General features: G+C 45.8%; 3 protein-coding genes across 3 annotated transcripts; all 3 read left to right on the top strand.

Moving 5' to 3' along the window:
- Positions 1–43597: 43597 nt before the first annotated feature.
- On the top strand, positions 43598–47081 carry LOC311233468 (olfactory receptor 52Z1P-like; the record flags this gene model as incomplete). Its single annotated transcript, XM_084320435.1, has 3 exons — positions 43598–44513; positions 46207–46310; positions 47004–47081. The coding sequence occupies 3 exons, from the start codon at positions 43598–43600 to the stop codon at positions 47079–47081; spliced, it is 1098 nt and encodes a 365-aa protein (XP_084176561.1).
- Positions 47082–67482: 20401 nt separating this feature from the next.
- Positions 67483–73552, top strand: LOC311233467 (putative olfactory receptor 1F12P; the record flags this gene model as incomplete). The annotated part of the gene is made up of 2 exons (XM_084320434.1): positions 67483–68231; positions 73525–73552. The coding sequence occupies 2 exons, from the start codon at positions 67483–67485 to the stop codon at positions 73550–73552; spliced, it is 777 nt and encodes a 258-aa protein (XP_084176560.1).
- Positions 73553–79680: 6128 nt separating this feature from the next.
- Positions 79681–126310, top strand: LOC311233466 (olfactory receptor 4K5-like; the record flags this gene model as incomplete). The annotated part of the gene is made up of 2 exons (XM_084320433.1): positions 79681–80554; positions 126288–126310. The coding sequence occupies 2 exons, from the start codon at positions 79681–79683 to the stop codon at positions 126308–126310; spliced, it is 897 nt and encodes a 298-aa protein (XP_084176559.1).
- Positions 126311–144179: the final 17869 nt, after the last annotated feature.

Below are 144179 nucleotides of genomic sequence, written 5' to 3'. Positions count from 1 at the left end.
TAATGGGTTTCCTGAGCCCCCTCCATCTACAGGCCCGGCAGCCACGAACCCCGACCCTGGGGGATCCGCAGTCCGGCGCCCCCACGAGCCAAAGCATCACGCCTCTTCAATGCCCCAACCCGCAGAGACCCCAAACCACAGCCCCCCCCAGTCCGAGCCCACAACCACCAGACCCACATCTAAAGGGGGCCCAGAATATATACATAATTAAAACAATAAAAAACAAAAAACATGTGGACAATGGTCTTCGCTCGCTCTTCACCCCCCCCCCCCACACTCACCCCAGGACCCCAACGTGAATACATAATATATGGTAGATTATCTAGCAATCGAACATTATATGCGCTCTTTAAGTTTTGCAACCGCTGCCAACCAGATAGCAATATTCGCTTTGTTAACCCCTACAACTCGTGCAGTGGATATCTCCAGATATATCACATAAAGGTAGGTAAGAATCCATACCTTCGGGCATAGCTTGTCTGGGTGTATCCACTGTGAGGCAATCAATTTCTTTGCGGCTGTGAGGCCAGCTAAAATGAGTCTCTTCACATGTGTAGAGGTCGGTAATTGGGAAACCTCATTCAGTAATAATACAGAAGGTAGGACAGGTATAGTCAGAGAGAAGATATCTGATAGGACTCCGAGGTACTTGAAACTGTTCACTCTCCTGACCGGTGCCCCGTCGATGCTGAGGGGGCTGTAGTGCCTGAGCCCCGACCTCCTAAAGTCCACAATCATCTCTTTTGTTTTGCTGACGTTCAGGGAGAGGCAGTTCTCCTGACACCACCGCGCCATAACCTCTACCTCTTCCAGGTAGGCCCTCTCATCGTTTGCAGAGATCAGGCCCACCACTACTGTGTCGTCAGAAAATTTGATGATTGTGTTGTTGTTCCGCTGTGCCACACAGTCGTGTGCAGTGATGCCACAGATTACTTGTAAAAGTAATCTGATTACTGATTACTCCTTTAAAAAGTAATCCAAGTTACTTTACTGATTACTTGATTATCAGAGTAACTTAGTTACTTTGAAAGTAACTAGGTTACGAAGTCGTCGTCGTTCCCCCAACAGTTTTTTTTAAACGCTTTATTGAAAGTGCATAAATTGTTTTTAACTTGTTTCTCTGCACATAACGTAAATTGTTAAACTAGTGCTTCAGCTTCTGTACCATCAAGTATGGTAAAGCAACAGTCTATGATGCTCACAGCATTAGAGCAGCCAGCCAGTGGTTTTACAAAACCAGTGTATCACATCTAACAAATGCAGGCTGAACTATTCAATTATATCAACTGTAACTATTAAATTGTTTTTATAAATGTCTCTCTATAAACATACAATCAGTCTCTCTTTAACATGTAAATTAACTGTAAATCTGGCAAATAAGAGCTTTTGCTCTGCCACCATCAAATATACATTAATCAAAAGGGAAAGAAACAATCTCTCTCTTTTGCTGTTTGGCTGGCCTCCGAGTCCTCCTGTACCTAGTCGAAGCGTCGGCTAGTGTTGTGATTCCAGATGCTTTCAATGCAATTGGATGTGCTGTTTTTAGCGGTAGACAGTATTTTGTTTCCTCCGCATATGAATGTTTTTTTCACCCGGCTTAGCTGACACAAACTTGAAGTAGTGACTGAGGCTACGTTTAGACAAGCGTTTTGGGGTGGAATTCTCCGTGCTGCAAACGAGGCTGTAACGACGGAGCCCTGCTGTCACACGATTGGCGCATATGTCACATGACGTGCTGTGAAGACCCGCCCTACTCTGCCTCTGATTTGCAGACTGTCGATGGGGAATGTGATTGGACCAAAGCAGAGTCACTCACAGACAGAGGGTCCAGTCACGCCGCGGGACACATTGTGTATTTAACCCTTTCACTGCCACACGACGTCACTCCCAAATAAGAAAAACAGCTCAAAATGTATTTTTGACTGTCGAAAACGAAATAAAATACTGCATTCCGCCTGCATTATGAATTTATGATGAGATAGTAACGAAATAGTAACGCACAGCCACTTGGACAAGTAACTGCAATCAGATTACTGGCTTTTAAAGATTAACGCGTTAGATTACTATTTTCGGGGAAAAGTAATCAGATTACAATAACGCGTTACTTAGTAACGTGTTACTGGCATCACTGGTCGTGTGTGTACAGCGAGTAGAGGATGGGGCTCAGAACACAGCCCTGGGGGGCCCGTATGTTGAGGGTGATGGATGAGGAGGTGCAGTTGCCTGCTCTCACCACCTGGGGTCTACCCGTCAGGAAGTCCAAGACCCACTGGCAGAGGTCATAGTTCAAGCCCAGGTCCCTGAGCTTGGCTATGAGTTTGGAGGGGACTATGGTATTGAATGCTGAGCTGTAGTCGATGAATAGAATTCTCACATAGTTCCCCTGCCTCTTGTCCAGGTGTGATGCTGCTGTGTGCAGCACATGGGCTATGGCATCCTCCGTGGACCTGTTGGGGCGATATGCAAATTGCAGGGGGTCCAGGTTGATGGGGAGGGAGGAACAGATGTAGCCCTTCACAAGTTTCTCAAAGCACTTCATGGCTATGGAGGTGAGAGCTACAGGGCGGTAGTCGTTGAGGCAAGCTGGCGTGGATTTTTTGGGTACAGGGATAATGGTGGACTTCTTCAGACAGGTGGGGATGACAGCCTGTTCTAAGGACAGGTTAAATATGTCAGTGAATACCGGGGCCAATTGGTCAGCACAGACTTTTAGGACGCGGCTGGGGATACTGTCCGGTCCTGCTGCCTTCCTGATATTCACTTTCTTAAAGGTCCTCCTCACCTCATGTTCTGTTATCCTGAACACTGAGGGCTAGATCCACAAAGAATGGATTGCACGGAGCAAGTTGCACCCTAACTTACAATTCATTATGAATTGAAAATGGGGGACCCTGATGTAAACAAGACGAAAGTCTTTCTCTGGTCTGCATCCCCTTCATAATTTTGTGTGAAGAGCCGTACTGTATTGTACCCATTCTGCAATCTGTTCATACAATTTTCATTCAATCAATCAATCTGCACGGTGAAGGGCGCCGGACACCTTCCGAAGTTTTCTGATGACTCTGCGATAGTGGGATGTATAAAGGACGGTGACGAGAGGGAATACCGGGAACTGATAGTGGACTTCGTCACATGGTGAGATAAAAACCAGCTGCAGCTAAATGTAGTGAAGACCAAGGAACTGGTTGTGGAGCTGGGGAGGAGGAGGAGTGCACCTGTGACCCCCGGGGAGTTGATGTGGACATGGTTGAGGTGTACAAATATCTCGGTGTGCACATCGACAACAAACTGAACGGGGCAAAACACGCAGAGGCACTGTACAAGAAGGGCCAGAGCCGACTCTACTTCCTCAGAAGGCTGAGATCCTTCAATGTCTGTACAAGGATGTTGAGGATGTTCTATGAGTCGGTGGTACTTCTTGTACGCTGTGACCTGCTGGGGCCACAAACAGGCTAGATAAGCTGGTCAGGAAGGCCAGTAGCGTGGTTGGGGTGGAGCTGGACTCCCTAGCGAGGGTGGCTGACAGGAGGAGCATGTTCAGTGCTAGGCTCACACTACCCAAATGCAGCACTGAACGGCACAGGAAGTCCTTTATTCCAACAGCCATCAAACTATACAATGCATCACTGTGCCTCACTGCATCACTGAGCACAGAGTGGCAGTTACCATCTTCCTGGACTTAGTTTGAAACAGCACTGTGCAATATTACACCTACTGTAGACCTCAGTATATTTTTACTGTATTTATTTACTGTATATTTTATTCCATTTTTATTCTATTTTACTCTACTCTTATCCTAGGCAACTTGATTTGATTTGTTGTATTATTCTAATTCTTGACCTGTTCTGTCTAAATGTTTAAATGTTGAGCGATTTGCAGTGTCAAATTTCCCACAAGATAATAAAAGTATTTCTATTCTATTCTATTCAATAAGGGGATGCAGACCAGAGAAAGACTTTCGTCTTGTTTACATCAGGGTCCCCCATTTTCAATTCATAATGAATTGTAAGTAAGGGTGCAACTTGCTCCGTGCAATCCACTCTTTGTGGATCTAGCCCTGAGTCTCCATCAGCAGTGGCCCCCCCTCCATTGCAGTGGTTTGTAGGCTCAAACCTTGCATAGAAGGTATTGAGATCATTTGCCAAGGAGATGTCACTGTTCAGCTTGAGGGAGGTGCCTTTGTAATCTGTCATCGTTCTGAGGCCCTGCCACATACCTCCTGTTCAGCCTGTTCAACCTTATCCCTGTAGCGCCGTTTTGCCTCTATTACTGTCCTCCTTACGTTGTATCTCGCCGCCTTGTGTTCATTCATGTTGCCTGTCACAAGCCCGGCATTATAAGCTGAGGTGCGCGCTTTCAGAGCCTCACGGACGGATTTGTCTACCCAGGGCTTTTGGTTTGGGTAAACTCTAATTGTGGTAGAGGAGATTGTTTCTTCTACCAGAGTACAAACAAAGTCCAGCACTGTTTCAGTGTAGTCATTAATATTGTCTGTGTTCTCGCGGAACACGCTCCAGTCTGTGCATCCTAGTGCAGCTTGGAGCGTTTCCCCCGTTTCCACAGACCAACGCTTCACTTCTCGCGTTACTACAAGAACGCGCTTGAGACTTTGTTTATACTCCGGTATAAGGAAAATGGCGTCGTGGTCAGATTTGCCGAATGGGCTAAGAGGCTGTGACTTGTACCCGTTATTAAATTGCGAGTAGCAGTGGTCTCAGCTGATAGAGTTGTGCCCTTCCTGATGACTTGTCATACATAACTTGTAAGTCGCTTTGGATAAAAGCGTCAGCGAAATGACTAAATGTAAATGTAAATAATACAAATAATAAATACAGAATATAAAAATCTAATTATATTATCACAGACACCACAAAAGACATTTCCTCCCCCACTCCCCCATACCAGGACCCCCGGACCCCCCAGGACCAACACCCAACCCTGCTCCGCTGCTAGATGGTGGTATTAAAGGTCCCCTGTCTTATAAATGGCATTTCCAGTGTTTATCATTGTTTTCTAGCAATGGGGGTTTGTATCAATGGGGTCTGTGTCTCTAATTTGAAGGTTATCCTATAACCCTAGTTATTAGAGTATAGCGAGCGCTCTGCTCTATTGGAACAATTCCTTTAATCATATGCTATCATGAAAACTTTCAACCACGTGTACGCACCCACCTGCCTGACCACTCCCACATCCGCTCATATATAAGCGGGGTCATGGCCATACTACCAGCTCCTTCCCCAGTCTTTCACCGCCGAAACGGAAGACACGTGGGGTCCTCAGTGAGTCGGAGCAGAGCGCTCGCTATACTAAAATAACTAGGGTTATAGGATAACCTTCGTAATTTTTCGTATAGGTTTGCGCACTGCTCTATTGGAACACAAGAGTGGAGCAGAGCGGAAAGCCTGACAGATGTACCCGCTGAGGCCCGCTACAACCATCAGAATACCGGGGAGGATCCGGGCCCCCCCGACCCCCCTAGTGAGGGACGGGAGGGAGAGTGGAACCGACTGTGAGAAGAGAGTTTAGCACCTCAAACGCACAGGGTGAGCAGACGTGGGACTTACCTTTGTTTAGAAGGGCCCGCGACTACTCTGACGCGCATCCCGCACGGGAACGGACGTGAAGCAAAAACCCCCGTCACAGCCCCCGACATCGCAGGGTCGGGGTCAAAAAAACCCAACCCCGTGGCAAGGCCATAGCAGCTGGGTGCGGAGGAGGCCCCAGCCCCAGGCCACATCCCGGGGGTCAGGACCCCCTGAGAAAAGGGGGCCTGGCGAGGTCAACGAGGCCAAGGCATCGAGACCCCACCAGAGGGTCACTGGTGACACCACCCCTCACATCGCCAGCGTATCGGACAGGGCCTAAAATAGGTGAAGGCCCCTCTCCCCCTGGCACGCAGCTCCGAAGCGCTCCCAAGGAGGCTTCCCCCCCACAATGTCGTGGAGCCAGCTGACACACCGGGGAGACAACCCTCCAAGGAGGTTGATCCCTCAATCCAGGTCGGCAGGTCTTAAGAGCAGAACTCGACCTGCGCCCGGAGCACTGCGGACTAGACAGGCGCCTAAGGGGCTTACTGTAAGAACAGTATCCCGGCGGCGGAAAGGGTGTTCGGTATGCCGTGCACCATGTCACAATCTCATGGGGCCACGAACCTCGGAGTGAGCCAACTCCGCCAGCGAACAGATTCCACCACGAACCCTGACCCAACCAATTTATTAATCCCGCAGGGTCGAGGTTCAGAGAAAGAGTTTGACACAATTGGCAGACGTCATGAAAGATGCGGGGGCATACTCTCGGGCAGCCGGGGTCAGACCCGGGCTCAACCAGAGAGTCGACTCTGCTACCAACACACCGGAGAGACAACCACCCCCCTATGTTTATTAACAGAAAGTGGTTGCTCCCTTAACCCACTAAGAAACCCCGGAAACATAACTGCACGTATACACAGGCTATACAATGCAGTTCAAACGTTTCAGGTTTAAAAAGGGTTAACCCAGGCCACAGGTCGATGAGGGGGAGGCCCGACCTGGGCCTGGAGGAAGACCTGGGCCTGAATACTTTCGACAACAAAGTCGTGTTTCCGCGTCTCTGATTGGCCAGGTCATGTGACATGTACGCCCAATCGTGGGACCGCAAGTTTCTACACTGGTTAAGCTTAGGCGCGCTTTTGAAGTTGGTTAAGGTTAGAGTTTGTCTTAGAGCATGGCAATAGAACGCCTGCCCTGATTCCAAACTCTAACCTTAACCAACTGCGAAAGAGTCGCCTAAGCTTAACCAGTGATAAACTAGGCATTAGGTAGTTTGCAGGCTGTTAGACCCGGAAATAGGCGCCAAACTTGCCATCCCACGATTGGCACACATGTCACATGACCTGGCCAATCAGAGCGCAAAACTCGAACGCGGAAACAAACATTTGTTGCGACCGGGACCTACACAGGGATGCATAGAGGAGATGACAGAAACAGCCTCCCCGACAGCCCCCTCCCATCCCCGGTTTAGCAGGGAGGGAGGGGTGAAAACTAATGGAGAAGGACCAACCCACCTAACATTGTGCAAAAAACTACAGTATGTACCAATGCACACCACTGTTAAGGGCAACTCGTAGTGGCATCTATATGACACACACATTCATGACATCAACCCCTGTGACGTCCGGCCTGCCCTGGCATTTTCCCCCCGGAAAAGCTCAGGGTCCTTCGGTGTACCAGAACTTGTCTGCGCCCCGGTGGACAATGGGTTAAACTGATCCGGTCCGGCGTGACCAGGACAAGTCCTGTGCCCTTGTCACGCCGCCGCCCCCAGTCCTAAGAGGGGGGTAGGTACGCGTGTCGATCCAAAACATCACAGAGGGCGCCACCAAGACGGTCAGTACGCGAACGCACTGCTCCCGGTGGCCCACCTAATGGGTGTGAGACCCCCCTGCCAATGTTTTGATCTACTCCGTCATCTCCCCCCGGAGATGTACGCGAGCCCTTGAGTCTAACCTAGTGCACTGGAGCTCGGTAGAGACAAAAATTTCCTTCCCAGCCGACCGCATAAAAAACGCAATTTTTATGATGTTGGGCAACCAAGGTGCGCCGGTCCCACAAAGCGTATTCAATCATTGAAAAAACACCCTGGGCCAGCGCTGATCGGTCTCGTAAGACCACATGCTGATTTCATAAAACAGCGTGTATGCTCGCAAAGAACCCGAGAACAGTGAGGGCGAATTTCTGACAAGAAAGAACCCCACAAAGTTTCCCCTTGCTGTCTTGGACGAGCAGCAGGGAGCCGGTCTACAAAAGACACAGACACGGGTCCTCACACGACGAGCCTGGGAATAACAACCGCGTCAATTCTGCTCTTTATGTAAGAGGGGAAGACAGCGGTTTTCCCAGAGAGACCTCAACGTGAGTAAAAACTATTGGAAAAAGGTTCATGTAATAATTGGACTAAGTGACAAAACGGCCCAATAAACACTACTGATAGAGAGCAGAGCAGAAGAACAAATAGTCTCGACTGCATTGCATCACCTAGCTTTTACAATGACAGTGGTCTGTAGCACAGGCCCTGAAACTCACGGATATGTCTCATGGCCAATAAGAAAACGTGCCTGTGACGTCTTGCATGGCCGGGGAAATCTCCTGTGTCCCACCTATCCTAATATGGTGTGGGAAACAGGGAACCCCCCCCCCCCCCCCCCTCCCTGTGACGAGCTTTCTCTCTCAGCTCGTCAGGGAGACTGATAGGTAGAAAGGCACAACCTCTCGGCCAATCAGTTTCGTAAAGGATATAACTATATCCGGGGGGGGGGTTTATTTGTCCACCCCTCTCAACACCTCACTCCAGATACGATGCAATAAAAAAGGCAGAGCCGTGACACCAGCCGCATAGCGCGCTACATGAAAGCACATATACCTGCTAGGCCAGCTAGGGTAATAGCTTTACATCCTGTACGCCAGCCACAGCCGATAACCTCGTTTGTGTAAAAAACTGGTTTTATTTCACGGCGCTGGCTTATGTGCGAAAAACTTGCCACCCGCTATTTTTATCATTACCCTTAACCTCTTCCACCCGTGGTGAAAATCCGCCTAAAATATATACCTAGGTAAATTAAATATTGCTCCACTTCTACAAGGGCCATTTGCATATTCTTGGTATCTAGGGACATCTATGGACCTCAGGGAATGTATTCACAGTGTTTGAAATATTGTGTCTATTACTAGGCTTGCTTAAATTGTGATGAAACAAAGGAGAATATGAATTATGATTTTTCTTTGCATCTTTGACAGTGAATAACACCATGCTAATAATGACCAAACATTAAAAACTGCCACTGATCTCGTTCAGTACCTTCTTGAGATCATGTGTACAAAAAATCGAAGGAAATTAATAAAGGTTGACTCCGGCTGTCGGCGTTGCCTCCGGCTTGGACCAGTCGTCATACTAACTCAATTGACAGAGTTAGCGGGTGGAAGTCGATGGGTGGTAATCTAGACATTGTGAACAGCGACTCCTACAGGTCGGTTGGGGACGCCTGCACAGCAGAGACAGGAAATGGCGGGGGTAGTGTGAGCCTCCCACACGTTACACTTCGCCCATAAGAGTCCGCGCTGGCAGGTGAAAAGATGTGACAGGCTGCCTCCTCGTGTATCGGAGGGGACACATGATGCAAGGCTTCTATCCTCCCTACAACCGGCCAGTGGGGGGCATATGTGAGCAACGTTCAAGACAGGGGAGGGGAGAATTGGCACAGCAGAATTGGGATGGGAGAAAAATAGAAAAAGAGGAGAAAAAGTGGATAAAAAAAAGGAAATTAATAAAGGGAAGATGATTAAACAGAAGGTTCTGTAGATACAGTACTGAATTCTCCCATCCGGACCAATGCAATTTGAAATATTATTATAGAATATAGAATAGGAGGCTTATAAATTACCTTATTATAGCCAATTCACACATTTATATATATATACATATATTATCTTTCAAATGCCCGAGTTCAATTTGGATTTAGTATCACCAGGCGTGCATGAGAACAGATAATGATATCTACTGTAATGTACAGTAGCTTTTTTATTTTTATCAGGGCGGCACCATTTTGAAACAATTTTCAAATCTAATTGTTGCTGAATGCTAACAATAGGGAAGAGAAACTAACTGCGTTTTCAAATTTGTCAAAAACGTTACCTTTTGTGGCTTATTATCCCGAATAATAACAGTTATTGATATAATTCATACAGAACTCTGAACCTTGAACCCCTATAGAATCTTCCAGATAGTGTAGTTCTGAAAAATTCCAACGCTGATCGACAGCTAGTGATGTCTATTACGAAATGGCAGCAAAAAGGCTACAATTCCCATGGTTAAAAAATATCCAAAATGGTCGCCCTCGCGACTAGACTTGTCCAAATCGAAAAGTTAAATCTATCTAATGACACTTTTAACCTATTGCTAAACTAACGTATTGATGATAATATACATTCTACATGCTGTTGTGACATGTTAGTGATGTTAATACTTGAATACGTTTGAAATTAAATTTATTTTATACAACAGTCAAAAAAGATATTGATTTATGACCAGATGTCATTTCGGGACCGTGCCGGTCCCGTCGGGTGGAACAGGTTAAGCAAAGAAAAAATATCAGACTAAAGAGAGGGACTCAAAAGGTCCTTGGTTCATATGTACAACTCTGTAAGCTAACACCCATACCAGTTGTGGACTCAATGCTACGTTTACCTAAACGTATTACATGAAACACACACAACTCTCATCATACAATAAAACCCCAAGTTCACTTTTACTCATGTAAGAAAGAACGCTGTCTTAAGTAGAGAGAAGGACATAAGCCCTTGGCCTTGCTAAGTTATACACAATAGCGACCAACGCAAATTAGAGAAAACTGCACAAACTCTCCAAGCAAGAACGCAATACCAGCATTCTTAGCTGTGGGTTTAAAATTGCACATGTTGTATCCCCCAAAATACAGTGAATCAACACACGTTTTGTTAACAAAAAATAGTGCCTCTTCAGGAGGGACCCTTTATTTAATAAACAAAATCATATTTGGGGAGGGGGGGGGGGGCAGGGGTAGCAGGGGTCACTTGCGTCGCCCACCGCACGCAGGGTGCCGTTTGCCCCCACGGGCAGCTGGCCCGGAGGGATGGGGCTGGGGAGCCGTCTGGCCACGTCGTTCCCTACCGTTCCACCCGGGCGCAGGATGACTGGCGGCAGCTGTGGTGGTGACCTCTTCTCCTCCACTCTTGGGCTTCTTGCTGGCAGGGCCAGCAGTGGCGGTGGCGACGGCCGAAGACCTGCTCCGGTGTTGCCTCCACTCCGGGGGAAGTGGGGTTGGAGGACGGACCGCTGCAACTCCCTTTGCACACCTTCTTCCACTTCGCTCGCATCCCTCACGTTCGGGAGGCTATACTCACTGTCTCCGTGGGAGCCAGCATCCGGTGCGGCTGATAGCAGGGCATCTCGTCTCGGGGGTGGAGACTTTAACGCAGTCCCGGAGTACGAGGCTCTCCAGGAAGACACAGCACCCTCTGCCACTCCCCGAGGGGGAGAGTGCTCTGTCTCCACCGGAGCTTCGAACAGGAATGCCCCCGCCCCCTCCATGTAATCCTCAGTTTCCATTGGACGCGATGGAGAGTAGGCGAGGGAATCCCCGCTCGGGGCCAGCTCAACACAGCCGCTAAGCTGTCCGCCCCCGCTGCTCATCGCCGTATGACGAGAACGAGCAGAGGCGAAGAGCCTGCGTCGCAAATCCCGGGCCACAAGAGGGACTGCCAGCCTGCCTGCTGACTGCCTTTCGGCGGGGGGGGGGGGAACCAGAACCGGAACTCGGCCACCTCACAGGAGATGAGAGCTCGACGGTCCCTCTCCTCTGGACGCCGCTGAGGCGCACCTGTCGGCCACAACCGTGGAGCCAGGAACGCTCCACTAAAAGGATATTGATAATCTCTTGGATCTTCCACTTATAATGTAAATGAACCCTGGGTTCTTTTAATTGAATGTCGGTGTGGTGAGCAGAGATGAGACACAGAGTCAGATGGCAGTCTGCAGTTTACTGAACACTCACAGCACGAATAGATCACAATCCGGACCACCGCATGCATGCCCCTCCACACACGGAGCGAGCAGTTGCCAAGTGGTGGTCGCAATAATACATCATCACATAATTTATACATTTGTCGTTGGACACCCCTCCTCCTGGCTTAATGATTGATAGTTGTCACCGTCATAGCTGAGGACAAAGAGAATACGCCGGGAAGAGAAGGTAGAGGGAGGGGAATTTTCAGTACGTGCCTTTCATTAAGGGTGGGGGCCGAACGATAATTGGTCTCTGGGGTCCCCCGCATTTGGGCGGGTTGTGTATCTGTGTGTATATGTTTGTGTATGCGTTTGAGTGAGTGTGTGCGAGGCTAGACCCGAGTTCATGTCCTCAGTTTTAATCATTACTCTTTCACTTCGTGCTATTCATGACACTTTTGTGATACTTAAGCAACCAAGCGGTGGCCATAAATTCTATGTGTGTTTATCTGTGTGTATGTTTGTGTGTAAGTGTGTGTGAAACGAACTGTCTATCGGTGTGTATGTGAGTGTGTGCGCCCGTGTCAGACGGCCAGGGCTTCAGACGCAGGCAGCAAGAGGAGATGTGCGCCTGCGTGCACGTGTGTGTGTGTGTGTGTGTGTGAAGAGGGGGCTAGAGCCACAAGGTCAACAGGTCACCCAAACCGTGTGTGGAAAACAGACTGGGCTCTAGCCTGCACCACGGGTCAGCAGGTCAAACCAAATGCAGAAGAGGGAACACAGACTCAGCGAGGGTGGGTTTAATGGTTTAAATATAAGATATTAATTGATGGTTGATATTATCCTTTCACCATGACGCACGGAGGAAGCCGTGACTGTGAAGCGCTGGTGGAGGTCAGAACGATAAGCGTCTAAGCTCTCCGGTGGTGAAGACATTATCCTTTTCTTTTCTCGAAAATTTGCGAGAGAGAGAAAACAAAAGCACAATGTCAATGCAGCTCCTTTACCAATAACTACTTTTAGCACTAAACTTAACGCAGTGCTATACACGGACTTCACGGTGGCCATGACCCCGCTTATATATGAGCGGATGTGGGAGTGGTCAGGCAGGTGGGTGCGTACACGTGGTTGAAAGTTTTCATGATAGCATATATGATTAAAGGGATAGTTCCAATAGAGCAGAGCGCAAAGCTATACGAAAAATAACTCATTTTGGCTCATCAGTCTAGTCTCGAGTTCACGAGATCCTCTCCCACTCAACTAAGCCATTCTGATTTGACTGTTTTGCTGACGTGAGTAAGGCACTGGTTGTAGTCACCGCCCACAATCAACAATTCGCTCAAAAACAGAGCGAGTGGAGTTACTTCCTAGTTGATGTGCGCGGGTGCCGACAGAGACAGCAGAGAATGAGCGAGAGAGAGAGGGAGAGAGAGAGATAGAGAGAGAGAGAGAGAGAGAGAGAGAGAGAGAGAGAGAGAGAGAGAGAGAGAGAGGGACACAAGCATTTACACACAACCTGTCAACCGCGCGCGGGAGTGTGTGTGTAAATGTGTGTGCGCGCGGGGCTGGAGCTTCTCCACTCGCATATCACTGTCAAAATATCATTGTGCATGTGTTTCGTTAACACTGAAGAGGTATCGCCTTTGTTATTTCTGGACTCAGCTTTATTACTGGACTGCCTCGTAATCCCTGCGTTCGGTTGTTGACATTCCTCTTTTTCTCTGTTCCTCTCCGAGTGGATTGACAGTAAGCTGCAGAGCCGCAGAGCCAGAGGCCGCAGCGCCACAGAGTCAACTCTGCTCTGGGCTAAGCTGCAGAGCCGCAGAGCCAGAGGCCGCAGCGCCACAGAGCCAACTCTGCTCTGGGCCGAGCTGCAGAGCCGCAGAGCCTACTCTGCTCCAGGACATTCCCCCTGAATGCTTCATGTTGTTTTTTCGCTCTTTCTGTTTGAAAATAAATACGCCCTTAGTTTTTGGCTAACTCTGAACTACCTGTCTGTGTCGTGCTGTTGGGGTTGTTTACAAACCATAACATTACGACCCGACCCTGTCGACCCCAGCCGACACAGACAGAGTTAGAGCAGCTTTGGCGGTCCAGATCCAGCGACCACACCCAACAGTTAGGTGCGGCTGCGGCTGCTGTTCAGGACCTCCGGGCCCAGGTCCAGCCTATTCAGAATTCTCTTGACACTCTAACCACCCAGCAGACTACCCAGGGTAATCAGCAGGCTGATATTCTGCACCAGCTACAGGCTCTCAGTGCAGCATTTAACACCCTGCTTTTAACCCCACCTGCGGCAGGAGTCCCAGCCAGACCACCACCCGCCGCCGCGACAGACCCTGCACCTCCCGACCTCGCTCCTCGGGAGCCCCATCTCTCCAACCCACGATGTTTCGACGGTAACTTTGAGGACTGTGCCACGTTCATCATGCAATGTGAGTTGGTTTTCATTCATCAACCCAGCCGATTTACGACGAGGGAGCCCGAGTAGCTTTCATGACTAACCTGCTCACAGGCCCAGCAGCACGGTGGGTTACTGCTTCCTGGTCAATGAGGGCTGATTTTTGTTTTTCATACCCAGACTTCGTGGCAGAGCTCCGAAGGGTTTTCCACCACCCAGCTTGTGGCCAGGACCCGGGAGCTCGGTTGGGCACCTTCCGGCAGGGCAGTGGCAGTGGCAGTGTCACCGACTACACACTGGAGTTCAGACTGGCCGCAACCGAGAGTGGTTGGAATGATCGGGCGCTTCATCTCACCTTTCTGAAGGGGCTCAACGACGCGGTAAGGGACCAGCTCGCGACCCGGGAGGAGCCCGATTCACTCAAGGGCCTAATCAGCCTCGCCATTCGCATCGACGGACGCCTCCGGGAGAGAAGGGCGTGAGAGAGCCCGACTGGGACCCCCAGACGTTCCCCAGACCCCCCATACTCGTGACTCTACTGCCGACCGTCCTGCCTCCTCCGCGACTGGCGGTCTCTTTCCCTCCCGATCTGTGACCAAGGAGGAACCCATGCAGCTGGGACGCACACACCTTAGCCCGGGCGAACGGGAGTCCAGGCTCAGGTCCGGCCTTTGTCTCTACTGCGGCCGGGATGGACACTGTATCTTCAATTGTCCTACCCGGCCAAAAGACCAGGCTTGCCGGGACCCCGGGAGATCCTGGTGAGCTGTTTTTCCTGTTCCCACACCCATGCACCTCCTAACCGTCTGACGAGCGTCACCCTGGCCTGGGCGGACCAGCGGGCGACGGTGGGTGCACTCATTGACTCGGGTGCTGATGAGAGTTTCCTGGATGTTAAGTTTGCCACCCAGGCCAACATTCCACTTGAGAACCTCGAGAGGCCCTTGGAGGTTTTCGCGTTGGATCAGCACCGCCTGGCTGACATCACTCAACGCACCTGTCCTCCTCACCATTGCTGGTAACCACGTTGAGAGACTCCAGTTCTTTATTACCAGATCCCCTCTTGTCCCAGTAGTCCTGGGTCGGCCCTGGCTCGCGCTGCATGAGCCCCACATCGCCTCGTCCTCCGGCACCATCATGTGGTGGAGCTCCTCCTGTCATGCCCAGTGTCTTCAGGCGGCGTCCAGTCCTTCGCCCCGGAGTTCCCCTTGTGTGCCGCCCTCGGACCTCTCAACTATTCCCCCCGAGTACCACGACCTCGGGGAGGTTTTCAGCAAGTCCCAGGCCCAGGCCCTTCCTCCTCATCGGCCTTACGACTGTGCCATCGACCTCCGCTCTGGGGCTCCCCTTTCCAGCCGCCTCTACAGTCTGACCGTCCCTGAGAAGGCAGCGATGGATAAGTACATCTCTGAGTCCTTGGCAGCAGGCCTCATTCGGCCCTCGTCCTCCCCGGTGGCGGCCGGCTTCTTTTTTGTTGGTAAGAAGGACGGAGATCTTCGGCCCTGCATTGACTATCGCCAACTCAACGAGATCACCACAAGTATCCTCTTCCTCTCATGAACTCCACCTTCGAGCCCCTCACCCAGGCTACCGTCTTCACCAAACTGGACCTCCGGAGTGCCTACCATCTGGTCCGTATCCGAGAGGGCGATGAATGGAAGACCGCCTTCAAGACTCCCAGGGGTCATTACAAGTATCTGGTGATGCCGTTTGGCCTCACCAACGCTCCGGCGGTATTCCAGGCCGCTCATGAACGACGTCCTCCGTGACATGCTCGAGGAGTTTGTGGTGGTATACCTTGACGACATCCTCATCTTCTCCAAGACTCTCGAGGAACATGTCCAGCATGTCCGCCGAGTACTGGAGCGCCTCCTCCACAACCGGCTCTTCGTTAAGGCAGAGAAGTGCCGCTTCCACTCCGACTCCGTCGATTACCTTGGCTTCATCGTGGAGAGCGGCCTGACCCGAGCCGACCCTCGCAAGATCCAGGCTGTGGAGGAGTGGCCGGAACCCTCCTCTCGGAAGGAGCTACAGAGCTTCCTCGGTTTCGCAAACTTTTACCGGAGGTTCATCCGGAACTACAGCCAAGTGGCGGAACCGCTTACCAGGCTGACCTCTCCCTCCCTGCCGTTTGACTGGTCTCCAGCGGCCTGCGCTGCGTTCCATTCCCTCAAGAAGAGGTTCACCACCGCCCCGGTCTTGCTCCACCCAGACCCCAAGAAGCAGTTTATCGTGGAGGTGGACGCCTTGGATACGGGACTAGGGGCTATCTTGTCTCAGCGGTCGGCGACGGACCAGAAGGTCCATCCGTGCGCCTTCTACTCTCGTTGTTTCCTTCCTGCTGAGAGGAACTATGACATTGGCAATCGGGAGCTGCTGGCGGTAGTGGCTGCCTTGGAGGAGTGGCGTCATTGGCTGGAGGGGGCCGAGGAACCGTTCACCATTTGGACGGACCATAAGAACTTGACGTACATCCGTGCATCCAAGCGCCTCAACGGCCGGCAGGCAAGGTGGGCCAGCTTCCTCAGTCGGTTTGACTTCTCGTTGACTTTTCGCCCTGGGTCCCGCAACACGAAGGCCGACTGTAGCTGAGGGGCTACACAACCCGGACTGTATTAAAGATTGTTTAGATTAAACCACTACTAAATATTATTACTTGCCAGACAGTACAGTTAGATAAATATGGCAGACACTCAATTGACGGCACGGGACAAGGATATCAAGTTTACAGTATTTTAATAGTCATATCAATATACAACTGATTTATTATGTTGCTCTTTTAATAGTAGAATGTCAGAGTATCAAAGTCACGGGGAATGAATATTTCCTAGGTTAAGAATACTCGACCGGAGCTCTGCAGGGAGTGAGAGAAGGCGATGTAATCCAAGTGCCCGATGGCAGGGTTAATAGCTCTTAATCCAAAGCCCGATGGCAGAGATGGTAGCTAGCTAGCTTCGTTTGTACTGGAAGCCAGCCCCGATGACGGTCTTCAGGGAGTAGTTAGATCCAAACGCCGATGGTCTTAACTATACGCTTCTCTATGTTACTTCGCTTACACAAGTCACTATACTGTGCCAATAATGGCTCTACAATATTATGGTCGTATCTAAGTAGCTACTAGCTATCCGTAACGATACACCGCGGGTAGGTTTGTGTACAACGGTACCGAACGTATTACAATCTTGCTCGGCTGCTTCTCCTGTTCTGCTACTGCCGACTCATTACTTCCACTGTTCACATGTTCACTCGTTCTGCTCGTTAGGTTACTGTGTTCTCGTTTCTCTGCTTTCGTTCACACACTACGGCTGCTTGCGCCATCTACAATATATATACTCAGACTGATTTCTAGAGCGCAGCCGAATTACCTGTCCGGAATCAATGCGCCTGCTAAGGGTATGTCTGAACTTGCCCGGACACGTCTTCGAACTTGTCTGAGGGGTGCGTCTGCTGGCGCCTCCAATGTCAAGGGCGGTGCCCAATGCGGCGAGCGAATAATACTATGATGCAAACGGAAGCTTAAAGGTATATAGCTTATATATATAAACAATATACAAGTTATACAAAATAATAAACGCAGACTTTCAGTATTAATCTGGACCCTTCAGAACAGCCGCCTCCTAATTAGTCTGCACCTAATTAGTAAATAAATGGGGCACAGATTAATATTAAGGTCAAGTCAACTTCTCCATAATGCGCTATGGGGAGTTGGAAACAATCTACAAAGTCAGTGGGTCATAGTCGTCGTCAGGGGATTTTGGGATCTCCGGCAGCTCTATCAATTTGGCTACAGGTCTGGTGTAGGTCCGCCCTTGGACGATGACTTCTGCCGCTCTGACCTTCCCATCGGAACCAGTAATCACTCTGCTCACACGGCCGGCCGGCCACGTAGCTCGGGGTAGTGACTGGTCTATTATCATTACGACGGTATTCACTGTCAGGTTGTCCCTGTCTTTAACCCACTTCTGACGGGCTGGAAGGGAGGGCAGGTAGCGTAGGAGGAAGCGGGCCCAAGACTGGTCGGTCAGCACTTGGCTGTGTCTCCACATCCCCCGTCCGTTCATCTCGTCCTGTCTGTACACCGTCTGAGGAAGGGCCGGGTCCGGCCGCCCCATCAAGAGGTGGTCTGGGGTGATGAGTTCGATGTCAGCTACGTCGCTTGGAGCGTAGCTGAGGGGCTTGGAGTTCAGAACTCCCTCTTCTTGAGCCCCCAGGTAGGCCACCGGTCCGCACGCCACTTCTGGGGCGTCGCTGAAGACGTGCAGGTCTGTCCGACACTTCTCCAGTCGCACGGCAGGGGGGAAGTGACTACGCGGGATGGCCACCTCGCGGAGTGAGACAAGTTCACCCTCCCACTCTCTCCATGGGGTAGTTAGGTACTCGGGTATGGGGTCTTCCCAGCCCTGCTCCTTGGCCCACGGTTGTCTCACCGGCATCTTCGCCCGCTTCAAGAGTGGGGTTGCGTATCTGAACACTCCGTCGACCTCGACTCTCGTAGTCTTCTGATCTAGTAGAGCGATGGCATACTTGTCCTCTTTGGGCCGAACCATCTTGCGTTCGGTCTTGAATGGCATCGCGTCTAGTGTCCATAGCCTCTCAACGGGCTGTAAGAGAGTGTTGTCTGTGTCGCTCACCTTGGTGTAAAGGCAGCGTGTGGTCGTTGGTTGGCTGGCAGGTCCGTAGAGGGGGCCCTGGAGCGTCCACCCCAGTCGGGTCTTAACCGCGGCTGGGCATCCTTTGGGTCCGATGTGGGCCGCCTTGATTGGGACAATGAGGTCCGCGTGGTCGGAGCCAATGAGTAGGGTCGGTGTAGCTCCGCTGATGAGCGGTATGGGCAGTAGGCGTAGGTGGTCGTACTTCTCCATCAGCTGTGGGATGGGGTAATCGTATCGTGACAAACCTATGTCGTAGCTCATGAGCGCCTTGCTGATGCTGTACCGCTTCTCAGGGTGGTCGATCGCGGCAATGGTGAACGAGACGTTTTCACCTTTAATTGTCTTTAAGTCTCGACTAATGGTACGGATGGTCATCGTCTCCTCTGGGCCCCACAGGTCCAACTGGGTTGCGGCGGAGGCGAGGAGGAGTGTCTTCTCCGACCCGTCGTCGAGGACGGCGTAGGTGTCGAGTACCTTGTCCCTGTGACTGAGGAGTACTCGTACTACCTTGAGGAGCACTCTGGGGCTCCCACTATTCGCGGGGTCGATGTGGAGCACTTCTGTTCCCGAGTTGCTTTGTAGAGCTAATCTTTGCTTGTGGGCCTCGCGCAGTGTATCGCAGTAAGCGTGGTCCTGCGTGTTAGTCTTACTCCACTGATCCATTTCGGCGGGGGTCAGTTTCTTGTATGCGTCGCACCGTGACTTCCAGTGTCCGCTGTGGCAGTAAGTGCACCAGGGGGGGGGGGGGGGGGGCAATGGATCTTCTGTGGGGGGGGGGGGTAAATATTCCATTCCTCTGTGGCGGCAAAGTTGTGACTCGTCTGTGGTGACACCGACTCGGCCTGGTACATCACTGTGATGGGCCTACTTTGGTCTCCTGGTGGGCGCTTGTTGCTCTCGTGCAGTGCTTCGAGGTGGGCGCCGTCACACTTGCCACACTTCTTCTTAAGGCGGCATTCTGCTGCCATGTGGCCGCGCGCGCAGCGGAAGCAGCGGCGGTTATCTTTAAGCCACTGACTTACTTCGGCTGTAGTCAGTCTCTTGAAGGCGTCGCACTGTGACAGCCAGTATTCACTGTCGCAGTATTGACAGGCAATCTTCCATTTCTCCTTGGCGTGGGGGTTGTGACTCGTCTGCCGTGACACCGCCTCGGCCTGGTGCATCACGGTGATGGGCCTGCTTTGGTCTTTAAACCTTCTCGGTCCCTCTTTAATGTTCGAGCCACCCCATGCGAAGGTGTCTATTCTTAGGCTGCTGACCTCCCTGGCTAGGAAGTCAGCAAGGTCCAGGAGTGACTGTTCTGGGCCATTCGGGTCACGGTAGTTTCTTTGCCGCCGAAAACGTTCTTGGCGGAATGGGGGGAGCTTCTCCAATATGCGCTCCACGTTGGAGTTGGCGTACAACTCGTACATCCCCTTCTCTCGTTGGGACCCGAGCATCCCTACCAGGGATTGTACTTTGACGGATAGGTCGTCCAGTGCTCGGTTGTCTCTAGCCGGGGGGAGACGTTCAATCTCACGTATCTCCTGAATGACATAGTCCCATGTACGTCCATAACGTGCGTCGAGGGCCACTAGGGCATCAGAATAGGGAGTCTGTGAATTGGAGTATGCTAGCGCTATGTTGTGCGCTCTAGTTACCTTGAGGTGCTTAAGGAGGATGGCATACTTGTATGACTCGTCCTGTACTCCGGACATAATTGTCTCTAGGCACATGCGCAGCTCGGTATACTGCGCTCGGTCTTCTCTTGTGAAGTCTGGGAATGTGGGTGTCCCAATGTAGGATGCCATGGATGGCTGTGACACTGACGCCCGTGGGGGGAGAGGCAGAGGCCTCCTTGGCGAGTCTCCCCGTTTGTGGGGTCGTTGGTTCGTGCTGGGTGGGAACCAGAGGCTGGGTTCCCAGGCATTATTCCTCTGTGCTGTCTGTTGCTCGAACTCCCCACTGGGACGTGTTGGGGGTTCATAACGCAGCGTGTCGGGACTAAGACCGGGGCTGCACTGTTCCTCCTGGTCTGAGATGGGTCCGTGCGGGTGGGCTTTCTGTCCTCCCTCGTCCTCCGCTAGGCTTTGTAGTCGCTCGGTTAGCTGCTCTGCAACGTAAGCAGGTTCTTCCCGTAGGCTGGGTCCCGTGTAGATTGGTCGGGGAGGGGAAGGTGCCCTCGACCCGTGTCGTGATGATCTCCGGGAGCTCCGGGTGGAAGAGTGGGGCGTCACCCTCTGGAGCGCTTGCTCCATCATTTGTGCTTGTAGGCGGTCTCGTTCTGCCTCGCGCTGCGCATTTGCGCGGTCTCGCTCCATGGTTTCTTGAGCCTGAATGCGCCTCTCTTCCAGTCTGAGATGTATCGCGGCGTCAGCCTGGAGGCGACTCTCTTCCAGTCTGAGATGTTCGCGCTCACTCTCTCGTTGCGCCTGGAGGCGGTCTCTTTCGGTTGAAGCTGCCAGCGTGGCGATCAGGACTTGCGCTAGCCTCTGGTCGGTCTCGCTTGGGGATGACGCTGATGATGGTGATCTGGAGTCGGCAGGGCTTGGCGGTGACCTGGTCTCTTTACGCGCTCCGAGGTCCATCTCGGGGGCGCTGTACTTTATCTTCTCCCGCGCTCCGAGGTCCATCTCGGGGCACGGTGCTCTTTTCTCTGGTGCGCTCCGAGGTCCATCTCAGGGGCACGTTCTTTATCCTCTTGCGCTCCGAGGTCCATCTCGGAGGCGCGGTCTTTATCTTCTTGCGCTCCGAGGTCCATCTCGGGGGCGCGGTGGTCTATGGGCATAGTCAAGTCATGTCCCGCTTGTCCCCCCCCGTGAGCTAAGTCAGTTTCACTTAAACCAGCTTGGGTCTCTACCGGTGGGGCTGACAGGTCGATAAGGTTGGGCATACTTAAGCTACTAATTTTATCCGTGCTTAACGTCCTTTTAGATAAGCTAGGAGGTAGATCTACAGCGTAGCTCCCCAAGTGGGGAGGACGCTGACGCTGGCGCCTAGGGCGCTCTAGTGTGGGAGAGCCGTTTGGAGAGTGTCCGCCGCTGGCCATATTATTATTAATATGATTATTATTACTGATACCCTCCGGCTCGAAGGACCAATTGTAGCTGAGGGGCTACACAACCCGGACTGTATTAAAGATTGTTTAGATTAAACCACTACTAAATATTATTACTTGCCAGACAGTACAGTTAGATAAATATGGCAGACACTCAATTGACGGCACGGGGACAAGGATATCAAGTTTACAGTATTTTAATAGTCATATCAATATACAACTGATTTATTACGTTGCTCTTTTAATAGTAGAATGTCAGAGTATCAAAGTCAGGGGGAATGAATATTTCCTAGGTTAAGAATACTCGACCGGAGCTCTGCAGGGAGTGAGAGAAGGCGATACAGGGCAAAGCATGGTGGGTAGCTGGAGACGATGATTTCCCCTGTGGAGTTGTAAGCTCCAGAGGAATTGAAGAATAGTCGGATAATCCTGTGGTCACTGAAGGAAAGGGGTCTCGTACGGATCCAGTCCTTGTAATCCAAGTGCCCGATGGCAGGGTTAATAGCTCTTAATCCAAAGCCCGATGGCAGAGATGGTAGCTAGCTAGCTTCGTTTGTACTGGAAGCCAGCCCGATGACGGTCTTCAGGGAGTAGTTAGATCCAAACGCTGATGGTCTTAACTATACGCTTCTCTATGTTACTTCGCTTACAAGTCACTATACTGCGCCAATAATGGCTCTACAATATTATGGTTGTATCTAAGTAGCTACTAGCTATCCGTAATGATACACCGCGGGTAGGTTTGTGTACAACGGTACCGAACGTATTACAATCTCGCTCGGCTGCTTCTCCTGTTCTGCTACTGCCGACTCATTACTTCCACTGTTCACATGTTCACTCGTTCTGCTCGTTAGGTTACTGTGTTCTCGTTTCTCTGCTTTCGTTCACACACTACGGCTGCTTGCGCCATCTACAATATATATACTCAGACTGATTTCTAGAGCGCAGCCGAATTACCTGTCCGGAATCAATGCGCCTGCTAAGGGCATGTCTGAACTTGCCCGGACACGTCTTCGAACTTGTCTGAGGGGCGCGTCTGCTGGCGCCTCCAATGTCAAGGGCGGTGCCCAATGCGGCGAGCGAATAATACTATGATGCAAACGGAAGCTTAAAGGTATATAGCTTATATATATAAACAATATACAAGTTATACAAAATAATAAACGCAGACTTTCAGTATTAATCTGGACCCTTCAGAACACCGACTCTCTGTCCCGGTTACACTCCAAGGGGGCTCCAACCACTGAGGATCCTACTCCCATCCTCCCAGAGGTCAGGGTGGTGGGAGTGGTCACCTTGGGCATCGAGACCGTGGTCAGGCGTGCCCTACGTTTCCATCCCGCACCCAGCAACGTACCTTTTCGTCGCCTCTTCGTCCCCGACTCAGTCCGGTCCCGGGTTCTCCAATGGGGCCATACCAGCCGGTTTGCCTGCCACCCCGGCGTTCACCGCACCTTCTCCTTCCTGGCTCGTCGATTCTGGTGGCCCACCATGAGGAACGACGTCAAGGAGTTTGTTCTGGCCTGCACGGTCTGCGCCTGCAGCAAGGCCTCCCACCAGGCACCCTCGGGGCTATTACAGCCACTTCCCATTCCGAGCCACCCTTGGTCCCATGTGGCGTTGGACTTCGTCACGGGTCTTCCACCGTCCCAGGCAAACACAGTCCTTCTGACTGTGATGGATCGTTTCAGCAAGGGGGTTCACCTCGTGGCCCTTCCCAAGCTTCCCTCAGCTTCCGAGACAGCGGACCTCCTGACAAGCCACATGTTCCGCCTCCATGGTTTCCCCCAGGACGTCGTCTCGGACCGGGGTCCCCAGTTCACTTCCCAGGTATGGCGGGCCTTTTGCAAGGGTTTGGGGGTTACTGTTAGTCTTTCGTCTGGTTACCATCCACAGACTAACGGACAAACAGAGACGATGAACCAGAGCGTGGTTGCTCTCCGTTGTGTTGCCGCCAAGAAACCTGCTTCCTGGAGCCGGTTCCTCCCCTGGGTCGAGTACGCCATCAACTCCCTGGTCAGTTCCGCCACCGGCCTCTCGCCGTTCGAGGTATCCCTGGGCTACCAACCCCTTCTTTTCCCTGCACAGGAGTCGGAAGTGGCAGTTCCCTCCGTGCAGGATCATCTCGACCGGTGTCGTCAAGTCTGGGAGATCACCAGGACGGCGCTGCTCCGGGCATCGGAGCGCGCCAGTCGGGGAGCTAACCGACGCCGGATCCCTGCGCCGACGTACCAACCTGGGCAGAGGGTATGGTTGTCCTCCAAGGATCTTCCGCTTCGATCCTCCGCCAAGAAGCTTAACCCCCGGTTCGTCGGCCCTTTTGAGATCCAGAGGGTGCTCAGTCCCACAGCGGTGAGTCTTAAGCTTCCTGCGTCCATGCGCATTCATCTTGTTTTTCATGTGTCCCGAGTGAAGCTTGTCTCTCTCAGTCCCCTGATGCCTCCTGCTCCAGATCCGCCTCCTCCCGAGATGGTGGACGGACACCCCCAGTGGAAGGTCCACCAGCTCATGGACGTCCGACGGCGAGGACAGGGTTTCCAGTATCTGGTGGACTGGGAGGGATACGGTCCGGAGGAACGGAGCTGGGTCTCCCGCCAGCTCATCATGGATCCCGCCCTGATCACCGACTTCCATCGGTCCCATCCAGGGAAGCCGAGGCCGGGCAGGTCGCCGGGTGGCTCCCGTGGAGGGGGGGGTACTGTGAGGATTGGTCCATTACCACTCGCTTCCAGGTAGCAATTACGTACTGTGAGGATTGGTCCTTTACCACACGCTTCCAGGTACCAATTACCTCCACACACCTGAGGGGAGTTTCGAATCAGCTCGAAGGGAGCCCTTATATACTCTGGGTTTCTGAAGGTTCATTGTCGGGTCGTTTTGCTTACCTCTGCCTGCAGCTTGTTCCTCCCGTGTTGTTCTCCATCTGTTTCTCCAGTACGCCTTGGAATTCGCCGCTGTCGCCCCTCTCTGCTCCCGTGGACCCGCGCCACGTATATCTCACCTTGCCCCTTGGTGAGTTTTTTGGAAGTGTGTTTTTTGATGCTCTGTTTTTCCTCGTTTTTCCTGGACTCAAGATCTATCTGTTTTTTGTGTGTTTCGTTAACACTGAAGAGGTATCGCCTTTGTTATTTCTGGACTCAGCTTTATTACTGGACTGCCTCGTAATACCTGCGTTCGGTTGTTGACATTCCTCTTTTTCTCTGTTCCTCTCCGAGTGGATTGACAGTAAGCTGCAGAGCCGCAGAGCCAGAGGCCGCAGCGCCACAGAGCCAACTCTGCTCTGGGCTAAGCTGCAGAGCCGCAGAGCCAGAGGCTGCAGCGCCACAGAGCCAACTCTGCTCTGGGCCGAGCTGCAGAGCCGCAGAGCCTACTCTGCTCCAGGACATTCCCCCTGAATGCTTCATGTTGTTTTTTCGCTCTTTCTGTTTGAAAATAAATACGCCCTTAGTTTTTGGCTAACTCTGAACTACCTGTCTGTGTCGTGCTGTTGGGGTTGTTTACAAACCATAACAGAAATTAATTAGTATCCCCCTCAATCTCTCTATATCTCTCTCTGTTTGCTAGTGCAGACTGTGGGTGACTGTCACTCAAAGCGCTTATGGGCGGAGCCCAGCCCAAAACAGCTTGAAATCTAGAAGTGGAAAAATGCTGCTTTAGAGTACTTGATTAGAAATACAAAACAATGCATTTTTTAGAATTTTTTTTTTACAGATGTGTTCCATAGACTCACAGGAATTGTGTAAAGTTGCCCAAATAGTGAAAGGAATAGCAAGACATGTCCCCTTTAACTTTCTCGGCCGCTGCGACCCACAGCTCAATGCTGGCCTGTCCCACTCCAATTACACGTGCAGTAGAGATTTCCATATAAATTACATCCAGTAGTGTCAAATACCAATAATCATTGGGTCTCATTCACCAACAGACTTACGAGAAAAAGGGCTTTCTCTTAGGGCCATTTGAGACCTTTTTAGTTGTTATTGATTTCCAAAAACTAGCTACTGGTGGACAATCCCAAAACATGTGCATATAAGTGCCAGTGGCCCTCAGAGAGCACAAAGTGCACCGAGAGTCAGTCACCAGTCCCATAGCAAACAGCTTCCTAGGTGTGAGATACATCCAATGAATATAATTAAAATGTATTTGTTGATGATTAGGGTTGCGGGAGGCTAATGTAACATGTGTCCAAATATCATCCCAGTCAAACTCAGAGTCAAATTCTGGGATGTCCCCTCGCCAGACTGTATCCAATGATAATTTTTTATATGTGGATTTGATTAACCTCTTTAGCCCGAGCGGTCCATCGGCGGACCGCAGATGACATCACGTCATAAATCAATGGGTCTCATTCACCAACATTGTCATAAGATTTATCTTACGACAACCACCTCGGAAGGTCATAAGAGAAAGTCGCCGACAATTACACCCAGATTCACCAACGCGTGGAGAGGCTGTCTTAACTCGCCAAAATTATCACAGCTGCGATGCCCATAATGAGATACGACACTCATTGATAAACTTGAACGCGCGTTCCCGTTTACTTCATTTTCATACAGACACGCCTCCCCAGCTCATTAGAATGTGAGGGCAGGTGTGGAAATAGAGGTTCGGCATTGCCCCGTATTCAAGTTACAGGTAGCGAGGAAGCACTTTGCGATGGATCAAAATTTGATTAGATTAAAATATATTGTCATCACACAGCACACTATATACCTATAGTGGAATAGACTGTATTGTCAGAAAATAAATAAAAACACTACACCAACAGCTAATCGCGTGGATATATCTATAGTGGAATAGACTGTATTAATATTCCATATTTATACCATCTTGTTGCGCGCTCCTGCCTGGCCACCTGTTCATCGCACACACACACACGCACACACGTGCGTGTGCTGTATAGTCTACGTGCGTAATGAATGAACAGTAGGCTTATATTATTCTAATGACTTGTTTTATTAGGAGATCACAGATACTGCGCTGCCCTATAGTAGTACAGTATACAGTACACATCTTAGCGTGACATCTCCACAGAGTCGGCGTGAACGGACCGGACTCTGCGCGGCATGTCCGCAATCATTTGAGGTTTCAGTCAAGCTTATCACCGCGTACAAATGTCCTCATGGCAGTTTACTACATTTAATGCAGGTCGATGTCAACCAACATGCCATACAAAGCTGACTGTATTTACAGTAGATTTAATTCTCGGTTCTTCCTGCACGCCTGGTGATACTAAATCCAAATTTTACTCTGCCATTGGAAAGAGTATATTTGGCCCGATCCATAGATGTGCAAGTTGGCTATAATAAGGTCATTTATAGGCCTGCTATTCTATATTGTATAATAATATTTCAAATTGCATGTGACCGGTACTGAATTCAGTACTGTATCTACAAAACCTTCTGTTTAACCATCTTCCCTTTATTCATTTCCTTAGATTTTTTGTACACATGATCTCAAGAAGGTGCAAGCTCAGTGGCAGTTTTTCATGCATACATAAGGTCTACCTGTGATCATAAAAGCGCAGTGATTCACTGTGCCAGTCTACTCCGCTGCTCTTTTTATAATCGCAAGCCCTTTTTCACACAGACTTTGCGGCATTATACCGCAATATGGATTCTCTTTTTCCCCCCAATCTGCTGGCTTTGGGTTGTCCACACGGAACCTAGCAAGACAGTATATGTGTGTGCATTCAAACAGAATGTTGTGATGCTGCTCACCCGAATTGGAGTTCTGAAATAGGTCATTCATCTGTGGTTTTGTAGTAAAGAGAGGGGAGGAGGGGAGAAATTAAGGTTATTCTATAACCCTAGTTATATTAAATGATTACTGGCAAAGCGTCCTATTTGACTAATAAAATTTAAGTACGTAGCCCTGATTCCGTGATAATAGCTCTTTACTGGAATACACAAAACACGTTGTCATTTTCCGGCTGATTTATGAATTGTTTTCAAATAAACGCTAGATAGTATATGTGTACTTATGCACGCTAGAGAAGCGGGCTGAAAATTCGATGATCTATTTCCTGGTCAGCGCTAACGTCATACACGCACACACAGCCACACACACACACACACACACACACACACACACACACACACACACACACACACACACACACACACACACACACACACACGTTGAGATATATGTGAAAAATACATCTGATTACCCCAAGACTGGTAACATAGATTCCTTACCTCACATCAGATGTTCTGCAAAAAGATTATTCCAATTCCTGATCGCCATTCCAAATATCGATCACGTTTATTGATCCAAGGTTAGGTACTCAAAACACATATTCCACGCTGTTCTGAGGATCCACACTGAATCCGATCGTTTCCGGTTACATGCCTGAGAAGTAAAATGTGGATTCCGGAGTTTTTTTTTCTCATACATTTCCATTGAGTCCAATCCAATGGGTGCATTACCATCCGGGAGACGATAGGGGGCGTAATTTTCCCTGTTCGAGCTCATAGACAGTCCCAATGGTAATGTGAGGCTAGATTGATGAAAAATGAATGGATATCGCTAATAAAAGCAATAACGATTCAATTATTTTGGGATTTTGGGATTCACGAACGGTCCCTTCTCCTGGATTCAGTCTTAACACTTTGAGTGCCAACGACGAGATTAGTCGTCCTAACTCGCCATGCGTTGAGTGCCAATGACGAGTTTTCTCGTCTTTTAATCGTTATTTATTTTATTAGTGATATCCATACATTTTTCATCCATCCAGCCTGACGTTATCATTGTGAATGGGTCTGAGCTCGAAAAGGGCAAATACCGCCGCCTATCGTCTCCCGGATGGTAATGCACATCATTGGATTGGATTGGGTGGCCATGTGCATCAGAAAGAAAGTCCGGTCCGGGGTTTTCCCATTTCTGGCAAGCAGTATCGTGTTACCAGATTGACTGAGGACCCTCAGAGCAGCGTCGATTGTGTTTCGGACTATAACGTTGGATCAATAAACGCGATCAATATTTGGAATGGCGATCAGGAATTGGATTCATCTTTTTGCAGAACATCTGATGTGAGGTAAGGACTCTATTTTACCAGTATTGGGTTAATCAGATGTTTTTTTCTCAGCCATCGCAGCGTGTCTGTGTGTGTGTGTGTATATGACGTTAGCGCTGACCCAGGTCATGGATAATAGATTTTTCAGCCCGCTTCTCTAGCGTGCATAAGTACACATATACTATCGATAATCGAGCGTTTATTTGAAAACGATTAATAAATCAGCCGAAAAATGACAACGTGTTTTGTGTATTCCACTAAAGAGCTATTATCGCGGATTTCTCTGGAATCACTAGAAATCTTCAAAACTATACTCGTATTCAAAACAGTATAAAACGGAAATGTACCAATGAAAAAACAATCCGTATTCCAATGTACAGTGTACAGTGTTCATCTTCCATACACTTAACCGTAACATAACTGACTCACCCAAACAACGTGTTCCCGGGTCCACATTCACGCACAAATCCATACTCTCAAAACTTTAGAAAAACGTTTTGATACCCGAATCCACAATCATCCGATGTCTGGAAGTTGACCCATCGTCCATTCAACCTTAATAAACGGACGGCCACCGGTCCATAACCGCATTCTATAGAAGAATAAGTCTTGATTTGTCGTGCAGATGAACACACATGCGAGATGGAAGACCGACAGGAACACGCGCGTTGCGTCATCCTGCTCTGCTGAGCTCTGACTGAGAGAGAGAAAGACAGACTGCCCTGCCCTGCCCTCTGTTGGCGCGTGCTGTGCACTACAACCAACCAGCCGTCCCTGTTAAAACTCTGTGTCAGTGTAATATAAAGAAACAAAAGAAATATGTGATTTGGCGCAGTCTGTGACGTCACGTATTGAAAATCATACAGACGGGATTTCGAAATACCCTGGTATACCATAATACCGTCATACCGCCCAAGCCTAGTTGTAGCGCATAGTGAAACCCGACACTTCCTCAAACGGGAGAGGCAGAGAGCGAGCGAGCGAGAGAGAGGGAGAGAGAGAGAGAGAGGGAGAGTGAGGAAGATAAAGATAGTGAGAGTGAGAGAGGCTCATACGCTGCGTTTCTCTGAGCGATCTCTCCTCAGCTGTCTGCCCCTGCTTACACACACACTCGCGACAGAGCACACATACATTCTCTGAGCATCTCTCCTCAGCTGTCTGCCCCTGCTTACACACACTGGCAACAGAGCACACATACATTCTCTGAGCATCTCTCCTCAGCTGTCTGCCCCTGCTTACACACACTTGCGACAGAGCACACATACATTCTCTGAGCGATCTCTCCTCAGCTGTCTGCCCCTGCTTACACACACTTGCGACAGAGCACACATACACACACGCGCGTCGCGCTGTCGTCTCTCTGTCTGTCTCTCTCTCTCCCTCTCTCCCTCTCTATCTATCTCTCTCTCGAGTCGGGAGCACTAGCATATCACTGTAATATCTTTGCGCATGCTCCCACATGCATGCCCGTATTCAGATCCGTACAATAATAATCACAGAGGTATATATTGTCATTTGAAAAAAGTTACCAATGCATTGTCGCATGGGATTATGCCCCCCTGCAGCGAAATTAATTAGTATCCCCCTCAATCTCTCTCTATCTCTCTCTGTGTCAGTCGCAGACTGTGTGGATGACTGTCACTCAAAGTGCTTATGGGCGGAGCCAGGCCAACACAGCCTGAAATCCAAAGTGAGAAAGATTTGGCTTTTGAGTACTTGATTAGAAATATAAAACAATGAATATTTTTGAATAAAACCTTACAGATGTGTTGAAAAGACTCACAGGAATTGTGTAAAGTTGCCCAAATAGTGCTAGGAATAGCAATGCATGTCCCCTTTAAGCTGCGAGGGCCCACATGTGGGCCCTTTTGAGGACGATTTGCCCACCGGCACCTCTAGTGGCTCGGTGTGCATATTTTGTAATACAATATATATATCGAATTGAAGGCTTATTTGTTGCCTGTCAGGCTTATTGAATGCTTATTTGTTGCCCGTCAAAATCCGTTTAGCGGTTCTCGAGTTACATGCCCGTATTTGAGGCTTGTGCAAAGCACACGGTATTGCGCAAAATACCACTTCCGACTCTTGGGGCTCTAGTTCCGTCAATCATTTGGCGATCTCGAAAATGATTGTGGAGGGTTGTAGCCAATGAGTGTGGCTTTCCAATGATACCCCACATGGGGATGTTTGAATCTACAAAACAAAAGAAAATGAACGAGCGAAAACAGGAGGAGAAAAACAGCAGAATTAATTGAAGTCTATGAGAAAACCAAAATCACTCCTAATCACTCATTTCTGAATGGATCTTTATGAAATTTGGACATGTACTACATACGGCTTCAGCCTATGGGTCCGTATGGATTTGTAAGCCATACCACCTTCTGGGGAAATACTACCTCTGGACTACTAACTACTACAGAACTACAGTTCAGACCTATGTTCCTCTATTTCATTAGCACTAAAAGTGAATCTTCTTTCTGGAATCAGAAACTTCAGAATGTCATCTTTCAAAAGAGACCAGGCTCATGAATGTGCTATAAGGATAAAGTATGTTGTTTTGGTTTGCAAAAAAGTATGCAGTCCTTTTTGGTTAACCGGTTAAAGTGTCCTTTTCTTGTGTGTTTAAAGTGACCTACTGTATGGTGCATTTGTTTGTGCGAGTGCAGAATGTTGTGTTGTGAGTGTGTATGTGTGTGTTCATGTGTGCTTGCGTGTGGAGAGATCAGTGTTCATTGTTCTGATGGCCTGAGGGAAGAAGCTGAGCCTTAGTCTCTCTGTTCTTGTTGTGTGTATACAGAGGTGCTTGCCTGACTACAGCAGCTTGAACAGGCTGTTGTTGGGGTGGTGAGGGTCCTTCATTATTCTGCAGGCTCTGGATTTGCACCTCCTATTGTATAAGTGCCAGTACATCAACCTACTCCTGGTAAGCCTTCTCGTCATTGTTAGAGAGGGGATCAGCCCCACCACCGCTGTGTCATCTGCAAACTTCACTATGGAGTTGGAGCTGAACCTGGCCACACAGTCATGTGTGTACAGTGAGTACAGCAGGGGGCTGAGAAAACAGCCCTGGGGGGACCCGATGCTCAAGGTGATTGAGTTGGAGGTGTGTCCACCCACCCTGAACCCCTGGGGCCTGTCGGTCAGAAAGTCCAGGATCCAGGCGCTCAGGGCGGTGTTCAGACCCAGATCAATCAGCTTGTCAACCAGTCTGGTGGGGACTATGGTCTTGAAAGCTGAACTATAGTCAATGAACAGCAATTTCACATATCCCCCCTTCTGACTGTGAAGGTGAGAAAGGGTGTTGTGTAGTACCTGGGAGACTGCATCGTCAGTGGACCCGTTTGTCCTGTATGCAAACTGCAATGGGTCCATGTTACTGGGGAGGGAGGCACAGATGTAATCCTTGACCAGCCTCTCAAAGCATTTCATGACCACAGAGGTGAGTGCCACCGGTCTGGATGACTCAGAATGGACACTGGCCGGGTGTATCCAACTGAGCCCTACAGAGAGTGGTGCGCTCAGCCGAGTATTGCACTACCACCCCTGCAGGTCCTATACAACAAGAGGTGCAAATCCAGAGCCTGCAGAATAATGAAAGACCCTCACCACCCCAACTACAGCCTGTTCAAGCTGCTGCGGTCAGGCAAACGCCTGCGAACACCAGCAACTAGGACAGAGAGACTTCGGCTCAGCTTCTTCCCCCAGGCCATCAGAGCCTTGAACACTGAACTCTCCACACACAAGCACACATGAACACACACACAACACACACTGTACACGCTCACACACTAGCAGCCACTTTAACATGAGCACACACACACTCATGCTGCACACGCTCACACTTATGGTCACTTTACAAAAGGAAAGGTCACTTTAAGAATAGTATAGTATAACTTGAGATTGTATAGCATTGTATAGCAGTGTACATAAAGACCCAGTGCCTCATCCGTAGCTAACAGTGTATTGCACTACCAGAGGACCTAGCATGTCCTACCATGCTCTGTAAATAACTCATGTACATATACCGATATGCCCTACTTTGTTTACCTGTTTTATTGCACAATGTCGTTCTATTGGATTCCTATTATATATTACTATTGTTATTACTATATTACTATTGTATTATGCACAATCGTTGTGGGCAAGACCCCCCGCATTTCATTGTATACTTGTATGCCATGACAAATAACACTCTTGACTTGACTTGACTTGAAAGTTTGTGATGTAAATATAGTAGAATGTCCAAGTTGCGGCTGGTATAGTTTGCAGGGTTTTATTGTCCAAAAAAAGAATAATAGTGAATAAATGGTTAAATCAGAACAGTTGTCAGTTGCTCAATTGATCAGTTCCAAACAGTGAAACAGGTAGGAAAACGTATCTCCTTAACAGGTGCATGCATTACACAGATTAGCAAGTTTACTTATAATAGAGGTGGTGTGCCCCCTAGAGTTCAAACATAAATATGACACCAAACATATATAGAAATTCTACAAGTCGGTTTCTGCTTCTACACACCTACCCCTAATTGTGCACTAAACGAACACAATTACAAACATATATTAAAGAAGCTACCGACATTGTTAGGGATTAGTGTTGGCGGAGGACCCAAACGCAGAACAGGACGAGGAGAAAGCAATAGGCAACAGCGAGACACGGAGCCAGGGGTGAAGTCAAAAGGATAATGCTTTACTTGAGCACAAAATAAAGAAGGCACAGCAATGGCCGGCAGAGGGCAAACTACAAAACAACGAATAATCTCATAAATAAGAGCAAGTCCCAAAGGCACAACAAAAATCATTGCAAGGCAGGCAAAGAAAAATAGAACAACTGACTACAAATAAAACCCTAAAAAACTAGACGAACTTTACACAAAAACAAAGAATGGTGGAACAAACAACTGAACACTAGGAAACCTACTAGGAACACAGGAGAACAGAACATGAACAAGGACATGGAACAGCAAACAGCGTGGACACCAAAACACAAGCAAACACTAGCAGGGATCTCAAACAATGAACCGACAAAGGGAGGCTGGCAGACGAGACAGATATACACACACTAATTGACACATGAGGGTGATTGGGAACGAGACGCACCTGGGAGCAAAACAGAACTAACACACAGGGGTACAGGACAAAAGATAACACAAGGCCAAACACACTGGGGAATACACTAAAAGACAGAAATAAACATCTAACAAAAGTATGGGAGCACACAGGGTAACAACATGACAGAAAGTATATTAATCACAAAGGACAGATTGACAAGGAAGTGGGTGATCAAAAATAGAGGTAGTAGCGACGGAAGTCCACAGGATGGCAGTAGTACAGAGTGAGGAGCTGGGAAAAGTTTGTCCAAAGGTGGCACTGGGGGCTGTTGAGGAGGATGGAAAGGCGGGGACGGTCCTCGGGAAGGTGGACCCTTACAGACATAAACCAATTTCAATTTCATATCATAGTTCTAAACACAAATAGCTTGACTGGGTCCTGGCCTCCACCTGTCCCTGTGCATGGGAAGAACACATGTTAGTGATTCAAATAACAGTCAAGGTATTTCAAAGCATTAGGCTGTTGGTCAGGCTTTGTCCAACAACTGGCTCCATTGTTATGGGTACTTTTCTACAAATATAAACAAACAAAATCTATTCGAGCCAAAGAAAAATTATGCTTTTTTTCACAACAGAGCCATAGCTCTGATAGGCTATATATGTCTATTCAATGTCTATTCAATGTTCATTGGTTGTGACTCTCCATCAGGGTTATCAGGACTTGTCTGCGGTAAGTCGGTCAGGAAGTCTCAGCCATTCTTTCCCAGGTTCCTTTATGCCGTTTCCTCTTGTAGTTCCTTCTCTTGGAAACTTGGTTATTTTGTTTTTCTATGGTGTATTTCCTGTCATCCTCTCCAACACTCTTATCCTCAGCAGGTCTTTGCAGAGTAGAGCTACATTTTGGGAGATGCACTATGCTGCCGTCTTTCTCCTCTTCAGGACGGTGCTGCTTGGTTAGCCTTTTTGGACTGGCTGCGACTGCTGTTGTCCTGCTTCTGAGAGCTCTTGTTTCAAACACTGGAAGTTCAGCAGTGAGTTTGTTACGTGCATCTTCAATGGTTGGTTTAGCTGGTGCTGTTTCAGGTTCTTCTTCTTGCATTTAATTTGCACCACTCTCCTCCACAGCTGCCACAATGTATTTATCCTTTTCAATGTCTGACACAGTGATTTCCTCTGTCACTGCTTCTTCTTCTGTGGAAACAGACTTTAAACAATCATCTACATAGAACTTGCTTCGAACAGTGTCAACTGCTTCAGCTGAGAATGCTTTTGTTTTGTCCTCTGCAGACTTTAGTAGGGCATAACTTGCACAGCTGGTTTCCCTTTGCTTAAATGAAAGTGCAAATTGATAATGTCCATCTCTTTTCACATCAGAGTTCGACACAATCTCCACAAATCTTTTGTCTTCAACAGACTTTTCCTCATATTTCCTTTCTGGGAAATCATGGTTCTATTGTCCAATGAGAAGATCGTTTAAGTCTGCTACTGAAATCCGATTAGCGGTGACAGATGAGTGCAGTCCGTCTCCATCATCCTTGTTTAGTGGTCCATTCACTATCCATTCTAACACTGTTTTAACAGCATACGGTCCCTCATTCTGACTGTTAACACTTTCACTGCCCAAGCTTAATTCCTTTTTACCTCCTTGAATGCCCAGCACCACTTCAAAGTTGAACTTCAGTTTGAACAGGCTGACTCTAGAGGCATGTGGCAGGGCCTCAGAACAATGACAGATTACAAAGGCACCCCCCTCAAACTGAACAGTGACATCTCCTTAGCAAATGATCTCAATTCCTTCTATGCGAGGTTTGAGGCTGTGAATAACAACACCAGCCTACAAACCACGGCAATGGGGGGCGGGGGGGGGGTCTGCTGATGGAGACTCAGTGTTCAGGGTAACAGAGCATGAGGTGAGACGGATCTTTACAAAAGTGAATATCAGGAAGGCAGCAGGACCGGACGGCATCCCCGGCCGCGTCCTAAAAGTCTGTGCCGACCAACTGGCCCCGGTATTCACTGACATCTTCAACCTGTCCTTGGAACAGGCTGTCATCCCCACCTGTCTGAAGAAGTCCACCATCATCCCTGTACCCAAAAAATCTACGCCCGCTTGCCTCAACGACTACCGCCCTGTAGCCCTCACCTCCATAGCCATGAAGTGCTTTGAGAAGCAAGTGAAGGGCTACATCTGTTCCTCCCTCCCCATCAACCTGGACCCCCTGCAATTTGCATATCGCCCCAACAGGTCCACGGAGGACGCCATAGCCCATGTGCTGCACACAGCAGCATCACACCTGGACAAGAGGCAGGGGAACTATGTGAGAATGCTGTTCATCGACTACAGCTCAGCATTCAATACCATAGTCCCCTCCAAACTCATAGCCAAGCTCAGGGACCTGGGCTTGAACTATGACCTCTGCCAGTGGGTCCTGGACTTCCTGACGGGCAGACCCCAGGTGGTAAGAGCAGGCAACTGCACCTCCTCATCCATCACGCTCAACATAGGGGCCCCCCAGGGCTGTGTTCTGAGCCCCCTCCTCTACTCCCTGTACACACATGACTGCGTGGCACAGCGGAACAACAACACAATCATCAAATTTGCTGATGACACAGTAGTGGTGGGCCTGATCTCTGCCAACGACGAGAGGGCCTACCTGGAAGAGGTAGAGAATCTGTCACAGTGGTGTCAGGAGAACTGCCTCTCCCTGAACGTCAGCAAAACAAAAGAGATGATTGTGGACTTAAGGAGGTCGGGGGTCAAGGACTACAGCCCCCTCAGCATCGACGGGGCACCGGTTGAGAGAGTGAACAGTTTCAAGTACCTCGGAGCCCACATATCCGAGGACTTGACATGGACCACACACATTGACAGTGTTGTGAAGAAGGCACGACAACGCCTCTACTTCCTCAGGCGCCTAAGGAAGTTCCAAGTCAGTCAGAAGATCCTTAGGAACTTCTACTCATGTACAATAGAGAGCATCCTGACTGGCAACATCACCTCCTGGTTTGGGAATAGCACTGCACAAGACCGTAGCAGACTACAAAGAGTGACACGTTCAGCCGAACGCACAATTGGAGGGGGGCTTCCCACCCTCCAGAACATTTACAACAAGCGGTGCAGGGGGAAGGCTAAGAGAATTATTAAGGACTCGAGCCACCCGAACAACTGCCTCTTTGAACTGCTGCGGTCAGGCAAGCGATACCGGAGTCTTAAGGCGAGCACAGAAAGACTCAGAAGAAGCTTCTATCCCCAGGCCATCAGGCTGCTAAACGAACAATAAACACTATGCAACAACCATCAAATGCACACAGCACACACACCCACACGCACACACTCACTTAAACCACACAAACACACTTTATATTTATTGATAAAGGATTTGCACTACAACTCGTACACCCACTGTAAATTGTACCTAAATTGCACCTCATCCCATTTCTGCCTTGCACTATATAGTATTGTATTAGTACACTGCACAGTATTGTATATTATATGGTAACTCAGTTACGTCTATTCTGCATCGAACATTGTACATATGTCTATACTGAACACTGTGACCAATTTTTTTTTTTTTTTTACTTCTAATTTACATGCTATACTATGTTATTTTATTTCATACTTATCTTGTCTTGCACAGTCTCTGGAGCGTAACAGTAAGAAGCATTTTGTATAAAAGTATTCTGTACTTCTGTATGACAACTATTAAAGAAACTTGAAACTTGAAACTTGAATGTTAACGTTAATATCGCCTAATCTATGTTTTAAATTATGTGTCTAATCTGCCCGTCGCTTATCAAAGACTCATTTTCCAGTCAACATTGTCGTAGCAGATTATTTTTTTATCGCTTCATTTCCGTTTTCGAGCATTTTGAAAAGCACTCGTTTTCATGGAAAAATTAAGACATTGCATGGTAATCGCCCTTTACTGGAATATTCTAGAACGTTGTCATTTTTCGGCCTATTTATGAATCGTTCAAATAAACGCTAGATTATCGATAGTATATGTGTACGCATGCACGCTCTGGCCGCGAGCTGAAAATCGATTCTCCTATTTCCTGACCGCTCGCACAGTCAATCAGCCATATCACATAATCACAGAAAAGCTTATATCTCCGTGAAATCTAGTCTGATTATCCTAAAACTAGTAACATAGATTCCTTACCTGAGATCAGATGGTATCCAAATGGATTATTCCTATTCCTGATCGCCATTCGAAAAAATCTATCCTTTTATTGATTCACTGTGTATACTGTAAAAACACATAATCCCCGCTGCTCTGAGGCTCACTAGTGGAGCTGATCGACCCCGGCTGCGTGAATGAGAAGTAAAATGTGGAGTCAGGGATTTTTTTTCTCATTCATTTTCATTGAGTTCAATCCAAAAGGGTGAATTACCATCTGGGAGACGATAGGGGGCGCTTTTTTCACATCTGAGCGCCTCGAGTGACTGAATTTCCAACAGACTCGGTTGATGAAATATGATTTCAGATCGCTAATAAAAAAAATAAAAAAAAATAAAACGAAAATATACAAGAATTCTCGTGAGTGGGCATTCAACCCGCGGGGGGTAAACCCGAGAAAACTTGGGTTGGGCAATCAAAGTGTTAATGACCTTCCACGGTTCCATTAGTTGTGGCGCATTAGTTCCAATGAGCAGTCCAACAGGCGCATCAACTTCCGTCAAATGAATCTTCTTCAGGTAGTCCCACCTCTCTAGTGCAGCTTGTGTAGGCATGTGCTCCTTGGCTACAGGGATTTCAATAAGGGGTGTAAAAAGTACCCAGAAATTATACTTAAGTGAAAGTATGGGTACCGTCTCTAAATCTGACTCAAGTAAAAGTCAAAGTATCTGGCTAAAAACACACTTGAGTAAAAGTAAAAAAGTCCTACTTTTAAATGTACTTAAGTACTAAAAAGTAAAAGTAAATATATTTTTTGAAAGGGATAGACCAGGGGTCTCAAACTCATTCCATCGTGGGCCAAGTTTTCATTTTAACTATACATTGCACCAGGTGAGTTAGTTGAAGAGGTGAGCCAATTAGTGAAATCATCAGCTGGTGTTTAGGCAAGGCTGGAATGAAACCAAGCATACACTGCCCACAATGGAATGTGTTCTGCGATAGACAATGCTGAAATGAAAGAACAGAGGACACTTTTTTTGCATTAAAATTATTTAATGCACTTCTCCATTGAAGGTAAACTAACATGGACGGCATTCACATCACAGCATGAATAATATCACATTATTAAAAACAGAATGGTGTATCCTGAATAATATCACAATATTAACCACAGCATACTGGATTATCCTGAATAATATCACAATATTAAAGGCAGAATACTGGAGTACCCTGAATAATATCACAATATTAAAGACAGAATACTGGAGTACCCTGAATAATATCACAATATTAAAGACAGAATACTGGAGTACCCTGAATAATATCACAATATTAACCACAGCATAATGCGGATCTGACTGTCTATTCTTCTGATGTGTTCCTCGAGGGTCTTGGAGAAAATGAGGATGTCGTCCAGGTATACCACCACAAACTCCTCCAGCATGTCACGGAGGACGTCGTTCATGAGCGGCTGGAATACCGCCGGAGCGTTGGTGAGGCCGAACGGCATTACCAGGTACTCGTAGTGGCCCCTGGGAGTCTTGAAGGCGGTCTTCCATTCATCGCCCTCTCGGATACGGACCAGATGGTAGGCACTCCGGAGGTCCAGCTTGGTAAAGACGGTAGCCTGGGTGAGAGGCTCGAAGGTGGAGTTCATGAGAGGAAGAGGATACTTGTTCTTAATGGTGATCTCGTTGAGTTGGCGATAGTCGATGCAGGGTCGAAGGTCTCCATCCTTCTTCCCAACAAAAAAGAAACCGGCCGCCACCGGGGAGGAGGAAGGCCGAATGAGGCCTGCTTCCAAGGACTCAGAGATGTACTTCTCCATCGCAGCCTTCTCAGGGACGGTCAGACTGTAGAGGCGGCTGCCGGGAAGGGGAGCCCCAGAGCGGAGGTCGATGGCACAGTCGTAAGGCCGGTGAGGCGGAAGGGCCTGAGCCCGGGACTTACTGAAAACCTCCTCGAGGTCGTGGTATTCGGGGGGTATAGTCGAGAGGTCCGGGGGCGGCTCACAAAGGGATCTCCGGGGCGAGGGACAGGACGCCGCCTGAAGACACTGGGCATGACAGGAGGAGCTCCACCCCCTGATGGTTCCGGAGGACCAGGCGATGCGGGGCTCATGCAGCGCGAGCCAGGGCCGACCCAGGACTACTGGGACAAGAGGGGATCTGGTGATAAAAAACTGGAGTCTCTCAACGTGGTTACCAGCAATGGTGAGAAGGACTGGACAGGTGCATTGAGTGATGTCAGCCAGGCGGTGCTGGTCCAACGCAAACACCTCCAAGGGTCTCACGAGGTCCTCTAGTGGAATGTTGGCCTGGGTAGCAAACTCGAAATCCAGGAAACTCTCGTCAGCACCCGAGTCAATGAGTGCCTCCACCGTCGCCCGTTGGTCCGCCCAGGCCAGGGTGACGCTCATCAGACGGCTAGGTGGTGCACAGGTGTGGGAACGAGAAAAACGGCTCACCAAGATCTCCCGGGGTCCCGGCGAGCCTGGTCTTTTGGCCGGGTGGGGCAGTTGGAGATACGGTGCCCATCCCGGCCGCAGTAGAGGCAAAGGCCAGACATGAACCTGGCCTCCCGTTCAGCCTGGCTAAGGTGTGAGCGTCCCAGCTGCATGGGTTCCTCCTCGGGCACCGAACGGGAGGGGAAGGAACCACCAGTTCTGGAGGGAGCAGGACGGACCGCAGTACCGTCACGAGTGCGGGGGGTCTGGGGGACGTCTGGGGATCCCAGTCGGGCTCTCTCACGCCTTCTCTCCCGGAGGCGTCCGTCGATGCGAATGGCGAGGTCGAATAGGTCCTCGAGGGAATCAGGCTCCTCACGGGTCGCGAGCTGGTCCCTTACAGCGTCGTTGAGACCCCTCATGAAGGTGAGACGAAGCGATTGATCGTTCCAACCGCTCTCTGTTGCGGCCAGTCTGAACTCCAGCACGTAGTCGGTGACCCCGCCACTGCCCTGCCGGAAGGTGCCCAACCAAGCTCCTGGGTCCTGGCCATGAGCTGGGTGGTGGAAAACCCTGCGGAGCTCTGCCACGAAGTCTGGGTAGGAAAAACAAAAATCAGCCCTCATCGACCAGGAGGCAGTAACCCTCTGTGCTGCCCGGCCTGAGAGCAGGTTAGTCATGTAAGCCACTCGGGCTCCCTCTGAAGTAAATCGGCTGGGTTGATGAAGAAAAACCAACTCACATTGCATGATGAATGTGGCACAATCCTCGAAGTTACCATTGAACAACCGTGGTTCGGAGAGACGGGGCTCCCGAGGTGCGGGGTCGGGAGACGCGGGGTCCGCCACGGCTGCGGATGGTGCTCTGGCCGAGACTCCTGAAGTAGGTGGGGTTACAAGCAGGGCGTTAAATGCTTCACTCAACGTCTGTAATTGGTGAAGAATATCAGCCTGCTGATTACCCTGGGCTGTCTGCAGGGTAGCCAGAGAGCCAAAGGACTCCTGAATAGGCAGGACCTGGGCTCGGAGCTCCTGTACAGCAGCCACAGCCGCACCTAACTGTAGGCTGTGGTCGTTGGTCAATTCGATCTGGACCGCCAACGCTGTCCTGACTCTGTCTGTGTCGGCTGAGGTCGTCATGGTCGGGTCGTAATGTTATGGTTTGAAACCGACCCCAACAGCACGGCACAGACAGGTAGTTCAGAGTTAGCCAAACACTAGGGCGTATTTATTACAGAATCAAAAATTTGCCAAATAACAAATCAGAATTAACAAAAAGGAGAATGCCTTCGGCAGAGTTGTCTGCGGCTCTGCAGATCCTCCCGGTTTAGAGGTGGGGAATCGGCGTAGGCGCCACTACCTCTGCGGCTCTGCAGATACTCCCGGATCCAACTCGGGGAGGAAACGGAGAGAGAGAGAGAGAGAGAGTGGTCAATAATCAATCCAACTGTACACAGAGGCAGTGCAGTTCAGTCCTCCTTAGCTGAGTCCAGTATAAATCACAAGTGACTTGATCTTCGGTGTACCACACACAAGTTAGCTGAGTCCAGTACAAAACAAAACGGTATTTCTTCAGTGTTATCCTAACACACAAATTAGCTGAGTCCAGTACAAAACAAAAATGGTATTTCTTCAGTGTTATCCAAACACACAAAAAACAGATAATCCAAAAGGTTTGTTTCCAAAAACGCGTAAAGCGGGCAACGAGGCACAGCTCCAACGGATGATCGAGATATACACCAGCGGCGACTTCCAAAGACGTCCTGGAGAAGAAGTAGACGAGGCACAACAACGGGGGGGGGACAGGCAATAGCAGTAGTAATCCAAAACGACCCGACAACGATTGATAGAAGGCCCGAGTATATGAAGCCTCTGGAGCGCTAATTACAAACTACAACAGGTGCGTGATGGAAATTGGTAATCGCTCCTGAAGCGTGTGGCGGGGTATGGGCCAATCCTCACACTTCTAAGGTTCTGTTTAAAATAACTATAAAACAAATTCTATAAAACAAATTTTTAGTTTTTCATGTTCTTTTGATATTGGATGTGTTTCTAGTAAGAAGATAAACTGCACCTATTCTTTCTTAAGTTTCGTCATCACCTTACTCCTTTTGATCTGACTATTCATACCATTAACATTCAACAACATCATGTTGATACCCTTAACTTGTGTCATATTTATTTTCCAAATGTTCTCCCATTCTACCCATGTCACATAAAATAATATTTGTGGTTGTAGCCACTGCTATCCCTGTCTGACTTATAGAACCATAATAAACAATAACATCAAGAATAACATTTGGTACTTCCATGGTAGTAGAGGATCTCAGTCGTATCCCTCTTTCGCCCACGGGTGGGTGGGGAGTAGTGGCTCTCCTAGTGAGAGGGCTCCCCCTAGTGGCAAGAAGATGCGCACTATACATGTCCAACTTGTTCTGTGTGACGCCGATCACCTAGATCCATTTCCGGTTTGTATGGCGCAATAAACGCCGAAATCATATCGATTATTGCGTTATGGCAGCAATCCATATGTACTATAGTGTCTGTCAGGAGTCCTGTAGCGAGATGTGACTGCCGGAGGAATTTCCTCGATGCACAGATGACAACTTCCGTTTTTTTTGTGTGTAACTCACCCAACCATCCACCAGGCCGCGGTATTGAGCCGTGCAGTCCCATCTAGGGTCCCGCTAGGGCACCGGGGGTTGGGTGGATGAATTATGAATGCCATGGCGAAATTTTTTTATATTGATCTCAAGAACGCTGTACAGCGATGTTGGCGGTCAACGCATGGCGGGCAATAACGCTGGAAAGCGATTTTGGCGACCAATGTGTTAAGTGAGCAGACTTAAAACAAAGGCATTTTACCACTAATTTGCAAATACTGGAGATGCCGTATTTAGAATATGCAAAATATGTTGATATTGTGATGTGTCTGTGTGTGATGTATTTTAGGTGTGATATGATTAGTTGGTAACTGGTTGACCAAGGTGCTAAAGTTCTGGCAGTCATGACAGACTGCCATTTTTATTTATATTTAATACATTTTATATATTTATTTTGCCCCTTTAGTTATTGCCTGGACTAGTTCCACCCATTACAGTTTGTAAATGACTAGAATATGACGTGGCAGGAAGAACCTAAGGCCTTACAATATGTTCTTGGGGATTGAGATCATGTGACTTGATTTCACAAGAGATGAAAAGTGAAGAATATAAAACTTCTCAGCTCTGGTTGTGGAGAGAGAGACATCACAGAAAGGTAAAATATCTTATTTTCATATTATTCTTGTACAAAACAACATACTGTATGGTGTGCCATGCATAAAAATATGCTTCTTTACAGCAACTTCAGAAATGTGTCTCAGCATGGCCAATTCATCTGCAGTGACGTCTATTCTTCTGTCTGCATACAATGAAATGGAGGAAATGAAGCCCACATATTTTTGCATTTTCTTTTTTTTATACATCACTATTATTGCTGAAAATGTACTTTTAATCTCAGTGATTTGTGTTGAAAAATCATTGCATGGTCCAATGTATATCTTGGTGTGTAACTTGGCAGCAAATGGCCTCTATGGAGGCACTGGTCTATTGCCAGCCATAATGAATAATGTCTTATCACATTCATATGAGATCTCTCTACCTTGCTGTCAAGTACAGATATATGCTCTACATACTTATGCCATTATTGAATTTACAATTCTAGCAGCAATGAGTTATGATAGGTATGTGGCCATATGCCACCCACTGCAGTATCATGCTATTGTATCATTGACTAGAGTGTATAAACTTATTGCATTTACTTGGCTTTACCCCTTGGTAACATTTGCCATATATTACTCATCAACTCTTCGTCTAAGGATTTGTGGGAAAACTATAGCAAAATTATATTGTGCAAATTTTTCACTGGTAAAACTGTCATGCACAGATACATCCGCTATGAACATAGTAGGATTACTATCTGTTTTGTTCTATGTATTTCCGCAGATAATAATGATTGTTTACTCATATGTACATATTCTGAGAATATGTATATTTTCATCCAAAGAATCCAAGCTCAAAGCCCTCCAAACCTGTACTCCACACCTGTTTGCAGTAATTAATTATTCTTTGGGGTGCTTCTTTGAATTAATACAAAATCGATTTGACATGAGTTATTTACCTTACCAAATACAGATATGTATGTCTCTGTACTTTTTGATAATCCCTCCCATTCTCAATCCTGTAATCTATGGTGTTAGTATTCGATCCATAAGAAAACCACTATTTAGAATTGTCAGAGGTAAGAAAAGTAGACTAACACCAATTTAGTACACACTTTTTAATTTTTTCAAAGATTTCTTGCAAATGTAAGGTGGTGAATGACGGGGATGATAGGAGAGAGCAAGGGGAGGAATGAAGGGGATGATAGAGGGCAAGGACAGGAAAGACAGGAAAGACAGAGGGTAAGGGGAGGACATATGATAAAGCATGCCTAAAGATTGTATTCTTAAGACTGATGCCTTTATAACCACATAGGATAATCTATCTATATCTATTGCTTACTCTTGTGATGTCTGATCAAATCTCCACTTTAGATGAAAAGGACAATATGCTTTCCATTTTAACCATTTGAATTGTGGAATTGTCCTGGTGGCTTGTCAGATACTGTGTGTTAATGATGATGTGTTTGAGTCTCCCTCATGACTGGGTCATGTGTCATTATGTCTCTTGCATATTTGCTGTTATTCTGCAGTTTGTAGCACATAATACAGCAGTAATACCATAAAACAACATTTTCAACACTCAATAAACATTTATTTGGATATGTGTAAGTGTTCAAGTGCTTCTTCCAGGATTAAACTCTTGTAAAGTTTTAATTAATGTATTTATTTATTAATACCAGCATCTTGACACACATAGACAAATCAACAAACATTGCATGTCTTTTTTTACAATCAGTAAGATTGATATTGTTTATTGTTGTCTTAGATGACATTTGTTTTCACAGCCTGCAAACCAGTACACCATTAAACAAGGACACTATAGTAACTGCATGGAACTGTGGAATAGTATTTGACACATTTACTTTGTACTTATATTTTGTCCTGCATGGCAAACATAGCAAACTGAAATTCGTTTTTTACTTGCCAGGCTTTTTCCTGATGCATTATTTTTTTCATTATATTTAAATTTATTATATATTCACTATACATCATATTTTGTCTTTCAACTATTTATTATCTTTGTGACATGCAATTTGAAACTGTGTTGACAGTGTGACAACTGGCCCACAATTTAGTGAGTGAAATCTGATATTGGCAAGTCTCCCAGTTCAAAAGGGAGAGGGAAAAAAACTCTTTTAACTTATATTTGATGAGAACTTTATTGACATGTTAAAATAGGCAAGCATTCAGAAAATACAATTTGAACCCTGTTAACAGTATGCTGTCAGTCACTGTTACTGTATCACACACATTTTACCTTGCCCATTACAGTGTTCACAATTTTTACAACCCATAAGACAAAAAGTCTACAAGACCAAAACAGTTTATAAATATGTTACTTCCTGCAATGCTCCACCTCAGTTATGTCATATTATTTATTTTGCTTTATTGAGATCGATTTTTGATGTACCACTATTCACATGATTTCCATCGTTTTTTGTGTCTATATATATTGTACATGAAAGAGAAATGTGTCTAAGCATTGCCAATCCATCTGCGGTGACATTTATTATTCTGTCTGCATACAGCGAAATGGAGAAAATTAAGCAGAATTTTATTTTATTTTAAAATTAGTATTATTGCTTAAAATAAACATTTTATCACAGTTATTTGTATTGAGAAAACCATTGCATGAGCCAATGTACTTCTTGGTGTGTAACTTGGCAGCAAATGGCATATATGGAGGCACTGGTCTATTGCCAGCCATAGCCATACTGAATAATGTCTTATCAAATTCATGAGATACAGTATCTCTACCTTGCGGTCAAGCACATATCTATGCTCTACATACGTATGCAATTATTGAATTTACAATTTTAGCAGCAATGCGTTATGATAGGTATGTGGCCATATGCCATCAATATCATGCTATTGTATCATTGACTAAAGTGTATAAACTTATTGCATTTACTTGGCTTTACCCCTTGGTAGGGCTGACCCCTATTAGTAGAATAATCGACTAATCGGTCAAAAGGAGCCGTAGTCGACTGCCAACCTCTTAGTCGGAAAAAATTAATTATTCTTTCCAAAACAAAATAGGCCTAGAAGCGTGGCTAACGCTAATGGCACGCATACCAGAGGCTAACTGCCTACGAAAACAGGCACAGAGGCACTGAAAGAGGATTTCACCCATCTAATGAACACAATAGACTAGACAAATATCAAGATGTATCCATCAGTGGACCAATTGCATGCTTTTGCACAGGACAAGAAGCCTTCAGTCGACTCCTTCAGACATTAAGCACCCCCCACAGCCAAAATGGAATGATACAAATATTATATATATATATATATTTTTTTTTGTCGACTAATAGTCGACTAACGGCACATCTTGGCCAATCATAGTCAACTATCCAAATCCTTAGTCGGGGACAGCCCTACCCCCTGGTAACATTTGTCATCTTTTACTCATCAACTCTTCAGCTAAGGTTTTGTGAAAAAACGATAGCAAGATTAAAATAGCAGGTTTACTATCTGTTATGTTTATATATTTCCACAGCTAACCATTGTTGTTTACTCATATATGTACATATTCTGAGAGTATATTTTCAACCAAATAATCAAAGCTCAAAGCCCTCAAAACCTGCACTCCACACCTGTTTGCAGTTATTAATTATTCTTGGGGATGCTTCTTTGAAATATAAAAAAATCGATTTGACCTTTGTTATTTTCCTTACCAAACTGATATGTTTGTCCCAGTACTTTGCTATAATCCCTCCCATTCTTAATCCAGTAATTTATAGTGTAAGTATTCAATCCATAAGAAAACCACTATTTAGAATGTTCAGAGGTAAGAAGAGTATAGACTAGGGGTGTGCGGAGACGTCATTATCTGTATCTGTATTTGGATTGTATTTGGATAGAAGACCAGACATGGGCATAAACTGGATTTCTTTTCTTTGCACCAATTATTGTCCAATACAAGATGGTAACTAATGTAATCTTAATGAACATTAGATTAAAGTAAGTCACGTTAAAATGGTATTTTCTAACCAAATATTTATTGTAAATGGAATTATTGTGCCTCCAAAGCATCACATTGATTTAATATTGACATAAAATGAATTATGAATATATAGTTATACCTCATCATACTGTTACTTGTCATGTGTGCTCTCTCTCTCTCTCTCTCTCTCTCTCTCTCTCTCTCTCTCTCTCTCTCTCTATCTCTCTCTCTCTCTCTCTCTTTTAACTACCCCTGGTGGACATTGAAACAATCAGAAACTGAACAAATATTTAGAACAGTATTACATAACAGTAATAGTATACATAGATTTTGCCAGTTTTAATTTTTTTTATTTGATGTCATCTCTTTTTACACAGCCTGTAGATGATTATGAGCCAAAAAAAATTGTGCCATTTAGCACCCTTTTTGTTTAGAGTGTAGAACAGCAGGCCTTTCAACACAGCCCACTTTCCCTCTCCTGCTAAATCAGGTGTGTTATGTTTACGCAGCTTGTAGACTAATAATATGTAGGCTGCCCATAAGATTGTTCTCTGACAATACAGTTTAATCAAATCGAATCTAATATTTGTATGATGTTCTGAAAACAAAATCAGCTTTATAGAGCAGAAAAAGAGCGGAAATGCTAGCCTAATTATGAGTGTCGGAAACTAATCTTTCCTACAAAAAAATGCTCTTTCCTACAAATTCATATTGGCTCATATGTTCAAGATTTAGTTTCTAAGGTCTATCATCTATTGGATTATTCAATACAGTACATAACAATGATAAATAGCCTAATTATGAAATGGATGGGCTGTTTTGCATGAGGAGGAACTTGCAAAAGTTTAACTCATTCAGCATCAATCACAAGTATAGTCTGGTTAACTCGCCATCGCTTGAGCGCCAATCACGAGTATAGTCGGGTTTTGGTCGTTATTTATTTTATTAGCGATATCCATTCATTTTCATCCATCCAGCCTGATGGTATCGTTGGGAATGGGTCTGAGCTCGCAAAAGGGCAAATACCGCCCCCTACGCCTTCCGGCTGGTATTGCACTCCACTGGGAATGGTATAGTTTTTTTTCTGGGACGATCCAAGCCGTGCGGGCGTGGTTTAAATAATCAGGCGAGGTAACCTAATTTCAACGATACATCTGCGATGCTGCCCCCCCCCCCCCCCCCCCTCATATGCAACGCTGTTGAACGTGGCACGGACCTCCGCGCCCAGTACTTCAAATGGCGATCAGATAATTGGATTATTTATTTTGCATTACATCAGATACAAGGTAAGAACATTATATATAAATTTGATCATTGATCCGATATGTATTTCTACCCCGATCGACACTGTATCTGTGTGTGTATGTGTGGCTGTTTTCCGTTGGGTGCAGGAGGTGGGGGGGGGGGGGGGGGGGGGGAGCCGCGCTACGAGGGCCATTTCAGGTATGCACGAGGAAGGACAATAATGATGATCTAGCGTTGATTTCAGGAAGATTCAATAATCAGCCGAAAAATGACAACGTGTTTTGTGTATTCCACTAAAGGGCTATTATCGCGTCTTTCTCTGGAATTACTAGAAATCACCAAAACTATACTCGTATTCAAAACGGTATAAAACGGAAATGTACCGATGAAAAAACAATTTGTTTCGTACATGTTGACTGCAAGCAACTCACTGATAATCGATGAGTGTATTAGACCCATAGCCATAATTTAAGATATATTTTAAGCACTCGCAAATCTCCCAGTCCTCCCATTGATTAAAGCGGTGGCGCTCTAGCGCCCTCTCGCGCACTTAAGCGGTGGCGTCCAATGAGTTAATAGTAGTGGAAAAGATTTCGACATGTACTGTCAGTGGCCAACAGCAGGTATATCCCCGAATGGCCCAGATTCTCAAAAATGGCGGCAATTCCAATATAGTGGACCAGTGGCGGTTGGAATGCCCCACAGGCCCTGAGGCAAGATTGACAGCTCTTGACAGCTCGGGCCAGCTCGGGCCCCCCCCCCCCACACACACACACCACCCGGCACCGGGACATCCCTCCCTCCTCCCACGTGTGCGCAACACACACGTTAATAAGAACGCTTCAATAAGGATGTACACACTGAAAGTCCCGGAGCACGGAGGGTCATAAAAAAATAAAGAATGATCAAATCGCTTTTGTCTTCTCTTCTACTGTGAAGCCAAGCTGGGTCATGCAGGTCTCTCTCCCATCTCTCTCTCCTATGATCCCATCTCTCACACACAATTCTGGAAATTCCTGGAATAGTGGAATAAAACAGGAAAAAATGTTTCAGCACCACGGAGAGTGTTCTCCGCACTGACGCGGTGCGGGCCGTGAGGCCGCGGCGGTATATAAAGCCCCAGGCTCGCCACAGCAGTGGATTTCAAAGATAGCCACTTTTATAGATAATTCATTTGTATCGCAACGGAATCACGGATCTAGTCGGGCCACGTAGCATTATGTCGACAAAATTCAAATAGAATAAACAAGTGTAAAATAAAGAATTTTAAACGAAGTTTAGCCTATTAAATAATTTTATAAGCGTTCGTTTATTTGCGGTCTGTGTGAGAAGCATCCATCTGCAGAACAACAGCCCAGCTCTCTCTGTCCCCACGCTGTCAGGCCGTCACAGGCCCGCTCAGCAGCGCCACCCACCCAATGGCTGAATTGCCAATCGCTGAATTGGAGTATTGCACTGTGCGGGATTGATTGATTGATTAAAAACTTTATTAACAGATTGCAGAATGGGTACAGTACAGTACAGCTCAATACATACAATTGTTAAGGGGATGCAGACCAGAGAAAGACTTTCGTCTTGTTTACATCAGGGTCCCCCATTTTCAATTAATCATATGACATACAGATAGACAGTACTGCTACATCTATACATTTATGACATACCAGATTTGCAAATACAGTACTGTTTGTGATACAAAGTGTCCAGAAAAGAGTGTATATACATTTGACGTAGAAACTGTACATTGGAGGAGGTTGGGTAGGTGGGGTGGGGTTGGGTGGGGGGGGGGGGGACTGTACATTGGAGGTGGGTGGCGGTGGGGGGGGGGGTTGAGTAGGGGGTTGGTGGGGGACACTGTACACTGTACAGTGGAATACTGACAAAGCCATACTTGGTCATTTACTGTACAACTGGGTTAGGACATTTGTGGGGGCCAGTTTCGAATTGCAGTCTCCCGTAGGTGTTCTTTGAGTGTTTTTGAAAGTGGGTAGTGATTCACATTCCTTTACAGCTTTGGGTAGGGCGTTCCTGCGGGCAGATCCACGATGCGTTTATTTAAACTTTATTTAACAGATTGCAGAATGGGTACAGTACAGTACAGCTCAATACACACAATTGTTAAGGGGATGCAGACCAGAGAAAGACTTCCGTCTTGTTTATATCAGGGTCCCCCATTTTCAATTCATCATAAATGTAGTTCCCTCCCCCTTGTATATATTTACTGTATGTCACAAATGTAACAGTACTGCATTGAGTATGTCATAAATGTCATTATGAATTGAAAATGGGGGACCCTTGTGTAAACAAGACGAAACTGTACTGTACCCATTCTGCAATCTGTTAATAAAGTTTTCAATCAATCAATCAATCAATCCCGCACAGTGCAATACTCCAATTCAGCCATTGGCAATTCAGCCTGTGACGGCCTGACAGCATGGGGACATAGAGGGCTGGGCTGTTGTTCTGCAGATGGATGCTTCTCACACAGACCGCAAATAATCGAACGCTTATAAAATGATTTAATAGGCTAAACTTCGTTTACAATTCTTTATTTTACACTTGTTTATTCTATTTGAATTTTGTCGACATAATGCTACGTGGCCCGACTAGATCCATGACTCCGTTGCGATACAAATGAATTATCTATCTTTGAAATCCACTGCTGTGGCGAGCCTGGGGCGAGCCTTTATCGCTACCGGGGAAACATAGGGGGAACATAGGACCCGGGGAACATAGAACCCTTTTGGAACATGGGAAACATAGGGGGAACATAGGACCCGGGGCATGGCGCAATGCAGTCTGTCGATCCAGTCCCACGAACGGCAACTCCATTCAGTCCCGGGCCCGGGCCCCCCCTCCCCCCAAACCCCCCGCAGGCCCTAAGGCGGCTGCCTCGGCTGCCTCGCCTATATCGCCGCCCCTGTAGTGGACTTCATAGGACCTTATGGCAATGTGTTTGAAATGAGTAGATATCTCTGGATATCAGTTTCATTACTATATAACTAACGGATCAGGACATAAACATTCTGATGGTGGAGCTAGAGGAAAGGTTATGGAGAAATCTAAACCAATAGGTATCTTCCTATGGTCATGAATGTGCACAGCAAATTTGAAGATTAAAATAAAAGCTGTTTGATAAACTAATTGTAAAATTTTAAGTTTGGTCTGATGGTGGTTCTAAAAAAAGGTTAATGACATGGGGTAACCAAAATAGAATTGTCAAACCAAAATAGAATTCATCCTCTCTAGGCCCTCTAGGGGTCATGAATGTGCACCTCAAATTTGAAAATATTCAAATCAAAGCTATTTGAGTTATCACGTTCACAAGTAGGATATGAACGTTTGGCCTGATGCTGTTACTAGATGAAAGGTTATGGGGTCACCAAAGTCAATAGTCTACATCAGGGGTGTCAAACTCATTTTCACAGAGGGCCACATCAGCATTATGGTTGCCCTCAAAGGGCCAAAGACCGTATAAATGTTAATGTAATTTAAAATAAATGTAGCTACTCATTTACATATTGTTAAACATGTTGTTTCTGTATTTATTACTTAATCAAGTTACACATATTGCATATGCATTTGCATAGATGTAAACATATATGTTAGCTTATGTTATTTTAACAAATACTTGTAGTTTATCAGAACCCATATTACTCCATCAATCAATGATCAAACCATTCAAGTAAATAACAAAGAAGAATATCATCAAATACAAGCTATGACATTAAGTTTGTTCAAAACCTTTTTGTCACAGTCAAGAGGGGCAGAACTAACAACTGTGAGCTGCAAAGAACACGTGGGACAGATGTAGCAGATGTTACAAAAACAAATGGCTGCACACAACCTTGCAGAGGCCATACATCCAACTAATGGAAGATAGTTTAATTAACTTTAATTAACAGATTGCAGAATGGGTACAGTACAGTACGGCTCAATACACACAATTGTTAAGGGGATGCAGACCAGAGAAAGACTTTCGTCTTGTTTACATCAGGGTCCCCCATTTTCAATTCGTAATGAAATTGCTATTATGTGTCTGCATGAACACACAACTGTAACTGTACTCAAAAATAACAAAATAAGGGTTGTCTCAGTTCACAACTATATTTGGTCAAGTTTTGGGTGGGACTTGTTTGCGTCCCTACAGCTTCTTATTCAATTGAGCGAGATGCTCGGTTATGTCACACAGCCAGTTTGCATCCATCTGACAGTTCAGACAATATTTCTTCAACCCTTTGTTACCTATTCCGCCTGGATCTTTTTGTATTTTGGGCTGTAAAATTCTCAAAGAATGTCTGAGGAGTAAGTGCTTTTGGCTTTCTTCCTTTGTTACTTCATCAATACCTCAGATGTTCAACATACATGTATGTGTAAGAATGTGTAATAACTAAGGCTGTCAAAGTTAAAGCTTTATTAATGCATTAACCCACAATTCTTTTAAGGCCGCTATTTTTTAACCCAAGATTAATGTTACATTTTTTATTTGATAATTTTTTTTTACCAGAGCTCTTGGGGGCCACATCAAATGACGTGGCGGGCCACATTTGGCCCGCGGGCCTTGCGTTTGACACCAATGGTCTACATCCTCTAAGGGTCATGAATGTGTACAGCACATTTGAAAATATTTGAATGAATGTTTGGCCTGTTTCTGTACAACAAGTCAGCAGGAAGGATACAACTCTATGTAACATTGTTCGTCAAACAGTGTTGAACATGAGTGCTACAGTCTTGAGTGCATAGTAGTATAGACATATTAGCATAGTAGGTAGTAATATAGGCATGTTAAATTACTTAGTAGCAAAGTGCATAATAGTAAAAGACAGTGCAAAGGTTAGTATATCCCCAACATTGTCGTATCCCGACACAATACATATAATTACATATATAATATGTAATGTAATCCAATCCAATCCAACTTTATTTATATAGCACATTTAAAAACAACAAGGTTGACCAAAGTGTTTCACAATCAATCAATAATATAGTAAAAAAAAAAACACATAAACACAATACAATGCACACATAACTACAAACAAATTACGGCAGCAGACTGTAAATTTTTTTAAATTCTAGGGAGAACAAATGTGTTTTAAGATGGGACTTAAACATTGGGAGCGTTGTGGCCAGCCTAATGTGGGGGGGCAACTCGTTCCAGAGTTTGGGGGCTGCAACCGCAAACGCACGGTCCCCCCTGTACTTTAGCCTGGATTTAGGGACAACAAGGAGGGACTGGTCAGCAGACCTCAGAGACCGTAATGGGGTGTAGGGGTGCAGGATCTCAGTGAGGGATGGGGCCAGGCAATGTATTGCTTTATTATGCAAACAACAGGATCTTAAAATGTATCCTAAACTGCACAGGCAGCCAATGAAGGGAGGCGAGGACAGGAGTGATGTGCTCCCGTTTACGTGTCCCTGTCAACAGCCAAGCAGCAGCGCTTTGGACCAGCTGAAGACGTGACAGCGAGGCCTGGCCAATGCCAACGTAGAGCGCATTACAGTAGTTTAGAGTGTGTTACAGTAGTCCAGCCGTATTGTCACAAAGGCATGCATAACTCTCTCAAAGTCTTTAAAAAAGAGAAGAGGCTTGACGTTGGAGAGTTGCTTCAGCTGGAAGAAGCTGGACCTAACCACCCCCATGTTGGTAACGAAAGGTTATCCTATAACCTAGTTATATGAATACTGGCTGAGCGTCTCGCTCTTCGCCATTATGAGATATCTCTTATTTCCTAGCACATAATGTGCTCACGAAACAACAAATGCACTCACATGCACGTGACCAGGCCACGCCCCTGCGTCCCACTATATGACGCCGGACATGGTCACACTCCACCTTCCTCAGAAAGATTTCCAACACTGAAAACCCATCCAAGGGACCTCAGGGCGCTAAGAGCGAGACGCTCAGCCAGTATTCATATAACTAGGTTATAGGATAACCTTTCGTTATATTATCATACTGGCCAATCGCGTCGCGCTCTTCGTCATTATGAGATATGGGGCAGAGCAGACGCGTGGCCCGACAAGTGTACCCCCTGAGGGCCCGTAAGCCCCAACCAGCGAGGTGGGGACTCCCGTCCACCCGCCCGTCCTAACGAAGGGGGGGAGGCAGTCAACTCCACCAAAGTGCAAAAAAGGGGGAACCAGACACCCCTGAAAACGCACAGAACCGCCTGGGAGACAGAACCCCCAGTCATGTCCACGAGGTAAAACTTAACAAAGGGACCCGGGAAGGACCAGGAGGCCGCAGCACAGATGTCCTCCACTGAGGCCCCCCATAACAGGGCGGCAGAGGCCGCCACTTCACGAGTGGAGTGCGCCCTGACGCCCCCAGGGGGGACCTGTCCAGCCAATATGTAGCAAAGGGCAATGCCCTCGCACAACCAATGTGACAGGCGCTGCTTGGACAGTACCTTACCTGCGCGAGGGCCACCGTAACAAACAAACAGTTGATCGGAAGCCCTGAGATCCTGCGTCCGACTGAGGTAAACCCCCAGTGCACAGGCAGGACACGACAGGTGAAGGCTTGCCTCTAACTCACTAGCGTGAGGAGGCGGATGAAATGCCTGAACCACAATATCCCTGGAGCGAAAAGAGATCCGGATATTCTTTGGCACGAAGACTGGATTAGGCCTCAGAGTCGCACCGCTATTGGCCCGAATAGACAGGCACTCAGGCCGCACCGAGAGAGCACACAGCTCACCCACACGCTTAGCGGAGGTGATGGCCAGAAGGAACACAGTCTTAAAGAACAGCTGCTCCAATGGCGCTTGCTCAAGAGGCTCAAACAGGGCCTCCGACAACCGGCCCAGGACCAGTTGGAGGTCCCAACTCGGAGACAGAGAACGTCCCACAGGCTTGAGATGCCGAGCGCCAAGCAGGAAACGTTTCACAAGAGGGTGGCTGAACATCGTACCGCCCCCAAAATCCACATGACAAGAGGATATAGCTGCGGCGTATACCCTCACTGTCGAGGCCGACAGTCTATCCAGGATAGACTGGAGGAAGGAAAGAACAGCGTCCAGGGGGCAGGACACCGGATCCAGGCCCCCAACCTTACACCACGATGGCTTGCTTCGCCAACAGAGATTGGATCTCTTCGGCCAGAGCTGTCACCGCTACTGTCCCTGACAACAGGGTCTGTACCAAACCTAAAAACGGAGGGTGGGGTTGTGCAAACTGCAACACAAGTCCCCGCCTCAGCGTTCTCTCCATCCACCTCGACATATGGCACTGTTGTAGCCATATGTGATGATAATCCCAAAGCACACCCACCGCCACTTGGCACTGGTCCGCCACAAACCGTAGATAGGCGGCCCGGTCCCACCCGCTGTGCATTGCCAACCCTGGACTCGCCAACCGCGCGAGCAGGGCGTCTCGCGTAGCCGGGATATCGCACCCTGACACTACCAATGAGGCAATCGCACCCAAGGGGGGACCCCGACAGAAAGGGCCAGTTTGATACGGGGGAAGCTGACATCACACTGGGTGACATAAGCTCCCCCACTGAACATCTCCCCGGCATGGACTGCTGAGGATACCCTGCTCTGCAGCTGGACATGTGGTCTCCACACTGCCAGATAGGGTGGGTTCCTATACACCGTAGCCCTGCAGTGATATTACTACCACCCAAATCACACGTGCCTGACTGACCACCGCCGGTCTTCCTGCCGTGAGAGGCACTAACGTGATACCCGGCCTGGCAAGGGCAGGCTGGGGGAACTCACGCTGCGACCCCCTGGGCCTCGAGTTCCCCCGCTGACAACCTTCATCGTTGACAGACACAACACCAGGCTCACCAAACACAGACGCAGAACATGTGGCGTGGGAGCCGCTTGACAGCACAGCATTCTCATAGGCAGACCCAGGCCTAGCCAGCAACTGGGTGTCAGCCCCTGTCCCCATGAGAAGCGAAACGTGGGGCCGCTTGCGCTTCGCTGAAGGCATGCGGCCCGCAGCCAAAGGGGACAAATCAGAGCCCGTACCCCCCTGGTGTTGGGGGGGGGGGGAGTGATCGGAGAGCGAGCTAGACACAGCTAGACGGCGACGGTTTCTTAGGGCATGCTCATCTAATGTAGCCGATCCCTCGGCCGCCAAGGCTGTCTGCCTTGTGATCACCTGTTTTTGTTGTGTCCAGGGTACCTCAGGCGGGGGAAACATGGCCGCTGGTCGGGGGCCTCGCCACAGTCGCTGGCGAGGCCGTGCCCTCACCTCTGGCTGCGTGGTGCTAGGCGGTGTGAGGCCTAGGTCAAATACCGCCCGAGTTCCTGCGGAAAGACCAAAGACTCCCTCTGCGGAGAGGGGAGCCCTGAGGAGGAGAAGCCTTTTCTCCTCCTCAAAGGAAGACTGCTCCAACCAAAGATGTCTGTGAACAAGCGTTGACAGCATCCTAGTCCTCCCTGCGGTTATAGCTTGTGACTGGGTTAAAAGCTGTATAACCTCAAAAACATGCACAATGTTTTCGACGTCGGCTGGCCCCAAGGCCCCACTACCCGACACCATTGTGGACAGAAAAGCAGCCAACTGAGCAATGACACTGGTCGCCGCTAAATTCCATCCTGCTGTCGGCTTCCGGGTGGGACACTGTTCAACCATGCCAGGGCAAAGGACCGATGCTACCTGGCCCTCTAGCCATGGCACACCTGCCTTGCGCCCTGTTGTCAGCCCATCCACCTGTATAAAGGGTAAATAAGCCTCAGCAAAACCCCCCACATTAGACACCGATTGACCTTCAGCAATGAAATGGTTAAGAGGAGGGAAGAGTGGCGACAGCCCACGGCGGGGAACAAAGGAACAGCGTCCCAGCATTGTAGCATTAGCATTAGCCGCGCACTCCAGGATAGCTGGGAAAACACCCAAAACAGAGTCATGATGACCATGTCTTCTCGAGAAGTCCTGTGCAAATGCAGACCGTTTTCTAGATCAAGAGGTTATTGTTACTGGTGATTTTAACTGTAATGTCCATCCAACTAGTCGTTTAAACAATGGTCTACTTGCAGAGTTTATGAATTTTTGCTCAGTTTTTGATTTTACACAATTGATTGATGATTTTACCAGAATTACTAAGACTAGCAGATCTATCATTGACCTTATCTTGTCATCTGACAAAGAAAAAATATGTCAATCTGGGGTGCTACCTTTAGGAATCAGTGACCATTTTGTCACATACTGCACAAGAAAGATCTGTCCCAGCCAGATAGGCAAACACAGCACGGTTAGGAACAGGTCAATGAAAAAGTACAACCTGGAAAAATTCCAACAACTATTGCAGTCTGAAGACTGGAGTCAGGTTACAGAGTGCGACAAAGCTCAGGAAGCTTGGATCATTTTTAAAGAAATATTTCTATCGGTTTAGACAAAGTATGCCCCATCAGGCTTGTCAGAGTCAAACAACGTTCCAAACCCTGGATGGATTCAGACATCTTAGAACAAATTCGGTTAAGAGACAAAACTCTGGCAACATTTAGAAAATGTGGCGATAGCGCTCTATTCGATGAGTATCGACATATGCGAAATAGAGTAACCAGCCTGGTAAAAAAGGCCAAAACAGAATACTACAAAACAAAATTCCAAGAAGTGAAAAACTCCCCCAAACTTTGGCAAACTCTAAAAAATCTGGGGGCTCCCATTAGAAACAATTGTTCAGCTTCTTCAAAGATTGGGTTGGATATTGATAATGAAATTTGCTTTGACGGTGCAAGGGTGGCCCAAAAATTCAATAATTTTTTCACTACAGTGGCATCAACACTTGTGAAGAAGTTACCCGAACCCACTGGACAGTTTGGTAGTAGTCATGTATTTAATTATTATTCAGATAAGGTTGCACAGGATTCCTTCAAATTACAACCAGTGGACATGGCCCTGGTAGAAAAAACGATCAATACCCTAGGCAAGGACAAAGCTACTGGAATAGACGGCTTACCAGTGAGGTTTATCAAAGACGGAGCAAACCAGATTAGTGAACCTCTAACACATATCATCAACCTATCACTGAAACATCGTACCCGACGACTTAAAATGTGCCAGAGTGGTTCCACTACACAAAAAAGGAGATAGGACAAACGAGGGAAACTATTGTCCAGTTTCTATTCTCAGCGTCATCTCCAAAGTTCTTGAGAAGGTCATATTTAATCAAATATCAGATTTTCTTAAACAGACAGATCTCCTTTATCAATTCCAGTCTGGCTTTGGCCCTGGGTATTCTACGGATGCTTGCCTGATTTATCTCACTGACCATATTCGAACCCAGATGGACTGTGGCAAACAAACTGGCATGGTTCTGATTGACCTGCAGAAAGCGTTTGATACTGTTGACCATCAGATCCTGCTTGAGAAGCTCAAAGCCTGTGGGATGGACAATGGGTCAGTGAGATGGTTCAGGTCGTACTTGACTGGGAGGACCCAGGTTGTGAACATAAATGGTGTTGCATCTTCATATAATGAAATAACATGTGGGGTGCCGCAAGGCAGCATCCTTGCTCCATTGCTCTTTTCATTATATGTTAATGACATGGTGTCTGCAGTATCCTGCAGACAACTACTGTATGGTGACGACTCAGCACTTCTGGTGTCTGGAGACGACACGGCAGAAATTCAAGCCGGTCTCAGTAGGGAGCTGGAAAGCCTTCACAAATGGTTAGTTGACAACAGATGATCAATTCACCTTGGAAAAACTGAGTCAATTCTATTCAGCTCAAAACATAAATTAAAGGAATGTTCCCGACTTGAGATCAGCTGTAATGGCTTCAGCGTCGAGTCTAGAGACTGTGTTAAATACCTAGGTGCAGACCTCGACCTAACACTCTCAGGGAAAACAATGGCCCTGAAGGTGATCAAAAAAGTTAACACAAGGGTGACATTTTTGCACAGAAAAAAGAGGTTCTTATCACTGGAAACTATGAAATTGCTTGCCAACTGCATGATCCTCAGCCAATATGATTATGCATGTACGTACTGGTATAGTGGTGTTACAGTGGAAAGTAAACACAGGCTACAAACCAGCCAAAATAAGACCATACGATTGGTCCTAAATCTGCCACCTCAAACCCATATTGAGCCATGTCACTTCAATGAGGTGGGATGGCTCCCTATGGAGCAGAGGGTCTCCTTTCTGAAACTGGGACATATGTATAAAATGTTAAATGGATCTGCCCCCAGATATTTATGCTCTGCCCCCAGATATTTATGCTCTGCGTGGCCAGGTCCACGGACGACAGTTACGGTCTGGACAGCTCTCAGTTTATGAGCCTAGAAAGGGTTCCTATTCACAGAATGGCTTTCTGTCTACAGCCTGCCGGCTGATGAACTCTCTGCCCAGGGCCATCCAAAACTCCCCCACTATTGCTGTCTTCAAGAGGGCTGTGAAGCGACATTTGCAACAATAGGTTGCAGAGGGTGCTTGGCCACCACTCTTGAAGAACAGGAACATGACATGCTGTAATGAGACTCTTTCAGAAAATTGTGTTGTCTATTTTATCTACTTGTTGTATCTATCTTATCTTCTTAACTCTTTTTTTGTGATTTATTGTATTCTTCTTGGGACCATGTTGGAAACAAGTCGACAGACTTTCACATGTTATCCTTGTACCCCTTGTTTTTATACTTTTGTATAAATTGTATGTACTAAATAAAAATCAAATCATCAAATCAAATCATCATGTTTTCCCAAATATCCTGCCCCACGCGCCAATACATAACTCGGCTGTCTCACGGGACAACGAGCAGTATCACTCATGCTAGTATCAATGCCTGTTAGCGCAGGCCCTACCTGTGCACGACGTAGTTCGACTGCTAACTGTCGCGCAACGTCCCTCGATCCGCTGTCACAAGACGAGGAAACCCCAGGACAGGCCCGATGCGCTGTTAGGATGTGCCGAGAAGATTCCAGGGGCTGGTGAACCTCTGGCGAATACCCAACATTGTGTAATTTCTCCCTGCGTTTCATAACCTGCTACTTCCGTGTTGGAAACAAAAAGAGGAAGGTGGAGTGTGACCATGTCCGGCGTCATATAGTGGGACGCAGGGGCGTGGCCTGGTCACGTGCATGTGAGTGCATTTGTTGTTTCGTGAGCACATTATTTACATTTACATTTACATTTAGTCATTTAGCTGACGCTTTTATCCAAAGCGACTTACAAGTTCTGTACGACAAGCCATCAGGAAGAGCACAACTCTATCAGCTGAGTAACAATGTTCATCAAAGTGTTGAGTGCTACAGTGTAGGTTAGTTTATTAGGACAAGTGCATGACAGTATGGTTAGTTAGGGTTAGATTTTTTTATTTTAATTTTTTTTAATTCAGATAATGGTTGAAGAAGTGCGTCTTTAGTCGACGGCGAAAGATTGGACGTGTTTCGGCTGTCCTAACTGGGGTGGGTAGTTCATTCCACCATTGTGGGGCAAGGACTGAGAATAGGCGACTTCTCTTTGATGACCCTCCCGGAGCTTGGATAGGAGTAGGTCTGAGGCGGCCAGAAGATGCAGAGCGTAGGGGTCTTGAGGGTGTGTAGTTAGAGACCATTGACCGGAGGTAGGCGGGAGCAGTTCCCTTTGCCGCACGGTATGCTAGGTCGAGGGCCTTGAAGCGGATTCGTGCAGCAATGGGGAGCCAGTGCAGGTCCCTAAGAAGTGGGGTGACATGGGCCGACTTCGGTAGGTTTGAGATCAGGCGGGCCGCTGCGTTCTGAATGAGTTGAAGAGGCTTAGTGGCAGTGGCCGGGAGGCCAGCGAGCAGTGCGTTGCAGTAGTCGAGGCGGGAGATGACTGTTGATTGGACGAGGAGTTGGGTGGCTTCTTTTGTCAGGAAGGGGCGTATCCTTCTGACGTTGCTCAGGAGGAATCGGCAGGTTCTGGTTGTCGCTGCGATGTGAGCAGAGAAGTTCAACTGGTCGTCGAGGACAACACCAAGGTTCTTGGCGGTCGGGGACGCGGTCACAGCTGCATTCTCGACTGTGATGGAAAGGTCGGTCAGGGGGGAGGATTTGGCCGGCAGGTGGAGCAATTCTGTTTTGCTTAGGTTCAGTTTGAGGTGGTTGGTCGTCATCCAGGCGGAGATGTCGGACAGACAGGCCGAGATCCGCTCAGAGACGTGGATATCTGAGGGAGGGAAGGAGAGGAAGAGTTGAGTATCGTCGGCATAACAGTGGTAGGAGAAGCCATGAGACGTGATAATGTTACCCAGTGATTTAGTGTAGAGGGAGAAGAGAAGGGGTCCTAAAACCGAGCCCTGGGGGACACCCGTCCGCAGGGGGCGGGTGGCCGACAGGGTCCCTCTCCATGACACTTGGTAGGAGCGGTCATTGAGGTATGATGACAACCATGTCAGCGCAGAGCCAGCCACTCCCATTCCTGCGAGGGCCGCGAGGAGGATCTGGTGGTTGACTGTGTCGAAGGCTGCAGATAGATCTAGGAGAATCAGGACAGAGGAGAGGCCTTTCGCTTTTGCTAAGTGAAGTGCCTCTGTGACCGCAATGAGGGCTGTCTCTGTGGAGTGACCAGTCCTGAAGCCTGACTGATTAGGGTCTAGGAGGTCATTCTGTAAGAGATAAGCAGTAAGTTGGTTGGATACAGCACGTTCAAGTGTTTTAGAAAGGAAGGAGAGAAGAGAGACAGGACGGTAGTTGCCTATGACGGTAGGGTTCAGGGATGGTTTTTTTATGAGGGGCGTGACTCTGGCTTGTTTTAGGGAGGTGGGGACCACCCCCGAGTTGAGTGAGGAGTTGATGGTTGCAGTTAGGAATGGGAGGATGTCTGGTGCTATGGTCTGGAGGAGTGGGGAAGGTAGCCGGTCCAGCTGGCATGTAGTCGGACGGTTCGACGTTACCAGTGTCAGGGTCTCGGCTTCTGTAATGGGAGAGAAAGATGACAGAGTGAAGGATGAGGTTCTCGATTCAGCATTTGGAATGGGTGGGGGTTGGGAGAAGGAGCTGCGGATGTTCTCCACTTTTTCCTCAAAGAAGATCGCAAAGTCTTCGGCAGAGAAAGATGAGGGAGGGGGGGGTGGGGGGGGAGTGAGGAGGGAGGACATGGTAGCATGCAGTTTGCGAAGATTCTTGGCAGAGGCCTCGATCCTATGGTGAAAGAAAGAAGCTTTGGCATTAGTAATGGTTTTGGAGAATGTTAACAAGAGGTTGTGATATGTGTCGATGTCAGCAGTGAGGCGTGACTTTCTATACTTCCTTTCAGCTGCTCTCAGGACCTGTCTTTGTTCTCTCACTGGATCTGTCAGCCATGGACTGGGTGGGGAACGGCGGGCAGGTTTCTCAACGAGGGGACAGAGCTTGTCGAAGGAGGTTGCAAGGGCTGAGAGGAGGGTGGAGGTTGCCATCTCTGTGGAGAGAGCAGAGAAGGTGTCACTCAAAGGTAGAGTGGATAGTATGTCAGAGGAGAGGGTGGAGGGGGATAGGGAGGGCAGGTTGCGTCTGAGTGAGACGGTTTGAGTTGGGGTGAAGACCTTTCAGTTAAGCATGAGAGTTAGTGAGAAGGATATGAAGGAATGGTCAGATACATGTAGGGGAGTTACCGTGGTGTTAATGATGCTGGAGTTACGGGAAAATATGAGATCCAAGGAGTTGCCTGCTTTGTGGGTGGGAGGCATGGCAGTGGGAGTCAGGTCAAATGATTGTAGGAGGGAGACTACTATGACTGACTGAGATGAGTCAGGGAGGTTGAAGTCGCCCAATAGAAGGAGAGGGGTACCATCTTCCGGTAAGGAGCTTACATTATGTGCTAGGAGATAAGAGATATCTCATAATGGCGAAGAGCGAGACGCGATTGGCCAGTATGATAATATAACTATGGGTTTGACACATGAGTCAAGGGGGCCCATGTCTGGAGGTGAGGTACAAACATAACAAACAACCTCGTTTTTTTTGTCATTTAAATTAAAAAAGTTCAGAGCCAGCCAAGCTTTTATGTCACTGAGACAGTCTAACAGGGGGTTTTAGAGTGTTGGGCTCATCACGCTTTAAAGGCAGTTATAATTGTAGCTTGTCTGCATAAAAATGTAACGAGATGCCATGGTTCTTGATAATAGACACTAAGGGGAGTCAAAGTCAACTTTATTGTCATTTCCCATAATGTGCAAGACATACAGAATAAGGCTAACCCTATCTGCCTATTGGGACATCATAATTGGGCTACAAACTTGAAGACGTGGTATTATTTGGATTATCGAAGCTTTTGGACTGCAATAAGAAGATTTTGGATCTGTTTACCGCGCACAGGATCTACCAAAATGAACTGATAAGACACTTGGACACTTGGACTAATAATGCAATCAGTCATTTGGACGGAGTTGTTAAAACTCACTCCACTCAAATCAATAGAGTTATATTCCACTCTATTCAAATCAAATTTAAAGGGACGTGGCTGGGATAAATTGTGCCAGTCAGTCAGCCAAAACAAATTCTTGGACCAAGGTCGAACCGAGAGCTCTGGAGTCGAAGGCTCTCTGGGAGATAAGAGTGGCGAGCGGCATCCCACAACCCCAATCCCTAGTCCCCCCCCCCCCCCCCTTCCTCTGCATTGGCCCTGCACTGTCGGCTGCCTCGTGTGAGGGAGACCTCCCCCACCCAGGACTTGGCTTGTGCACTCCCCCCCACCTTAAACCCCCTCCCACCCCCCCCCCCCCCCCCCCCCCTACAGCCCTGTAACAACCCCAACCCACTCCCCCCTCCTTCCGTAAATGGCGCTGCCTATGACGGCTGCCAGTCTGTTTGCGGTGGTGAATATGCATATGTTTGTCTCAAGGCTCTGTACCATTATTACTATCTAAAATGTAATAATTGTGGAATATTACTGTAATGAGCTGTATGTGTATGATCCAAGCGTCCTATGATCCTCATAGGAGCATAACAGAAAAAAGCATTCCATGTGAAGGTATTCTGTATCTTTGCATGTCAACTAATAAAGAAACTTGAAACTTGAAACTTGAAACTTGATACAGAAACATTTAATTATGTTCCCCCCTTCTCACGGTGTATATAAAAAGATTGACAATATAAACATAAAGTAACTAATAGGACACACACAATATACAGGACTAACCAGCTAAAAATGAAATGAATGAGTGAAATAAATATAGAGGTAAAAGAGAACTTAGTGCAAATCTTCTAGCAGCAGTGGTACATAGTAAAATAAATAATGGCACACAGTAAATTTCGCAGAGTAAATTTGACTCAAACTGAGTACATTTTACTCAAACAGTAAAATTTACTCAGTTTGAGTAAAATTTACTCTGCAAAATTTACTGTGCAGTAAAATAAAAGAATGGCAGTAAAGTGGCAGTGAGTTAGTAAAGTAAAGTGGCAGTGTGTGTGTGTGTGTGTGTGTGTGTGTGTGTGTGTGTGTGTGTGTGTGTGTGTGTGTGTGTGTGTGTGTGTGTGTGTGTGTGTCAGTGGGGGGGGGGGGGGGGGGGTCCTAGTCCAGAGTCTGTGGGGGCAGAGTTCAGTTTCCTGACAGCTTGATGGATAAAGCTGTCTTTCAGTCTGCTAGTCCTATAGCTCGGAGGCTCCTTATTCTCCTCCTGGAGGGCAGGAGAGTAAAGAAACATTGTGAGGGGTGGGTGATGTCGCCCGATATGCGTAGTGCTTTGCAGGCCAGGCGTGTATTATAAATGTCCTGGAGGGAGGGGAGGGGGGCACCAACGATCCTCTCAGCTGTTCTGACTGTGCGCTGCACAGACCAGGCTGCAGAAACAAATTAGTGTGGGGGCATAACATTTTCTCGGGGGGGCACAATGGTTTTTCAACACAGGTTCCCTTTTATACGTTTCAGCTGGGACAACGACGCTGTGGCTTGCTTGGCGCTGCCCACGGTGCTGAACTAAACAGCAGAGAGGCAATTGAAAAATCTAATTTCTCTCTATCTTAAGAACATTCACTTATACAAAAACAGACTGAACGGATATATATAACAGACCTGTTGGGGCAGCGGACTGAGAGCAGGGGACACAAACAGGCTGGATAAGATGGTCAGGAAGGCCAGTAGCGTGGTTGGGGTGGAGCTGGACTCTAGCGAGGGTAGCGGAGAGGAGGAACCTTGCTAAGCTCCAGGCCATCAAGGAAAACCCCTCCCACCCACTATACACAGACTTGGCTGACAGGAGGAGCATGTTATAGGCTCACACTACCTAAATGCAGCACTGAACGGCACAGGAAGTCCTTCATTCCGACAGCCTTCAGACTATACAATGCATCACTGTGCCTCACAGCATCACTGAGCACAGAGTGACAGTTACCATCTTCCTGGACTCTTACTTTTTAAACAGCACTGTGCAATATTACACCTACTGTAGACTTCAGTATATTTTAACTGTATTTATTTACTGTATCTTTTATTCTATTTGTATTCTATTTCATTTTATTCTATTCTTAGGCCATTTGTTTTGTTATTCTTATTTGTGACTTGTTCTGTCTAAATGTTTAATGTTGAGTGATTTGCAGTGTCAAATTTCCCTCAGGATAATACATTTCTATTCTATTCTATATCTTTGAAAAGTCTCCATTTATTCAACACTTCTGAATTCACTGACAAACTGAACTGAACTGACAAAAATAAGGTGCATAAAAAAGCAAACAAAATTCCTCCACAGGCTACTCACCATCATTAGTAGAGCGGCAAGCGGCGTTTGGGGACACAGTGAAATCTTCTTAAAACACTGCCCCTCCACTCATTCCTGAACTTTTTTGTTAAGTCCTTCTCAAATGCCAACTGAATTAAATTGGGCTTGCGTCGATGAAGCATACTAAGGCGATGTTCTGTAAAACGTTCTTGAGGGTAGAAAACGAATTATCACAGAGTGCCGTGCTAGCTTCAGTAGTGTTGTTGTTGTTGACATCAGTGCCCACTAGGGCTGTCCCCGACTAAGGATTTGGATAGTTAACTTTGATTGACAAAAATAAATAAACCAGGGTGGGCACAGCTGACTCAGTGGGCGGGCCCGGCCCCCTAATACCCGCCCATGGCGCCGGGTCTGGCGCTGCAGGGTCTTGTGGCAGGATGCCATGCAGCCGCTGTACGACACGGCTGCAGCTGGTCAGGAGGCTCTCGATGCTGCCCTGGTAGAAGGAGCACAGGATGGAAACTGAGGCTCCAGCTCTTCTCAGTTTGCGGAGGAAGTAGAGGCGCTGTTGAGCTTTCTTGGCCAGTGATGCAGTGTTGGTGTTCCAGGAGAGGTCCTCTGTGATGTGCAGGAATTTGGTGCTGCTCACTCTCTCTACCACTGCCCCATTGATGGTCAGTGGAGGGTGCTGGGTGTGCGCTCTCCGGAAGTCGACAACAACCTCTTTTTATGTATATAAATACATAATATTAGAGTATGCAAATATGTTGGTATTGTGATGCTTCATTTTATTTGCATTGTGTTACAGCAGGGTATTTTAGGTGTGATATGATTAGTTGGTAACTGGTTGACCAAGGTGCTACAGTTCTGGCAGTATTGACATGTGGTGTACTGTGGATGTGTCTCTCCCAACCTTTTTATTTATTTATTTTGACCCTTTTGACCCAGTTATTGCCTGGACCGGTTCCACCCATTACAGTTTTTGTAAACTAGAATACAACGTGTGCTCGTCATGAGGGCAGGAAAAACCCAAGGCCTTACGGTATGGTATGTTCTTGGGGATTGAGATCATGTGACTTGATTTTGTCAAGAGACATGTGACTTGATTTCACAAGAGATGAAATTGAAGCATATAAAAGTTCTCAGCTCTGTTAGGTTGTGGAGAGAGAGAGAGAGACATTACAGAAAGGTAAGATATTTTATTTTCATATATTCCTGTACAAAACAACATACTGTATGGTGTGCCATGCATAAAAAGTATATGCTTCTTTACAGCAACTGCAGAGATTTGTCTCAGCATGGCCAATTCATCTGCAGTGACGTCTATTATTCTGTCTGCATACAGTGAAATGGAGAAAATGAAGCCCACATATTTTTGCATTTTCTTTTTTTTATACATCACCATTATTGCTGAAAATGTACTTTTAATCGCAGTGATTTGTGTTGAAAAATCATTGCATGAGCCAATGTATTTCTTGGTGTGTAACTTGGCAGCAAATGGCCTCTATGGAGGCACAGGTCTATTGCCAGCCATACTGAATAATGTCTTATCACATTCATATGAGATCTCTCTACCTTGCTGTCAAGCACAGATCTATGCTCTACATACGTATGCAGGTATTGAATTTACAATTCTAGCAGCAATGAGTTATGATAGGTATGTGGCCATATGCCACCCACTGCAGTATCATGCTATTGTATCATTGACTAAAGTGTATAAACTTATTGCATTTACTTGGCTTTACCCCTTGGTATCATTTCTTATATATTACTCATCAACTCTTCAGCTACGGTTTTGTGAAAAAACTATAGCAAAATTATACTGTGCTAATTATTCACTGGTAAAACTGTCCTGCACAGATACATCTGCTATAAACATAGCAGGATTACTATCTGTTTTGTTCTATATATTTCCGCAGCTAATCATGATTGTTTACTCATATGTACATATTCTGAGAATATGTATATTTTCATCCAAAGAATCCAAGCTCAAAGCCCTCCAAACCTGCACTCCACACCTGTTTGCAGTAATCAATTATTCTTTGGGGTGCCTCTTTGAATTAATACAAAATCGATTTGACATGAGTTATTTACCTTACCAAACACAGATATTTATGTCTCTGTACTTTTTGATAATCCCTCCCATTCTTAATCCAGCTATTTATGGTGTAAGTATTCAATCCATAAGAAAACCACTATTTAGAATAGTCCGAGGTAAGAAACGTAGGCTAACACCAGTTTAGTAGACAAGAATGCTTGTTCTCAAAAAAATTATTTCATGGCATTACTGATTTATTTGACAGTGTATTGTGGTGAATTACAGGGTTGATAGGAGAGAGCAAGGGGAGGAATGACAGAGATGATGGATTATAAGAATGACAGGAATGATAGAGGGTAAGGGGAGGACATGCGATAAAGCCTTCTCTCACTGAGCTTCCAGGCTGTGACAAGAATCCTCTTATTAATTGATCATTGTGTGCCTAATATTGTATTGTTAAGACTAATGCCTTTATAACCACAGCGCCAACAGATTGTCTCCTATCTCTTGCTTACTATTGTTATATCTGATCAATATCCACCTTATAGATGAAAAGGACAATAGACTACCTACTTTCTATTTGAACAGTTTTAATCCTGGAATCGTCCTTGTGGCTTGTCAGATTAAATCAAATACTGTGTGTCTGGGGTCACGTGTCATTCCCTCTCTCACATATTTCATGTTATTCTGCATATAATATATTAAAGCAGTAATGCCATAAAACGACAATAACATTTTCAACACTCAATACAATTTCATTGTAAGTGTTCAAGTGCTTCTTACAGCGTAAAAATCTTTTGTTTGAAAAATGTATATTATTAAAAAAAATGTAACTCATACCAGCATCTTGACAAATCAACAAACATGGCATCTACATTTTCCAATCAGTAAAATTGACAGATTACTTATTGTCGTTTTAGAGGACATTAAATTTTGTTTTCACAGCCTGCACAAAGCAGTAAACCATTAAATAAGGAAACTAGGAACTGGAACTGTGGAATAGTATTTTACATATTTACTGTGTACTTGTATTTTGTCTTGCATGGCACACATAGCAAACATAAAGGAACATGCCAACGTTTTGGGAAATTTGCTTATTTGCCATCTACCCTGGAGTTAGACAAGCAGATACATTTTCTTCTCTGTGCATGCATTAAGGTTAGAGAACAGCCGCACCATTAGCCTAGCTTAGCGCCATTCACTGGAAGTAGGTGTGCCAGTGTAGCCTAGTTCCCATCAGTCACAAAATACACTCCAAATACAACACCAAAACGTTCCTGTAAACATGTTGTGACCTGTGTAAAACTCCATGCAATGCTTCACCTAGATTATGCCATTTTATTTATTTTACTTTATTGACACATATATTTTCTATGTACAGTACCACCATTCACATGATTTACATTGGCTTAACACTTTGACTGCCGGAAAACGCTTAAAAGCGTCATTCCCGGCCATGCTCAAGTTGCCGAGGACGCTTTACAGCGTCTTTAATATCAATATTTCAAAAATCTGGGATCGGATTCATATGTCCCCTCCGCTGGCCTGAGATCCACCAGGAGGACCCACTGAGCTCTCTGGCGGTTCAGGAGCGCCATCTGGTGGCCGATCGGCGCAATCGCTTAACAGGAAGTGCCGTAGAGGTTGTGCTGGACGGCCGTATTACTTCCGGGCACTCGCTAATAGGTCCCGGGACTCGATCTCGACACACTACATAGCGATCGATTGCTAATAACTCGATAAACAACATGATTTGGACGTATATACCATTATACAAGCTGGAGATGGACCGGGTAAATCTACATCCCATAATGATACAATTTCTACTCTACGATGATCGCCCAACGGCGCGCGGAGACTGGGGTGAGTTTTAGCGTGTAAAGTTACCGTCTTCGATACTAACTGCTATTATCAACATTTGACCCACATTAGATGATTGGTATAACGCTGCCCACGGAATTATAAACGCCCCCTAGCCCATCCGGTCAACATCAGATGACGTGTAGTAACTTCTAGAAGTACATCTAGTTGGAATTTTTTATATCGCGCTGATTGCCATAAAACTGTATTGCATCATCAATATAATGTATTTGGGGCTATAGATCACGTTCTGGAGAAAGCTGCAGAAAGAGATGAAAACATACTTACACATTAGACCATACTTTACTATGAATATGTGAATGAAAAAGTTTAACGTTGCTACACAATGAACAATACATATAGGACTTTGAATGGGCCCTAATAATGGCAATGTAGCAATAGAATTTAAAAAGTTATAGCCCTGCAAAGAAGGGGACTTTCTCTATAGACAAATAGAGCCGGCAACCTACTATAATGAATTTAACCCATGGCAGCCAAAGTGTTTTTTAATATGTTGTACATAAAAGAGACAGTTTTGTCTCATCTATTCCCCTGTCTGCATACTAAATGAAATGGAGAAAATGAAGGCCACATATTTCTGCATTTTCCTTATTTTTTTGCTGAAAATTTACTTTTAATCACAGTGATTTGTGTTGAAAGATCATTGCATGAGTCAATGTATTTCTTGGTGTGTAACCTGGCAGCAAATGGCCTCTATGGAGCCACTGGTCTATTGCCAGCCATACTGAATAAAGTCACATGTATATGCAATCTCTTTACCTTGCTGTCAAAAAGATAGGAGAGAGAAAGGGAAGGAATGACAGGGATGATATCATACGAGGGTAAGGGGAGAAGGGCAAAAAAACCATCCATCTATTGAGTAAAAAACATCTTGTGGTGGTTCACACTGTAAAGAATCCCTTTACTGAAAAAAGGTGATTTACCTTAACTCATTGGACACCAGACCCGATGATAGTCGGGTTAACTTGCCGACTGTTCAGCGCCAATCACGAGTATAGTTGGGTTTTAATCGTTATTTATTTTATTAGCAATATCCATTCATTTTCATCCATCCAGCCTGATGTTATCGTTGGGAATGGGTCTGAGCTCGCAAAAGGGCAAATACCGCCCCCTACACCTTCCGGCTGGAATTGCATTCCACTGGGAATGGTATAGTTTTTTTTCTGGGACGATCCAAGCCGTGCGGGCGTGGTTTAAATAATCAGTCGAGGTAACCTGATTTCAACGATACATCTGCGACGCCCCCTCATATGCAATGCTGTTGAACGTGGCACGGACCTCCGCGCCCAGTAATTCAAATGGCGATCAGATAATTGGATTATTTCTTTTGCATTCAATCAATCAATCAAATCCTTTATTTAACCAGATAAGCATCATTGAGATTAAAATCTCTTTTTCAAGAGCGATCTGGCCAAGCAAGGCAGCAGAAAGTTTCAACATAAAAAAGAACATCACAATAAAATACAGATAAAACATTTACATCAAGCATTACATCAGATACAAGGTAAGAACATTATATATAAATTTGATCGTTGATCTGATATGTATTTCTACCCGATCGACGCTGTATCTGTGTGTGTATGTGTGGCTGTTTTCCGTTGGGTGGGAGGGGGGGAGCGGCGCGCTGGTCTAAACAACATTGCATGCGTGCACGAGGAAGGATAATAATTATGATCTAGAGTTGATTTCAGGAAGATTCGATAATCAGCCAAAAAATTACAACATGTTTTGTGTATTCCACTAAAGGGCTATTATCGCGTCTTTCTCTGGAATTACTAGAAATCACCAAAACTATACTCGTATTCAAAATGGTATAAAACGGAAATGTACAGATGAAAAAACTATCCGTTTTGTACATGTTGACTGCAAGCAACTCACTGATAATCGACGAGTGTATTAGACCCATAGCCAAAATTTAAGATATATTTTAAGCACTCGCAAATCTCCCACTCCTCCCATTGATTAAAGCGGTGGTGCTCTAGCGCCCTCTGGCGCACTTAAGCGTGGCGGTCAATGAGTTAATTGCTACCTCTCTATCTTTTTATTAAAATTTTGTATGCTTGCTTATGCCTGTATTTTTTACTGTTGTGAAGCACTTTGAACTGCAATTTCTGTATAAAAGATACTATACAAATAAAGTTATTATTATTATTATTATTATTATTATAGGGCGAGAGGCACATATTCAGAGCTACATGTGTTTTCTATGCTGAGTGTATAGTATTGTTTGTGCATTGCATCATTGTTTGTAAAACTTGAGTTACTCTTGTATATTTACTTCAGCAACAAACTTCATTACATTATGTCAAACAGTATTGCATTGTATTGTTTCATTTTTGTATCCTGTGACCTTCTACATCTCCTTTTGCTCACTTTTTTTGTCTTGGATTCATTTATTTATTCTCGAAAAGGACAATTGAGGTCACCCTAATTTTCAATGTTGTCGAGATTTTTTTTACAATATAATAATAATAATAATAAATAATAATAACTATCTATATAGCACTGTTCACACATGGACTGCAGCCCAAAGTATCCCACAGCAAATAGCACAAAATGTGCATACAGTTGACAGAATAAAAACAATGCATAAAGTGCAGACATAAGAAGAATAGGTATAAAAGACAATAAAAGTAGAACGTGCAGACATAATAATAGGCATAAAATAAGTACAATAAGTACAGTGTTGCTCAAAGGCATGTGAACCCCCCCGGAACAGCCAGTCCCCCAAACACCCCACATATCAACGCCCACCGCGTGTATCCTTTCCGCAACGGAATTCGGTTTCCGGGTTCCTCTGATTGGCCGCGACCCCCACGTGACCCGCCCCCCTATCCACCGCTCTGGCAGACAGAGCGAGCGGCCGCGGACTCGCTCGCTTCCTCAATTTATACGCATGGAAGTATTGACTGAATGAATTAATGAATGAATGAATGAATGAATGAATGAATGAATGAATGAATGAATGAATGAAAACTTTATTTAACAGATTGCAGAATGGGTACAATACAGTACGGCTCAATACACACAATTGTTAAGGGGATGCAGACCTGAGAAAGACGTTTGTCTTGTTTACATCAGGGTCCCCCATTTTCAATTCATATAGAACGACTACGCCGTAACAAATCATTAAAAAATATATACCGTTAACTGGAATATGTTGTGCCTTTACACATATGTTGGATTATGTAATTGGTTTGTGTAGTGGCCGACTGTCATTCCTCTGTGTGCTGACAGTCGTCCACGATGCACCCGCTATTGCCTTTTTACACTGTACCAAAGTTGTTGATGTTAAATTAGTTGAATGTCCACAGTTGCTCCTCTTACGGTGTACAGGGTTTATTGTTGTCCAAATGAAAGTGATAATGAATTAAAGGTTTGACAGAACAGTTGTCAGTTGCTCCGTGCTCGGTTCCAACAGTATAACAGTGAAACAGTTCCAACAGTGAGACAGCGTTTGAAGGTAAGTCCTCGGCAGGTGCACAGGATCCCATTGATCACCTTGGCCATTTATAGGAGTGGGCTGCAATGGGTGGTGAGCCCTCTAGTGGCCAAACAGTCTAAAGGTTCTAACAATAAGACAGTCTAAGGTCGCTTTCACACAGGGGCTGTTTGGTCCGGACTTTCGGACCAGAATTCGATAGTCCGGTTTTTCGGGTCTGTGTGAATGCGCGTCGAACTCGGTCCGCGGACCAAGCAGGCAAACTCTAGTCCGCCTGAAAACGTAGGTCTCGGTTCGGCTTCATCGAACCAAATGCGAACCAAATATAGGAAGTGATTATTATTACCACTGCTCGCAGCACTCACTGCAAAACAAGCACACTGCATCTAATCTCTCTATCTATCTATCTATATATGTCTGTGCATCTTGGGAAGAAGGAAGAAAAAACGCGGCTTATTATTATTACGGAGGCGCGCGGCTTATTATATTATTAAAACAGCTACTTGTGGGCACTCATAAAAACACTGTGGTCTACAAGTTGTTTAGCGAGAGGATGGTGGTAATGTGCTTCAATAGAACAATGGATCAATGCCATGTCAAAACTCGGCTCCGCTGATCTGGAGGGCTCCGCAGTACACACACAGACACACACACACGCGCGCACACACGGGATCGCAGCCACACACACATTTCCACTGTCCAATAGACAAGCGCCCTTTTCGACCGCGTGACATTGTTCAGAAGGTCTCGGTCCGCCTCACAGATATCTGTGTGAAAGCAGGCGAACCAAATGAAGAATGCATAATAAAGCATGTCATGACCGAAGGAAAGGAAAACAGCCCGCATGCCAGAAACAGGCCGCCCAATCTCCCCCGGTCCCAGCGACCTCGCCACCACGAGGAAACCAGCAAACCACAGGCCCCCACCCCACCCCAAACTCCACATAGGAATGACAGGTCACGTGCCCCAGGACCTGCAGCCACACCAAAGGAGCCACGCAGCAATGCAACGACTCCAAACACTCAAGCAGAAAGACACAACACACGCCAGCGAACCGAGGGAGCCCAACGATGAAAACCAACCAAAATCTCAAAATCTTACTCAAGTAAAAGTCAGAGTATCTGGCTAAAACACAGTTGAGTAAAAGTCAAAAAGTTTCTACTTTTAAATGTACTTAAACTGTTAAGCTGTAGCCCTATTTTCAGAAATGTCGTCTAAAGGTACATGCTCAAGTAAATGGATGATTGCTCCACTTCTACAAGGTCGATTTGCATGTTCTTGGTATCTAGGAACATCTAGGGACCTGGGGGTATGTATTGTCAGAACGATTGTGTCTGCTACTAGGCTTGAGTAAATTGTGATTAACACTTTGATCGCCATGGTTAAATTCATAATTTACCATCCTTCGCCAGCCCTATTTAACATGGAGAAGTTCCCCTTCTTTGCAGGGGTATAACTTTTTAAATTGTATTGCTAAATTGACCTTATTATGGCCCATTCAACGTCCTATATCTATTGTTCAGGGTGTAGCAACGTTATACTTTTTCATTCACATATTCATACTAAAATACGGTATAAAGTATAAGTATGTTTTTGTCATTTTCTGCAGCTTTCTCCAGAACATGATTTATAGCCCCAAATGCATATTGATGATGAAATACAGTTTGATAGCGATCGGTGCCAGATAAAAAATGTCAACTGGACATACTTCTAGAAGTTACTAAGTATGATCTGATGATGACCGGATGGGGGGGGGGATCGTTTATAATTCCGTGGACAACGTTATATGATTAATCTGGTGTGGGTGATATGATCATCAGAGCAGTTCGTATCGAAGACATTAAAAAATAACGCTGGGACTCACGTGGCTTCCTCGCGCCGTTGGGGGATGAGCGTGGAACAGAGATTTTTCTATTATGGGATGTAGAAATACCCGATCCATTTCCAGGTTGTATAATAGTATATACGTCCAAATCATGTTGTTTATCGAGTTATTTGCACCGATCGATGTTCACTGTGTCAAGATGGAGTCCCTCTAACGATAGCGAGTGCCCGGACGAAATATGGGTGAGCACTGAGCACCACTTCATCCACATCACTTCCTGTTGGGCGATCTGCCGATCGGCCACCAGATGGTGCTCTTGAACCGTTAGAGAGTTGAGTGGGGCTCAGCAGTAGATCTCAGGTCTCCGGGGGAGAAATATGATTTCGATCACAGATTTTTGAAATATTGATATCAAAGACGTGTTACAGCGTCTTCGGCAAAATGAGCATGGCGGGGAATGACGAGTTTCGGCGTCTCCGGCGATCAAAGTGTTAAACAAAAGGAGAATATAAATTATGATTTTGTTTGCATCTTTTCCGGTGAATAACACCATGTTACAATTGTGCAACCACCGAGCTTGCTCACTGAGCTCATTCACCACCTGCTTGAGATCAAGTGTACAGAAAATCTAAGCAAATTAATAAAGGGAAGATGATTAAACAGAAGGATTTGTAGATACAGTAATACATTATAATCCATTTGAATTATAAATTCATATTTGACCTTGAACTTGCCCCCGACCTCTATGGATAGGGAAAAAGCTCCTCTTTCTAATGGCTGTGTTAAATCTGGATTTAGTCATTTCCTCACAGTTTTACGATAAAAGAGAGATTTTCCGATGTCAGGGCGGCTGAGTGGCACAGTGGGCAAGGCGCTCGCCACTAACGCAGGATATGCTGGTATCGAGCCCAGCTCTCGGCGTTGCTACCGGCCGGCCGTCATACTAACACAATTGGCAGTGTTAGAGGGTGGGAAAGCCGGTGGGTGGGGATTGGACGTTGTGGACAGCGACTCCTACAGGTTGGTTGGGTGACGCCGGTACGGCGGAAACAGGAAGTATCGGGGGCAGCGTGAGCCTCCCACGCGTTACTCCTCGCCACTGAGAGTTCGAGCTGTTGCGGTGAAAAGATGCGACAGGCTGCCTCCTCGTGTACCGGAGGGGACACGTGATGCAAGTCTTCTATCCTCACTACAGCCGACCAGTGGGAGGCATAGTCTAGCAACGTTCAAGACAGGGGAGGGAAGAATTGGAAATACGAAATTGGGATGGGAGAAAAAATTGAAAATGAGGAGACAAAGTGGATAAAAAAAAGTATACGGTCTGTATTGATTGATTTATATATATGAGATTTGTACTTTGTAGGTCTGCATTTTAAATGTGAGGAGTAAAAAGTATGTATTTTTTCTCTGAAATGTAATTGAGTAAAAGTACAAGTATACAAACCTAATAATACTCAAGTAAAGTACAAATCCCCCAAAACAGTACTTAAGTATTGTAATGAAGTACAATTACTCAAGTACTTTACACCCCTGATAAGGGTCATGAATGTGCACAGCACATTTTAAGATTCAAATAAAAGAAGTTTGAGATCAACCAATTATGGTAATGATGGTGGTGCTCAGGGATGCAGTGCTGGGCATACGCGGTCCAACAACGTTTGGGCTTCGTCACTGAGGCAGAATTGCGCGCATCCTATTATTATGCAAAGTCTAGGTTATCACCTAGACTGTGTGTGTGTGTGTGTGCGTGTGTGTGTGTGTGGAGTGTTGGTCGTGTGTTATGTGACAAAAGACCGCCCGTCTCGTCCCCAGCTCCGACTCATGAAAGAGGAGAGATACATGTATGCGCGTGCGCGCGGGAGCGTTTGGCCTTGGCCCATATTACGACTGCACCCCTGGTGGTGCTTTTGTCACCAAAATCAATATAATTGATCATCTAGGGGTCATGAATGTGCATTGCACATTTGAAAAGATTCAGATGAAGGCTATTTGAGTTATTACATTCACAGGATATGAACATTTGGCCTGATGGTGATACTAGAGGAAAGCTTATGGGGTCACCTAAATCTATTTTCTTCATCCTCTAAGGGTCATGCATGTGCACAGCAAATTTGAAAAGATTTTAATTAAGGTTTGGCTTGATGGTGGCACTAGATCTGCCACGGCGGTCAGGGTGAATCCATGATATCCTGTGAGAACTGGGGTCTGGAGCACAGCCCAATTGCTGAATACACGAGAAGAGATAGGAGCGGTTTCAAGGGTGTTTAATGTCAATTGAGCAACACAGGAATTGGGGGAAATAGAACGGGGTTATGTTCTGTCTTGTGGCTGCCGCGGCGGCAGTGAGCGAGCAAGCGGTCCTGGTGCTTGTCTTCGGAGCTGCTGGGTTGCAGCGGGAGAACAAGTGTTCCTCTTCGGGAACAGGTGACGTCCAGGCAGGGACGGCGGTCCTTTGGGGCACAGGAGAGAAACGGGTTAGAGCAAGCAAATACACAGTGGGTATCTAGCAGCAGAGCTTTCGGTAGAGACGTCGTACCTGGGCAGTGGTAATTAATACCACGACAGCTTCTGGTCAGCGTCGAGGTGTAGAAATAGTCCCCCCATCAGGGAAGGCTTGAGTGCAGCTGTGGAGAGTGGGGTGCTTGACCGCGTGTGAATTAGGGGGATGGAATACAGCTGGGCGTATGAGGGTGAAGGAAGGGGTGACTGGAGAAAGAGAGGATGAGGAGGAGTGCGCAGTGGATGGAAAGGGGGATGAAGAGGAGCGTGTGGAGGACGTGAGGGGAAAAGGAGGGGGAGTGAAGTAGGCCCGTGCTGTGATTATGACAGGACCCCCCCCCTCGCCGGGTGGTCGTTTATCACCAGCGGAGGAGGGGGCTCTGGAGCAGGGGGAGACAGGGGACTGGAGACCACCGGTTTGAGCTGGGAGACATGGAAGGAAGGGTGAACGCGCATATGGGGGGGGAGCTGGAGCTTGACAACAGAGGGATTAATGAGGGACAGGATCTTGTAGGGCCCCACGAAACGGGGGGTTAGCTTCCGTGAGACTGATTTGAGTGGCAGGTCCCGAGATGAGAGCCATACCATCTGACCCGGTACATAGGCGGGAGCCGGGGTCCGGTGGCGGTCGGCGAAGCGCCGGTTCTGGTCCGCAGTCCGGAGCAGCGCAGCCCTCGTCTCCTCCCAGATCGTCCTGCAGCGACGGAGATGGTCTTGCACCGACGGCACAGCGATCTCCTCTTCCTGGGCAGGGAACAGCGGGGGTTGGTAGCCCAAAGATGACTCAAAGGGGGACTGACCTGTGGCCGCCGAAGACAGGGAATTGTGGGCGTATTCAACCCACGGCAGGAAGGCGCTCCAGCCGGAGGGGTCCCGGGCTGTCACGCAGCGGAGTGCGGATCCCAGGTCCTGGTTGGCCCGCTCCGACTGGCCGTTGGTCTGTGGGTGGAACCCGGAGGAGAGGCTGACCGTGGCCCCCAGAGCCCGACAGAAAGCCCTCCAGACCTGGGATATGAACTGAGGGCCCCTGTCGGAGACGATGTCAGCCGGGATCCCATGGAGCCGGAAGACGTGGAGTACCATCAGGTCAGCAGTCTCTGCAGCAGAGGGGAGTTTGGGAAGAGCAACGAAGTGCACAGCCTTTGAGAAACGGTCAACAATGGTAAGGATGGCAGTGTTACCGTGTGAGAGGGAAAGGCCGGTGACGAAGTCCAGGGCGACGTGCGACCAGGGCCGACCGGGGACTGGGAGCGGACGAAGGAGCCTGGCGGGCGGTCGATGGGAGGCCTTCGCACGAGCACACACGGTGCACGCCAGGACGAAAGCGCTGGTGTCCTCTCTCATGGTGACCCACCAGATGTGCCTCTTCAGTAGGGATAGTGTCCGGTCGATCCCCGGGTGGCACGCAAACCGGGAAGCGTGAACCCACTCGAGCACCTGGGAGCGGACGAGGTCAGGGACAAAAAACGCCGGTTAGGTGGACCGTTACCTGGGTCCGGCTGGGCACGCTGTGCCTCCCTGACGATGGACTGGAGTGCTGCAACGCTCATCATAATGGCAGGAAGAACCCAAGGCTTTATGGTATGTTCTTGGGGATTAAGATCATGTGACTTCATTTCACAAGAGATGAAAAGTTGAAGAGTATAAAATATTCTCAGTTCTGTTCTGTTAAGTCATGGAGAGAGATACATCACAGAAAGGTAAGATATTTTTTAATTTAATATATTCCTGTACAAAACAACATACTGTATGATGTGCCATGCATACAAATATGCTTCTTTTTTACAGCAACTGCAGAAACGTGTCTCAGCATGGCCAATTCATCTGCGGTGACGTCTATTATTCTATCTGCATACAGTGAAATGGAGAAAATGAAGCCCACATATTTTTGCATTTTCTTTTTTATATACATCACCATTATTGCTGAAAATTTACTTTTAATCTCAGTGATTTGTGTTGAAAAATCATTGCATGAGCCAATGTATTTCTTGGTGTGTAACTTGGCAGCAAATGGCCTCTATGGAGGCACTGGTCTATTGCCAGCCATACTGAATAATGTTTTATCACATTCATATGAGGTCTCTCTACCTTGCTGTCAAGCACAGATCTATGCTCTACATACGTATGCAATTATTGAATTTACAATTCTAGCAGCAATGAGTTATGATAGGTATGTGGCCATATGCCATCCACTGCAATATCATGCTATTGTATCATTGACTAAAGTGTTTAAACTTATTGCATTTACTTGGCTTTACCCTTTGGTAGCATTTTTCATCTTTTACTCATCAACTCTTCAGCTACGGTTTTGTAAAAAGAATATAGCAAAATTATACTGTGTTAATTATTCACTGGTAAAACTGTCCTGCACAGATACATCTGCTATTAACATAGCAGGTTTACTATCTCTTGTGGTCTATTCATTTCCACAGCTAATTATGATAGTTTATTCATATGCACATATTCTGAGAATATGTATATTTTCATCCAAAGAATCCAAGCTCAAAGCCCTCCGAACCTGCACTCCACACCTGTTTGCAGTAATCAATTATTCCTGGGGCTGCTTCTTTGAAATATTACAAAGTCGATTTGATATATGTTATTTACCTTACCAAATGCAGATGTTTTTGTCCCTGTACTTTGCTATAATCCCTCCCATTCTTAATCCAGTAATGTATGGTGTAAGTATTAAATCCATAAGAGAACCACTATTTCGAATTGTCCGAGGTAAAAAGAGTAGATTAAAGCCAATTTAGTAGCCAAGAATACTTTTTCAAAGATTGTCACATTACTGATTTATTTGACAGTGTAATTTGATGAATGACAAGGATGATAGGAGACAGCAATGTGAGCAATTAAAGGGATTATAGAGAGCAAGGGGAGGCATGACTGATTCTTTTTCAGATTTTCTGTTTCTCAGACTCATTGTGTGCCTGAAGATTGTATTGTTAAGACTGATGCCTTCATAAACACAGCATTTACAGATCATCTCCTACAGATACAGCCCTGAAAAATCAAGCCTCTACTGCTCCTCTACCACTACTCCACCACTCCACTCCAAACTGATTTTGTGACTCCTATTGTTCTGGACCGGGCCAGATTTCACACCTCCACTGCCTCCCACATGCTGGGGAGATTTTCATCTTAAACTTGTATTCGTCCCAAATGTCCCAGCCCCATCCGATTTCTTAGCTTTTTTCACTGTTTATTTATCATGCATTGCAACACTAATATGGTCAGTACCCCAAGTCAGACTGCCCATATACAAATTATCTTGGGGGTCTGACGTCAGTAGCCCCCGACCCCCTCCCTGGGGAAGCACTTAAGTTAAGTACCATCCCTTTGTTTATGTTTAGACCCAGCCACCAGCCCCCGAAAATAACACCTGAGTGCTAGTTCTAAAGTGACAGAGGAGTGGCAGAAGGGAACTGAATCTGAAGGGCTTCATCTGTATCTCTTGTTTACTATTGTGATGTCGGATCAATCACCAATTTACCTAGATGGAAAAGACAATAAACTATACTTTCCATTTGAACAGTTTTAATACTGGAATTGTCCTGGTGGCTTCAGATTGAATCTGATACTGTGTGTTAATAATGTTGTGGGTTTCGTGAGGTTGTTGTGAGTCTCCCTCATGACTGGCGTCACATGTCATTCCCTCTTACATCTTTCCTGTCATTATATATATATATATATATATATATATATATATATATATATATATATATATATATATATATATATATATATATATATATCATAATATTATAATAAAGCAGTAATTCCATAAAATAACAACATGTTCAACACTCAATACAGTTGAAGTTGGATCATTTTAAGTTGAAGTGCTTCTTCCAGCATTAACTACAGATGTAGCCCTTAGGACCCTCCACCATACTACTGTGGTGTAAAGTCAAATTGGAGCTTGCTAGAGGCTTTCGTTAGTGGTGATATAATTGATACATAGATGCTATATTAACACATTTCTGTTTGTTGGGAACCGTTTTTGGATCATAGTTTTATGAAACCGAATGTTTTGATGGCTAAACGCGACACCTAGGAGCGTTTCTGCAGAACCAATCAAAACTTGTTACAACATCAGGTGACTTGATGGCATTACTCCAGCCCAGGAACTAGGAAGTAAATCACCTCCGTTGACAATATAGTGGACTTTGTTCTGCACTCTGTAAGGTCTTAATTCATATAAATTAATATTGAAATGCCCTGCTCCATATCCAGAACTATTATCAGAGTGGCAACTGCACTCATACAGGTCCTTTCCAAAATATCATGATTGTCGTTATGCCAATTCCCAATCCCCTTCCTGGTCGTTGCGCACTCTACCCCCTACCGTCGGTCCGGGAGGGCGGAGACTATCACATGCTTCCTCCGACACATGTGTACCCAGCCCACCACTTCTTTTCACCTGGCATCGCGGACTCTCACTGGGAGAGTGTAACATGTGGAAGGTCACACTACCTCCCTCCAGATCCTTCCCTCGCTGTGCAGGCACCCCGACCGAACTGTAGGAGTCGCTGTTTACAACGACCCGGACCCACCCACCGGCTCCCCTCCCGCTGACTGCCAATCGAGCCAGTATGACGGCCGGCCAAGCCAGAGGCAGCGCTGACAGCCGGATTCGATACCAGTGTCTCTTGCGTTGGTGACGAGCGCTTAGTCTGCTGCGCCACCCAGCCGCCTCTAATACTGTAGCTCTTTTTTATTTTTTTTTATTATTTTATTATTGCAAAGCAAAAATTATTAAAAGTCAGTACTCAACACACAATGCATAATGAAACTAACAATTAAGGTGGCTAAATGACATGCAAGTACAGAAACAGAAAACAAAAAAAAGTCTATAATAATATTTTACCGTATACAGTGTATATCCAACGAAATTACCAATTATACCAATGCCTTATACAGGATATACCCCTAATACCTATTATCTAAAACCCTACACACATATGCTCCAGCTCGAACCCCCCCCTCCCGGACCCCTCCTTGGATAGTACCTCCATTATCCCTCACTCCTGACCAGACACTACCATTATAAGCTAGCTTTTATTCTCTCCACCACTTCTAACCACATTGACATTTTGGATTCGTTGAGACCCAGAATTCTTGCTGTAGATATTTCTTGATAAATCACATCGAGATATGTAAGAAACCAAACCTTCCGGCACATTTTTTCCGGTTGAAACCAGCGTGATGCGATCAGTTTTTTAGCTACTGTGATACCCGATAAAACCAATCTCTTTAGCTGTGGATTTACTGCAAACTCAAAAACATCATTCAATAGTAATACAGAGGGGTGTACTGGTATATTCCAAGATACGAGTTTTGATAATTGATGGGTCACATCTTTCCAGAATGCCTTAACTGGTGGGCAGTCCCAATACATGTGCATAAATGTCTCTTCGTCTCCATTTGTACATTGGGAGCATTTTGAGTCTTGTTTAAGACCCATTCTGTTCAGTCTTATAGGAGTCAAGTATGTCCTGTGAATATAGTTAAGATTGATTTGTTGATGGTCCGGGTTCCTTGATGTAAGACGGACATTTGCCCATGCTCCTTGCCAATCAAAGTCACTTTCCAGGTCTGGTATATCCCTCCTCCAGACAGAGTCTAGTTGGAGGGTTTCATACGAGGACGTTAGTAATTGATAATAAAAACCTGATACAAAACCTCTCGATGTCTCTCTTTCATAGAAGAATTTGTGGTATCTGTGGTGTTCAACTGGTATGTCTAATGGAACACCGTGAGACTTCAAACATAGCAGTAACTGTATGTAAAAAAGCCATGTGGACCCGATGAGACTAAACTTTGTGCATATTTCTCCATAACTACAAAAACCCTGGTTGTTAAAAACATCCCCTAATGAGTGTATGCCTTGCTCTTCCCATATAGGGAATCTTATAGGACGTTTTTCAATTAAGAGTGCATTGTTATTGAATAAGGGAGTGTGATTATGCCATTTTTGTGGGTTAGGATATTTCTTTTGTGTTTCACGCCATATCCGGATCGCATGGGTAATTATGGGGCCAAATTTCCGCGCACAGTGCTTGATTGGTAGTTTAGTGTGTGCTATGTCCTTCAGTCTATGTGGGGCTACTATGTTTTCTTCCAATTTTCTCCAGGATACTAATGCTTGGGGATCAAACCATATTGTCAATGGTCTTAATGTGTACGCCTTAAAATATTGGAAAAAATCTGGAACTGCCATGCCACCGTCTGCTTTATTTCTCTGTGCGGTGGATCTTTTTATGCGAGGTGGTTTGTTATTCCAAATAAATTTGTATGTGGAGGAGTGTAATCTTTTCCAGTAACCCTCTGGAGGGGGTAACGGTAGCATTGAACTGATGAAGTTGATTCTAGGTAGTACATCCATCTTAACTATTGATACCCTTGCCTGTACTGAGTTTTTAAGTTTTGCCCACCTGTCCAGGTCGTCTTTGATTTTATTCTGTATTTTTGTGTAATTGTGCTTCACCGTTTGTCTTATGGTGGGAAATATTTCCACACCCAAGCATCTAAAATGTTTTACCATAGGTATCTCACCTGGGAGGGTTGTATCTTTTTTTGCATGGGTGTTAAGTGGAAGGAAAGCAGACTTCGGCCAATTTATTTTAAATCCCGATAAATCACCAAAGTTCTCAATCAACTTGAGTAGATGAGGCAATGTGGTGTTGGGGCTTTGCATGAACAATATTACGTCGTCCGCATATAAACAAATTTTATGTTGTGTGCCCTTGATTACGATTGGTTCTATGGATTGGGATTGTCTTATATATTGTGCTAAAGGCTCTAATGATAGATCGAATAGTCCGGGACTAAGAGGGCAACCCTGTCTGGCTGAGCGTGATACCGGAAAGATTTTGGAGATGAATGTACCTGTTGTAATCATGGCCGATGGGTCTTTGTATAATACTTTAATCATATCAATGAATCCTTTTCCTAACCCCATCCTTTCTAATACTGCCCATAGATACGACCATTCCAGCCTGTCAAAGGCTTTCATAGCATCCAGGGACAGCATCGCCTTAGGTATGGTGTCTTCCTTGTCTGCATCTAGTACGTGCAGTATTCTTCTTATGTTATCAGTGATCAGGCGACCTCTTATGAAGCCAGTTTGGTCCGGATGAACTAAAGACGTCATATGCTTTTGTAATCTGATGGCTAATACCTTAGAGTACAGTTTGACATCGGTTCCGAGGAGGCTTAAGGGTCTGTAACTACCGCACTCGGTGGGGTCTGTCTTTTTTGAGAAGGACAGAAATGAGTGCAATATTGTCGTTTTTATGGAAGCTCCCCTCCTTGACTGAGTATAAGATCATATTTAGTAATAAGGGTCCAATTATGTCCCAACAAGAAAGGTACATTTCTGATGGGATACCGTCTCTTCCAGGAGCCTTACCATTTTGCATTTCGGATATGGCCTTCTTGAGTTCCTCTAGTGTGATCGGTGTTTCTAACTGTTTAGCGTCATCCTCTGAAAGTTTAGGGAGAATAATTTGATTAAGATATGTGTCCATTTTGTTTTGATCAAAGGTCGTTTCTGATTTATATAAGTCGGAGTAGAATTCTTTGAATGTATCGTTTATTATTTTGGGGTCTGTTTCAAGTACTTGTTGTGTTCTAATGGCAGTTATATCTGCAAATTTTGCATTAATTCTTAATCGCATGGCTAATAGGTGACTAGGTTTAGAACCTTGGGAGTACTGCTGTTGTCTTGTGCTGCGTATTTGCATTTCCGATTGTTGTCTGTATATGGCATTGATCTCTGTTTTTAGTACGTTAACTTGATTTTCTAGTCTAGTTGAGTTGTTGTATTTTAAAGAATTAAATAACGTTGAGTAAAGCGTTTCCAGTTCAGACAGTTTTGTGCATTGATTTTTGCGCATTATGGAGGAAAATCTATCAGTGAAATCCTTGATCATACCCTTTACCGACATCCATATTATTCTGGGGTCTTGCACCGAGTTTGCATTCTCCCGTAGGAATACTGTGAGAGCTTCTTTGAGTTGTGTAATGAATTCCTTGTTATTAAGCAGCATCGAATTAAAACGCCATCTTGGGGCCCGGGAAGATAGTATACCAAATGTTGCTTTTAGGAGTAAATAACAGTGATCTGATAGTGCATTGGGTATCATTTCCACTTCATATTTATCAAATAGTCTCGGGGATGCAAAGACAATCAATTCTGGATAATGTGTTATGTCTCGCCGATCGACAAGAGTACTTTCGGGTCGTGGGATTAAGTGAACGCCATAAATCATTTACACCTGTAATCTTTGACCAATCCTTTAATGCTTTAGATGAATTTTTTTGTTCGCTGGAAAAGGCGAGGTAAGATTTGTCCATCCTTGGATTCCAAATGGCATTAAAATCCGCACCTATTATAAATGAGTAATCGGGATGGTTTAACATTTCATCGGTTAGTGTAGTGAAGAAACCCTCTTCCTACAAATTTGGGGCATATACCGCTGCCAACGCTATTTTCCTGTTATTGTGTACAATCCTAGCTATAGTTATACGCCCATCCGCATCCGACCATACCCCCTTTAATTCAATATTTAACTTACGTCTGACGACTATGGCTACACCTCGAGTTCTCGTACCAAAAGAAGAGTGACTAATATTATGATATGTGTTATCCGCTAACGTATCTATGTCTTCCTCTAAAATGTGCGTTTCGCTTAGTAGAGCCACGTCCACATGTTCTTTTTTCATCAGTGTGAGCACGCTTTTGCGTTTGTGTTGTTTGTTTATCCCACCAGTGTTCCATATCATTATATTCAAACTAGCCATAATCTATACATATTTTTGTGTAGTTTTTGGTAATGCTTCTGGAGTGCGAAGCTACAATAGATGTACATCCAATTATTGAGGTCCCGTTGAGAGCCGAGCTTAAAAACATATATATATACAAATAAAAATCCCCTTTTTTCCCCTCACCCAGAGAGTCGTACAGGCCTGTGTTCCAAAAACACATCCTCCGCGTATGACTCCCTCCCTTAGGCCACCGGATTGCCCAAACTGAGTTTTGTAATCCTAATCTTCCTATGCTAATTGCCATAGGATCTAACATTTTCATTCTAATTCAATAGAATGTCGCTTTTGGTCTTGCGCCTTCCCTTACTGTAATGAAATATTATGAAAAATGAAAAAAAAAAATACACTTTCATCGATATATTCATTTGAACCTTCTACTAACTTATGTAGGAAACACCAGAAAAAAGGAAAAGATTGTAGAGAAACATTAACACCTTAATATGAAGAACAATGGGAAAGAACAATGTAAGATAAAAGAGAAAAATAAAAAAAAGGAGTGAGAGATAGAATAAAACTCAACGTGGAGAAGCCACTAGAACAGAATTGAGTAAATAGATAAAAGAGAAGAACAGAGACTTTTAGAGCTACAATGTGCCAATCTCTACATCAGTGGAGTGATTATTTAAATTATTAGAATAACCTTGTTGTGCTCATACGTTTAGGTGTGGTTGATATTTTTTTTTTTAAGTCTTATTAAGGCCTGATTAAATTTCAGTCAATTGATCATATGCTTATGCTTATACACACCGGATGTTAATGTTAGAGTTGCTGGCCTTCGTTGTAATGGTGCATTATATTCTAGAAGGTTGTAGAATACACTAGTATATACTAACAGACTGCTGTTATGTTCCAGAATGATCTTCCTACCCAGGGTTCATGACTGCTAGTATTTTCGGGATATTTCTAAGTGACCCAGAGCAGTCGAGCGATGAGCCCAGAATATTCCAGATTGTTCTTAGTGACAATGATATATTCTTGTCGCCACGGAGACCAGAGGTCTGAAAATATAATGCATTACGAATCATATTATACACATTATGCCTTGGTGTAGCCGGCATGCATATCATCTGCTACTTTCGTTGAGCCCGGATAAAGTCATTCTAATACTGATATACACAGAGAAAGAGAGAGATGAGAAGGCTTAGCTGTTGTTCGACAGTGTATCGCTCTGCCTTGGGGGTTCTGCTCCATGTAGATTCCAGTATTCCTCGGCTTCTTTAGGCGTGTGTAATCCTACCCTACGGCCGTCACTGCCCATGATCGATAATAGCGCTGGGTATAATAGCCTTGGTTTGAGGCCAGACTTGAACAATTTCTGCATCACCTCCTTGTAGGGGAAACGCCGAGCGATGGCCTCTTTGCAAAGATCCTCGTAGATAAATATTGGGTTTTCACCATGTTTCAGCTTTCCCCTTTGGTTGCGAGCAATTTTGATGATGTCATCTCTTATTGCCGTCTTGCGCAGAGTAACAATGATGACTCTTGGTCCGTTGCCTCTTTGATCCCGAGTACCGATTCTGTAAGCTTGGTCCACTATCGGCTCTGTGTTTAGAAAGTTGTTACCCAAAATCTCTGATAGCACTGTTGGAAACTTGTCGTCTGCGCAATTGACTGCTTCATCAAGTCCTACAATGCGGATGTTATTTCGCTTGTAGTAGCGTTGGGTTTCGAGTAGCCTCTCCATCGCTTCATCTTTAACTTCTTGTATTTTCCTCCGGCATGCCTCTTCCACCCTTTTTATCTCATTTGTTACCTCTGTCATACCAACGTTGATGGTGTTCTCGTTCTCTTTGACTGCCCGTGTAATTTCTGTCACCGTATTCTCCACTGTCGTGATTCGCATGGACTGTACAGCGACCGCTTTCATAACTTCTTCTAATTTAGCATCGATGTGTTCGAATTTAGTATCGATGTGTGCGACGTGTAATTTGAAAGCTACCATCTGTTCCTTAATCAGATCCTTGATCAGGGTAGTCAGGGAGTTAAAGTCGGGTTGTGTAATTACACTGCCAGTGCCAGTTGATATTGTAGCTGCAGTGATGGGGCCGACGGGTTTGTTGGCTATTATCTTCTCAATATCCTCTGCTTTGTCCTTCACGCTACTTTTTCCTGTCGTTCCCGTTGTGTTGTCCTCTATTGTCTCCATCACGGAGCCAGTCGCCGATGTACCCGGTATATTCTCCTTTATATTCCCATCGGGGGTTGTCAGCAGCGGATCTGCCGGCGCGTCGCCTGTTGGTTTCTTGGAACGTGTATCAATCGTCGCTGTTGGATTCGCTGCTTCTTGTTTCTTTCTACCCTTTTTCTCATCCTTACCCCCCATGTTGAGTCTTTATGTCTTTTGATATAGTTAGTAGGAGTTCCTATCAATACATACGATGTGGTCTAATCTCTTTGGTATCTGTTAAAATAATGTTTTTGAACGAAATTAACGGTGACGGGAGCGGAGCTGTTACCAAATGCGTGTGCTACATGTTGTAGCTAAACTGTAGCTCTTTTCTGTAGTTTAATAATAGGATCTATGTTTGTTTTATAAACATTCCCCCAGACCTCAACACAATATGACATGTATGGCACAACAAGTGAAAAATACAATATATGCAAACATTTCTGATTTAACAGCTCCCTTGTTTTGTACAGAATGCCAACAGATTTGGCTAATTTACCTTTGATATATTGTATATGTGGCTTCCAACAGAGTTTGTGATCTATAATCACACCTAAGAATTTTGTTTCATATACTCGGTTCCATTTAAATTCAGTTTAATTTCACAGTCGGTAGGAACACCACCAAATACCATACATTTAGTTTTGTTTTAATTAAAGACAACTTATTCCTATCAAACCATTTCTTTAACTTTATCAATTCCCTTTCTACTGTTTTCAATAATTAGTTTATGTCCTTCCCTGAACAAAGTAAATTAGTATCATCAGCAAACGTAACAATTTTCAAAATATTCAATACTGTAAAAATATCATTTAAATAAAGTATAAATAACTTGCGTCCCAATATGGAACCCTGTGGAACACCACAAGTTACTCTTCTAAGATGTGATTCTGTATTATTAATGTTTACATATTGAAACCTATTATTTAAATAACTTCTTAACCAATAATGAGTGACACCTCTTATTCCATACTGTTCCATTTTTTGTAAAAGCAGGGAATGATCAATTGTGTCAAATGCTTTACATAAGTCAATAAATACACCTATTGAGGGTTGTTTTTCATTAATTGCTGTTGATATATTTCCCACAAAATCTATCACTGCTAAGGATGCTGATCTATTGCTCTTAAAACAATATTGATGGTCACTCAATAACCCATATTTTTCAATAAAGCCATCAAGTCTACTTAAAAAAAAATTTAGTATCTTTGAAAATTGAGGTAGCAATGATATAGGTCTATAATTTGATATAGTATGTATGTCACCACTTTAAAAAATTGGAACCATCTTGGCCATTTTCATATCAGGAAAAATACCAGTTAAAAAGGATTTGTTACATAAGTGAATGGTTTGACGACACAGTCAAAGACTTATTTTATGCGGTCAGGTGGCATAGCGGAGATTGCGCTCGTCACCAACGCAGGAAATGCTGGGTTCGAGCCCAGCTCTCGGCGTTGCTACCAGCTTGGCTGGTCGTTCATACTAATACAATTGGCAGTATTAGGGGGTGGGAAGCTGGTGGGTGGGAATCTGGCGTTGTGGACAGCGACGCCTACAGGTCAGGTCTCGGCGCTTGCTCAGCGGGGGCAGGACTTGGTGGAGATAGCGTGCCCTCCCACAAGTTACACTTCACCAATGAGAGTCCTCGCTGCCAAGTGAAAAGACGTCACTGGCAGTCGGCGCACGTATCGGAGGAAGCGTGCGATCGGCTTCGGGACGCCCTTGTACCGACTCGTAGGAGAACATGCGTACAGGAACCAGGTAGGGGAGGGGGGGAATTGGCACAACGACTAAATTGGGACGGGGAGAAAAACTGAACAATTTGAGAGAGAAAAAAAATAAAATAAAAAAAACGTCTTTTATAGTTGACAGGCAGCTCTGTTTCACGCCGGTGAGCACTTTGAAGTGTTCTCGTGCACATCCGTCATATAACACTTGGCATTTCATGTCCTGATACATGTTCTTGATTATGCTTCTGTATTTTTTAGGGATTCCATAGTGTGCCATGAGTTTCCAAAGCAGCTTGCGGTCTACACTATCGAATGCCTTTTCAAAATCGATGAAATTGACATATAGACAGATGCGTGCCATTCTATAGATTGCTCGATGATGATCCTGAGGGTGGCAATTTGGTCACTGCACGATCTACCGTTCCTGAAACCGGCTTGGTTTTCTCTCAGTTTATCATCAACCCCTTTTCGCAGTCTGTCCAAGATAATGCGGTTGAACACTTTGCCTGGTGTTGAGAGCAACATAATCCCACGATAGTTGTTGCAGTTCTTAAGGTCTCCTTTCTTGGGTATAATAGCAATGGGACCGTCCTTTCAGTCTGTTGGTACATTTCCTTCTTTCTCCAAGATCCTTTTGATCAGCTGGTGTAGCATGGCTGAGGTTTCAACGTCTGCCTGTTGAGATCAGAGACTCTGTATAGGATTGTTAGTAACTGTCTAACTGTACATATGACTGTTTACACTTGTAACTGTTTACCTGCGTAGACAATTGTCTCCACCAGTGATTGCCTAGTTGCATATATATCTGTCCCCACTGGAGGGTGCTCTAGGCGGAGCCACCCAGGTATTCTACCTTAGGGCAACTATAAAAGGAAAGGTGCCCACCCCTTTCGTTCTCTCCCCCAATGTCTCTCAGAGAGAGAAGAGTTGTACTACTACTGCTGCTGACATGTGAATAAAAGAAGCCATGCCAGTTCAGGCACAAGATAGAAACCATGCCTCTTGACCACATTATTGTCGCCCTAAGTTGAGTTATGTTAACAGGTTATGGGCCCAGGTAACGCCGGCGCAAAATAGTGGAGGTACTGTAGCAAGCTTAGCTGAAGTTATAGGCTAGGATAGCACCGGGAGCACCGCGTGGCTAGTCGCTAGGCCAACCAGAGTAAAAGCTAAGCATACCATTAACGAAGAGGATGGAAAACGAGAGAAGAGACAAGTGGCCGATATTCAATGGAAAAGCAGAGAACTGTGAGCTCTGGGGAGAGCGCATGCTGTGCTGCATGCATGGGGCGGGGCTGAAGGAGACGGTCCTGGCGACCCCCACGGGAGAGCTGACGGCGGAGGGGCAAGCCCTGGACGACCAGCACGACGCAAGAGCGTACTGTGAGTTAGCGCCGATGCTCGACGACACCAGTCTGGGGCTGATATTCCACGACCCTAAAGATCGAGGCAGAGAAAGCCTGGTGGTACTGAGGGAGCAAATCACAACGCCACTGAGGAGTGCCGGAGAAGCACCAAGCGATGGGCTAATGATGGCGATGATAATGAGAGGACTACCGGAGCTGTACAAACCGTTCACACTCCTGGTAACACACGGTTCAACGGACATTACGTTGGGACAGTTCAAGGCTGAGTTAAGGAACTTCGAGGCCTCAGAAGACACCCACCCAGCCGCCACGGAGCAGGGGGAGAGGGTGCTGAGAGCCCGTGCGACGCCAAGAGAGATAACCAGGACCACGACGGAACTGGCGTGTTGGCGATGCGGAGATAGGAGCCATCTGAGAGGCGAATGCACAGAGACTGTCTGCTGTGGCTTCTGCAAATCCACGGGGCACACAGACAGAGCGTGCATGAAGAAACACAACCAGAACGCGCGATACGCGCATGGACAAGATGGCGACTACAGGCGAAACGAAGGCCACGCACAAAATGGCGGCTACAGACGAGTCGGAGGCCACGGACAAAATGGCGACTACGGACAAGATAACGGCTGTGGACAGGATGACGACAGCGGACACGACGGCGGCGACTATCGACGTGAGATGAATCGAGACGACGCCGGGAGAATCGATGGCGGCGACTATCGACGTGAGATGAATCGAGACAATGCCCGGAGGATAACGGGACAAGGAGACTGCGCTTTTGGAGCGCGGACGGTGGGCATCGCCGGACCGGCCCAGCCGCAGCCGGCCCAGAGAAGGGGTCTGATCGTGGACTGGACACAGGTGCGTCGTCCCATGCCACCAACGACAGGAGTCGGTTCAAGAACTTTGAACAACACTTTCCACCCAGAGAGGCACTGCATGGAGCTAGCGGGCGGGGGACGCACCTGCGGATTGGCGCAGGAGAGGGAAGAGGCCGTATGATTCTGACCGGCCCGCAAAAGATTACATGATAATATTTTTTTTTTCATGTCAACGTTCACACGCACAATATACGCTTACCTAGGATTTGACTTGATTCAACAACAAAGCAGTCGGGGCAATGGCAAGCCGAAAACTGTCGAAAGTGTGGTTATTTGAAGTTTGGATTATTTTTTTCACAACTGAGGTAGGTAGATTACATTTTTAGAGACTAAAGTACCGAAAAAGGGTACCGTTGGGTACCGGTATCGATTCACAGGTACCGGTACCGTATCAGTTCAAATGTGAATGGTACCCAGCCCTACTGAACACACAACTGCAGGGCAAGGGCATTTTTGCTCATGAAATGCATAGCCATGTGAAAGCCTTCATGACAAAGTTGCAATTAATTTCAAGGCAACTAGGCAACAACAATCTCAAACACATGAAAACCCTGAAAGAAGTCAAACCATCAGCTGATCACCGGCACAGGTACTCATCCATGTTGGGAGCACTGGATGATGAATTTTCAAGGCGTTTTCAAGATTTCAAAAAGGTTGAGGATGAAATGCAGCTGGTTTCCTCTCCCTTTACCTGCAGTGTTGATAGTTGTTCAGCTTGAACTCATTGACCTGCAGTCTGATTCACTACTGAAAGAGCACTTTAAGTCAGCATCACTGCTAGAGTTCTACTCTGCTCTCAAGGAGGAGAACTTTCCAAACATGAGGAGACATGCTCAGAAGATGTTGGTTCTCTTTGGATCCACCTACATATGTGAACAGACATTCTCAGTCATGACGTTTACCAAGTCCAGGTACAGATCCTCTCTCACTGATAAACATCTGGCAGCTGTGCTTCGCATCTCCACCTCAGACATGCAACCAGACTTTGATGGACTTGTTAAAGCTCAACAGAGACTGGATTTCTCACACTGAATGAAAAAAAAAGAACTGAAGAACACTAAAATGTGGAAATATAACAAGTGAAATGGGACACTTTTTTTTCTTTTTTTTGCACAGTTCTGAAAACATCAAATGTTTAATATAGGCATGTAAAGTAAAAAAGGCTACAAAACTGGGACACTTTTCTTTACACAGTTCAGTGACATGTCTTGTTTATTTTGGCTATAAGATGATGTGATGTCTTTAGAAAGCTAAGAAAATCCTTGTTTCAATAGTATATGAAACTCAAAATAATAACTTTATTTGTATAGCACTTTTTCATACATGCCCTTTGTTATTAATGTTTCACATTTTGTTTATCATTTTGGAAATAAATTCTATTTGAATAAATGATATTTTTGAAAGCTAACCTCACCTTTTAATTGCCAAATAATAACATACACTCTTACCAGGGGTCAAAACAATGCCATTTACTGCTTTTTATATAGAAATAAAATGTATATTATGCATAATTGAGTTTGGAATTTTGGCCCGGCCCTCCAACATATTTTCAGTTGCTCATTCGGCCCCCTGGGAAAAATAATTGCCCATCCCTGCTCTATACGGACCATCGTTCTTACAAGGACTATTCTCTGTAATAGCTGCTACTGCAAGCGGCGCCAAGGTATTCTTCGATAAAGGTAAATGTGTGTAGCGAGATGGCCAGTCACGATATTCAGTCATGGCACGAGATTATGGGTCATTGTAATTACAAGGGTTTATTGAAATTGCAAATAATGTCAGAGGGTATGTACATTGAAGGGGGGAAAGCGTAGGCCTGACAAATTGTGCAACGTGCAAAACGGGGAAGTTTACCCAACCGAGAGACAGAAATCCCACAGACAGAGTAAGGGTATCACTTGTACTAGTTGACATGGACCTAGCAGGCCCAGTAAGCAACGAGTCCATAGGAGGTTTTAAGATATGTACAGTCTTTTACAGACGTGTGTACAGGGGCAGTGTTTGTTTACTTTATCAAAGAGAGGGGTGACACACTCCAGGCCACGGAAGGATTCCTGGCAGACGTAGCCCCTTATGGTACAGTAAGATGTTTGAGATCCGACCACGAAACCGAGTTCGCAAAATAGAGAGTTCCAATCACTATTGGGAAGGTATAATATAAGACACGAGACGTCACGTCCATATCCCATGCACCAGAGCGGGGTGGCAGAGAGGGAATGGCACACCCTTTTCGAAATGGCTAGGTGTAAGTTAGCAGATAGTAACCTACCTAAGAGCCTGTAACAGCGCTGACAGGAAAGAAGTGTAATCTAGCCAGAATGCACCGATTTGGATCAGTGTGTTATGCGCACCTGCAGGACAGGGGAAAACCCAAGTCCAAGGATGTAAAAGGATTTTTCGTAGGACACGACAGAGGAAGTCCTGCTCTCCTAGTTTATCATCCCGGTAAAGGGATAGTGCAGGAACACATGCTAGTCAAGTTTGTCACGAAGGCAACTTGTGAGAGCGAGACACAGACAGAGGAGCCAGAGCTGGACTCCAGAGCAAGGTGTGTAGAAATAGAAACACATCACCCCACTGTACTTAGTACAGTTGTGCAGACAGACAGTCAGCAACCCCCAGAGGGCGATGACGAGGAGCACCTGAGGGTGACGTCAAGTGCCTCAAGCAGTGGGAGGTATTCCACAAGGGAACACAAACCCCCAGAATGTCTAACAGGCTATGCCAGGAAAGAGAGTGACGAGGAGGACAATACACCTACCCCCGTTGAGTACTACTACAGGGTAGTCAGTGGGGTAAACCCAACCTTTAAAGAGGCCAAAATGTCCCCCGAAGAGGGCAAACATACAGTGGGAGGGAAAATGGATGTATTTAACCAAGTTACCAGAGGGCAGGCAGTCAGTGGGAGGGGAAGGGGGTGTTCGATCCAGGAAGGTATTGAAGACCACGGTAAATACAAAGTATGGTTCATAGAAAATGTATTGAATGCTGAAGAATTGAGCCATATGTTTGGTCCCATGTTTAAGTACAGAGGTGGATGAGTTACCAGGTTTAAAATGCAGAAATAGATCATATGTTTAATCCCATGTTTAAGTACAAAGGTGGGTGGTTTACAATGTTAAAGTACAGAGATGATTCTATGTTTAAAATACAGAAGTGGAGGATTTGATCATCGCTCCAGACCACAAAAGAAAGACCTAGGCAGGTTAAACCATTTTATAGGTATGGACTTCGAACAGTCTGTCAACTGTGTACAAATGAGGCGGTCCGGTGGCGTAGCGGAGATTGTGCTCGTCACCAATGCAAGAGGCTGCGGTCTCGACTCCCAGAGAGTCAGCATTGCCTTGGCTCGGGCTGATCGCACTAACTAACTTGTTTGGCTGAGTTAGGGGGAGGGGAGCCGTGGGTGGGTCCTGGGCGTTGTGGACAGCGACCCCTACAGTTCGGTCGGGGCACCTGCTCAGCAAGGGTAGGATCTGGAGAGAGGTAGTGCGACCTTCCACATGTTACACTCTCCCGGTGAGAATCTGCGCGGCCAGGCTGGCTGCAGGCTGGCTGCACATGCGTCGGAGGAAAGCATGTGACAGTCTCCGGCCTCTCGGACCAACAGTAGGGGAAAGTGCGCAACAACCAGGAAGGGGGTTGAAAATTGGCATAACGACTAACAGTGGGATGGGAGAAAAATCGGAAAAAGAAGGAGGGGGAAAAAGATAAGAAATAAATTGAAGAAAAAAAACTGTGTACAAATATCCCAGAAGAGATATGTGGGAAAAGGTCCTGAGATGTTTTGACTGAAGTAAGAAATGTATAGATAAACTGTGGGTAACTTCATTCTGTTGGACAACCTGTACTCACCCTGACATATGTTCTGTAGTGAGTAAGAATGTCATAGTATTTTTGTTTATCCCACAGAGAATCATTGAACTACGTCAAAAATATGTTTTTCGTTATCCCAGAGGTGCTGCAGACGGACAGCGGTGTTTTCAGAAAAGACAACAAAGGTTTAAGGGCTTAGAGCCTACAGGGATACTATCAACCTGTTAAGCTGAGTATATGTTTCTAGCTATGACAATGAAAAATGTGTTTATCTAGAGCAACTGCTCGAAGTGATGAAGATAAGGTTATGAATGTATTGTTCAAAATGCAGTAGGTAATTGAAATATATCCTCTATACCAAATATGGTGTTTTTGAAGAATGGGCGTTCTGTCAAAACCGTTTAAAATGATGAACATTGTGTATATATGGAGACTGTTGTTTATAAGGACAACCAGGGGACCATTGTGATTACTAGGAACCTAAGGTGTCAATATAGATGTAAACATGTCATTATAAATAATATCATCTCATCTCTCCCCCAACGAACTCGATTCTTGTACCGGATCTCCTCTCTGGTAAACAAGAATACCCTGAAGACTCTGGCAGGAGCACTCATTCAGGGGTACTACGACTATGCTTGCACCTCATGGTACCAAAGCACCTCAAAGGCGCTAAAAACAAAATTACAAACATCTCAAAACAAACTGGTCAGACTACTGCTTGACCTTACTCCTAGAACCCACCTCACCCCTGCCCACTTTGACAACCTAGGATGGCTTAGAGTAGATGACAGAGTACAGCAACTTGCAATGGGCCTGGTCTACAAGATACACTACACGACCAAGGTACCCATGTACATGGCAAAATACTTCCCAAAGGTCAGTGAATACCACGATCACAACACCAGAGGGAGCTCCACAAATCATGTTAAACCCAGATTCGGCTCAAATAAGGGACTAAACACGTTTCGCAATTATGCCACATCAATGTGGAACGCCCTACCCAAAGCTGTAAAGGAATGTGGATCACTACCCACTTTCAAAACCTCTCTCAAGAGACACCTACGGGAGACTGCAATTCAACACTGGCCCCTGTAAATATCCTAACCCAACCCCCTCCAATGTACAGTCATTTACCTAGTATGGTTTTGTCAATAGTCCAATGTACAATTTTGTTTGTTTGTACAGAGTCTCCCCCCCTCAATGTACAGTTTTGCTTGCTTATACAGTGTGCCCCCCCCCCCCAACCACCTCCAATGTAAATTACCCAGTATGGTTGTCAATATCCCAGTGTACCCAACCCCCCCCACCCAACCTCCTCCAATGTACAGTTTCTACGTCAAATGTATATACTCCCTTTTCTTGACTCCTTCTGTATCACAAACAGTACTGTATTTGCAAATCTGGTATGTCATAAATGTATAGATGTAGCAGTACTGACTATCTGTATGTCATGTATGTCATATATGTCCTGATGAATTGAAAATGGGGGACCCTGGTGTAAACAAGACGAAAGTCTTTCTCTGGTCTGCATCCCCTTAACAATTGTGTGTATTGAGCTGTACTGTATTGTACCCATTCTGCAATCTGTTAATAAAGTTTTCAATCAATCAATCAATCAATCAGGTATGCCATCAGATACGAAAGAATGACACCGGTTTACTGTCAAACGGACAACAGAGTAATAGATACTATGAGGGAGCCTGTTTTCAAATGAAAACTGACGTGATTTGTAAAGGTCATGTTTAATGTGAAGGTATTGAATGTCATACCCTATGGATGCTTTTGAGTTTATATATATTATTTCCTTTGTTAAAATGTTTTTCCAAGAAGTCAGCCAGTATGCTAAAAAGTGGGAGTGTTGAGATCAGAGACTCTGTATAGGATTGTTAGTAACTGTCTAACTGTACATATGACTGTTTACACTAGTAACTGTTTACCTGCGTAGACAATTGTCTCCACCAGTGATTGCCTAGTTGCATATATATCTGTCCCCACTGGAGGGCGCTCTAGGCGGAGCCACCCAGGTATTCTACCTTAGGGCAACTATAAAAGGAAAGGTGCCCACCCCTTTCGTTCTCTCCCCCAATGTCTCTCAGAGAGAGAAGAGTTGTACTACTACTGCTGCTGACATGTGAATAAAAGAAGCCACGCCAGTTCAGGCACAAGATAGAAACCATGCCTCTTGACCACATTATTGTCGCCCTAAGTTGAGTTCTGTTAACACTGCCTTTAAATCTTCTGCTGGAATGTCATCTGGCCCTGCTGCCTTGCCACGTCGCAATGCATTGATGGCCTTTTTCACCTCATATCTTGTTGTGGGGGCACAGTTGATCTCCAGCATGTTGCGACACTATTGTGATTAAATGGCTGGACATGATAGCTTCTAGCTAAATCTAGTGCACCCATCCATTTGTTTAATGCAAACGATTGTCATTACACACTGTCCTTTATAAACTAAATAAACTTAAATATCTATGTAACGTTATAGGACTATAGATGGAAATGATAGCTTCTAGCTAAATCTAGTGCACCCATCCATTTGTTTAATGCAAACGATTGTCATTATACACTGCCCTTTATAATCTAAATAAACTTAAATAGCTATGTAACGTTACAGTACATAGGACTATAGATGGAAATGATAGCTTCTAGCTAAATCTAGTGCACCCATCCATTTGTTTAATGCAAACGATTGTCATTATACACTGTCCTTTATAAACGAAATAAACTAAACTAAAGGTGCCTAAATTATGCATTACTATATTTCATCACAATATAATAGATATAGCTAGGCTACTGACATTGTCATTGTGATAATGTCAGTAGTAGCTAGCTGTATCTATTGTTTACACTTGAAATGTGTATTTTTATTTTGTCACAATATTATTTGAAAAATATTGTGTAAAATTGAACTGTATTTCTGAGTTGCAGCACTTAAAAACATTAAATGGACTGTTATATCTTATTCAATTGTGGACATTTATTCATTCCCACTTATTAGACACTATTTCTGATGGTAAAATTAGCATAAAAAGCAAAATACAGAATTCTGAAATATTCAATCAATCAATCAAATCCTTTATTTAACCAGATAAGCATCATTGAGATTAAAATCTCTTTTTCAAGAGCGATCTGGCCAAGCAAGGCAGCAGAAAGTTTCAACATAAAAAAGAACATCACAATAAAATACAGATAAAACATTTACATCAAGCTCCAATTTCAGGCAAGTTATCAAACAGGCAAATGATCAAACACAGTTGCACTGACCAAGGGGAACTGAGTTCGTAGGATTTTAAAATGGCTTTGAATTCTCCGAGGGTGACCAGTCCTGGTAATTTTAGGTCCTCCTGTATCTTGTTCCAAGATGAAGGAGCAGCATATTTAAAAGCCCTTTTTCCCAATTCAGTTCTCATATGGGGAACTTCCAGTGTTAGAACAGCTTGAGAACGAAGGGCATACTTATATTGCTTTGTGCACAGAAGCACACTTAGGTACGAGGGAACCAGTTTAAGCAGAGCTTTGTGCACCAGAGAGAGCCATCGAGAAAATCGTCGTATTTGTAGAGATGGATAACTTGCAATGGTATATAGGGTGCAATGGTGCACTCGATTTCCACATCCCGTGACAAAGCGTAAGGCAGAATGGTACACAGTATCAAGCTTTCTAAGGTACTGATCAGGTGCATACATATAGAGTAAGTCACCATAATCGAGTAGTGGTAAGAAGGTGGTCGAGATCAGGTGACTTCTCACTTTAAGTGAAAAACAGGACCTGTTTCTGAAAAAGAAGCCGAGTTTAAGCTTCAGCTTTGACACAAGTTTGTCTTTGTGAGATTTAAACGTAAGGTTCTCGTCCACTGTAATGCCTAGATATTTGTAGGAAGCAACCCTTTCGATGTCAGTCCCTCCAGCAGTAACCAGTGTGGGAAGATCAGCTGGGAGTCTCTTCCCATTTGAGAAGAGCATAAACTTTGATTTGCCAGCATTTAACACTAGCTTAAAGGATAACTCCACTATTTTGGGAAATTAGCTTATTTAACATCTTCCCTGGAGTTAGACAAGAAGATGCATACCTTTTTTGTCTCTGTGCGTGCATTTTAGCTTTGGGAATAGATGCTCCGTTAGCATAGCTTAGCTTCATCACTGGAAGTGAGGCAGGACAGTAGCCTTACAGTGCCTTACAGTGTATTGCAAGGTCTGACATTGACCAAACTTGATATGCATGACCTTGGTGGGCTCTAGGTCAACTCCTGAAAAGGGGGTCAATGTCAGACCTTGCAATCAAAAGTTAGGGGCGCACTGAAATTATGGCAAGGGTTATTAGTAGGGATGTCCCGATCCGATCACGTGATCGGAATCGGCGTCGATCACGTGCTTTTCAGAGGCTCGGGGATCGGGAAAAAATAATAATAAAAATCGGCAGTCAAAAAAAGAAATTTTATTCAACAAACATGACCATGTCCACGTCTTAAACTCATACGGAGGCCTTAGTTTTGGTTTTAAATTACATAATATATCATCATTAATGTATTTATTGTCACACAGAGCAGAATAATTGTCCACACCAAACACATTCCCCTTTAATTTTCACCGTTGCAACAAACACCCCTTTAATTTAGACGCTACACGCTACACGCTCGACCACATCACAACAACAACAGTACAACACGTCGCTCCCGAAACACGGTTAATATCCACTGACTTGAGCAGCTAGACTTAATGTCAGAGGTTTGGAACTAAGCATTTTAAAATAGAAAGTCAAGCCAGTTGCAATGTTTGCAAGGACAGGCTGGAGGCGAAGTTTTCAGACTAACTTTTCACCTGGAGGATAACGTTACGTGACTGAGGATTATCGTCGGCGTTTCAGACCAGAATGGACCATTACGTAAGTCGAACACTGAATGTATACTAATGTGCAAACATATATTGAAACTTTTAATATTTCTCATATGAAGCAGAAGCACATTTCTCAGGGTGAATGTAATAACAAAAGCCTCCGCTCTCGCGCCCCGGACTATTATAGGCAACAGATGGGCTTGTCTCGCTCTGCCAGTTTCTGACAAAAATGCGTCAAAATTGATTACTAATGTGAAAGATCGGATCGGAAACGATCGGATCGATAGATATTTAAAATCACATGATCGGGATCGGATCGGAAGCAAAAAAAGGCGATCGGGACATCCCTAGTTATTAGCCCCCTAACTTTTGATTGCAAAGTCTGACATTGACCCCCTTTTCAGGAGTTGACCTAGAGCCCACCAAGGTCATGCATATCAAGTTTGGTCAATGTCAGACCTTGCAATACACTGTAAGGCACTGTAAGGCTACTGTACTGCCTCACTTCCAGTGATGAAGCTAAGCTATGCTAACGGAGCATCTATTCCCAAAGCTAAAATGCACGCACAGAGACAAAAAAGGTATGCATCTTCTTGTCTAACTCCAGGGAAGATGTTAAATAAGCTAATTTCCCAAAATAGTGGAGTTATCCTTTAAGCTGGGTAAGATGTGACTGAACAATGTCAACGGCAGATTGCAAGAACTCCATCGTTTGCACAACACTTTGAGATGAGCAATAAATTACTGTGTCATCAGCATAGAAATGGTAAGCAGCATTAGACAGGTTGATACAAAGATCATTTACATTAAAATTTACATTAAAACGGAAAAAACGGAATTTGGGAAAAAATAAAATGGAATTTGGAAAATAATAAAGCGGATTTCATATGGCTCTACTCTCTCTGTTGAGGAGCTCCCTAAAGTGCTCAGTCCACCTTTGATGTTGTTCTTCCTTGGTGGTGAGGAGTCGTCCTTGTTTGTCACAGATGTGTGTGTTTGTCTTCACCCCCTCCCCCCTCCGTTCACCCCCCCCTTATTCCAGCCATTTAGAGACCTGCCCACATTAGCCTCAATAGAAGCGTCAAAAAAAATATTGCATTACCAACAACCATACAACAACATGTATAGATTATGGCTAGTTTGAACATAATGATATGGAACACTGGTGGAATAAATAAACAACACAAACGAAAAAGCGTGCTCACACTGATGAAAAAAGAACAGGTGGACATAGCTCTGCTAAGCGAAACGCACATTTTAGAGAAAGACATAGATATGTTAGCGGACAACACATATCATAACATCAGTCACTCTTCCTTTGGAACGAGAACTCTGGGAGTAGCCATAGTCGTTAGACGGAAGTTGAATATTGAATTGAAGGGAGTATGGTCTGATGCAGATGGTCGGATAACTATAGCTAAGATTTTACATAAGAACAGAAAAATAGCGTTGGTAGCGGTATACGCCCCAAATTTATACGAAGTTAGTTTCTTCACTACACTTACCAGAGCAATGTTAGACCTTCCTGAATACTCATTTATAATCGGTGCGGATTTTAATGCCATTTGGAACCCAAGGATGGACAAATCAAACCCCTCCTTTTCCAATGAACAAAAAAATGCATCTAATGCATTAAAGGATTGGTCGAAGATTACAGGTGTAAATGACTTATGGCGTTCACTCAACCCCATGACCCGGAAGTACTCTTGTCGATCTGCGAGACATAATACATTATCCAGAATAGATTACGTTTTCACAACCCCGAGACTATTTGATAACTACGATGTGGAAATGATACCCAATGCATTGTCTGATCACTGTTATTTACTCTTAAAAGGAACATTTGGTATACTATCATCCCGAGCCCCAAGATGGCGATTTAACACGATGCTGCTTAATAACAAGGAATTCATTACACAAATCAAAGAAGCTCTTACGGTATTCCTACGGATAAATGTGAATTCGGTGCAGGACCCCAGAATATTATGGATGTCGACAAAGGGAATGATCAAGGATTTCACTGATAGCTTTTCCTCCCAAATACGCAAGAATCGATGCTCAAAACTGGCTGAACTGGAAACACTTTACTCAACGTTATTTAATTCTTTGCAATACAACAACTCGGTTCAACTGGAAAATCAAGTCAATACTAAAAAAATTGATTAACGCCATATACAGACAACAATCTGAATTGCAAATACGTAGCACAAGACAACAGCAGTACTCCCAAGGTTCCAAACCAAGTCACCTATTAGCTATGCGACTAAGAGTCAACGCAAAATTTGCAGATATAACTACCATTAGAGCACAACAAGGACTTGTTACAGAACCCAAAGAAATAAACACGACATTCAAAGAATTCTACTCCAACTTATACAAATCAGAAACGACCTTCGATCAAAACAAGATGGACACATATCTTAATCAAATTAACCTCCCTAAACTTTCAGAGGATGACGCTAAACAGTTAGAAACACCGATCACACTAGATGAACTTAGGGAGGCCATATCTGAAATGCAAAGTGGAAGGGCCCCTGGAAGAGACGGTATCCCACCAGAAATGTACCTCTCTTGTTGGGACATAATTGGACCCTTATTACTAAATATGATTTTATACTCAGTCAAGGAGGGGAACTTCCATAAGAATGACAATATTGCACTCATAACAGTCCTCCTCAAAAAAGACAAAGACCCCACCGAGTGATTGATATGATTAAAGTATTATACAAAGACCCATCGGCCATGATTACAACAGGTACAATCACCTCCGAAATCTTTCCAGTATCACGGTCTTCCAGACAGGGTTGCCCCCTTAGTCCCGGACTATTCGATCTATCATTAGAGCCTTTAGCACAATATATAAGACAATCCCAATCCATAGAACCAATCGTAATCAAGGGCACACAACACAAAATTAGTTTATATGCGGACGACGTAATACTGTTCATGCAAAACCCCAACACCGCATTGCCTCATCTTCTCAAGTTGATTGAGGACTTTGGAGATTTATCGGGATTTAGGATAAATTGGCCGAAGTCGGCCTTCCTCCCACTTAACGCCCCTGCAAAAAGAAATATAACCCTCCCAGAAGAGATACCGATGGTAAAACACTTTAGATGTTTGGGAGTTGAAATATTCCCTACCATAAGCCAAACGGTGAAGCACAATTACATAAAAATCCAAAACAAAATCAAATACGACCTTGTCAGGTGGTCAAAACTTAAAAACTCAGTACAAGCACGGATATCAATAATTAAGATGGACGTCCTACCTAGAATCAACTTCTTCAGCTCAATGCTACCGTTACCCCCTCCAAAGGGTTACTGGAAAGAATTACACTCCTCCACATACAAATTTATTTGGAATAACAAACCACCACGTATAAAAAGATCCACCGCACAGAGAAACAAAGCAGACGGTGGTATGGCATTTCCAGATTTCCACCACTATTTTAAGGCATACACTTTAAGACCACTGACAACATGGTTTGATCCCCAAGCATCAGTATCCTGGAGAAATTTAGAAGAAAATATAGTAGCTCCACATAGGCTGAAGGACATAGTGTACACCAAATTATCAATTAAGCAATGCGAACGGAAATTTGGCCCCATAATCACTCATGCAATCCGGATATGGCGTGAAACACAAAAAAAAGACTCTATCCCACATAAATGGCATAATCATACTCCCTTATTCAATAACAATGCACTCTTGATTGGAAAACAACCTATAAGATTCCCTAGATGGGAAAAGCAAGGCATACACACATTAGGAGACGTTTTCAACAAACAGGGTTTTTGTAGTTTTGATGAGATATGCAAAAAATTTAATCTCACCAAGTCCTCATATTATTTTTACGCACAGTTATTGGCATGTTTGAAGGCTCACGGTGTTCCATTAAGGATACCAATTGTACACCACAGATACCACAAATTCTTCTATGAAAGAGAGACATTGAGAGGTTTTGTTTCAGATTTTTATCATCAATTACTAACGGCCTCGTATGAAACCCTACATCTAGACTCAGTCTGGAGGAGGGATATACCAGACCTGGAGATAGACTTTGACTGGCAAGAAGCCTGGGCAAATGTACGCCTTGCATCAAGGAACCCGGACCATCAACAAATCAATCTTAACTATATTCACAGGACATACTTAACTCCTATAAGACTGAACAAAATGGGTCTCAAACAAGACTCCAAATGCTCCTTATGTACAAATGGGGACGAAGGGACATTTATGCACATGTACTGGGACTGCCCACCAGTTAAGATATTTTGGAAAGAAGTGACCCAGCAATTGTCAAATCTCTTAACTCTGGATATACCTGTACACCCCGCTGTATTACTGCTGAATGATGTCTTTGAGCATGCAGTACCTCCACAGCTAAAGAGATTGGTTTTATCCGGTATCACAGTGGCTAAAAAGCTGATAGCATCACAATGGTTTCAACCGGAAAAAATGTGCCGTAAGGTCTGGATTTTTACATATCTCGATGTGATTTATCAAGAAATATCAACAGCTAGAATTTTGGGTCTCAATGAATCCAAAATGGCAATGTGGTTAGAAGTGGTGGAGAGAATAAAAGCCAGCATATAATGGTAGTGTCTGGTTAGGAACAAATTATAATGGTTGGATTATCCAATGGGGGGTCCGGGAGAGGGGGGTACGAGCTGGAGCATATGTGTATTTGTATATCCTATTGTGTGTTGTCATGTTTGTTTATGTGTTTGTTTAAAAAATAATAAAAAAATAAAATACAAAAAAAGATGTGTGTGTTTGTCTGTCTAAACCTGTTCTGTGGTGTGGTCAGGTGATGTGGCTTTGTGAACGGGTTTGTGGGGGTAAACTGTCCTTCCTATGACCAGGTTGTAGTCCGCACAGGCGTTTTCATTCATGCTGCCGATTCCATGCTTTCCCATAATCAGTTTGTATCCATTGTTGTTGTTCCCAATGTAGTATATTTTTGATTGGTTAACACTTTGAGCGCCACGCCGTGTTTTCCTTTTTACCCCCTTGAATGCCACAGTCCACTCCCAATGTTAACGTTAATATCGCCTAATCTATGTTTTAAATTATGGCTATGTGTCTAATCTGCCCGTCGCTTATCAAATAATCATTTTCCAGTCAGCGTTGTCAAGGCAGATTGGTTTTTTATCGCTTCATTTCCGTTTGAGAGCATTTTGAAAAGCACCCGTTTTCAGGTGAAAAACAGCCCATTCTGTGATAATCGGCTTTTACTGGAATATTCCAGAACGTTGATATTTGTCTGCCTATTTATGAATAGTTTTCAAATAAACGCTAGATGATCAATAGTATACGTGCACGCATGCACGTTCGAGCCGCACGCTGATAATAGCTGCTTTCATTTCCTCATGGATTTTACAGTGAAACAGATAGAGCACATATCACAAAAAAGCTTATATCTCCTCGAAAACGAGTCTGATTATCCTAACACTGATAACATAGATTCCTTACCTGACATCAGATGGTATCCAAATGGTATATTCCAATTCCTGATCACCATTCGAAAAAATCGATAAGTGTATAGATCTAACGTGTATACAGTAGAACTCATGATCCGCGGGGCTCAGAGGATCCAGAATGAACTCTGGTAACTCCAGCTGCATCAGTGGACTGTAAAATGTGGACTGGAATATTTTTTTTCCCCATCCATTTTCATTGAGTCCATTCCAAAAGGGTGATTTACCATCTGGGAGACGATAGGGGGCGCTTTTTTCACATCTGATCGCCGGCGGCCCCTGGGTAGGCTAGGGTAGGCTCGCGTGATGCAATATTTCAGATCGCTAAAAAAAAAAAAATAATAATTCCGATAAATCTCGTGAGTGGCTTTCAACATAACTATCGTAAACCCGAGATAAGCCGTGAGTGGCGCTCAAAGTGTTAAACATTATTATAACATAATCAGAATGGCCAGTTGAGAGCAGACAATAATGTGGATTTAGCCATCTGTCCCAATGGCTGGAACCAAAGCTCACTCAAAAATACAGGTTCCCCAGAGAGAGAGCCCCCACTTGGAGGTCAAAACCAGTTGATTAGGGTGTGACAGAATGACCTTTTGTTACTAGACTGAGGAACACACACACACACACACGCCACACACACACCCACCCACAGAGAGACAGACAGACAGACATCAGATACCACTCACACAGAGACACAACAAACCAGTTTATCAAGTATTGAGGCCAATCACAGAGGAGGGTTAGACTCACTTTTTTAGTGAAGATTGTATTTAAACCACTTGTAACACAGTCTAGCCGAGGCTGTTGTCATGGATGGACCTATCTTCTGCTGTGCTATGAACCTGCTGTTTGCTGCTATGCTGAAATAAATCAACAACCAACCAAGGAGACATTTACTCTGACCTGTTGTTCAAGCCTACCTTTCTTCTCATGGACCAGAACCAACTATTTCTTCAAAATAAATCTACAACACCAACCTTTGCATTCATGTCGCCCATGTGGAGAAAGATGTCGTTTTCTCTCCTGGCCTGGAGTAGCTGTTGTAGCTGGTTGTAGAAGTTGTCCTTTATTTCGTCATCTGTGGTGTTGGTGGGTGCATAACATTGTATGACATGTAGTTTAATTATTTTATGGGTGGTTTTAAATCTTTATGATGATTCTGGAGTTGATGGGCTCCCAACTGATGAGGGCCCTCTGCGCTTCTTTGGAAAGCATGAGTGCCACTCCCTCCGTGTGTGGTGCTTTCTCATCCGGGTGTCCGGATAAGATTATGGATTCACAAGCAAGTCTAAGATTTGTCTCTTGGAATGTCAAAGGCATCCAGGGTGACCCCTCTGCACAAAAAGGGCAGCAAATTAGACCCAGGCAACTACCGCCCTGTTTCTATTCTTACCTCCATCTCGAAAGTCATGGAAAAAATAGTCTACAAACAGGTCGAAAAGGACCTAGCGGAAAAAAATCTAATCTACGAATTCCAATCTGGCTTCAGAACATCCCACTCCACTGACACATGCCTTCTCTATTTGAACGACCACATCAAACAAGAGGTGGACGCGGGCAAATACTGCGGCATGGTCATGCTGGACCTACAAAAGGCCTTCTACACTGTCAATCACTCCATTCTGATTGACAAGCTAAAAGCAATTGGTTTTGATAGTCTATCAGTGAGCTACATGCAATCCTACCTTGAGGGGAGGGAACAGATGGTGGAGGTAAACGGTACCCTATTCCCCCCCCCCCCCCTCACAGTGAGCTGTGGTGTTCCACAAGGAAGCATACTAGGACCGCTACTGTTCCTAATTTATGCAAATGACATGTCATCAGCTTGTGACTGCAACTTGTTCCTGTTTGCGGACGACTCAGCCCTGCTGGTCTCTGACAAGAACAAGTTACAGGTTGAAAAAACCCTCAGCTCGGAACTAGGCAAAATCTGCATATGGCTCGCTGATAACAAACTATCATTACACATGGGCAAAACAGAGTCCATTCTCTAACAAACTATCATTACACATGGGCAAAACAGAGTCCATTCTCTTCGGTTCAAATAACAAACTCAGCAAGACCGACGGCTTCTCAGTTACAGTGGGTGACAATATTGTCACAAGGAAAGATGAAATTACCTACCTGGGTTCCATCCTAGAGGCTAATCTTTCCTGTGACAAAATGACATCCAATGTAATAAGGAGCACTCATTCAAGGGTACTACGACTATGCTTGCACCTCATGGTACCAAAGCACCTCAAAGGCGCTAAAAACAAAATTACAAACATCTCAAAACAAACTGGTCAGACTACTGCTTGACCTTACTCCTAGAACCCACCTCACCCCTGCCCACTTTGACAACCTAGGATGGCTTAGAGTAGACGACAGAGTACAGCAACTTGCAATGGGCCTGGTCTACAAGATACACTACATGACCAATGTACCCATGTACATGTCAAAATACTTCCCAAAGGTCAGTGAATACCACGATCACAACACCAGAGGGAGCTCCACAAATCATGTTAAACCCAGATTCGGCTCAAACAAGGGACTAAACACGTTTAGCAATTATGCCACATTAATATGGAACGCCCTACCTAAAGCTGTAAAGGAATGTGAATCACTACCCACTTTCAAAACCACTCTCAAAGAACACCTAGGGGAGACTGCAATTCGTAACTGACCCCTGTAAATGTCCTAACCCAACCCCCTCCAATGTACAGTAAATTACCTAGTATGGTTGTCAATATTCCAATGTACAGTTTTGCTTGTTTGTACAGTGTCCCCCCCCCAACCCCCTCCAATGTACAGTAAATTACCTAGTATGGTTGTCAATATTCCAATGTACAGTTTTGCTTGTACAGTTGTACAGTGTTTCCCCCCCCAACCCCTCCTACCCAACCCCACCCCACCCAACCCCACCCAACCTACTCCAATGTACAGTTTTTATGTACATTGCAAATGTATATACTCCCTTTTCTGGACTATTTTTGTATCACAAACAGTACTGTATTTGCAAATCTGGTATGTCATAAATGTATAGATGTAGCAGTACTGTCTATCTGTATGTCATGTATGTCATATATGTCCTGATGAATTGAAAATGGGGGACCCTGATGTAAACAAGACAAAAGTCTTTCTCTGGTCTGCATCCCATTAACAATTGTGTATTGAGCTGTACTGTATTGTACCCATTCTGCAATATGTTAATAACGTTTTTAATCAATCAATCAATCAATCAATCAATCAATCAATCAATCAATCAATCAATGGCCAAGTCAAGAGAGGTAGAATACTCTCCCACCTAAAACATCTTGAAACCGAAATAGCCTTCCTGCAAGAATCCCATCTGACCACAAAGGATCATCATAGGTTGAAGGCCTCTTGGGTTGGACAAACCTTCCATTCCAATTTCAATAGCAAAGCAAGGGGTACAGCTATTTTAATACATAAAACAGTACAGTTCAGACCAACTAAGGTTACTGCAGACCCCCAGGGCAGGTTTATTATAGTTTCAGGATCCCTTAATAATGTCATGGTAGTGCTAGTTAATCTATATGCACCCAATTGGGATGACGCAGCATTCATGGGAAAGGTAATAGCATGTTTACCTGAATTGAACTCTCACCATTTGATTCTGGGGGGCGACCTCAACTGTGCAATAAACCCACAGCTAGACAAATCTAACCCGAAGTATCTCTCTCCTTCTAAAATGGCCAAATCAATTACATCATTTGTGACCCAAATAGGATGTGTGGACCCATGGCGTCTGAGTAAAAAACACTTTTCTTTCTACTCTCAGGTCCATAAAACATTCTCTAGAATTGACTATTTCTATATTGATAATTATTTCATTCCGGCTGTCAATACAGAATACTCAACTATAGTGATATCGGATCCCGTCCCATTGTTACTTGACATCTCATTCTCACTCCTACAAAAATCCCACCCCCCTTGGAGGCTGGACTGCACATTGTTGAGTGATGATGGATTCTGTCAAACAATATCCAAGGTGATTGACGAATTCCTTATAACCAATAACCCTGACATCATATCCCCATCCCTACTCAAGTCAAGTCAAGAGTCAAGTCAAGAGTTTTAATTGTCACGGCATACAAGTATACAATGAAATGCGGGTGGTCTTGCCCGCAACGATGTGCAATACAGTGGTACAACATATAATAGAATCCAATAAAAATACAGTGGTACAACATATAATAGAATCCAATAAAAAACAACAGTGCAATAAACAGGTAACATGGTGTGACATCTCGGTATCTGTACATAGTATTTACAGAGCATATAGGACATGCTAGGTAGCTTTAGTAGTGCAATACACTGTTCCTGTTGTTATACTAATTTAAAGTGGCCTTTCCTCTTGGCCATAAGTGTGCGTGTGTGCGGCATGAGTGTTAAAGTGGCTGCTAGTGTGTGAGCGTGCTCAGCGTGCGTGTCGTGTGTGTGCTTGTGTGTGGATAGTTCAGTTTCTGTGGCTCTCAATGTTCATTGTTCAAGGCTCTGATGGCCTGGGGGAAGAAGCTGAGCCTAAGCCTCTCCGTCCTAGTAGCTGTGGTTCGCAGGCGTCTGCCTGACCTCAGCAGCTGGAACAGGCTGTTATTGGGGTGGTGGGGGTCTTTCATTATTCTGCAGGCTCTGGATTTGCACCTCTTGTTGTATAGAACCTGCAGGGTAGGTAGCGCAATACCCGTGGTACGCTCGGCTGAGCGCACCACTCTCTGTAGGGCCTTCTTGTCCTGTGCCGTGCTGTTTCCATACCAGGCAGTGATGTTTCTGGTCAAGATGCTCTCTACAGCTCCTGAGTAGAAGGACTGGAGTATCTTCCCCGATACTCTGAACTTCCTTAACTGTCTCAGGTGGTAGAGGCGCTGCTTCGCTTTCTTTACTACTGTGTCTATGTGTGTTGACCATGTCAGATCCTCTGAGATGTGGACCCCCAGGTACTTGAAGCTGCTCACCCTGTCCACGGTAGCCCCGTTAATCATCAGTGGTGTGTGTGTCTCCTGCTGTCCTCTCCTATAATCCACAATCAGCTCCTTGGTTTTACCAATGTTCAGGAGCAGGCTGTTGTCCTGGCACCAACGTTCCAGTACCTCAACCTCCTCCCGGTAGGCCTTCTCGTCGTTGTCCGAGATCAGCCCCACCACCACCGTGTCGTCTGCGAACTTCACTATGGAGTTGGAGCTGAACTTGGCCACACAATCGTGTTTGTAGAGTGAGTACAGCAGGGGGCTTAGAACACAGCCCTGGGGGGACCCGATGCTCAGAGTGATGGTGTTGGAGGTCTGACCCCCCACCCTGACTGCCTGGGGTCTTTCACTCAGAAAGTCCAGTACCCAGGCGCTCAGGGCGGAGCTCAGACCTAGCTCGATCAGCTTGTCCACCAGTCTGGTGGGGACTATGGTGTTGAACGCTGAGCTGTAGTCAATGAACAACAGTCTCACATAGCCCCCCTTCTGACGGTCAAGGTGGGAGAGAGTGCTGTGCAGTACCTGGGAGACCGCGTCGTCAGTGGACCTGTTTGTCCTGTATGCAAATTGCATAGGGTCCATATCACTGGGGAGGGAGGCACAAATGTGGTCCTTGACCAGCCTCTCGAAACATTTCATGACCACAGAGGTGAGTGCCACCGGTCTGTAGTCATTTGGACATGTTGGGGAGGGTTTCTTCGGTACAGGGATGATGGTAGACATCTTGAAGCAGGCAGGGACCACTGACTCCGCCAGGGATTGATTAAATATGGCGGTGAACACCGGGGCAAGCTGGTTTGCACAGCTTGCTGGTTTACTCTGGGAGATGTTAAAGGCGGTAGTTAAAGGAGAGATTATATCCCACTCTGCAAGACAAAACAAACTGAGAAAACGAAAGCAGGAACAGCTCATGGAAAGTATTGCAAAATTAGACAGACAATTATCAGTATCCCCATCCCCTGAATTAGACAAGGAAAGACAAAATCTCCAAATGGAATATAATTTAATTTCAACTTGTGAGACTGAAAAACAACTTTTAAGATTACGTGGGTTTTTCTATGAACATGGGGAGAAGGCAGGACGCCTTCTGGCACACCAAATTAAGAGCCGATCGACATCCCAACAAATTTAACAAATAAGGACTCCCTCTGGAGAACTCACAGTCATCCCATCTCTTATTAATGAGACCTTTAAAACATTCTACTCCAAGCACAAACTCCTGCGGATGACACAGATATGACAGGGTTTCTTGACAACCTGGAATTCCCATCCATAACCTGCATGCAAGCGAGCAAAATGGACCAACCTCTAGTACTTGGTCATATAGCAGACTCGATTAGACTGATACAAAGTGGCAAGGCCCCTGGCCCAGATGGCTATCCATAAAATTCATAGATAAATTAACCCCCCTCCTGTTAAAAATGTTCAATCACTCTCTGGACCAAGGGGCTCTGCCTCCAACTCTCACTGAGGCCTCAATAACCTTACTATTGAAACTGGGTAAAGAACAATCTGACTGCAGCTCCTACCGCCCTATCTCCCTTTTAAATGCAGACTATAAAATCCTAGCAAAAACACTAGCCATGCGGCTAGATTCGGTTAGGCCAGGTATCATATCATTAGACCAAACAGGGTTTATGAAAAACAACAACTCCTTCTCTAATATCCGGCGCCTTCAAAATATTCTTCACTCTCCTGCATCCGGTGAGACACCAGAGGTGGTGGTCTCCTTGGATGCGGAGAAAGCATTTGATATGGTGGAGTGGGGGTCTACTAGAGGTCCTTAATAGGTTTTGTATGGGTCCCAAATTTATTTCTTGGATAACACTTTTATACTCGGCACCTAAAGCATCTGTGAGTACTAATGGGATGATATCTCAATATTTCACTCTTGGTAGAGGTACCCGCCAGGGATGTCCTCTGAGTCCTTTGCTATTTGCCATAGCAATCGAACCTTTATCTATTGCGCTCAAATCCGCCAACTCCAATCAAGGAATCTTTAGATATGGTTTGGAACATATACTCTCATTATTATTCATTTCTGATCCACTGTCTACCATCCCCCAGACTATCAGACTGCTGAATAGATTTGGAACCTTTTTTCCCAATAAATTCTTATTTACGGTAAATCTTAAAAACATCGGTAAACAAACGTAGTGCGGAAAATATACACTTTGACTGCTGTTTTGATAGGGTTAAGGTCTTTACTCTTGGCTACATTTGAAAAAGAAAGACAACATTAGCATGCAACAAACCACATATGGGAAGTTTTTCAGACTTTTTGCAACCGGCACTTTGGCAACCCCTAGTGGCTCGGGTGTGCATATTTTGTAATACAATATATATATATCGAATTAAAGCCCCATTTGTTGCTTGTGGATAGCCCTTTCAGGCAAAACCATTGAGCGGTTCTCAAGTTACATGCCGGTATTTGAGGCTTGTGCAAAGTACACAGCATTGTGCAAAATACCACTCCCGACTCAGGCTGCAGTAGTTCCGTCAATCTAGATCCGATCTCGAAAATGATTGTGGATCATTGTAGCCAATGAGTGTGGCTTTCCAATGATACCCCACATACATGTATGAATCTAAAAAACTAAAAACAACTAAAACACGAAAACAGGAAGAGAAAAACAGCCAAATGAATTGAAGTCTATGAGAAAACTGAGTTTTTCTTTGTACACAGTTTACCAAAATCACTCCTAATCACCCATCTATGAATGGATCTTTATGAAATTTGGATATGTACTACATAAGGCTTCTGGCTATGGCTCTGTGGATTTTTAAGCCATACCACCTTCTGGAGAAATATTACCTCTGGACTACTAACTACTACAGAAAAACTTGAGTAACACGTTTTTTCTACAACTCAAGTCCAGACCTATGTTACTCTATTACGTTAGCACTAAAAGTGATATTTCTTTCTGGAATCAGAAACTTCAGAATGTCATCTTTCAAAAGAGACCAGGCTCATGCATGTGCTATAAGTATAAAGTATGTTGTTTTGGTTTGCAAAAAAAGTATGCAGTCCTCAAGTTAAAGTTTAAAAATTGCCACTTTTCTGCCGCTTGATAAGAGGTTACGGTCTGTATTGATCGATGTATGATAAAAACAGCAGGGTCCCCCAATTACTGTATTGCATTGTATTGTTTCATTTGTGTATACTGTGGGCTTCTAAGTCTCCTTGTGTCCACTTTTTTGTGTTGGATTCAGGACTGAATAGCGATAGTAATGAAGTATAACTAGTTATATAAATGTGGGCAAAGCATCTTGCTTCACCTATTGGATTTCTCCATGCACCAATTTTATCTTTCAGACACTAGGGAAAACAGGGAGAAAAGCAAGATGCTTTACCCTGCATTCATATAAATAGAGTTATACTACATAACTATCATTATATAACATGAAGGCTCTGCCTCTTGGACTAATAGGTGAAGCAGAAGCACACCCCTGATCAATGTACCCCCTGCTGGTCCTAATGACAAAAAGAAACAGGAGATAGAATAACCAACGCCACAAAGATAGGCAAGAGGAAAAGTTAAGATGTGGCAAGAATCAAAGATCCCAGAAGAAATGGTTAAAAAGTAAAAACCCACAAGCAGAGGAGCGGCTCGGTAGGGCAGTGGACTAAGCACTCGCCTACCACCTCAGAGACTCTGGGATCTAATCCAGTTGTCAGCGGTACCTCCGGCATGGTCAGTCGTCCCTACTAACACAGTTGGCAGTGTTAGCGGGTGGGAAGCCAGTGGGGTATGTGTCCTGGTCGCGTCTATGCCTTCTACAACGCTGTTCGGTTTCCGGGTTCCTCTGATTGGCCACTAAGCCCACGTGACCCTACGCTAGCACGCCCCCCTTATCGCTTACGCCGCGCATGCGCATGAGCCGCGCCAAGCTCCTCAGCCTCCTCATATTTGCGAATGCATAAACTGTATCTTATGGCTTCGCAAATATGAGAGCTCTGTCATTGAAGTGGGTGGTGGCAGCGTAACAGCGTTCACCCTGATGTAAAGTAGCGATTTTTTATTGGTTTGTCATGACAAACCAATTACATAATCCAACATATGTGTAAAGAAACAACATATTCCAGTTAACGGTATATTTTTTTAATGATTCATTACGGTATAAATTAGGTTAACTGGAGCTGCGTATTGCTGGCTCTCATATTTGCGAATACAACAGCGTTCACCCTGATGTAAACAAAACAAGTCATTGATAAGCGACGGCCATATGTGAGAACTGGGGTCTGGAGCACAGCCCAATTGCTGAATACACGAGAAGAGATAGGAGCGGTTTCAAGGTTGTTTAATGTCAATTGAGCAACACAGGAATTGGGGGGAAATAGAACAGGGTTATGTTCTGTCCTGTGGCTGCCGCTGCGGCAGTGAGCGAGCAAGCGGTCCTGGTGCTTGTCTTGGGAGCTGCTGGGTTGCAGCGGGAGAACAAGTGTTCCTCTTCGGGAACAGGTGACGTCCAGGCAGGGACGGCGGTCCTTTGGGGCACAGGAGAGAAACGGGTTAGAGCAAGCAAATACACGTGGGTATCTAGCAGCAGAGCTTTCGGCAGAGACGTCGTACCTGGGCAGTGGTAATTAACCGGTAATTAAAGCAACTCCCGGACCACGTAGGCCGGGTGGTCGTCTATCACCAGCGGAGGAGGGGGCTCTGGAGCAGGGGGAGACAGGGGACTGGAGACCACCGGTTTGAGCTGGGAGACATGGAAGGAAGGGTGAATGCGCATATGGGGGGGGAGCTGGAGCTTGACAACAGAGGGATTAATGAGGGACAGGATCTTGTAGGGCCCCACGAAACGGGGGGTTAGCTTCCGTGAGACGGATTTGAGTGGTAGGTCCCGAGACGAGAGCCATACCATCTGACCCGGTACATAGGCGGGAGCCGGGGTCCGGTGGCGGTCGGCGAAGCGCCGGTTCTGGTCCGCAGTCCGGAGCAGCGCAGCCCTCGTCTCCTCCCAGATCGTCCTGCAGCGACGGAGATGGTCTTGCACCGACGGCACGGCAATCTCCTCTTCCTGGGCAGGGAACAGCGGGGGTTGGTAGCCCAAAGATGACTCAAAGGGGGACTGACCTGTGGCCGCCGAAGACAGGGAATTGTGGGCGTATTCAACCCATGGCAGGAAGGCGATCCAGCTGGAGGGGTCCCGGGCCGCCACGCAGCGGAGTGCGGATCCCAGGTCCTGGTTGGCCCGCTCCGACTGGCCGTTGGTCTGTGGGTGGAACCCGGAGGAGAGGCTGACCGTGGCCCCCAGAGCCCGACAGAAAGCCCAGACCTGGGATATGAACTGAGGGCCCCTGTCGGAGACGATGTCAGCCGGGATCCCATGGAGCCGGAAGACGTGGAGTACCATCAGGTCAGCAGTCTCTGCAGCAGAGGGGAGTTTGGGAAGAGCAACGAAGTGCACAGCCTTTGAGAAACGGTCAACAATGGTGAGGATGGCAGTGTTACCGTGTGAGAGGGGAAGGCCGGTGACGAAGTCCAGGGCAACGTGCGACCAGGGCCGACCGGGGACTGCGAGCGGACGAAGGAGCCCGGCGGGCGGTCCATGGGAGGCCTTCGCACGAGCACACACGGTGCACGCCAGGACGAAAGCGCGGGTGTCCTCTCTCATGGTGACCCACCAGAAGTGCCTCTTCAGCAGGGATAGTGTCCGGTCGATCCCCGGGTGGCACGCGAACCGGGAAGCGTGAACCCACTCGAGCACCTGGGAGTGGACGAGGTCAGGGACAAAAAGCTGGTTAGGTGGACCGTTACCTGGGTCCGGCTGGGCACGTTGTGCCTCCCTGACGATGGACTGGATCTCCCAGGTGGCGGTGGCCACCAGACAGGAAGTGGAAAGGATGGTGTCGGGGTGTGTGGGCCCCTCCTCAGGGACGAACTGCCGGGAGAGGGCGTCTAGCTTGGTGTTCTTGGAACCAGGCCGGTAGGTCAGGGTGAAGTTAAACCTAGCGAAGAACAGCGCCCAGCGAGCCTGGCGAGAGTTCAGGCGCGTGGCCGTTGAAACATAGGCGAGGTTCTTGTGGTCCGTCCAAACCAGGAAGGGGACCTCCGATCCCTCCAGCCAGTGCCTCCATTCCTCCAGGGCTAGCTTGACCGCCTGGAGCTCCAGGTTCCCGATGTCGTAGTTGACCTCGGCTGGGGTTAGGCGGCGTGAGAAAAAGGCGCAGGGGTGCAGAGGCGGAGTCCACTGCGTCAGACCAGACGAAGGGCACCGAAGGCGAGGTGAGTTGGGTGAGGGGCGCCGCGACCAGGCTGTAGTCCCTGTAGTCCCGCTGATAAAAGTTGGCAAATCCCAGGAAGCGTTGGAGCTGTTTGACGTTGGTGGGACGGGGCCAGTCGGACACCGCTCTGATCTTCTTGGGGTCCGCCCGGATCTTGCCACCCTCTATGATGTAGCCGAGGAAGCCGTTGGAGGAGACGTGGAACTCACACTTCTCCGCCTTGACGAACAGCTTGTTCTCTAGAAGACGCTGGAGGACCCGGCGGACGTGCTGGACATGCTCCTCCATGGAGCGGGAGAAGATCAGGATGTCGTCTAAGTAGACGAATACGGAGTGGTGGAGTACGTCACGGAGAACGTCATTGATGAGGTCCTGGAAGACAGCAGGGGCATTGGTCAGGCCGAAGGGCATTACCTTGTACTCGAAGTGGCCGAGTGGTGTCTTGAAGGCCAAGGTGGTAGGCGTTCCTGAGGTCCAGTTTTGTGAAGATGGTGGCACCTTGCAGGGGCTCAAAAGCAGAGTCGATTAAAGGTAGGGGGTATTTGTTCTTTACCGTGATGTTGTAAAGAAGCTGGACTCAATACTTAATACTCAATAAATCCATATCTTATCAATAGAGAGACGGACACAGAATTCAATTGGAATTGCCGCGGAGGACTGGTTTTAATGCAAGACAAAATCATCAGTGACATCAGACAGCCAAAAATCCTATATTCCTAAACTAGCAGTGTTCTTTTATACCCCATATGACACATAACCTACGTCAGACATGCGTCAGACTTACGTGTTTAAGTTGTTTACCAAAATGGGCACAAAATGCGTGCAAATGACTTTATGCTGGTGTGAGTGTGTGTGAATTCATGTGTGTGTGTGTGCGTGCATATATATGTGCGTGCGTATAAAGGTGTGTGTGCTGGCGCTACTGTTATGTAATATCCTTCTATTGTAGTTATCAAATCCAAATGAGACAGACTGTCTCCTCTTAGTGATTGCACCTTAGTTCACACAACAATGGGTCCATTTACTCAAATATAGCATAGTTCATAATTATAGCCCTACAGTATTACAGTATCATATAGGCCTCCCTCTGCTCCCACATATAGCTGATCAGAGGCTTACCGGCATATGGTGCAAAAGACCGTATGTCAACGTGTGTGTGTGTACGTGTCAATGTGTGTGTGTGTACGTGTTAACGTGTGTGTGTGTGTCAATGTGTGTGTGTCTATGTGTGTGTGGGTGTGTGTGTCTATGTGTGTGAGTGTGTGTGTGTGTACATGTGTGTAAAAGAGTGTGTCTTACTGGCGTCTTAATGTCTCTCTGATATTTCCTGCTAATTACATAACTGGTCAAAGTATGTATAAAGTGTAGGTGTGTGCGTGTGTGTCAATGTGTGTGTGTCTATGTGTGTGTGGGTGTGTGTGGGTGTGTGTGTCTATGTGTGTGTGTGTGTGTGTGTGTGTGTGTGTAAGGCCAACAAGCCATTGTGACTGGGACCCGGTAGCCTGTATCATTTCCGCAACCGTTTCTATTTCCGGGGCTGGCCTGATTGGCCGCGACGGCCACGTGATACGCCGTGGCACGCCCCCGCGGCAAGCGCGCTGCCGTTGGCGAAAGCAGGAGAGCGTAGATTTCGCTGTGTATCATTTATGAGAGAGCGTAGATTTCGCTGTGTATCATTTAATCATTTAACATTTGAAAGGCATACATTGTTGTCATACAGAAGTACAGAATACTTTTATCCAAAATGCTTCTTACTGTTACACTGTTAGAGACTGTGCTAGACAAATGAATGACTAATTCGGTCAGAAATAACGTTAGTAAGCACTGCTTATATGCTTATTATGTCTGCGGGGTACAGTAAACGTTTCTCCCGGTACATTCTGAAGAGCACACCGCTGTATGTTGGAGAACCAGCGGTCTTCCGCTCCTCCTCACTCGAGTGAGAGAGCCCCTCGCACGGCTTTGCTCTCTCACTCGAGTGAGGAGAAGCGGAAGACCGCTGGTTCTCCAACATACAGCGGTGTGCTCTTCAGAATGAGAGAGCCCCTCGCACGGCTTTGCTCTCTCACTCGAGTGAGGAGGAGCGGAAGACCGCTGGTTCTCCAACATACAGCGGTGTGCTCTTCAGAATGAGAGAGCCCCTCGCACGGCTTTGCTCTCTCACTCGAGTGAGGAGGAGCGGAAGACCGCTGGTTCTCCAACATACAGCGGTGTGCTCTTCAGAATGTACCGGGAGAAACGTTTACTGTACCCCGCAGACATAATAAGCATATAAGCAGTGCTTACTAACGTTATTTCTGACCGAATTAGTCATTCATTTGTCTAGCACAGTCTCTAACAGTGTAACAGTAAGAAGCATTTTGGATAAAAGTATTCTGTACTTCTGTATGACAACAATGTATGCCTTTTAAATGTTAAATGATAAATGATTGCATGATACACACTGAAATCCTGCGCTCGCGCATCCTGCTTTCCATCGCCGCCGCGACAATATTATTAAACAGCGGCTCTGTCATTGAAGTGGGAAAAGTGAGCCGTATTGTATATTAGTACATTGCATAGTATATTGTATAGTGTATGGTAACTCAGTGGGGAAAGTGATGACAATTTGCTGCTGCGGAGTTGTTGCCGCGTTCTATTCTATTGTATTCTAAAATGTGACTATATGGTTTTATATTAACTTAATAAATAAACAAAAACGAAAAATCTACTTATTTCAACGAACATTTCAAACTAAATAACAGATTATGCACATAAAACGCTGAAAACAACCGAAGCAACAATAGTATTTTAATGAGGCTATTATTATTATCATCATTATTTTGCAACAAGTTAGCCCTCTCATAAATAGCACATATAAATGAATAACTAACTTGAACTAACTTAATAGGATTGAAGTGATATTTGGCTTAAAAAATCGGTCGCCTGGCAAAAAAAGAAGAAAAAAAAAGCGTGACGATGTGCATTGGGCCGCGGCTCTCTGACGCCTTATTTTCTGGGTCCCGGCCTGAAAAGTTTGGGAACCCCTGATCTATCAGAACAAAGTGAATGAGTATACTTAAAAATACACATAACTTGGTACATATACAAATATGCAGGATATACATTAGATATATCTTGGTTATACAAAACATTCTTCTTAATTAGAAACATGCCATTAGCAGGAGTGAAAAAACCATGTTGCGGATATTTTTCATGGAAAAACTCATGCCCAGTGCCGTCCTCTTGGCACATGAAATGCTATGTTTCCTTGTTGTTATTCATGAACCATCAGCATGCACAAGTTTAACCTCCTTCAACACATTTCTATAAATAGTGAATGTATTCCCTATTTGTAATTGATTTTGTTTTAAACAAATACCATATATTATCATTGTATTACAGAACACTATATGAAGCTATTCCCTCATATGTTGAAACATCTTGGTAATACTGTTAACTAATAGTACACACTTCCCTTGTTCGGGAACCTTTCTCGTCTCCGTTCCTGTGTACTCATAATTCATCCGACTTCCGAATTCCACTCCTCATTCTATTCAACCTTACTGTCGTCCCACATTTGTGTTACCCTGCTCCCATCAATTCCCGTTCTTCCTGCTGCGGTACTTCGTAGCAACCTGGATCCAGATAAAGGGCTGATGACTGTATGCCTTGTCCATTCATCATCATCATTGCTCCTTGTATGCCAATTTCTGTGTCCATTTGTCTGTCCATTGTCCTTCGGCACCATCTCGTCACCCAGGGTCCAATGCAACATGCCAACAAGAAGATTACAATTAGTACCACTACCACAGATACTGCTACATTGGCTAAAATGGCACCCCATTTTCCTAAATTTTGCTCTAGCCAATCCCATGAAAGACCCTCACTGCCAGAATTCACCTTAACACTTTGGTCGCCATGGTTCAAATTCATAATTTACCATCCCTAGCCAGCTCTATTTGTCTATGGAGAAGTTCCCCTTCTTTGCAGGGCTATAACTTTTTAAATTCTATTGCTAAATTGCCATTATTATGGCCCATTCAATGTCCTATATCCATTGTTCAGGGTGTAGCAACGATATACTTTTTCATTCACATATTCATACTAAAATATGGTCTAAAGTATAAGTATGTTTTTATCGTTTTCTGCAGCTTTCTCCAGACTTGATTTATAGCTCCAAATGCATTATATTGATGATTAAATACAGTTTGGTAGCGATCGTTGCCAGATGAAAAATTTCAACTGGACGTGGTTCTAGAAGTTACTACGTATCATCTGATATTGACCGGATGGGCGAGGGGGCGTTTATAATTCCGTGGGCAATGTTATACATTCGTCTAGTGTGGGTCATATGATCATCAGAGCAGTTTATATGGAATACATTAGAAAATAACGCTGGATCTTACCGTATGTTCCTCGCGCCGTTGGGGGATGAGTGTGGAGTAGACAGTTTTCGATTATGGGATGTTGATCCTGATGAACCATTTCCAGGTTGTAAAATACTATATACGTCCAAATAACGTTGTTTATTGAGTTAGGGCGAGCGATTGATTATCCAGTGTGTTGAGATGGGGTTCGGCTACCGATCGCGAGTGCCCGGACGGATTATGGATGAGCACTTCCTGTTTGGCGTGCCCCTCCCTCTTGGCCGATCTGCCGATCGGCCACCGGATGGCGCTCTTGAACCGTTAGACAGTTGAGTGGAGCTCACCAGTACATCTCATGTCTCCGGAGGAGAAATATGATTTCGATCACAGATTTTTGAATTATTGATATCAAAGACGAGTTACGGCGTCTTCGGCAGAATGAGCATGGCTAGGAATGACATCTAAACACGTCATCGGCGATTAAAGTGTTAAGCTCAGTTTTCAGTTTTTCCAATTTTTCCATAACAACAGCAAAACTTCCATCGGTGGCGGTATTATTTGGAATGTATGTACAACAGAATTTACCGAACATACTACAGACTCCGCCCTGGGCCGCCATCAACCAATTCAACACCTGTCTATTCTGCCCAGTCATTATACTTGCAGCGTGTAATTGTTGGCCTATGGCCGTGAATGCAGCATGTGTATAATTCATATATTTTTGTTGATTTAGATACAGGTAATTAATCCAATTGACGTTAGTGTTAATTGTTATCCATGGCAAGATGGAGGCTAACCCTGATGCTACTACATTTTGGGCCCTGAACTCCTTTGGAACGCCAGTGGGCTGATTAATTTCATTCAACACAACCCCATCTGGTACTCCAGGAGACCACAGGCCTCTCCTTGTTCTATCAAGCTTATTTAAAGCTTCCTCCACTTGAATCATCTCGCTCACTCCTTCATACAATAAGACTACATTAATTTTTAGTCTTACCAGGGCACACATACCTACCCATCATGGTGGAAGTTCATTTTGCAGAATATTGTCCCCACACATCCAATAACTATCTGCAACCGCAAATGCCTGCTCACTTAACAGATACAAAAGTGGATTGGTAATTTTTATAGTTGCACACGTTTGATCCAGTGGTTCTGGATTTTCAAACCAAAGTTTTCTTATGAACAAACTCCTCATCCCTGACTCTGGAAACCATGACACTACCCACGTGGTCTTGCAGTTTACTGTTGTGTTGCCTACCACAACTCTTTTCTCATCTGTCGCATGTCCTCCATTGGCAAAACACTCATACTCTGCTAGTTCGTCTACTCTATAATCTGTGATTGGTTCCTTCTGGTCCGTACTAGTCTCAAATTCCTTACAGGCTTCCTTAAAGTTTACTTGAATATCGGGATGTTGAAATAGAAAAAGATTTGGGGCTGCTAAGTGCTCATGTATTCTTTTTGAACCATATAGCAGTCTACACTGAATTCCACACATTGGAAGTTCAAACAATGGTGATACATCATCTGTGGGAGTAAATCTACCCTCTCTACACTCTCTCTGTTGTGTTTTGGCACATTCTTCAAATGTATATGGCTCTGGAATTACTATAGGTAGAGCTAATGGCGATTCTGCACACATGATACATTCGTCAGACATCATCCTCTTCACTGTATATAACGCCCAGTTATACCAACCATTTTCACTAGCCCTTGTCCATAATTCATCAGTTGATGTTCTCAGACTCCTCTGCCTCGGTATCAGTACCTCCCCTTTAACTCCTCCCTTTGATATATCCCCGTTGTTAGGTATAATTAACCGTGTACCGTGCTTCAATCTGCACTGTAACCAGTCTTCAAACAACAAGACAAGAGAGGTTTGATCGTACAAGTTCTGCAGTAACAGGGAGCGTGTCTGATGGTCAGCACACACTGAAGAACACTTCCCGTTTGCAGTGCTTTTATTACAGAGAGCTTACACAGACACAAAGGGAACATGTGCTATATTTCAAGCAACAGTTAATTAGAGCTGTCTGTCTGGGAGGCCCAACTTTCATTGACCTTCCGTTAGCGAAATACATGTCTGTCACCAGAAAGAGGAACTCCACTTTCTAAGCCGGTACGTGCACTTAGAAGCATTTACCAAGAGACATGTTAGTACAGAGACATAATGAATTAGGAAACACAGATACATATAGAAATCAACGTCATTTGTTTTTACAGTTCATTGTCATCCTTAGCACATTCTTCATCATAGTCTGGGGGCGTGTCTTCATCTAATTGTTGCAGGGCTATGTAATTCCCGACCATCCCCGAGAACATCTTTCGCATCATGTTTTTTATCAGAGGGAAAATGCATGCCGTGAACACACACAGAATCAACATTATGGCTATCAGGAACATAAACACCTTCACCAATAGTACCTGCCACCCCCGTTCCATCAACCAATTGAACCAGCCCTGTCCAGTAACATGATCTTTAGCCATTACTTTCTGTAACTCTCTTAGTCGGTCCATTGCATCTGTCATATTTTTTGAATGCACGTCATCTGTAATATAAGTACAACAGGTAGTTCCTATCAGCACACATGTGCCCCCTGAGGAAGCAGTGATCAAATCAAGAGCCATCCTGTTTTCCATAACCACTGTACGAATAGCATCTATCTCGTGGTTCTGGAGTGTGTCTACTTTAAGGGAAGAGTTAATGTACAGCCCAAGCCTGTAATCCATGGTTTCAAGCCGTAGGATGTTTTTCAACACTCCTATGTGTGGGAAGAGGGTCAGTACTGCTTTGTTGCCATCTGACCAGTGTTTAAACTCGGCCGGTACATCAGAACCCCATACAGCGTCATGAGGTTTCAAAGGCTGCTCTGAACCTCTCTTGTGTCTATTCTTAGTGACAGGCCGTTCCCCTGGCTCCAGGAAGAACGTATGATCAGTCACAGATATGGGCGTGCAGGTGCCTGTCCAATACTTTGGCAGTAAGGGGTAAGCGTTGTCTCCGCACAACCACCATCCTCCCTGCACCCAATAGGTTCCGTTTGATACCCCTGAGAGGTCCACTGGAGCACCTTCTCCGTGAACCACAATTTGGTCACAATTGGTGGTATTCCCCATGGGAATGTCACCAATTGCCTGATAATAGCATATTGGGTGGTTTGCACCTTTTGTATCGAGGACTACACGCTGGGGTCTCAGTTTTTCAGAGGTTTTCTTCCAATTGATCCAAAAATTACGGGCGCATGTGCCCTTGGTAATACCTGGGCTGTATGGGTGAGTGTCATTAATGATCAGGCCTTTATGCTGGTACCCTATCCCACCCATACTTGCATAACACATGGCTCGTGACTTGTCCATCATTTTTCCGTAGAGGGTCACCTGGGAACTAGAATAGGGAATGCGCGAGCACACATAACACTCATTTTTATCATAGCTTTTTGCCAAGGTGTTCACATAGAAATACCATTTATTCGTCATTCTAGGTGCTTTGTGTGTTCCTGTGTTGTAGTCCCAGGTTGGATCTTTGAGATATGTCCATCTCTTGTGCAGTGAGAGGAGTGTTTCATCACCAGTGAGTCTTGGAGTCCCTGAGTCATTGTCATCGTTAGGAACCAGTGGTAGATACGGTAGGCAGAATAACACGAGGGATGTGAGTACTATTGCGCATGTAACCATCAGTATAACCACAGTTATTTTCATGTTCGTCCCCATTTTCTAATGTGTAATATTTGTTGTTTTCTTCACCAGGGTTTGAGACGATTAATTCCTAATGAACTAACCCCCTTTGTAGTGCTGGACTTCCAATTACACGTCGAGATTGGGCAGGATTTCAAGCTTTTTACAGTGTGATTGATGGATCCAAGAGGGTCTTCCTTCCACCTTCACTGCAGTCGGTGTGGTTAGCAGCACCTGGAATGGTCCGTCCCAGCGTGGCGTGGCCCAGTTGGCTCTTCGGAACACCTTTACCAGCACCTGGTCACCTGGTTTGAGAATGCTGACCTGTGGGAGAGATAAGGGCTCAGGCAGATCATTTGCTTCCTTAATTGTTTTATTCTTAAGCATAACAGCCATCCATTCTGCAAGAGTTGTCTCTTCTGCACTTTTAGTGAGATCTGCCGCAATAATAGGCATTGGAAAATGGCGGCCATACAGAATTTCGAATGGCGTTAACCCTTCTGCTGTGGGTGTCACTCGCATATAAATTTTTACTAAATGCAAGCAATCTGGCCATGGCCTTCCTGTTTCCTCTACACATTTTCTCAGTCTTTGTTTCAGAGTGCCATTTGTGCGTTCTACCAGTCCAGCACTTTGAGGGTGATAAGCACAGTGGTTTTTTAATTCAATACCGAGCGTTCGTGAGCAGAGCGTGATGACCTCATTTCACAAAATGGGTTCCGTTGTCGGATCTTATTATGGATGATATTCAGTGTGTTGAAAAGATGTCTTTAGTATGTTTGCTACTGTAAGTGCTGTTAAATCTTTTGTTGGAAATATTTCTACCCATTTAGAAAATGCATCAATTATTACCAAACAGTATCTTAGTTTACCGTTTTGAGATAGTTCTATGACGTCCATATGTATCACTTGAAATGGGTGTGTGGGTTTAGGGAAACTTCCTATTTTTGGTCGGCAGCCACCCTGCGAGTTATTTTTACAACAGATCAAGCATGCTCTACAAAAATGTTTTGTATAGTTTTGGTAATTAGGAGCATAGAACACTTTCATCACTTGTGATAACATCCCACAGCTTGAGACATGGGTAACCCCATGACTCAATATAGCTGCCACCTTATACATAGCTTTAGGCAGAACCAGCTTGTCCTGTATAGTGAGAAGTCCCCTGGGGTTTCTTACAGCGCCTGCGCGCGTCCATGCCTGTTGCTCCAGTATGGGTGCAGCGTTTTGCATGTCTAGTAGGATTTCACAATCGATGGGCGTGTTTACAGACGTGTCACTTACGAAAGTGTCATGTGTCTTTGGGTTTTTTCCCACAGCTGCTAATTTCGCCATCTTGTCTGCAAAGTTGTTTCCTGTGGTAACCAACGAGGTGTCTGTCTTGTGTGCGGCACATTTACACAATGCAAGCGAATTTGGTAATGAGACCACATCTAAAAGTTGTTTTAGTAGTTCCCCATGAGTCACAGCTTTTCCTGTTGAGGTAATCATTCCTCTGCGTGCCCACAACTGTGCAAAGTGATGGACTGCAGAAAAAGCATACTGGCTGTCAGTATATAGGTTAATCTTTTTACCCTCTGCCCATTTGCAGGCTGCAATTATGGCTGACAATTCAGCTGCTTGGGCAGATAGGTGTGATGATAATTTTTCTCCTATGAGCAGTGTATCTACGGTTGTTACTGCGAATCCTGTATGTGTTTTGCCATACTGATCTTTTGATGATGAGCCGTCAACAAAAACGTCTATGTAGCCTTGTTGAGGTGTGTCATGCATGTCTTGTCTCGGTTTGGTAGCTTGGTCTGTCTCATAAATGCAGCAGTGGGGTGTACCATCCTCTGCTGTTGGCAAAAGTGTTGCTGGATTCAACATGGTGCATCGTTTCAATGTTATGTGAGGTTGTGAGAATAGAGTGGCTGTCAAGTATAAGTGTCTGGCTGCTGTGAGGAATGTTAATTTAGCTTGTAGTAGTAACACATCCACAGCGTGTGGTACGAATACTGTCAATGGGCTATACAACACTAACTCAGCAGTTGTGGTGACAGCCATACTCGCCGCGACGGTGGCCTGTACACAGGGTGGTAACGCTCTAGCCACTGAATCTAGTCGGCTAGAATAATATCCTACTGGGCGTCTCTTGGACCCATGTGGCTGGGTGAGTACTGCGCACATGTGCCCATCATTATTGTGTACGAACAGTTCAAAAGGCAGACTGTAATCTGGAAATGCCAGAATAGCATTTGATTGTAACAACTTTTTCATTGTTATGAATGCTTCGTCAGCCTCAGGTGTCCATGTTAATTTATCTGTCAAAGCCATCTCTGTAGTGTAGATTAGCGCCTGTAGGGGTGCTGTTGTTCTAGAATATTCCGGAATCCAAATTCTGCAATAATTACACATTCCCAAGAAACTCATTAGATGTCTTTTATTTTGTGGCTTGGGGGCCTCAGAGATTGCCAGCTTTCTGTTTTCGTGCAGCCGTTTACCTTGCTGTGAGATCTGGTGACCTAAGTACGTGACCTCTGGTTGCACAAATTGAAGTTTCGAAAGGGAAACTTTGTTTCCTGTTTTTGCTAAATGTTGTAGAACCTCTAGTGTTGTATCTCTGCACTGGTCAGCTGTGTTTGATCCTATGAGGATATCGTCCACATAAATCAATATTTGACTATGTTTTTTAGGAATGTACGTAGACATGCATTTCTGTATATTTTCTGCAAATATTGAAGGGCTCTCACTGTACCCTTGTGGGAAGCGAGTGTAGGTGTATTTTACTCCTTCAAACGTGAATCCAAACCAATGCTGAGCGTCTCGGTGTAGAGGAATTGAGAAAAATGCATTACTCAAATCTATGACTGAAAAGACTTTTTTCTCTGGTTCTAAACTGTTCAGCAATGTGTGTGGGTTAGGTACGTTAGGTGCTCTTGGAATTACTGCGCTGTTGACTGTTCTCAAGTCTTGTATTAGCCTCCATTTGCCAGTGATTGCTTTTTCCACAGGGAATATGGGTGTATTACACTGCGCTTTGGGTGAGCGAATTATAATACCTGCCTTTTCCATGTCTGAAATGACTGGTCTGATGCCGTCCATTGCCTGCTTTTTCAATGGGTACTGGCGAGTCACAGGCCTGTAATCTGATCTGGGAGTAATAGTTACTGGCAACGCTGTGGTCATTAGTCCCACGTCAGAGGGCCCCTTTGACCATAAGGAGGGAGGAAGCACTCTCAATTCTGGGTGGTCCTCCAAACTTAATAATCAAAAGGCTGGCTGTCCCGTCATGTGGACGGTGGGAGTGGTCACTGTCGTCCAGCTTAGAGGTTTTCTCCTGAGGGTTTTATCACAGGAGAACTCCCACCCTCCTGTCTGTTCTGGATACCATTTCACTTGATTTCTAGCCCTGGCCACAAAGTCTCCTAATTGGTACCATTTTGTACCGGGCTCTTTTGTGAGCGAGATGTGTGGAGGGTGTGTAGCCAGATCGTTGAACATTTTTGGCCATGAGACATCAACAACACTACTCACTCCGTCAGAGTAGACATATGCACACGTTATCTTTTGGGGTCCCAATTTACTAATCTTTTTATCAAAATCTGGGTCAGGACCTGTTGTCCTTTTGAATCTGATTGTTGCGTGTAATTCCTCTGGCTTTTGAATATCGGCTGGGCCTTTAAGAGCCTCCTGTGCTACAGCTATTAGTTGTTTAGTGATAGACATAGGTTCTCTAGTGACTAGATCTAGTGACCACCAGTACCTGGGGTTCCCCCTTCCCTGTACGAGGAACATTTCTGATCCCTCCTCGTGATCATCTCCTGTGTGATCCCATCTTACTACCGCTATACCCGTTTGGCCTGGTATTAGGGCTAATCCGAGTAGTGTCAGTGCGTCTCTCCCCAGGAGATTTACTGGACAGCACGGATCCACTATTAGTGGGATGGAAACTGATCGTTGAGAGATAGGGTCCAGTATGGTCACTGGTGCTGTGAGCTTCTGTGGAGTGACCAGGCCATTAGCCGATTTGACTAATATTCTTCTTCCTGTTTTTACTGCCTTTGGCGGGCTTTTCCTGACTAGTGACGTGCAGGCTCCTGTGTCACACAGGAACTGTACTTTTTCTCCGTTTACCAATAAATTAATATAGGGCTTGCGGTCTTTGCTTTTGAGGTCATATGACGCTAATATCAGGCCTACATCTATATAGTCAGTGTTTTGGTAAGGGTCATGATTAAGTGGGTCAGATTCCGAATCAGAGTCAGACTCAGAGTCTCTTCCTTGTTTAGGAGGGCAGTTTGGGTTGTGGTCTCGGCCTAGTCATTCTTTATTGTTTTCGTTATAGTCTCCACTACCTTGGGTGGGGCAGTCTCGGGCGAAATGACCTTTGCCCCCACACGTGAAACATTTGTCATTTTTAATGTCACGTCCTGGGTATTGGCCTCTGCCTCTACCCCTACCTTGACCCCTGCCTTGACCCCTTCTATTCTGGCCTTGACCCCTTCCTCTCCCACCATAGTTACTAGGGCCCTGGTAGTAGATTCCCATACCTCCCTCATCGTCTTGGTAGAATACCTTGGCTATTTTTAGCTTTTTCTTTGCCTCCACCTCGGTGGCGTGTCGAGCATAATTTAGTGCTTCCGTCAGTGAGCCAGTTTTCCAATTTACCCAATTTTTCTTAAGCCACTCCCTAAGGTGGGCTAGTAGACCCTCAATAAAGGCCATTTTCAGCTGTTGTTGGTAAGTACCGTTGGCATCAACATCATATGGGATGCCACTATGTTGTCTGAACACACCTTGTATCCTGTCTAGGAAGTCAGCTGCTAACTCGTCATGTTTCTGTTGTGAGCCATGAATTCTGCCATAGTCTGCTCTCATTCTGTACTCGGTTCGTATACACTCATACAATGCGGTCAGTGCGGCTGTCAGTGGTACGTCCCTTAATGCAACCCCAGCCGCGTCGCCTGTATAATCCCCTTGTATTTTGTACCATCTACTTCCGAACACCGCCATCAAAACTCTGAGCATTTCTACACCATCCAGTCGGTAGGACATTCTCAGCCCCTCCAACTGGGTGATGAGTTCATCAGGTCCTGCTCCGGGCTTTGGTAACCCCTTGACATGCTCTAGAATGTCGGAGTGTCCCCAGGGCCGGTGCACCTCTGTGAATCTTGCATTATCGCCCTCGATTCCATAATGGGGATTTGGAACTTGGAGCATTGGCAAATTATTTATCACCTCAGTGTTGTACGGGGGAGGGCGTTCACTAGTTGTATGTTCTATCGGCAGTGTGGGGTATAAGCTATCTTCTACTGAGTGTAGGTTCAGTCCTGTCATCTGTCTGGTAACAATTCTGTTTTTGCTTATTTTAGCTGCCGCCTCTTGTTTTTTATTCTCCTTTTCTACTCTCTTAGTGTTACAAAGGATCAGATTAAACCGAATATATATATTTATTGATTGATATATATTGCATAATATTTGTATATCGTTTGATATCCCTTGTATATTCCTTGTACATATACACGGAATATCCCTTTAGCCTAGTACAGACCATAATATTTCATTCTCCTATTGGACAGCGGTCCACAGGCGCCAAGGCCATGCCTCCAGAGTCAGGTTCAAAGCCACCGTCAAGACATGTCTGTACATGCCCGGCCTTGCCCAAGAATACGAGACAGAAATGAGGTTGGCACTAGATTGTTCGCCGTGCATATAAATATGGCGCAGGTGAATACAGAAGCACTTAGTACTTAGAGAAACTTAGAGAAACTTAGTGTTGTTACCAATAAGTTGAAGCCTCACCCACGATACGACGTGCGGTGAAGTATGGCCTGTTTGGCCCCAAATAGAGCATTGAGACCGCGTGCGAATTAATAACTGAAGTGTCAGAGTTTGGCGCTATACCGTTGAGTGCGACATATTTCTATTAAGTCAGTAATATTCTATTTGTGTATAGTGTATCGTGCGGCTAAAGTTCTACAGTGACCAGCATCACCAACGTTTCCTCGTATCAGCTAGAGTGCTTATCCAGGCTGGGCTGCTTTCATGGCGCTTTCACCCGAGGAGACCTAGACGAGGACCGCGTGAACATGTACACTGGATTATCTACCCGACGACTGCATAGCCCTTTACGGCTGGATTATATTTGCTTTTGGTCCTGTAATTAATGGAGCGGAGAATCGCCGACGCCCACACGTGTGTGGGATTTACCCTGTGAGGAGCCACGTCGAGTCTGCGCCTCAGAGAGCCTGAGGCAGGCTAGCTTTCTTCCCTGTGGAGCTACAGGCTACGGAGAACAGCTGTATTCGTCTGTGGATCAAGATCTTATTGCACCGTCTCCCGTACTCGGAGTCTCCTTATCATCGTTGACCCAGACTCTATTACCGACAGACCTCTACCCTTGCTGGCTTACAACCAGGGGGACCCTTCCAGTATCTCCCGCTATATATTACTAGTGTACCATAGATATAATTCCCTAAGATTCAGGTTGTATGATTACCTCCTGCGTAACCAGAGAATGGACATTCATTATTGATTTGCCTACGCACATTCCTTTGCCTTATAAGCGCATTCAAAGTAAAATAGAGAAGTATATTATGTACCTTTTGCTGCAATAAATACTTAATTACAACTTTGTGTGGAACCGATTCATTGTGGGAAGTGTTCATCATTATATATATCATGTACTGTATGGCCAGTAATTAAAGTACATAAGACGGTAGTGGTTTAATGATACCATACTTATCAATACAGTCAGGGAATTGTACCCCTCAGTTACAATTGGTCCTTCGAGCCGGAGGGTAACTAGTGTAATATTAATATAGTGGTATTAATATTGACATGGCCAATGATGAACACTCCACAAAACGGTTCTCTTAAAGTAGATCGCCCGCAGCGTAGACGGCAGACACCTCAGTACTTAGAGGATTACGTTGCCAGTATACTACCTAGCTTTCTACAGACGGTAAACGCGGAAAAAGTAGATAGTAAAATTATGTCCGACCCTATCGACCAGGCTACCCCGCCAATAGAGGCCCTAGTGGGTTCTAACGTAACTGACCAAGCTCACGGTGGAGACCAGGAGGGACCTGACATGACTTTACCCCCCGCCAAGACCAAAGAAGTAGTCCCCGGAGAGTTCCAGGATAAAGACAGCCCTCCAGGGATGGAACTCGACCCACTACAAGAAGAGGTGAGCACCCCGGAGATGGATCTCCTCGACTCGCCACAGGAGAACGGATCTCCAACGAGTACTACCAGGAGCGGATCACCCCAACCAGCGTCTTCCCCCAGCGAGGCGGACAAGATGCTGGCACAGGCATTCCTCGCCAGCCTCAACAGAGCGCGATCGACTCCAAGCACAGACGCTTAGTGAGCGCGAACATTCTTCCATGGAAAGAGAACGCCTTCAAGCGCAGCAACGGAGCGACGAAGATCGTATACGTCTAGAGATTAGACGCCTCCAGACGGAAGAGAATATGGGAAGGGACCGGGCCGAAGCCCAGCGCGCCGCCGCCGAAGCCCAGCGCGCCGCTGCCGGTGCCCAAAGAGAAGCAGAGCGCGACCTCACTCTCACCAAACGCAAATCCGAGCGCAACCGATTACAAGCGCAGATAATGGAGCAGCTGATCACCAGGGCAACACCCCCTCCCTCCGCACGGGGCTCCAGGGCCTCGTCAAGACAAGGGTCAAGGGCACCCTCCCCTACCCGATCAAGCGACCCTGAGCCCGACCACCAGAGAGAGCCTATACCCATCTCCGAACCCCTTCCCCGACCGGTCCAAGTGAGACCCAGCTACAAGGAAGAAACGGTCTACACCGCGGAGAGGCTAAATAGACGACTACAGGATCTAGAGGTCCTGCCAGAGGAAGAAGAAGAGGGAGAGGAGGAGAGTCAAGCCCGACAGCAGCACAGTACTCCACAGGACCAGGAGGTCCAGTACAGCCCAGGCTCTACCCCCGCGGCTCTGCGCTACAGACCCCCGACTCAATTTACGGGTGAGCTTGACGCACGACCAGCCCCGAGGAACAGCACCTGGATACGCGGGCCATGGTACCCAGCAGGTACCAGCCCACCAAGAGGCGTAAGAGGAGACTCGCCTAGGAGGCCTCTCTTCCAACGCTCACCGATGTGCCAGCCATCCATGGCATCATACATTGGCACACCGACATTTCCGGACTTCACACACGAGAACAGAGCACAGTACACGGAGCTACGAATGTGCTTGGAGACAATGATGTCCGATGTAGCTGATGAACCGTACAAATATGCTATCCTACTGAAGCACCTCAAGGTCCCCCGAGCGCACAATATAGCGCTGGCCTATGCCACCTCTACTACCCCATACACCGCGGCTCTAGCAGCACTCGACCAAAGATATGGACGCATATGGGACTACGTAATACAAGAGATAAGGCATATTGACCGCCTACCCCCAGCCACAGACAATCGCTCACTAGATGACCTGTCTATCAAGGTACAATCCCTGGTAGGGATGCTGGGGGCGCAAAGAGAAAAGGGTATGCACGAACTGTACGCGAACTCTAATGTCGAGAGGATTTTAGAGAAGCTTCCGCCCGCCCGACAAGAGCGCTTCAGGCGGCAAAGAGACCACCGTGATCCTAACGTCCCGAGCCATCCCTCCTAGACCTAGCCGACTTCCTGGCGAGAGAAGTCAACAGCCTACGGTTGGATACGTTCATGCGGAGCACACCAAGCTCCAGAGAGGGACCTAGGAGAGCAAACGATGGCCGCAGATTGGTGACCGTCATGCACCAATCAGAATCAGTACCGAGCAGCAAGAACCACAGTACCCCCTCGACCAAAGAGAAGTGGAAGATGGTGTGCCCGTACTGCGAAAAGGAACACTGGTTGTCACAATGTGACACGTTCAAGAAGATGACCGCCGACGAGGTGAGTCAATGGATAAAGTCCAACCGACGCTGTTACCGATGTGCGCGCAGTCACATGGCAGCCGATTGCCGCTTAAAGAAGAGGTGTAGTCGGTGTGACGGAGCCCACCTAGATGTCCTACACGACAGTAACAGAAGAAAGCCTGCACCCTCAAGCAGCACAAAGGCAAGTGTTATGTACATTGACCCCGCCAGCAGCGGGGGCGCCTGGGTGCTCTTAAAGGTGGTCTGCGTAACATTGAGTTACCAAGACAAGGTCATGGACACTTACGCCGTCCTCGACGACGGGTCAGAAAAGACCCTTCTCCTCGCGTCCGCTGCGGCCCAGCTGGGGCTGCGGGGGAGCGAAAACCAGATGACGATTCGGACAATAAGAAGAGATCTAAAGACGATAAAGGGCGAGAATGTCTCCTTCACTATCGCAGCAAGCGGGCAGCCAGAGAGACAGTATAGGATTACTAACGCTTTCACCAGCCAAGAAATAGGCCTGTCGCAGTACACCTACCCCATCGCCAAGCTGATGGATAAATATGTGCACCTGCGTCAACTACCTATACCGCTCATAGACGGTGCCACCCCGACCCTGCTGATAGGCTCCGACCATGCAGACCTCATCGTCCCGATTGACCGGGTCCACACAGGGCCCAGAGGCTGTCCTGCAGCAGTCGAGACCCGCCTAGGATGGACACTACAAGGCCCCCTCGCTAAGTCTCTTAACCGAACAGCAGCCACTAGCTGCCGCCACTCCATAGTGACAGAAGAAGACACCACCCTCCTACAGCATGTCGAGAGGCTATGGACACTAGAGACAATGCCCTTTAAGAACGGAAAGAAAGACATTCGTTCCAAGGAAGACATTTACGCTATAGCCCTCCTCGAGCAGGGGACAAAGAGAGTCAAAGTCAACGGAGTGATGAGATACGCAACTCCACTCCTGAGGCGAGAGGGTATGCCTACCTTCCACGCCCCAAAAGAAGCGACGGAGCGGTATCTATTGAACACAGAGCGGCGCCTAGCCAGAGACCCCGCTCAAGAGACTGTGTACCGCGCTGAGATTAACAAGCTAATCACAGCGGGACACATAAAGAAAATTGACATTAAAGAGGCCGATCAGACGACCGAATCATTGTACGTGCCGCACCACAAAGTCCACCACAACGGCAAGGATCGTATTGTGTTCAACTGCAGCTACCAGATCGGATCACAAAATCTGAATAAAGAGCTCTTGCCCGGCCCAACACTCTGCCCCTCTCTACTAGGCGTGTTACTACGTTTCCGCCAAGACAAGGTGGCCATCAGCGGCGACATCAAAGGGATGTTCCTGCAGGTGAGACTAGTGGAGGAGGACAAGCCCCTGCTGCGGTTCCTATGGAGAGAGAGGATCGGGGATGAGCAACCAGCCATCTATCAATGGGAAGTCCTCCCTTTCGGAACCACATGCAGCCCATGCTGTGCTACGTTTGCACTGCAAAAACACGTCGCAGAGGACCCAGCAGCCGATGAAGAGGTCCGACAAAGTGTAGGAAATAGTTTCTACGTGGACAACTGTCTGCAAAGCGGCTCGACGCCAGAAGAAGCCGAGGCCCTTCTACTCAAGCTCCGCGCCTCCCTGATCAAAGGCGGCTTTGATCTCAGGCAGTGGGCCAGCAGCGACCCGTAAGTATTGCGCAGCCTCTCCCCCGAGGACAAGGCAGCAAGCAGCGAGACCTGGATGGCGACCATCCCAGGAGAAGCCCAAGAAATGACATTAGGACTAGTCTGGCGCTTCAAAACAGACTCGCTCCATTATAGACACACACCCCTGACCAAGGAGCAGGGAAGGTCGACTGCACTACCGACCACCAGACGGAGTGTATACAGAACACTCGCCAGACAATATGACCCGTTGGGATGTATTCTACCTTACACCACCAGGGCAAAGATGATTGTAAGAGCGTTATGGGACAAGGACCAGGGCTGGGACGACCCCATACCCGAACACCTTGCATCCACATGGAGAGAGTGGGAGACGGAACTCAGCTCACTCCCAGGTGTCAACATACGCCGCAACTACTTCCCACCCACAGTGAGGCCGGAGACGTGCCAGATGGACCTGCACGTCTTCAGCGACGCCTCCGAAGTAGCCTACGGTTCGGTGGCCTACTTGTGTGCCCGAGAGGAGGGAGGAGAAATACATACTGCTTTCATCCTGGCTCGCTCAAGAATAGCCCCACGCAAGCAACAATCTATCCCGCGTCTAGAGCTCTGCGCAGCCCTAACAGGAGCGCAACTCGCCACGTTAATCCAACGTGAACTCACCATTCCGGTGCAAAGAACAATCTTGTGGTCAGACTCCACGACAGTACTCACATGGATCCGGTCTGATTCGTGCAGATACAAGGTCTTCGTGGGAGTCAGAGTCACAGAGATTCAAGATTTAACAGAAGTAGCAAGCTGGAGGTATGTGGACACAAAACACAACCCAGCTGACGTCATCACCCGGGGAATGTCCCTGGATGACCTCACCCGTCACAACCTATACAGTGACGGGCCAGAGTTCCTCAAGCTCCCGGAAGAAGAGTGGCCTACACCCACCCCACGGGAAGCGAGTAAAGAGGAGGCCGAAAACAAGAAATCTATGTTCTGTGGATTGAACACACTCGTCTCCACAGACCCCGACATAGACGATTGCCTCACCCTAGAGAGTGCGCAGCTAAAGACATTCCTGTGGCACCACCCAGAGGTTCAGCTCACTACTGACATTACTGCAGCTGACTACGAAGAAGCAGAACTTCTTCTACTACAACGAGCCCAGAGAGACTCGTTTCCCGATGAGCTAGACTGTCTACAGGGAGCAAAGCCCGTCCCATCAGACAGCAGATTGCTCCACCTAGCCTCCGAGAGTGACGCCCATGGTCTCATCAGAGTGGGTGGTCATCTGCGGAGAGCTCCAGACTTACCGGATGACGTCAAGTACCCGATAGTCTTAAACAGCCGACACAAGGTCACAGAGCTGATCATAAAGAAATACGACGAGGATGTGCATCACGCCGGGGCAGAGAGAGTCTTCGCAGAGATCAGACGTCGTTATTGGATACTGCAAGGGAGAGAAGCAGTGCGGCGCTTCCAGCGAACCTGTCTAGACTGTGTAAATGGCGAGCGCAGCCCAGTATACCCCGGATGGCTGACCTACCTCCCTGTCGCCTCCGACTCGGCGACAAGCCCTTTCACTCCACCGGTATGGACTGTTTTGGCCCGCTGTATATAGAGAAAGGAAGAGGAACCGAGAAGCGGTGGGGTATTGTATTCAAATGCATGACCACCCGAGCGATGCATATAGAACTCCTTCCAACCATGAGCACAGACTCATTCCTTATGGCCTTCCGAAGATTCACATCGCGGAAAGGCAAACCGTCTATATTATTGTCTGATCACGGGACAAACTTCAAAGGCGGAGAAAGAGAGCTGAGAGAGAGCTTCCAAGCTATGGGCCCAGAACTTAAGACCCACCTCGCTCCATCCCAGATTGACTTCCAGTTTAATCCCCCGAATGCACCTCACTTCGGTGGAACTTGGGAACGAGAAGTACGTTCAATAAAGACAGCCCTGTACGCCGTGCTTGGGGCCCAGACCGTGGCGGAAGAAGTCCTAATGACAGTCCTCACGGAGATCGAGGGAGTATTGAACTCAAAGCCCCTCGGTTACGTCTCAAGTGATGTAGCAGATGTCGACCCAGTCACCCCCAACACACTCTTGATGGGGCGGCTGGACCCCGCGCTACCACAGACAATGTACAGGCCTGAAGAAGCGAACGGCCGAAGAATGTGGAGGTACAGTCAAGTATTGGCTGACAAGTTTTGGAACAGCTTCCTACTCCACTATCTACCGTCTCTACAGACCCGCCAGAAATGGGTGAAAGAGAGAGACAATTTGACAGAAGGAACAGTCGTCATGATTATCGACCAGTCACTACCCCGAGCTATGTGGCCGGCTGGCCGCGTAAGCAAAGTGATCACCGGTGCCGACGGAAAGGTCCGAGCAGCCGAAGTGCTCGTCCAAGGGTGGATCTACACCCGACCCGTGGCGAGGCTAATAGAGTTGCCAAGACTCCCCGATACTATCGATGACGACCATGACCCCATGACTTTGTGAACTGCCCTACCCCTCACAACAGACATTGAGTAGTGGACAGTGCGGTTAATCTGTCTCTGCTTAGCTAATTAGGTGGGACTAATTAGGAGGCGGCTGTTACAAAGGATCAGATTAAACCGAATATATATATTTATTGATTGATATATATTGCATAATATTTGTATATCGTTTGATATCCCTTGTATATTCCTTGTACATATACACGGAATATCCCTTTAGCCTAGTACAGACCATAATATTTCATTCTCCTATTGGACAGCGGTCCACAGGCGCCAAGGCCATGCCTCCAGAGTCAGGTTCAAAGCCACCGTCAAGACATGTCTGTACATGCCCGGCCTTGCCCAAGAATACGAGACAGAAATGAGGTTGGCACTAGATTGTTCGCCGTGCATATAAATATGGCGCAGGTGAATACAGAAGCACTTAGTACTTAGAGAAACTTAGAGAAACTTAGTGTTGTTACCAATAAGTTGAAGCCTCACCCACGATACGACGTGCGGTGAAGTATGGCCTGTTTGGCCCCAAATAGAGCATTGAGACGCGTGAATTAATAACTGAAGTGTCAGAGTTTGGTGCTATACCGTCGAGTGCGACATATTTCTATTAAGTCAGTAATAGTCTATTTGTGTATAGTGTATCGTGCGGCTAAAGTTCTACAGTGACCAGCATCACCAACGCTTCCTCGTATCAGCTAGAGTGCTTATCCAGGCTGGGCTGCTTTCATGGCGCTTTCACCCGAGGAGACCTAGACGAGGACCGTGTGGACATGTACACTGGATTATCTACCCGACGACTGCATAGCCCTTTACGGCTGGATTATATTTGCTTTTGGTCCTGTAATTAATGGAGCGGAGAATCGCCGACGCCCACACGTGTGTGGGATTTACCCTGTGAGGAGCCACGTCGAGTCTGCGCCTCAGAGAGCCTGAGGCAGGCTAGCTTTCTTCCCTGTGGAGCTACAGGCTACGGAGAACAGCTGTATTCGTCTGTGGATCAAGATCTTATTGCACCGTCTCCCATACTCGGAGTCTCCTTATCATCGTTGACCCAGACTCTATTACCGACAGACCTCTACCCTTGCTGGCTTACAACCGGGGGGACCCTTCCAGTATCTCCCGCTATATATTACTAGTGTACCATAGATATAATTCCCTAAGATTCAGGTTGTATGATTACCTCCTGCGTAACCAGAGAATGGACATTCATTATTGATTTGCCTACGCACATTCCTTTGCCTTATAAGCGCATTCAAAGTAAAATAGAGAAGTATATTATGTACCTTTTGCTGCAATAAATACTTAATTACAACTTTGTGTGGAACCGATTCATTGTGGGAAGTGTTCATCATTATATATATCATGTACTGTATGGCCAGTAATTAAAGTACATAAGACGGTAGTGGTTTAATGATACCATACTTATCAATACAGTCAGGGAATTGTACCCCTCAGTTACACTTAGTCTCAACTGTCTTGGCTACTCTGGCCTCTTCTGCTGCTGCTACTGCTGCTACTATTTCTGCCCGTCTGTGCATTTCAGCTGCTACCAGTCTGTGCACTTCGCCTGTCAACAAGGATGTGTGGACGGTCACCTCCTCCTCCTCCGCTTTTTGTGCCAGGCCGAGCAGCGCTGCACTTGGCTTCCTTATCTTATCTGCGTCTGTTTTTTTCTTTGCCTCGTCTAACCACCTCTGTGCAATAATCTTTTGCTCCGTAAACTTAATCTGTCCTTTCGTAGAGGTGGTGGTTATGATTTTCATATTCAGCTCATCCAATACTTTCTTGCAACTGTCTGTAGTACAGTAGCCTGTAAACCCATGTTTTTTCTTCCATTCAGCTACGTGACGCATATTTTCCGGATCCTTATTAAACATGCATTTCTCATCTTCCGTGAGGGCTTTACTTTGTGATTTCCCCATGGTAATTATCTACTCATGTATATTTTCAGAGATACCTTTGTCAGTTTAGCAATCCCAGTAGAAATCTCATGAATGACTCCAGTGGTCAATTGGAAACTGTGAGAGACAATCTTCTACAGGTCTCCACTCGGAGAACCCGCGGTCTCGTCTCTTGGTGTTTAAAATTCACACAGTTATTCCAATCTTTTAATTTATGAGATTAATTACCTTCGCCAACTTCTAGTATCTCTTAGAATTATACCATATATTTCTCTGATCCATACGTGTACACAACAAATATTCACACACTCTACTCAAACATCACTATTTCCCAGAAATATTTCTTGTGATTTTAAGTGCCATTTTTCCTGGTAAAGGCTACCTGTGTTTCTAGAAGAATATTTATTTCAAAATCCTATACACAACAATATTCACAAGCATTTACTTTTACTTTAAGCGTTACTATTTTCCAGAAATATTTCTATGTAACCTTAAACAGTATAACTTCAATGAGTATTTTGCTATAGATTTTGTGCTTACCCGTCGTGTTTTGCTGCTGTTGTTTACTGGTGTTCTGGTCGGATCACGTCAATCTCTCACCCAGTAGAGAGGGGCAATGGCTATGCACCGGCCGGGCCACGAATTCAACGTCCCCGGACTTTCATGGAGCCGTCTAGGGCTCCAGCTGTCGACAGACTTCGGCGTTGCGGTATCTCTCGCCTGGGTGGTTGATATCTTGCGATCCGGCTCTCGAAGGACCAAAATGTTAGGTATAATTAACCGTGTACCGTGCTTCAATCTGCACTGTAACCAGTCTTCAAACAACAAGACAAGAGAGGTTTGATCGTACAAGTTCTGCAGTAACAGGGAGTGTGTCTGATGGTCAGCACACACTGAAGAACACTTCCCGTTTGCAGTGCTTTTATTACAGAGAGCTTACACAGACACAAAGGGAACATGTGCTATATTTCAAGCAACAGTTAATTAGAGCTGTCTGTCTGGGAGGCCCAACTTTCATTGACCTTCCGTTAGCGAAATACGTGTCTGTCACCAGAAAGAGGAACTCCACTTTCTAAGCCGGTACGTGCACTTAGAAGCATTTACCAAGAGACATGTTAGTACAGAGACATAATGAATTAGGAAACACAGATACATATAGAAATCAAGGATAATGACTATAGTCGTTCATCTGTCATTCATTTGCAGATAACGTATACATAGAGTATAAACATATCTTTGTTTATCTTTGACACCCGTAATCCTCATTACTGTATATATCATAATCTTCATCCTCTTCGTCTGCCTGTCCCTTGACCTTAGTCCCTGGTGTGTTAATTTCCGTTTGATTAGTTACGGTTAAATTTTCTGACGCTGGCGCTGTTATATTGGATGTCAGTGTCCCTAATATGTTTGCCTCTGTCTGATTTGTCACTGTACTGATATTGTCTGATCCAACTATGCCTTGTTCTTCCATCGGACTTGGTGGAATAGGCTGAATTATTACTATAGGGGGCACTGTTACCTCCTCAGACTGTATGGGAATTATCGGTTCTAACTGGTCTATTTGCGGGGTGTGACTATTAAGGTCTACTTTCCATGGATACACTCTTTGGTAATCTATCCCCTTTTCATCTCTCTCTTTAATTTCTATCTGGTATGTCCTATTTGAATGAATCATGCCGGCATCTATTTCCACCACCCACTCATTCTCCTCTACCACCACATTTAACTTGCACTGATTCATTCCCCATACCGCTGGACTAGATGTATGTGTATGTATCCATCCACACAGCAGAATGGCCGCTGGCCTCCCTTCCTCTGTCTGTGTTTCCAGCATTCGAACCTCTCGTCTAAATGTTCCAGATGTCAAGGGTTGTATTGGGATACTTATTTTTAGTGTTTCATTTTCTAATTTGCCATACAGAGGTGATTCCCTCTCTGTTACAATTGTAACAGCAATTGTGACAGTACAATTTATACTGAGCTTGTTCAGGAAGGCTGGCATGCATCCGGGCCCCAAGTGGGCTGGTGTGGTCATGTCTGCATTGTACTTATCTGAGTTAGGAGTATCATCATTATTGGAGAACAGTTGGCCGTCTGGTGCATTGTCTCCTGGGTCTCTCAGGTCTCTCTTGAGCCTCACATCTGGCCTCTGCTGCTCCTGTATCCCCCGCTTGCCTGGTAACATCCACAACTGAATGATTACCATCGAGACTACACACAACATTATCATTTTGTTAATTTTTGTCACAGTACTGTCCTTGTTGGTGGTCCGAACTTTCTTGCAGTGGTTTAGATGATACCAGGTCAGACTTCCCGCGACCTGGACTGCAGTCGGCGTTGCTCGCACCACGGTGTAAGGTCCTTCCTGTCGGGGTTGATGCCACTTCCTTCGGAAGGCCTTAACATAGACCAGATCCCCTGGCACCACTGGCCTCTTGATCTCCTTGTCTAGGTCTGGTTCTCTCCTTTTTTCCTGTAAGTAGATTGTCCTATTGACGGCAGTTAATTGCTCTATATACTCTTTCAGCTCCGTTTGAAGCTGCTGGAGCGGAGGTCCTTTGTATGGACCTCTAAACTGTGGAACTGGCATACTACGACCAGTTAACATCTGATGAGGGGTTAGATTTGTAATTATATGTGTTTGAGTTCGATAGCTCATAAGTGCCAGTGGCAAGGCATCCACCCAATTAAGCTTGGTGCTTGCACAGATATTGCTTATCTTACTCTTTAAGGTCTGATTTACCCTCTCACAGATACCTTGACTCTCAGGGTGATAGACTGCACCCAATCTTTGCTTTATCCGTAAATGTTGTAGGATACCTTTAGCTACCTTTTGCACGAACGCGCCCCCATTATCACTGGAAATTTCACAGGGGACCCCAAATCTTGGACAGACTTCTCGCGTTAGGAACTTGATAACCGTTTCCGCACCCAAATCTTTGGATGGAACTGCTTCTACCCATCGGCTAAAGCGATCAATTACTACCAGCATGTAGCGTTTTCCCTGTACAGTTTTAATCATGTCTATGTAGTCTAAT

This window comes from Notolepis coatsorum (genome assembly GCF_963971535.1).
Source record: "Notolepis coatsorum genome assembly, chromosome: 8".
Classification (NCBI taxonomy): domain Eukaryota; kingdom Metazoa; phylum Chordata; class Actinopteri; order Aulopiformes; family Paralepididae; genus Notolepis; species Notolepis coatsorum.
The sequence above is the reverse complement of the archived record's forward strand: the minus strand, read 5'-3'. Positions and strand labels throughout refer to the sequence as shown.